This window comes from Brachyistius frenatus, unplaced genomic scaffold (genome assembly GCF_029030835.1).
Source record: "Brachyistius frenatus isolate BFR_SWC_R1_liver_20210118 unplaced genomic scaffold, ASM2903083v1 Contig_79, whole genome shotgun sequence".
Taxonomy (NCBI): Eukaryota; Metazoa; Chordata; class Actinopteri; family Embiotocidae; genus Brachyistius; species Brachyistius frenatus.
The window spans coordinates 1295506-1439684 of NW_027210678.1; the positions used below are offsets into that span (position 1 = coordinate 1295506).

At 43.7% G+C, this 144179-nt stretch overlaps 5 protein-coding genes and 4 non-coding genes across 9 annotated transcripts in view; 5 read left to right on the forward strand and 4 right to left on the reverse strand.

Moving 5' to 3' along the window:
- Positions 1-1246, forward strand: part of LOC138626944 (gap junction delta-4 protein-like) — a 2004-nt gene extending 758 nt beyond the window's left edge. Inside the window, exon 2 of the mRNA XM_069708960.1 lies at positions 267-1246. Within this exon, the coding sequence (XP_069565061.1) occupies positions 267-1246 (980 nt within the window). The remainder of the gene's footprint in view (positions 1-266) is intronic.
- Positions 1247-6398: 5152 nt separating this feature from the next.
- On the reverse strand, positions 6399-8854 carry LOC138626922 (frizzled-8-like). Its single transcript, XM_069708931.1, has one exon. The coding sequence runs from the start codon at positions 8599-8601 to the stop codon at positions 6856-6858; it is 1746 nt and encodes a 581-aa protein (XP_069565032.1). The 5' UTR covers positions 8602-8854; the 3' UTR covers positions 6399-6855.
- A 21263-nt stretch (positions 8855-30117) lies between these two features.
- On the reverse strand, positions 30118-30210 carry trnay-gua (transfer RNA tyrosine (anticodon GUA)). The gene is made up of 2 exons: positions 30174-30210; positions 30118-30153 (listed from the first exon to the last, which is right to left on the reverse strand). It is a non-coding gene; the product is annotated as a tRNA-Tyr (tRNA).
- A 187-nt stretch (positions 30211-30397) lies between these two features.
- trnay-gua (transfer RNA tyrosine (anticodon GUA)) lies at positions 30398-30490 on the reverse strand. Its single transcript has 2 exons — positions 30454-30490; positions 30398-30433 (listed from the first exon to the last, which is right to left on the reverse strand). It is a non-coding gene; the product is annotated as a tRNA-Tyr (tRNA).
- A 191-nt stretch (positions 30491-30681) lies between these two features.
- On the forward strand, positions 30682-30774 carry trnay-gua (transfer RNA tyrosine (anticodon GUA)). The gene is made up of 2 exons: positions 30682-30718; positions 30739-30774. It is a non-coding gene; the product is annotated as a tRNA-Tyr (tRNA).
- A 5512-nt stretch (positions 30775-36286) lies between these two features.
- trnas-uga (transfer RNA serine (anticodon UGA)) lies at positions 36287-36368 on the forward strand. The gene has a single exon. It is a non-coding gene; the product is annotated as a tRNA-Ser (tRNA).
- Positions 36369-66200: 29832 nt separating this feature from the next.
- Positions 66201-68093, reverse strand: LOC138626945 (uncharacterized). The gene is made up of 2 exons (XM_069708961.1): positions 68067-68093; positions 66201-67097 (listed from the first exon to the last, which is right to left on the reverse strand). Exons 1-2 carry the CDS (start codon positions 68091-68093, stop codon positions 66201-66203), a joined length of 924 nt encoding a protein of 307 aa, XP_069565062.1.
- A 32430-nt stretch (positions 68094-100523) lies between these two features.
- On the forward strand, positions 100524-103116 carry LOC138626931 (tripartite motif-containing protein 16-like). Its single transcript, XM_069708943.1, has one exon. The coding sequence runs from the start codon at positions 100592-100594 to the stop codon at positions 102254-102256; it is 1665 nt and encodes a 554-aa protein (XP_069565044.1). The 5' UTR covers positions 100524-100591; the 3' UTR covers positions 102257-103116.
- Positions 103117-103998: 882 nt separating this feature from the next.
- LOC138626930 (tripartite motif-containing protein 16-like) lies at positions 103999-106127 on the forward strand. The gene has a single exon (XM_069708942.1). It carries the CDS (start codon positions 104067-104069, stop codon positions 105735-105737), a length of 1671 nt encoding a protein of 556 aa, XP_069565043.1. The 5' UTR covers positions 103999-104066; the 3' UTR covers positions 105738-106127.
- Positions 106128-144179: the final 38052 nt, after the last annotated feature.

Here is a 144179-nt window from a genome sequence, read left to right on the forward strand (position 1 = left end):
TGTTTTTGTGAACTTCTTTTTTTAACACAAAATAAACTCAAACTTTCTTTACAGTACCTAAACGTTTGTGCATTTTATTTTAAAGTCTTTTCATTCATCTGTAAAATTTCCGGATAATTATAACTTTATCTTTTCAAATAAATCACAGCTTCGATGTAATTGTGAGCTTTGTTTTGTCTTGATTTGGATGTCTGAATAAAACCTGTTCCTGGGTGTCAACCAGCCTCGTCTTTGGCCTTCACTGTGTCTGTATTGTGTTTCTGCAGGTAAGACCTGGTGGCTGCTGGTGTTGGTGTTACGTGTTGTCGTCCTGCTGCTCGGCGGCTTCACGCTCTTCAGCGACGAACAGGAGCGCTTCGTTTGTAACACCATCCAGCCGGGCTGCTCCAACGTCTGCTTCGACGTCTTCGCTCCCGTCTCCGTGCTCCGCCTCTGGCTCCTCCACCTCGTTCTCCTCTGGTTCCCCCATTTCATGTTCGCCATCTACGTCGTGCACAGACTCCTGTCGTTTCCGTATTTGGGAGGTCGGTACTCCGACCGGAGTCGATCCGGTTCTCCTCTCGGCCTCGAGAGCTTCTCCGGAGAGCAAAGCCTCGTCCGCGATCTCCCGCGCCGAGCGGCAGCGCCGCGCTTTCACTGCGCCTACTTCCTCCTCGTGATTCTTCGGATTCTTCTGGAGGCCGTTTTTGCCGCGGGACAGTTTTTCCTCTTCGGGTTGTCGGTTCCGAAGAGTTTCCTCTGCTACGAGGCTCCCTGCACCTCCGGGGTCGAGTGCTACGTCTCCCGACCCACCGAGAAGACCTTGATGCTCAACTTCATGCTGGGCGTGTCCGCCGCGTCCGTCCTGCTCAGCCTGGCGGACCTGGCGAGCTCGGCGGAGGCGATGGTGAGGTGGAGGAGGAAGAGGGAGGAGCTGGTGGAGGAGATGATGGAGGAGATGAGCAGCGTGTTCACGACCACGACCACGACGGCGACCGAAGACGCCGACGTCCTCGGGACCGGGGGGGTCGGTCCCGGCGGGGGCTCGAAGACGTCGCCGTCTCCTCTGAACGCCGCGGTCCCGACCCACTTCGTCCACCGCGGCCACTCCAGACCTCCGCTGTCGCCTCGCCCGGATAAAGGACCGCTACCGAACCCGAGGGCGACGACACCCGCGGGCGTCAAAAAGACGACGGGACAGTACGCTCCGAACTCGGGACAACAGTCCGACAGCAGCGAGTGTCAGGACAGGAGAACGTGGGTGTAAGAGACCGAGGGGGCGGAGCTTCATCACTCCGGACCGTCCTCCAGAAACCAGCCAGTCTTTCAGCTGATTTTATTTTTGAAGAGTTGTTCTGTACTGAAAAAAACTGCTGGAAAGACGCACTAACGAAAGAATACTTTGAGTTCAAATGACACACGACTCAAATTATAACCTACTGAGCTCTTTTATCCTCTTTTAGCTAATTGTTTTGGTTTTCTAGCTACTTTCATTTCATAATTATTATTTTTTTGCAGCAAAATATTATTTTCTTTTTATTAGGAAAAATAAACTGGGATTAAACCTCAAAACCTCCCAACAGACTGAAAACATTAGTAAAAGCTACGTTGTTGGTGGAGACCAAACCAGAGCTAAAACAAAAGGAGGAAACTTGACAAATGTTTTCTAACACATTCAGCATATAAACATTACAAGATGATGTGTCAGCGTTTTGTTTTCAACTTGTCAATCAGTATGAAAGTGACGATGTCAAATCAGTTTTTATGTTAAAGGGAAATACTTTTGTTTTCTGATAAAAAGCTTCAACCAAATGTCAGCGCTCAGCTGTTCGAACGCTGGCGGCCTCAACAGGCTCACTGACATGACCTCTGACCCCTCACCTGACCGCCGGGCGACCCCGCCGCGATCCGACTCAAGTCAGCCCTGCTCGGGTGACAACGGGCCGTCGGCCTCCTCGCCGCCATCGCTCAACATGCAAACAGTTTTACCCTTTGACCTGAGACATGTAGTGAATATTCAAAATGAGCATCATCGTCACACGAGATGCAAATGTTATTCAAATTAAAAAAAAATCGTATTATTTTTTGCACATTTACAATTTTGCAACAGATTTATTAGATTTATTTCCAAACTAAATGAAAAGAAAAATATTGCACAAACAAATCCATCAAAAGCAGATGATGACCTGTTGACGGGTTCTGGCATGTAAACATGAGAGTAAACTAGTTTTGGTTATGAGGTTATTTTGGAATTCTTTTCTTCCTCGTTCATAAACTCCTTTTATTTATTTTACTTTAAATTTAAACTTTTATCTACCAAAATATTTACAATTACATAAATTGGATTCATTGTGAACGCTGAGAGTTTCCTTGTGAAATCTTTCTTTAATTACATAAAATAAAGTCATGTGACGTCCCTGCAACATAAATACTCAAACAGCCGTGAAATAAAATGACGACCTTAGTACCTATTTTTTTTTTTTTATGTTTTATAGTAAAAGATCTGAGGCAGCAGTTGGAGGATAAAAAATGTCCGAGACATCACAGAGTTACACTGAGCCGTGAAGGAGCCTCACAAACCAGGTTTTATTCTCCACCGAGTGCTTCTTCTTCTTCTTCTTTCTACGCTGAGATGTTTCACCTCAGCCTCTGATAAATGTACAACGACCCCCCCCCCCATGACTGCAGCAACAACACCTGATCTCCAAAGCAGCTGAATCCCCCCCCCCCACCCCCCTCGACATACCTCCCAAACCTCCTCGTTCTTCTTCTGCTGCGGTATTTGGGGCAGCCGAGACGTGCAGAAACATTACGAGGGTGTCCGGTCATCAGAGGAAGGACCGTAGCGCAGTTGCCGCTGGAGGTCAAAGGTCGGACAAGCAAAAACTCGGTGACCCCCACACATGTCAATCAAATGCACTGGCTCTTTAAAAAAAAAAAAAAAAAAAAACAGGTTTATAAATAGAGCATGTGTAGAAGTGTTGAAAACTGAGTGTAGAAACACTGCAGAGGCAAAACGTTGGAAGCCGGCTGTCGTGTCAAACTATTTTTAAAAGAAAGCCTTTAAAGTGTTGACACATCATTATGACCTGAACAGATTAGTCCCTTTACTGCCACCTAGTGGACAGGCATGTGGACTGCGTTCCACAGAAACACTTTTTCTTTCCGTTCCATCACCTGAAATATTCCGTTTGTTTATTATTCATTTGATGGTTTTTAAAATAAGAAAAAAAATAATCATAATATTGGAAAGAACTACATCACCCGAAATCTTAGCCTAAAAAAAAGAGTTTTGAATTTTGCAACATAAAAAGGTCTGACTTTCATTTACAAAGCTCGTGATTGGAAATCTTTCCATAACCGGTCGATATCTTATTCTTATAGATAAAGTGCTTCACGGATTACTAATGATCCCTCAGCACCCTCGAGGTTGTCGTGGAGATGAGTGTGTGTGTGTGTGTGTGTGTGTGTGTGTGTGTGTGTGTGTGTGTGTGTGTGTGTGTGTGTGTGTGTGTGTGTGTGTGTGTGTGTGTGTGTTAGAAAAAAATCCATCCAGTCCCCTTTTGAAGTTAATGATGGAGGAACTGGAGGGTGAAACAGAGACACGATGATCCAGGAGCGTATGTGAGGGCTGGACTGTGACTTCCTGTCCAGATTAGATATTAAACAGTGTAACTATGGTGAGAAATTACACTGCTCATTAATATATATTTTACCAAACAGCATGCAAATCCTTTGAAGGAAGAAACTTGGAGTATTTTCTGTGTATTTGGAGAAAGCCTTTAGTTCTTGATTATAAATGAATAAAAAACAACAACCACACAATTAAATCATTTTGACCATCTTGCAAACATCTTGCAGCAAACTTATTACGTTGGTTTCCTTCTTCTTGGGGACTTTGGAGAATAAAATGAGAATAGCAGGCACACAAGAATTTGAGGTGAATGACGGGTTTTGAGAATTCATACTCAGACTTTTCATCCAGCGGCTCCAACATCTGATGCAACGCCTCAAAACTACACAGATATATCAAAACATGTTATAATTCAAACTATATGCATGTTGGCCTCGTGGTATTTATCATTTATAATAACTAATCTGTTCATATTTAAAAGAGGCCGACACCGTACAGATTTAGAAGACAATATATATTTATTATTTGGCCCCTTTTTGAGTTTTTTTGCAAAGCAATTCAATAATTCTGTGATTCCTTGTGTGGCGGTTGCTCCCAGGATGCTCTGGGGCAGAAGTGAGCTCCTCTGTCCATCACTGTTAGCCCTGTTTGTTTTAGGCTGCGTTGTAAATCAGCTGATAGCCCACCCGGCTCTGTATATACGTTCAGGAAATTACAGGCTGCCGTTGAGATGTGACCCGTGGAGGCCATTCAGACGTCTTAACCTGATTTATTGGGAACCAATCAAGAGTCAAGATGTCCAATTAGATCATTGGACAAAGACCGCATTCACAAAACGTCCTAAATGGAGGCAGTGAAGAGGAGCTGCGTTCTCCCCGGACCTCACCGACGGGATCTGCTCCTCCTGAACCGCCTCTTGTTTATGTCAGAAGGAGACGGATCAGGAACGACCTCTCAACCCATTTCCTCTCCTAATTTCTCTGCCCGAACTCCTCCCATCTGCCACAACACACACACACACACACACACACACACACACACACACACACACACACACACACACACACACACACACACACACACACACACAGATCAATTTCTTCTGACAGCAGAGAGCGAACAGGAGCTGCAGAATCTCCAGCTGATGAGACGTATCTGGTGAAGCTGCAGCGATCCGGCCTCGGCAGGAAGGAACTGATTTATTAGTAAGTTGGTACGCAGGGAAACAAATCGGCCCGTTAACAGGTCGTTCTGTGTCGTCTTTAAACAATAAAACCTGTTTTATCGTCTGAATGTTGAGAATAAAAGAAAAATGTACAAGTTACAAAGAAGCCTTCCTCTGAAATGAGGCGGCTCCATCTTTTTCCACAATATAGCAAATATTTCAGGCTCAAGTTTGGAGAAATGTGCACAAATTATATATATTTGATGTCTGATTTTTTAACATTTACATTGGTCTCATTTAGAGAGTTTTATCTTCATGAAATTTAAAGAAGCTTCAAGGAGGTTTAATTTGAAAATAGAGATTAAATATATTAAGAGATTCAGAACAAAACCTCACATCAGAAGTGAGAAGAGACACATTTCCAGACTCATATTGAACACATTCATCAGCTGTATATTAAATTCACTTTTTATGCTCAATGGCCCTTTTGATGGCTGTCAGCGTCTCCTCCTTCCACCAGAAGGGGGCAGCATAACACAACTTTGGCCGTCAGTCCTCATCGTATGAAATTCCTCTGCAGAGTTTGGACCACATCAAATGATGTCCTGTCATTTCAGATCATAAAGTACTTAGGAACAGCACAACTTTTGATAATATTTTCTTATTTTCTCACTTTGGAGACAAAATGGAACCCTTTTACGCGCACTTACGGCCATTACGCACAGCATGTTTTTTTGAACGTTTCCACACGTTGAACCTGAGCTGAGTGACAGTTTTCCTGTCAAGAGGATAAACGGACCACACACTGCACGGCTTTAACTACCTTCATACACACACTCCTCTCTGACCTCTTAATTAGAAGCCTCAGGCAATAAGAGCACCTCCAACTGCCCACTTAAACGTATAATAAGCATCTACTGCCACGATGACAAAGCACAGGTCAGTTCAGAGATCAGACACCTTTTTGGGGGGTTTTAAATTCTTGGAGCAAACAAATTAAACCTGGAGAAAAGAAATAATCTTCCTCCACTGATACACATGTTCCAAGCAGGAAAAAAAAAGAAAACAAATGTAAACTAAGAAGACCTCCTGTCATTTCTCTCTTGCAGCGTCTCAGCGTGACGTTCTGCAGCATTGAGGAGCTTTAATGGAGCTTCAAATCTGTGTGGCCACGAAGGCAGCTTACACCTTTAAGTTAAATATAAATGATCTATAACTTTTAAAGCAGCTGTTCTCTCAAGTACTTCACAAACAGTTTCAGTTGAGGTTCAGTCGTGAGGAGGCAAGAAAAACAAAAAAACATCCCATAAAAGTTATTTTATTCTCAAAATAAAATCTTCTATCAAAGTGGAAATTATACATATTTACAGTCTCGTAAAATTCCATATACAAATGTACAACATATGTGCACCAATAATTATATAAATACACTTTACGCGCTGATGGAACCCGTATGAGACAGAATTAAGGCATCGATTCAAAGGTGGAGACAGAAAACAGCGTCTCACTGGGAGTGTTTGTGTTTAAGACACGGCGGTTTCTTTACAGTAAGAAGACGGAGGAGAGCCTCATATACCGTGTAACCTATAGACGAGGGGGGTAGTGTGTGTGTGTGGGGGGGGGGGGGGGGGTGTTGTCAGCTGTGCGCATTCAATTAGGCGCAGATAAGACTGCGGGCTCTCCGCGCCAGGTACATTGTTCTGCTGCTGACGGGCTCATTATTTAAAGAGAAGTCATTAGGCGCTCATTAATGTGCTAATTACAACACGCTGATGGACAATCCCAACACAATTACCCCCCCCCACCCCCCTCCCTCACATTCAAACCCACGGACGTCATCTGGATAAGGCAAAGAAGGAGCACTTTCCACGAGTTCAAACTCATATCAGGACTTTTAGAAGCAGAATGAATGAAATCCAACAAATCGTTCACATTAGAGGAGTTCTCGGGACCAAAGTGGCAGTTTGGTGACTCACGTGTAATAATTTACCAACTAAAAAAAACCATTAAGAATCAAGTCTGTTGTCCCCAAAGAGCTGCTGGTTTGAAGTCTGATGTCCCGCCTCTCTCCCCCTGATCACACCCGGGACAGGGGCATCTGTTTGGGGCAGGACACCGAGCTGGCCGTCCCGGACCTCCACGTCAGTCCCGTGCTCACGTCGCTGTACATGGAGCCCGCGGAGGCTTTGCTGCCCCAGCAGCACCGCGTGCAGAAAGTCCTCCAGGAGTCCAGGGTTTTCCCGGACCAGATCCAGGCTCCCGAAGTGATCCCCACCAGGAGGCACATGAAGTACTTCAGCATGAACACGGCGTAGTCCGGCCTCTGCCTGCTCGGGTCCGTCACGCACGTGCAGTTGTGCGTAATCTCCCACGTCTGTCTGTGGTGCTGCTCGTAAAAGTAACACGCCACTATGACCGTGGCCGGGACGGTGTACAGAACCGTGAACACTCCGATCCGGATCATCAGCCGCTCCAGCTTGTCGGTCTTGGTGCCCCCCTGCTTGATAACACTCCTGATCCGGAACAGGGAGACGAACCCGGCCAGCAGAAACATGGTGCCGATGAACAGGTAGATGACCAGCGGAGCCAGCACGAAGCCCCGCAGGTTATCCAAATTCTGGTTGCCTACGTAGCAAATCCCGGCAACGGAGTCCCCGTCCACGGAGCTCAGAGCCAGAACCGCGATGGACTTCAAGCTTGGGATGAGCCAGGCGGCCAGGTGGAAGTACTGAGAGTAGCTGGCTATCGCCTCGTTCCCCCACTTCATCCCCGCAGCGAGGAACCAGGTGAGCGACAGGATCACCCACCAGATGGAGCTGGCCATGCCGAAGAAGTAGATGAGCAGGAAGACGACGGTGCACAGCGCGGGACCCGTGGTCTCATAGTGGATGTGCTCGGCGCCGTTCTCCCGGTTGCACGCCACTTCCTCGTGCCCCGCGATCAGTCTGACGATATATCCCACCGACACGAACATGTAGCAGGCGGACAGGAAGATGATGGGCCGCTCCGGGTACTTGAACCTCTCCATGTCGATGAGGAAAGTGGCCACAGTGGCGAAGGTGGAGACGAAGCACAGGACGGACCACAGGCCGATCCAGAAGGCGGTGAAGGTCCTCTCCTCCTGGGTGAAGTAGGGGTTGTGGCACGGCATGGCGCAGTTCTGGATCTGTCCCGTCTTGACGCGGTTGTGCAGCGGGTGGCCGTCGCTGGTCACGGGCACCATGGGCGCGCGGCAGAAGCATCCCGGCTCGCACGGAGAGGCAGCCGGTTTGTGTTTACCGGGGATGCCGCGGCCGTAGCCGCTCTTCTTCTTGGTGTTGTACGGCTTCAGGGGCCGGTTGGTGGGCTTCGCCACCACCGGGGACACGGTGGTGGTCTGGCTCCGGTTGTAGTCCATGCACAGCGTGTCCTGGTTGCCCTGCTCGGGCAGCAGGTCGCACCTCATCCGGTCCGGCCACGCGAAGCCGTACTGCCTCATCAGCGGAGCGCAGCCGGCTTTGGCCCGCTCGCACACACTCCGGCACGGCGGCAACGGCTTCTTGTAGTCCTCCAGGCAGATCGGTGTGTACATGCTGCACAGGAAGAAGCGCAGGTCCGGGGAGCAGTTGATCTCCACCAGCGGCCAGAACTGGTGCACCTCCAGGCCGGCCTCGTCCTGCGTGTCGTGGTTGAACTGGTTGGGCATGTAGGTGTAGTTGTAGCCGATCCCTTTACACAGCGGCACGGAGATCTCCTGGCACTGGAGCTCCTTGGCCGCCATGCAGCGCGTGCCGTGCAGGACGAGGCTCAGCAGTACGCACCATCCCGGGATGCTCCTCTCCATCGCTGTTCTCCTGCGCGTGATCCGTCCTCCACAAAAGTGACAGCGAACTTGCTCTTTGCAAGCAGGCTGCAGGTCGGATCAATCCAGGGCTGCTGCTGGACTCGGACTCGTGCGCAGACGGTGTGTGTGTGTGTGTGTGTGTGTGTGTGTGTGTGTGTGTGTGTGTGTGTGTGTGTGTGTGTGTGTGTGTGTGTGTGTGTGTGTGCGCGCGCGTGTGTGTGTGCGCGTGCGCGTGTGCGTGTGTGTGTGAGAGAGAGAGAGAGAGACGCGCTCCTATATCCAGAAAACAACAAGCGGTGTACTTTCACCCAGTGTGCGGACAGTCTTTGTGTGGGTGCAGCTCGGTGCCTCTCTGCATGCGCTGCAGCTGATGGGAGCGCTGGATTTTATACGGGAGGCGCGAGGACACTCCCCCGGGCCGGGCGGGGAGGGGAGAGCGAGTCAAGTCAATCAGGAGGCCTTTGTAAAGGTGTTTGTTTAAAATGTTCACCCTGGAGGAAGGGTTACAATCACTTTGTCCTTGTTTACACCCCCCGCCTCCCTCCTCTTCCTCCTCCTCCTCCTAATACACACTAATTCACACACTGCTCTTTACAAACGAGCAGAAACAGAGGAGGAGGAGAATTAGGGGGAGGAGGGGGGGGGTGTTAATCCAACAGAAAGGCTACATTATGAAGGAATGTCTCTGGGGGTGCAAACAGTGGAGAGAAGACTGATCAAAAGTTAACATGCAAACTTTTTGGTTGCATGTTCCTGAACGCACCGCAGCATGATGACAGAAATTAAATAAACGATTCTGGGAAAGTTCATTATTTTAGTTATTTTGGTTGTTTGGATGTCTTCAGAATTGCACCACTGATTTAATCATTTTGCTCAAAACTGCAACAGACAGGCTAATTTAACAGAATATTTATTAGTTACTGAATTCATATCTGCGACATCTGTACTTATGACACAAAACATCCTGTCACATATTTTAGTGCCTGCACATCACAGAAATGTCCTTTTCAGCAGACTGACAGCGAGTCATGTGAAGACGTTTTAATTTGTGATGGAAACTCTACGGCTCATAAAAAAAAGTGTGATTTATGTTTGGTGAAAACTTTTCACTGTGAAAAAGTTACATTTGAGGATGCTGTTTCAACATCTGGACACGGGCACATTTATGAAAACGATGTTTTGAGCTGACTGGTCGGCTCATGTAGAAGTTATTAAGTGTATTAAAATGGGATGTTTTTGCATCCGTAGGGAGGCTGTAGAGTGGGTTGCACAGAGGTTGGTGGTTCGATCCCAGCTCCTCCTGCCCCCATGTCTAAGTGTCCTTGATCAAGACGCTGAACCCGAAGCTGCTCCACATTCATCGGTGTGTGAGTGTGCTCCTGATGGCGGCACCTTGCATGGAGATCAGTCTCATTAGTGTGTGAATGGGTGAATGGAAAACCATGTTAAAGTACTTTGAGACCGAAAGGTGATAAAAGTATACAAGTACAGACCATTTACCATCCCAACTTTTAGATGCAGGAAAGTCAATGAATAAAAAGCAGGTGGACAAACGGAATCCTGCAAACCGAACTGAATCCTTCAACTTCAACTTGGTGTGTGTGTGTGTGTGTGTGTGTGTGTGTGTGTGTGTGTGTGTGTGTGTGTGTGTGTGTGTGTGTGTGTGTGTGTGTGTGTGTGTGTGTGTGTGTGTATGTGCAAACAGTTCCACAGCTCAGCCCTAAATAGACATAAGCTAACACGGGCGGACAGAGAGTTGTGACAGCACTAATTAAAGTAATTCACTCTTCTTTGTGGATTCAACAGATTCAAATGGAGCGGAGACAGTTGGGCCGACTGGCGCTCACGTTTCCAATCCACATGTTTTTAATCAGACTGATTAGCCCCGAAACTCCAGTCTGCAAAAAGGATGCTTGTTTTATAGCTCAGTGAGAGGGGAGGGGGGGCGGGGGGGTTTGGTCGGGTGGGGTCCATTAATGAAGGGACTTTAATAGTAATCGGTGTAAATCTGTCAGAAAAGTTGGACAAATTGATCAATAAAAAACAAAACAGCACGATATAAAGTTTTTCTTTCGTCAGAACATGAGACGTAAATTCCAGAATCTCGACGTGGAAAGTTGTTGTCTCCTCAGTCGGTAAGATATCGATCCTTTAACAGGCAAAACTCTCAGAGACGCTGCAGGAAGAGGAACCGAGGAGGGACAAACTGAAGTCATGAAAATAGATCGACAGTATTTAGTAGATATCTAGAATTAACGCCTGCAGGTCGCACGCCTCTGCTCACCACTCAGGTTTGAGATTACACATCCACACAGTGACCTTGACCCTTGACCCCTGACCTCAGAAATCTAACCAGCTCATCCTCGGTGTCAAGTGAATGTTTTTGCCAATTTTGACCCAATTCCTTCGAGGCGTTCTTGAGATATCGCGTTCACGAGAACGAGCCAGACCAACAGAAAGCGTCATGGATTGAATCCCGATCGCCCGGCGAGACGTCTGCAGTCGGTTCACACGGTAACCAAACTAAAATAAATAAATCACAATTTAAAGCATTTGTATAATCAGTCGGAGGGTGATTTGCACGTTAAAGTCCGTCTCCGGTGTTCCTAACGGGTCACGACTGCTCTGCTAACAGCGAACGGCAAATCGCTTCGTTGACAGCAGGTGGAACATTTTTTCTCACGGTGGAACCGGACTCCTCAGACGTTCCCGTTCACACTGTGTTCATGCGCGGGTTTTTTTTGGGTCCGATCCAGAGGCCTGCCCCGCCGGGCCGGCCGTCTCCAGCCGAGCCGTGAACCGCAGGTGAAAGTCCCAGGAAACAGGTGCCTCCTCCTTCTCCTCCTCCTCCTCCTCCTCCTCCCACCGGGGGAGAACCGAATAGCAGGCCCGAGCATCGGTTACACCAATCGCTGTCTATCAGAGTGGAACCCGTATTGATTAACATGGCTGATAGACCCGGCGGGCCCAGCCACCAACTGTCGACTACGCCTCCCGCCTCCTGATAGCGGGTTTCGGGTTTCGCGCTGGCCCCCCGCATACCACGTTTAAAAGGGTGGAAATGGAATTACTGCATCTGTTTAGAAGTCGATTTCTGCATTCCCCGCTGCAGCGCTCCTCGATCTGACACCCCCTCCCCCCCCACCACACACACCACCCACCACCCACCACCACCCTCCGACTCTCCCAGGGCTCTCAAAGTTCATGACGCCAAAGAGAAAGGAGGGAGGAAGGTGGAGGGAGGGGGGGGTTCTCACAGAGTTACTGAGGCGTGCTGTGAAACTCTGAAATGTTTGTCTTTGGAACCTCCTCATGGGAAGTTTGGCCCCGTGATCCTCTCAGACTCCTCCGGCCCCCGTCTGTAAAATAACGGGATGAAAACTGACGGTGCTCATCGATGATGTTGTTGGAATTGATTAATGGAACGGATCAATGAGATCAATAGGAAGCCTGCAGTGAGGACTTCGGTCTAGATGATGGTGAAAGGAAAGAGAATTAAAAATAGCAGGAAAAGTAACCAGTTAAGATTTTTCTTCTTAAGTTTCTACTAAAGCTTCATTAATAGATGAGCGGTATTAGAAAATGCTTTGTGCCAAAAACGTGCAGTTCCTCCAACGGCCACTAGCGGCTGGCTCGTGATGTCACCTGTTGGTTTGTGAGCTGTGGACCCAGAAGTGACCATATTTGGACAAACTGGGGGCGGAGCAAGCGGTGGATCTGACTCGATCTGATTGGAAACACGAGGAACGCGAAGTCCCGCCCATCTATAGTGGAAACCTGACTTCACTGCAGGCCTGTCAATCAAACAGACCCCCCCTCCCCCCCCAAACATGCAGCGTTGAGGCCTAATTTCTAATTAATGACGTGATTATTTTCAGATGGGCTGCGAGAAAATTAATAAGGAGCTTTAGCTAATGCCGCACAAAATTATTTTTGTAGCCGACCTCTAGTGGCACTCGGTGGTATTGCAGCTTATCGGCCTCATTATTCAGACCCGGAAGCTACGAACACTTTCATAAAATGTAAATGTAAACTGTATCAAAATGTAAAAACGGACACCTTTACAGCAGCAATCAACATTTTTACAGCCCGATACATAAAAAAAAAAAATCAGTTCATGGGATCTGTAGCTAAACTTCAGGTGGGAACCTTCACAGTTGGCAAACTGCCTGCAGGTTCCCGACACCAGGCTTCACCGGGCCAGCCTGAGCTTCGCCCACGCAACACCTCTTTGACCATTTTTTTTGGGAGTACGGCTGAAAAAAACAAACATTTTAAGGTAAGTCAGCTCAGGTAAAAATGTTTCTGTACTGACGGTTAATCATTCGGTGCCACTTCTCCAGATGATCTGATGTCTTCAGACCTCTATAGATTACACAACGGAGCAAAATGACTTTGCTTTAGATACGATCACCTTCTCGTAAATGTATCAAAAACAAGTCGCGTCTCGCTCTGCAGGCGCCGATAACCAACCTGACCCACTTTCATTGAAACCTGCATCTCCTCCTCAATATCTCCTCTGAAGCTGGCAATTAAATAAATATTGAAGCGGTGTGTCGCCTCGGTGCCCGGGGTAGTTGGGCTCATTTAAAACCACGTGTGTGTGTGTGTGTGTGTGTGTGTGTGTGTGTGTGTGTGTGTGTGTGTGTGTGTGTGTGTGTGTGTGTGTCGGAGAGGAGGCCTGAGTGTAATTAGATCTGATGTACGACTTGAAGATAAGACGTGGAGCCCCCCCCCCTCCTCCATGACTTCTGAGGATGTTTACTTTCTTTAAGTTTTGGACGAAGTCTTTTAGACGCCACCCTTGATCTCGATGGGAATGCTGCTTGTCACCGACTTCTCACTGGCTGGATAAATAATCAGCGTATAAATAACTATATGAGGAGTTGCAGGAAAAGAAAAAAAAATCCATAACGTAGATGATCCATTTGTTCTCACTTCATTATTTAACTTCTACACTCAGGTTTTCTTTTTACGTGTTTCAAACTGCTGATATTTTTTAATTAAAACCTCATTTTCTGACCGCAAAGTAGAAAAACTTCACTTTGATGTCAGCAGTTTGTTTAATATGGTTTTTTTTGGTACCTTTTGAGTGACTCATCATGAAGTGGAAGTTTCTAATTTTCCGGCTATAACCAGAGGAAATTTAGGTTATTGTTCCTGGTCAGTGACGGATGGAAGATTCCTCCTCCTCCTCCTCCTCCTCCTCCTCCTCCTCTTCCTTCTCCTCCTCCCTCCGTCCTTCCTTTCCTTCCTGCCGCAAGTTAAGATTCCTCAGCAGTTCTCCTCCGTGTTTACTTAAAGACAGACTACTAATCAGTCGGTGGTAAATTGAGGCTCAAGGCAGTCTCACACACACACACACACACACACACACACACACACACACACACACACACACACACACACACACACACACACACACACACACACACACACACACACACACGGTGTGTATTGTATCAACTCACCTTCCTTCCGCTCATTAACCAGAGCAAACACTGACACAAATCCCTCCCATCCAATCAGTCTGCTGCTGCAGCAACCATGACAGCAGGTCTGTTAACCAACCTCCTGAAACTACACACACACACACACACACACACACACACACACACACACACACACACACACACACACACACACACACACACACACACACACACACACACACACACACACTTAAAACCAAAAGATAAGAGCTAATAGGTTTAAATTATAATACTGAGATTCCCGCCTTAACATTCAGGTACACAAATATTTGTTGAAGGAGAATTTCTCTCTAAAACTGTTTTTTTTATCAGCTGATGATGATGAAGATGATGAAGATGATGTTGTGAAGGCTGAAATCTGAATGTAGTTTGGTCCACACTGCATTTCACCGGTGACCCGAGGCTGCTGGATCATTTACGGACACAAAAGGAAACATTTCTAGATGTCGTTTTTCCAATCACCTTTTTTTTTTTTTTTCCTAAAAGATAAAAATAAATAAATATATATCAAACAAAGTTTGAAATCCTTTCAGAGAAGTTAATTTCTGCCTCCAGCTCTTCACAAAGTTTGAGTGTTTGGCTTAACTCATTCTTACAGATTTATTTTATTCAAATGCAACAAAAAACAAAACAACAGATGGTTAAAATGGGACAATTAATACCCAAAGATAAACATTAAGTTAAATTAAATTTTTACTCTTGTTGTAAATGTTTCAAGTGCTGAAGGACACATCAGCAGAAGCATCTACATGACTTTATATTTTTAGGCATTTCAAATTAAATCATGTTGCGTGGAGGTGGTTACTGTAAAGTCACGTATTTATCCTCAAAATCTTTTCAGGGAAAATCTGCCACCTTTTCTCTTCCAAACTGCTCAGGTGATCAACTCCTTCCAGGTGTGTGAATTCAGAGAACTCACAAAAACAAGCAGTGATTTAAACTCTCAGTTCCTCCTGAGTTTAGCTTTGTGCACCGCCTCTAAAAGAGTGTTTCATGTACTCTCCCTTATATAACCTCCCAGCCAGCAGCTGCATGGAGCTAATCAGACACACCTGGTTTCAATAGGAGTCAATGAGCAGATAATTAGCATCTAAAACCTTTAAACAGACCCTAAACCGGCAGGAACACAAATAAAATCCTACTTAAAGGGAATTCCTGTTTCATACAGCTGCTGTAGTTTCAGACGTCACTTCTGTCTCTGATAAAATACTCACGAGTTAATTGCTGAGATTTGAGAAACACGGAAGCGTCACTGAGACGATCTGAACAGGAAAAGAAACCCGAGACGTCGAACAGAGTTGAAACAAACACTTGAGTCAATAAGACTCACTGGGAAATAAAAGCAATCAAAAACGTTTTTTTTTTTTCCAGGAGTTTGTAATTTGACCATAAAAGTAGACACGGCTTCCGGGTCTGAAAAATGAGGCATTAAAAGCTGCAATACCAGCGAGTGCCACTAGAGGTCGGCTCCAAAAAGCCTCCGGCTCCATAGACTCCCATTCAACTTCTCTCATCAAATCCAAAGTGAATAAAATGTGTCCATCAGTTATCTCGGTGTTGTTAGCTAAAGTCACTCCTTCTTAGTTTTCTGGAGGTCCATCTGAAAATAATCCCTCATTCATTAGAAAAGAAGATTCAAGAAGACCTGTTTCTGGGGGCGTGTCTGTTTGATTGACAGGCCTGTGGTGCAGTCAGGTTACAGCTATCAGTCTAAAAAAGTTTTTTAGAAACTTATTGATTTAAATCCTGCTGTAAAAGAAATGTGTTATTCATTCATCAGATCATAAAAAAGAAAAAAAAAAAAAAAAAAAGCCCTTAAACAAGTTGTATTTGTCTGTTTACAGACACATCGCGTCTGTTCGCCGCCCGCTCGAACACGTCGGGAACACTGACGGCTTTCAGCGTTCTCCGGTTTCTCACCTCGTCGCCGAGCGGCTTCCCTCTGAGGATGAAGGCGGCTTGTAAAACACGGCCAGCGACTCGGGGAGCCGAGCGAGCGCCGAGGCTGTCGTCACGCGTCCTGTAATGAATCCTCGGGCCTGTGCGTTGTACCGCAGAGACGACGTCATCGCCGCTGGAGAAAGATCCCAATTAGAAACACGGCGCTGCTGTTTTCCAGCGCTGCTGATTCAAAGAACAGGCGCCTGTCGCCCCGGGGTCGTAGCGACGCCGGGAGAACAAGTGGCCGTTTAGAAAGGCTGGCGGCAACACCCTCCGCACCGGGCCGGCAGCCGCCCAGTTTAAACTACAGCATGAAGCGTTCAGGAGATTAATAATTGGGAAGATTTCACCTCCTGAGGAAAGAAAACACTTAAATATGACTTTACTCACTTCTGTCCTCCACCCCACCTTTTCACGACGACCACAACGTTTTAATCACTTAAAATATCAGTCAAGTTAAACGAGGTAAATGTCCTGTATCGTTTTGGAGCCGACATCTAGTGGCACTCGGTGGTATTGCAGCTCTCGGACTCATTTTTCAGACCTGGACGTTACGAACACTTCTACATACAATCTCTGGTAAAAAAAAATAACTCAATCATAATAAAGTAGTAGTCCAGAATAAAACTTGCATTTTACATGTTATTTTATAAGCTACAATAATTCCCATAACACGGACGTATTTTCCACAGATGGTTTGAAGGCAGCTGTTAACGAGTCACCAGAAATGAAGGATATTTATCGTTTTTACTGAACTCTAAAGAAGACCAGCGGAAAGCTAATTGACATTTATAGTCTTTAACATTTGTGGAAGATCAACTTTCCCTGAAGTGCCGAAGCCGTGAGTGTAAATGTTTGAGAAGGAGATAAGTAGCCCAGAATCTCTAGTGCCAGGAGGAGGGGGGAAGGGGAGGAGGAGGAGAGGAGAGGGGAGGAGGAGGAGAAGGAGGAGAAGAAGAAGAGGAGGGGGGGGGGGGATTGGGGATTTGGCAGGTTTCCCTCTTCGTGGTCGGAGCTCGACTCTTTTCTTTTCTTTATTCTGCTGTTCAACCTGTTGGAGTCCTGTTCTCACTGCTGTCCTCTCAGTACCTTCAGCGGTGAAGCTGGAAAAATCATTTAGGACGGATATCAGATGATGTGTGATTTGTTCTTCAAATAACGTCCTGGAGGCTTCGAGTGGCCTCGTTACACTCATTCGCTAAAAATCTGACTAACGTACACATTTGTACAGACAGGTTAATAAACACATAAACACTCAGTCACACACACACACACACACACACACACACACACACACACACACACACACACACACACACGCACACACACACACACACACACACACACACACGCACACACACACACACACACACACACACACACACACACACACACACACACACACACACACACACACACAAGTGTTCCTGAATAATATTTACCCATGTCAGCCCCTTAAGTAACAGCTTCCCCCATGTTTACTCAGACCGTGTGTGTGTGTGTGTGTGTGTGTGTGTGTGTGTGTGTGTGTGTGTGTGTGTGTGTGTGTGTGTGCACATGCACTATGCTCCACATGGAAGATTAATACAATGTTAAATTAAATTAATTTCATAGATTAAATGTTGGTGTCTGAATTCAGAGAATTTCTCCAATTCTACCTTCAAAACGTGATCGTTAAAAATATATTTTTTATTTCAAATAATTCATAACAGCAGCCGCTAAACGCATCACGACTAAGGAGTCAAACATCTTTTTTTGCTTTTGCTTTGCTCTGTTTGCTTGTTTGTTTGTTGTTTAGTAATCATTTCCAATCTTTGTTCTATTCCAAGCACCGATATTTAAGCTTGAGAGAAAGTTTGTTTTCTGTTGTTGTTTAATGTTATTTTGTTGAATTATTTATAATATATATATATATATATAAATGTGGGAGGGTGTTGGCGGCTCTATGAAGGCAGACTACACACGTATGTGTATCTGGAGGATCGACACATTCCACGGGAAGGTGATGAGTGAACTTTGACCCAAACGGTGAACCTGGCAGGAGGCTCCGCCCACTCTGTCCACACATGCACGCCCTCAATCAACATTAATTTCCTGAATACACGACCAGAACCACGATTCACCTGATGTCACTCAAACCTGACACCAAGTCTTCACCCTCAAATCTGAGCAGTCACACCCACAAAACAGATTTATGTCCCCACAACGTGCGTAATACACACACACACACACACACACACACACACACACACACACACACACACACACACACACACACACACACACACACACACACACACACACACACACACACACACACACACACACAGGCTTGGGTTAAACTGGGAGCAACCCTGCCAAGCCCAAACAGACAGGAGTGAGTTATTGGGGTAAATGCAGGTCAATATGCGAGTGAGAAGGAGGAGGAGGAGGAGGAGGACGAGGAGGAGGAGGAGGAGGAGGGTGTGGAGAGGAGAGAGAGGGTGAAGAGGAGGGAGGTGTTAAACTAGTGACGGGCAGGTAAATCAGAGATTAACAGGAAAATCTCAAGTTTAGTCGGTTCCAGAGTCCCTTTTATAAAATGATGTTCGACTGACTACTTCAAAAATACTCGAGTATTTAAACGGGGAAGTTTTATTTATTTATTTGTACATTCCTGCGGCCGAGCGTGTGAACTCTGTCAGCCGGCGATGATGAAGCAGCGTAATTAACCTTCTCTCACCTCCAATGAGTCTGACAACAGGTGCTTCGGTCGCTGGTTGGTGAGCCAGAGATGTCGAAGGCTTTAACGTCTCTTTGACATCTCGTCCTGTCCAGACGACAACCCGCTAATCTCCGAGGCGGGCTGCAACTGTTTAGTTACCGTGGTAACGTTGGCGTGTTGTGGCGCTTCATGTAAAAAGACCCTGCGTCTCGGGTCGAGACGATGTCGGCCTCCTCGTGGAAACCGTCTGGAAGAGAACGCGGCCGCCGCTCTGCACGTTCTTACCGCGACAGATTCATGTTTTCAGGTTTTTTTACTGACTGCAGCTTTCGGCCGCTGGAAACACAACCGGAGGCTTCGGAGGAGCTTTTAACTCTCAGGGGCGTCTTCCCAAAAACAAACACGTACACTTCGTCTCGGGGGATTTCACTTCTGCAGGTTTAAAAAAAAAAAAAAAACGTCCCTCAACTTACTTTTGATCTCCTGAGTGAACGACGCTTCGGGTCTGTTTTAGTGATCTGATCCACCGACGTCACAGCAGGAGGCAGCGGGACTCCGCGAGGCGAACCCAGACCCCCCTCGGTGAGGATGACGACGAGCGTCACCAAAACTTTCTGGTTTGGAAGAAGAAAAGAAAAAAAACTCACTTAAGCTGCTGAACTGAAGCAAAAATGTTGACGTTTCAAATAAAAGAAAGTCACGTTGAATGTGACTTTTACAAAACATTCGAGACAGATTTGCTAAAAAAGAAGAAACTTACTTCTTCTTAGTTTTAAGAAATTACAAATTTGAGTTCTTTTGAGGTGTTATTAAAGTAGGAAACTTACTTTTTTAGTGTATTAGTGCCATCGCAGCTCTAATAAGTTTATTTATCTTCATCTATTAGGAGGAAATCTCTGAAGCATTTAAAGGCAACTTATGCTGATGGATTTAGCTGTTAGCGGGGGTCTTAGAGGTAAATGTAAGACTGCAGGGAGTGGGTGGGGGTGGTGGTGGTGGTGGTGGGGGGGTGTCTTTGCAGTAATCCCACTAGCTGCCCCGCTGCAGCTCTGGCGTGGAGCTGGGGGAGCGTTGGGTTTCGCCGGCGGGTCTTTTGACCGGGCTCACGGGGGATGAGAGGAGATCCTGAGCGCCGCCGAGCCACTTATGAAGGACGCACATTGTTGGAGGAAACTGAGCAGTCTGGCAACACAGGCGGAATTTCCTACTGTGATGTTATCTCACACAAGACATTTAGCTTCGGCCAAATGAAGGAGGGGGAGAGGAGGGGGTGGAGGTGGGGGTGGAGGTGGGGGAGGGGGTAGAACGAGAGAGGGGAAGATAGACGAGGAGGACGGAGACGGGGCGGCAGCATCACACCTCGCCACCTGAAGATATTCAGACGTCACCAGACGGGCCAAAAGTTCAGAGATCGATATGATCACAGTAGAAAAGTAGAAATGAAGCTGGCAGAAATAACAATTAAAAACACGAGAGATTAACGAGTTTAAAACTGCAGAAACACACAGATTACGAGAGATAATCTCAACCTGTGTTTTCACGGCAGATTATTAATAAAGCAGCTGTTTTACTGTTCGGCCTGCGAGGCGAAACCAAGGGCTGAATATAGTTTGAAGAAGCTCGAAGGATTTGAACCGACGTCGTAACCGCTGGGTCAATCAGCCCCGTGTAAACAATCGTACCAAACAAACAATAAACAATAAACAATAAACAAAACGCCTCTCAGGAAATTAAATGGGTTTATTTTTGCAGTGGAAAGAAACTTAGTACAGTTTGAATAAATGTCGGTATCATTATGATCTCATTAATAACACTACTGGTGACACATTCATTATTAATGACGTGTGTGTGTGTGTGTGTGTGTGTGTGTGTGTGTGTGTGTGTGTGTGTGTGTGTGTGTGTGTGTGTGTGTGTGTGTGTGTGTGTGTGTGTGTGTGTGTGTGTGTGTGTGTGTGTGCAGCAGTCGTATCTGTCCAGTCAGCAGTAAAACAGGATACGCCAATCATTTGTATTGTAGCATCAAAGTTAAAGAGACGAACCTTTGGACCTGATTAGAGGAAGAACACTACGATTATTCTTTGGACTTTTGTACCAGACGGGTTCACGAGCGACTACCAAACATTTCCGTGACCTGAATTAAAATTGTTATTAAACTAAATCAAATAGGTTTTATTCAAATTGAATTTGAAACGTTAAAAGATGACATTTGTTTCTATACTTTCACGTATATGACAGCAAGTCTTATATTTTGTATTTTAAAGCAACGTCTTTATAATAACCTCCAGACTTTTATGTGAAAGGCCCGTATGAGCTCATTTATTGAGTGTATTAAAGTGTTTAAAAAACAACACCTCATCAAAAGGGCAGTGAACACACCGCAATAAAAATTCCACAGGATCCAAATATAATCGGTGTTATCTGAAGAAGTGACAGCGTGGTGTGATAAACTGGTTGTAATGGGAGGAGGAAGGCAGGACACGCCGGGTGGACCGGTAAATGTTTGACCAATCTAAGAGTTCATCTGCAGATTTTTAAAAAATGCCGTGTAATGATTAGCACAAAAAAAAAAAAGAGCTTATCAGTCCCGGAGAAGATTTCCAGAAAATGAATCCTGCTGCGGTTCGTGAGGAAGTCGCTCAGACTGAACGTCGAGGTGTCAGTCAGCCGACGTTGTCATGAGCGGGTTACCGCTTCGGTTTAAAGGACAAAGGACGTCAGTCTCAGTCAGAGCGGGAGATTGATCCTCTCGCTGACTCCAGGCCTTTTCTTCACGCTGCTGTCACATCAAAAACCTTGTTTCGTATCCCCACGTGAAGCCGAGCGACAAGAACTCGTGAAAAACTTTTTATACTTTCAGATTCAATTTCCTCTTGATTTTTTTTAAATTTTTTATTAATTTCTTACATTTTTTTTTTAAACTGTATCACAGACTGCACGGGGGGAGGAGAGGAGGAGGGGGGAGGGAGAGGAAGGGGGGGGGGGGAGGTTCAGAGTTCACCTGCAACACCAACCAGAGAAAGTACTTGTAAAATCATCATCATGTGACCTGTTGGTCTGGATAATCATTAGCAACCTATTTATCACAGACTGCTCATGTTTTCTTGGTGTAGTTTCACTGTAGTAAAGACAGGAAGAGATTCTGGTTTGTTCAGTTATAATTTACATTTTATGTTTTTAAGTGCTTTTTTTTTTTTTTTTTAAAGGAGAAAGAGAGATCTGATTGTTAATTTGAATTATGACTTTAACATAACAAACAGCAGAAACTCTCTCAGAGGTCAATCAGATGATGATTAAAAGTAAATGTACAACCAAACAAGTTTTTATTGAGTTTCTATTTCACACTAATTGCGTGACTGTCGTCATACTTCTGTTTTAATCAGGTGATGATCAGCCGTAAATGTACAACCATAAAAACTTTATTGAGTTTCTGTATCAAACTGATTGCAGACTTTCATTACACGTCTGTTTTCCAGCTGCAGAATCTACGTTGTTTTACTTTATTTTCAATTGTTTTAAATGTCTTTTTCAAGAATATATTTTTGTGTTTGAGCTACACGGGATATTACTTTAAATTAAAAAAAAAAAAAAAAAAACAGTTATAGATTTTGTGTAGGGTTTAGTGACATCTAGTGGTGAGGTTGCAGATTTCAACCAACGTAACATCCGTCTGCTTCAGAGCGAATAAAAGAGAATCTACGGCGAAATTTGTAAAGTCATGCCTGGTTTTTTTTTGTCCCTTCTGGGCTGCCGTAGAAACATGGAGTAGCAAAAACACTCTTTTTTGGTTTCAGGTGATTTGTACACTAATAAAAACAGAATTATGAATATTATATTTCATTTCTCCTATTAGATCATTATGAAACCTTCACATTGGGCCAATAATTTGAAAAGGCTTTTTAAAACCCCCAAAATAACAATAATTAGGAGATTTCACGGCCAAAAGGACCAACAATGAAGTGTCGGCTTTGTTCATTAATTTTAAGTCAAAATGTTGTGGAGGAACTTTTATCCTCAGGAAATTAAAGTTCTTTATTGGAACTTTTAAGAAATCAATGAGCTCGATAACACAGGCCACGTTTTACAGCTTGCAGTCACGTAAAGGCAAAAAAAAAAACCACAAAAAAAACCACGTAAGAAATTTACAAGTTCTGTCAAAACCACGTATTTACCATAATTCACCGTCGGTTAATAGGATTTGTGTTTTGTGTTTTTTGGAGGCACCGAGCTGCTTCCTGATCTAACGGCAGCGGAACGAGTGAAATCGAAAGAAGCATGAGGGGATTAGCAAAGTTTTTTTCCCAGATAAATAGGAGGAAGTTGAAACGCAAACTCGAGGAAATACGCGCGACTTTGTGCAAAAAAAAAAAAAAAAAAGAAAGAAAATTCCACATCTGACATATGACCTGTCAATCTAAGTCACAGTTGGACCTGATTAAGCTGATGAAACCAACAGAGAGCCACTTGAAACCGACAAAGACGCCTTTCCGCTTTGTGCGTTGTCAGACGCTGTTGTTCCGGCAGCAACAGGCTGACAGTTAATACGGAGGAAGAACGTTAAAGGCACCGAAAAAAAGGTCTTTGATACTCGCTCACGCTTTTTAAATAAAATAAAATCTGCCAAACAGGTGAGATAAGTTCACTTGTTTAAATGAAGTTGAATGGGTTGCATCATGTGGCATCATCTTGACACCCGAGCACCGATCTGCATATTTGTGACAGCGGATAAGCAAGTGGGGAAAAGTCATTTTATGTGATTCTTTTGAAAAGCATGTAGTGATGCGGGGTGGGGGAGCGAAGGTGGGGGGAGGGGGGCAAATATTAAATATGATAGATGAAAAAAAGAAGAGGTTTTGTGATGTTGCAGGAAGACTCAGCATCCTGACAGCAGGACGGATTGAAGGATGGATTAAATCACAGCCGGATTATTTGGCTCCAATTTGTTCATAATAAAACCGTGAAGTCCTTCTGTTAGTTGGAATAAAGGAGCTTCGGCTCAGATTTGAACTCTTTAACGTGCAGATACGGTTATTTTTCTTGCATTAGTTAACTGGAGGGAGTTTCATTTTCTTCAGCGGGATATTTTGGCATCACTGAGGAAAAAACAACAACAAGTAAACATGCTGTTTACCGCATCGGGCTCATAGATTCGGTGATCTTTAGCTTTTTGAAAGCGCGGCCCGACGTGAATGGACACTTGTTGCCGTGTGTCTGAGCGAGGAGGCCCGGTCCTGGTCGACTTAGCCGCGGGACACGCGATAGGGTCCAAATCCAAAGTGGAATGGCTGCAGGCTTCAACCTGCGCTTAAGAGGGTCACCGGAGAACAAAGGGGGTCCAGTCAGTCGCTGAGAGGCTGCACACACCGAGCAGCGTCGCGTGGGTGTGTGTGTGTGTGTGTGTGTGTGTGTGTGTGTGTGTGTGGGTGTGTGTGTGTGTGTGTGTGTGTGTGTGTGTGTGTGTGTGTGTGTGTGTGTGTGTGTGTGTGTGTGTGTGTGTGTGTGTGTGTGTGTGTGAGTGTGTGTGTGTGTGTGTGTGTGTGTGTGGGTGTGTGTGTGAGTGTGTGGGTGTGTGGGTGTGTGTGAGTAGGTGTGTGTGGGTGTGTGTGTGTGTGTGTGTGTGTGTGTGTGTGTGTGGTGTGTGTGTGTGAGTGTGTGTGTGTGTGTGTGTGTGTGTGTGTGAGTAGTGTGTGTGTGTGTGTGTGTGTGTGAGTGTGTGTGTGTGTGTGTGTGTGTGTGTGTGTGTGTGTGTGTGTGTGTGTGTGTGTGTGTGTGTGTGTGTGTGTGTGTGTGTGTGTGTGTGTGTGTGTGTGTGTGTGTGTGTGTGTGTGTGTGTGTGTGTGTGTGTGTGTGTGTGTGTGTGTGTGGTGTGTGTGTGTGTGTGTGTGTGTGTGTGTGTGTGTGTGTGTGTGTGTGTGTGTGTGTGTGTGTGTGTGTGTGTGTGTGTGTGTGTGTGTGTGTGTGTGTGTGTGTGAGCAATTTGGAGGTTTTAATTCGACAACGTTTTCCCAGAGAGGAATGAGAAAAAGGTCTCGTGATGAAGCGTCTCCGATCGTCCGGAGGAAACCGAGAGCGACGGGCGAGCCGGAGAACAGGTGTTTTTAGGGGAAGCGTTCCTTTAAAGTGGCGTCGGAGGCGAGTTCACGATGGAGCCGCTGACCGATCCGGTTCAGCTGCTCGGCGTTCTTCTGGCTTCTGGAAACACACGTTATAAACCGACCTGTCGGAGAGCAAGACGAAGAAATCGAGTGTCACGTCACATCTTCTCGTTTGACAGACAGACGGGTTTAATCAATAAAAGTCCATCGGTGACATCACAGCAGCAGAATTCAAACCTAACGGTTCCCTGGATCAGCGCGTCAAACTGAAACCGCTACGCAGCATCATCAAAGGTCACAGGAACCTACGCCAAGGCACAGCTGACGTCCTTCGTCCCCTGAACTCATCCAGGAACCCGACTGACGTGGAAGTCTTTTATTGGGTCGGCGATATCCGTCGTCTGGGACGTTTCTTTAAACGTGAACATCATACAGAAGCTCAGCTTCGCGCAATAAACTCCCGTTTTTCCGTGAGAGCACTTCCAAACTCGCCAGACGTTGACCGCTCCGAACAATACGGTCTGAATAACACGTTTAAACGTTCCCACCGACAGATGTCCGCTAAATTGTGCCTCTCTGGTCTTTTATTGCAGCTCTCTGTCTAAATCCAAACTTCTGTGTAGTTTCCCCGACTCGGGTTTTTTTTTTATTGCTTCCCACAGTTTTGGCAGAGAGGATCGTCGAATCGGGAATATTTCACCTCTCGAGCCAAACGTGAAGCCAAACCTGCCGAAAACACAGCGAAGCGCCGTCGGCTTCTCCGTCCGCCTGGCATCGCTCGCCGTCGGGACATTTCCCACGCCGGACGTCTCCGACGGCCGCGGGGGGACACGGACACAAGAAAAGTCCTGTCAACTTTTTCCACTTGGTTTTGTCCTTCTTTTTCTGCCTCTGTGTTTTTTTCACCTCAGTATCTGTTTGTCCCCTTTTCTTTCCTCCTCCTCCTCCTCCTCCTCCTCCTCCTCCTCCTCCTCCTCCTCCAAGTCTAACATGTCATTCTTCATCTTTTGTACCGACGAGGCCTTTTTTCCCCGTTGAACTCCCCGCCCTCTCCACTCCTTTGGCTCTCCTTTTCCCCTCTCAGGGGCCTAATTATGAGCCGGCATTAAATAAAAACATTTATATTCCCCCTCCCACCCTCCCTCTCTCCCCCCCCTCCCAAAAAAAAGGCTTCTCTCTGTGCTTTCTCTGGACAATGAGGGCTTGTGATTCTGCCTTCCCTCCTGCTCCCTCTCTCCGTCCCTTTCTCTGCTGAGTGGCCATTCACCGGGGGTCTATGTCTCTCTTTGTGACTGGCTCGCTCCAGGACTCCTAGGGGGCTGTAATTGTGTCTCATTAAGTCTTACAGTAGTCGTGAGTGGGGGTGGGTGGGAGGGTGGGGGTGTAGCGGGGTGGGAAGTGGAGGGAGAGTTTGCAGCACAAGGCCTCGCAATTAGAAATCCCAGAGAGCTTGAATGGGAACCCTAATCAGACCACAATAGCTGAGGCTCCCTGCCTATTAGGGCAAAAAGGAAGTGTTGCCATTGTCCAAACACACACACACACACACACACACACACACACACACACACACACACACACACACACACACACACACACACACACACACACACACACACACACACACACACACACACACACACACACACACACACACACACACACTCATGCACGCACCAGGAATGCATGCAGCACAGTGGGGATGGATGTAGTAGTTGTGTGGTGGCGTCATCCCGCAGGCCAATTTGGAAAGATTGGGGGACTTAAGAGAGCTTTTCACTGCTTCAGTCACGACACACACACACACACACACACACACACACACACACACACACACACACACACACACACACACACACACACACACACACACACACACACACACACACACACACACACACACACACACACAGGTGCAGGCACACACACATTTCTCCCTCCATATTGAAGCTAAAAGAGGTCTCATTAGTGGTGCTGAGGACGAGCCGGGAGTTTCGTGTTTGCTCATTTGTAACCGTGTGATTCTTCTCGCCGCACGCTGGAGCTTTTTTTTTTTTTTCTTCCCTTTTGCCGTTGAAACAAAAACAATCAAAAACAAAACATTTTCTGCAAGAAATGTATTTCGCCGTCGTCTCCGCGAAGCTCGACGAGCACGGCAATAAAAAATAAAATAAAATCAGCGTGCTGCGTCGACATAAATAACACATGCACCCGGTGTAAGTAAAACAACAACAACATACAAATAATGATATTCCACCACCGTCTGTCTCTGAAAGGGAAAACGCATCGGAAAGTGAAAAGTTTGCAAAGTCTTTTCCGTCTTTTTTTTTTTTTTTTTTTATCTCATAATAGGAGCAGAAAGTGGGTCTCTTTTCCTGCGTTTATCTGTGCAGCGTTCCCAGGAGAAACACCGGCTACCCCTCCTTATCTCTGCTACCGCCGAGTGCTGCAGTGGATTATGAAGTGGATTATGCAAATGGCTCACAATATATTCATATTAACAAAGGTTGAGGTTCATGTGCCCGTGCCCGGAATTTATGAATATAATGTAAAAAAAATACGTATAAAAAATGGAATGTGTTATCATTTAATGGAAATTAACTCCACATAATTGTGCCGTGTTTTGTTAACGTGCTGAATGAGCTGCATCTGTAAAATGAAGTGATATTTAATTTAGCTCATTGTTTCCATGATTTTTTTGGGTGCCAGCTCCAACACTGATATGCCTGTAGGTATTAAGACCTGTTTTAATTGTGTGGATTTTTTTTAAATTTTTTTTAACTCTATTGTAAGTCGGAGCACTCGAGTGTCTCCAGGATTTGTTGGATATTGATCCAAACGTGGAATAAATATCCAGTTTATTGGATCTTGGTGGTAAATGTTTGTGCCTTTTACACGGGAAGCTAAAATAAAAACCTTCTGGATGCACTCAGTCAGAGAGGCTCATGACTGCAGAAGAAAAATGAAGGTCACACAACAAGTAATCTGTTTTATATTCAGCGTATGCAAAATAAATTTGCAGCTCATCGACTCCACGGACGACCTGGAAATATGAACCGAGCGGTGAGACATTGAGATAATATGTAACAGACATACATGATAGAAGGAGTTGAAAAACAAAACAAAAAGGCTGACTCATCCGAAATGGTGCAATAAAAAGAAATTAAAGGCATGATTCATGTGGTCTAACTCATCTGTAGGCGCGGTTTAAGATAACAAACATCTTCTGGATGGAGGAGCAGCAGGTGAGAAACGTATCCGAGCAGCTCTGACATCCCAAAAGATAAATGTTGCGTCGGTGAAAAAAATAAATAAAAAAGTGGCACGTTGAAACCTGCACGCCGGTTTTAGGAAAATGTGGGTGTGGACGGTCGACAGGAAGCAGCGTCCCTCCTGCAGGAGTTCCAGCGTCGGCCAACCAAAACAGAAAGATCTTCTACTTTGTGTGACTTTAAGTGACTTCAGAGCTGCTCGGTCGTTGAAATGTGACAAGAGGTTTTAAATAGTTGATATTAATAACTCGGAGAGAATGAGCCCCGCAAGAAACACTATTTGAGCTTTTATTCATTTTTTCTATCGCGACCTTCGGTTAAAAAAAAAAAACCAACAAAAAAAAAACATTCGCTGCAAACCACCTGACCTGTGGCGCCATGGCAACGGGGCTTCTCCAAACTCCGCACAAGTTTTCCTGGACCACGACGACCCACGCGGAGAACGAATCCGAACGTTTCCGTGACCTCGTGCCAGATTACGTTTCAGCTTTGTGTGTTTTCTGCCGACCGGCTCGACCGGTACGTGAATCAGAGGAAGGAAGTGAGTTTCATCTCCGTCTGTGGGTGGCTGAGCGGCGAATTGGTGTTGTCAGCGTTTTAAACACAACTAACCTCAGTTCCCTCTTTTCCTCTTCGGACCTCATTGGAGGTGATAATTATCGTTTAAGACCTAATTTAAACAAATAATTAACAGATGTATGCTGACAAATAGGCCGGCTTGATTCTTTGCAAATCCCTCCAACCATTGTGTTGTTAATTGGGGCTGAATGTAAGCAGATACTCTGATGCTCTCTCCCCCTCCCCCTCCCTCCTCCTCCTCCCTCCTCCTTCCTCCTCCTTCCTCCTCCTCACTGAATACAATCTTAAACTGCAGAATAAACAGCCTTAAGTTCAGGAGGTGTTCGAGTTTCACATTGTTGGCCTCGTAAAGCTAACGGTTTGTTTATTCCGGTCTTTAACGCGACAATTTGAAAGGAGACCTTCATCGAGGATGTTAGTTCAATGAAAGAGATCATTTAACAACATTTAACGAAAACTGAGTTGACTTTGTCCAAAAAACTTTAAATTTCATTTCTGTATCCTGTCATTTAATCTTCACTCTGTAAATGCTGAGGTTGGCATAAATGTTGCACAAACTTTTCTTTATGCATCTGTAATGTTAATTATTTCCTTATTTTCCAGACTGGTCTGTGTTCTGCACGTCTAAATATGAATTATTTTTGCATGGAAATGCGCATCTTAATTGGCGCCTTTACAATAAACATGCCACCGAGCTGCAGAATAGGATCCTTAACTTTTTATTTATAATTTTCTCCACATTGTAAACAGAAACCATTTCTGTCCGTTGCAGGCAGCCACACGCGTGAACTTTCTTGAAAAGCTGATTTTCGTCAGCGTCTCCGACCAACGACAACACGACATCTCGGTCCGTGCCGCGTTTCCTCCGAAGTCACGATGACGCCACGAATCGTGCTGCCGACGGCGGTTTTTAAGGGGTTTCCCACCCGGACGCACAAAAGGGGGCTCAGCATGTTCTCAGGCATTGTCTCTGGGTCAGGACCACCCGCCCCTCCCTTCGCTGTCCCACTGTCAGTCAAACAACACAATGCAACAACTCCACCCCCCCCCACCCCCCACCTACACTCCCCCATCCTATTTACTCAGCAGACCCCCCTCCTCCCCCGTCCCACCACCCACACTCTGGACACAAGGAGTGGTGACATGATGTTTTCTTAGTGCTGAATGTGAACTATTAGTCAACAGCTGGGCTGTGATTCCTTGGGAGGGGGGTGGTGGTGGTGGTGGGGGGGGGAGTCAAGCCGAGACATGGAAGCTTTGCACGAGGAGGGCAAAGGACACGAATGTAGAGCAGCAGAGCAACGCTGCAGGAAACAAGAGAAGAAAATCAGATTTTAGCCAAAGAGGAGACGCTAAACGCTGAAACACTAAAACACGTGAACAACTCTGGGTTTTTCTTTCTGTCACTCAACCATCCCGCTCTCACAAAATGCTCCTCCTTCGAGCCGGATTTGAACCAGCGACCTAAGGATGTCTGTGACCGTGTACTCTCCTACAGTCCTCCGCTCTACCAACTGAGCTATCGAAGGTGTTGGACACACACCGTCCACCGGACAGAGCGCTGGTCAACAGTATTCTCGGACTGCGTCAAAGTACGCGATTGATTTTCAGTGTTTCCAGTCGATAATCAGTCATTCAGCACTTTCACTGACGAACTGGAAAAACCTGTCGGTTTGATTTACGTGTTTTACAACCGCTCTGACACCAAAATGCTCCTCCTTCGAGCCGGATTTGAACCAGCGACCTAAGGATGTCTGTAACCGTGTACTGTCCTACAGTCCTCCGCTCTACCAACTGAGCTATCGAAGGGGTCCGGCACACACCCCTCACTGTGCCGACGCTACGTGACCAACAGCCCCGGACGACCTCGGGTCGCAGGTTCGAATCCGGCTCGGAGCAGGAAGAATGATTAGCATAAATGATTCATGACATAAACATTACCCTGTTACCATGGAGATTATCAACATTCGCTATGCACAGTGGAGCTCAGTGGCAGAGCTCCTTCGATAGCTCAGTTGGTAGAGCGGAGGACTGTAGGAGAGTACACAGTTACAGACATCCTTAGGTCGCTGGTTCAAATCCGGCTCGAAGGAGGAGCATTTTGTTAGGAAAGGTTGTCGGTTGTCGTACAGGACACCGTGTAAATAAACACGAGAAAGCGTAGATATGCGACGTGAGAGGAGTCGAAAGCAAAAGGCTTTCAACTTAATGAGACGTGAGAGGGTCTGGCCCTGCGCCGCGGTGGGCCAATGAACTGTGTGAGGGGGGGTGCCTCTTCCACAGCTGTGGGTCTGATGGGTGTTGACTGAACTAAACCCAGTGGAGTCTCTGATGAAACCAGCATCAGGTAGACAGTCTGTTTTTATGTTTCTTCAGAGGACGTCAGAAGTAGGCGGTCCTTCAGTGAGCCTCGGGACACATTTACATTCACACTGCTCAAAGAATGTCGACATATCGGTCTTTGACCATTAGGCATGTCAGATATATTATATTTTACTATAGTTTCTATTGACTGAAGTTTAATAAAATTTGAATTTGCATTTCAATGAAGTGTTTTTTCCGTTCGAATATTTTCTATAAATGCAGAACACGCCACTCTGCATACATCGTTATATTCCACGTACATTGTTTTATAACAGAAAACCAAAACGGTCGGAGTCGTCGAGGACTGCAGCCGAGGATTTAAATCAATCAATATGAAATCAGTATTCAGAAGGAAGGAGCAGGTAGGGTTATTGAAAGCACGAGCCCGGTATCACAACATGGCCTCGCGGGTCCCCCGAGAGCCTCGTTGGAGTTTTTGGCCCCCGGTCTCAACCAATCAGAAGTGAAGCCTGACTTCTCAGACTGATGTCTCTGTGCAGGCATCAGGCGTGAACTGGTGTGAATATCGCCTGCGGCCATGCTAACCGCCAGTCAGGCAGGAGTCAATATGGCTCCGGGCTAAAGCATCTGGGCCGAGGTAGCCCAACATACACTCTGTGCATTACATGTGAACAATTAAGACGATGCTTCTTTTTTTTTTTACAGCGACTTAATAATGAGTGGCGCAAAAACTTAAAATCCCCCGATCATCCACTGGATATATAGAATCCTATATATAGGATATATAGTACAAGCAACGAGCTATAAATGATCACGGACGACAGACGTTGATTTTGTGCTTTGGCTTCATACATCTGAGAAACTCACAGAGGGACCGAGTGGCCCGAGAGCGGCCTGGCGTGCACGACTACCCGGCACACAAGTATTTATATGGCGTATATTCTGAGTGACAAGGTGGGAAAATGTTTTAGAAGGAACGGCGAGCACCCGTTGGGGAGGAGGTCATGAAGAGGACGTCAGTGTCAGCGAAGCCGACGCTGCGTTTTCCTTCACCTCAACGGTTAAAATGGAAACTTCCACGATGAACATATTCCAACCAGACAGGACGGAGGTACGTAAATTAGCAAACTGAATGCATTACGGAGGCTCTGAGCACCAAATGGGCCGAGTTCTCCACCCAGGAAGCACATGCAGGTTTAAATACAGCAGAATAAGTAGATTTGGTTGGAAAAGTGACTTTAATTCAATACATACTTCAGATGATCTGATATTTAGGTAGATATTAGGTTTCAACCAATCAGCAGCCAGCAGTGACGTCGCACGTTGGTTTGTGAACGTTATGAATCCTCCAGTTCAGATTCTGTCCGTCACCATCTTTGCTAGTTCGGAGCGGTTTGGAGCAGGAAGTGACCATATTTGGACGAGCTGGGGGAGGAGTCAGAGGTGGATCTGACCGATCTGATTGGAAACCTGACGATACTACGTCAATAGCTGTAACTTGACTGCACCACAGGCCTGTCAATCAAACAGACACGCCCCCAAAACCAGGTCTTCTTGAATCTTCTTTTCTAATGAATGAGGGATTATTTTCAGATGGACCTCCAGAAAACTAATAAGAAGGAGTGACTTTAGCTAACAACACCGAGATAACTGATGGACACATTTTATTCACTTTGGATTTGATGAGAGAAGTTGAATGGGAGTCTATGGAGCCGGAGGCTTTTTGGAGCCGACCTCTAGTGGCACTCGCTGGTATTGCAGCTGAAGACACTTCTGGATCAGAACCATTTTACAGACCTGGAAGCTACGAAGACTTTTATATCCAGTTTGTGGTATCAACTCATAAAGTTGTGGTTTGGATAAATAAACCACCAGGTCTCATAAATAGTTTGATTACTGGTGATAATATGGAAATATTAGAGATGAAAATTGGGGAATTGGGCAGTAATGTCTCAAAACTAATCTTAAAACGTAGCTTTATGATAAATCTTACAATTAGTGCATGTCACGTGACATTTAATTGGTCGTAATACAAGTCCCCAGTTGTAAACTTGTTTTGTTTTGAAATTGATATTTGAACGAGTTTCTTCTTTGGTTTTGCTTTCACCATTTTTTTAAATATTTTTTTTATATTTAATTGTGTGTTTGTAAAGTGTATTAGGTGATTTTACACTATATAAATGAAACTGAATTGACTCTTTAACATAAAACCTTTTAAAAAAACATCCAATCTGCCAAAAGTGAAAGTGATGATGACCTCTCTGTAATCCAACGGCGGGTTCGGGGGGGTCAGACGTGGAGACAGCGTGGCTGCTCCTCGCTCACATCCCGGTGGAATGCTAATGACGGTGAATCACGTCTCCGGCTGATGTGCTGGAGGGAGCGAGGAAGTCGGCGGACCACCCACATCTCCTCCCGTGTCTCCCTCCGAAACACTTAGCGGTGTAATTATATGGGAGTGACGTGAAAAGTGCTCTCTGTGTGCAAATATGGATTAAGTCCCAGACGGCAGCGAGCATTTCTAAAACACCACGTCTTACTTTCCTTTAATCATCACCTGAAGTTACGTCAAAATACAAAAGGGCGAAGTGCTCGAGCGCTGCAGTTCATTCTGCTTTATGTTTTAGTTCAGCAGCTTTGAGATAAAAAAAATCGGAGTAAATCCATCGTTCCCCGACGGCAGGTGCAAACAATTACGACTAATAGAGATTGGTCAGTTAGAGCAGATCTGAATATGGCCTGGCTCCGCCCACCTATGGCTCAGCTTCAGTCTGTCAATCATAAAATAATTCATAGTTGACGATGTCAGGTATTTTGTTAAACTACCAATGAAATAGTTCATGTTTTAATGTGTTTTAGGAAGTAATCAATCAAACATTTTCATTTAAGTGTTTTATTTATATACGCTGGCATATTTCTAAATCCTAATTAAAACCGTTCAGTCCAGTAAGCGCTGACACACTTCTTTCAGTTTAGTCTCATATTTCCATGCGACTGAGGTTCAGTCATTTCCTGGTGACGGCTACATTTCCTCTGTGCAAAAGGTTACCGACTGTTTTATTGACCACTAAATCACTGCAGGTGCAACTTGGTTTTTATTCCAGGATGTTTCCTAAATGAAATTCAGCTGTCAATATATACATATATATATATATATATATATATATAGGAAACCTAATCAGGTCAATGAATTACAAATAGGTTTTTATCCATTTAAAGTTTTAAGAAATCTGTTTTCGTGGGATGAAACTTTGCACAAAGTTCAGCTGTGCTGCTGCTGATGTGTCTTCCTCCCTTTCATGAAACCTTATATCTGTGTTTGGTTGATGGGATAAACATCTGTATGAGCAGCAGCGGAGATCCCACAGCCCCGCGGCCGCCGCTCCTCCTCGGCCCTGAGAAACCACACTGTTTTTTTTAGTTTATGGGGAAAAAAAACAAAACAATCAAAAACAAACACGGCATTCAGAAATATAGACAATGCCGGGGTGGCCGCGCAGAGAGACGCGCATTCCTCTTCATTTCAGCTAATACTCTGGGAGATTCTGTCCTTAATGTAATTACAGGGCGAACGGGTCGTTTCCCATCCGAGGAGGGGAGTCAATGACTGACTGCAGGGACGGTTTCTAACCGGCTGTTACGCTTGGAGTGATGCTAAATGCATTTCCCAGAATTCCAAGGGTCAGGCGGACGGAGGACGCTTCACCTCCGAGAGATCCGACTGCAAAACGGAACAAACTCCATCTTTCGCTGTAAAGATATCAATATTATAATATTTTCCAGTGACTGACTGTTAAAGAAGGAGCCGAGTGCTGCATGGGGAGGAGCTCAGCTATAAAACAGATGTGAGGACAGCCGTGTTTGCACTAATGAACAAGTTTCCAATTGGCAGTCAACTTCTGATGATGATACATGATGCGGATCAACGAAAACGACGTAACATTGAATTATCATAAGTACTAATGGAAACGTGGCTGAACTGTTGACTGCACTCTGCTGCAGTCAAGGCAAACGTCATGCAAAATATAAGTAGTTATGCATGTAGGTTTTGTTGTTGTTGTTGTTGTTGTTGTTGGGATCAAAATGCTTGATTTTGTGGCAGCATGTAATTTGTGGAGTTTTAAGTTTTTGTTGCGCTTAAATTGTGGAAATTAGCAAAACAATTGCATGTCAAGGAGAACATTTGCGATTTATTCTAAACTAATACCTAAGAGTCATGTGTCATTTCTTCATGTAATAATAATAAAAAAAACATTTGAAGTTAAATATTTGAACATTAATTCAGCACATCAGTCTACCGTATGCACAAAAACAAAGTGTTGTCTTTTACAACTGGAAGTATGGATGAATTCCCATCAACCCACCCGTCACTTTTCTGGTCAGCCGGCTTGCGGTTTGTTTTAATCATAAGACAAGAGGTTGAAGAGCCTCATTGACTGTAGATGAGAAGTTATTTATGTTAATAAAGCAAGTTTTGTTTGGGAAGTCGACTTTTTGCTGCCACACATTCAGAAGAGCTTCTGTTGAGGACATTTCTCGTGAAAAAAAAGGGCGGAAATCATTCAAAAACGAAAGCTCCCACAAATACTGCTGAGACTGCTGGAATTTGTGTGACTTTTTGTGTTCATGAGATCACAATTTCCTGGAATGTCTATAAAATAGATACCTCTAACTCTGCAAAGACTTTATTGATATGTGTCAAATGTCAGAATAATAATCTGGTCAACCTGCTAAAATACCAAAGAATGACCTTCATTAGTTTTCCGATATACTTTGACATACTTTTACAGTTTTATCTCCATGACCTCCATACAGATACGGGAATGGGTTACAAATGAAATTAAATTCCTGAATGGTCATCTGTATTTGTTCACCTTTCTGCATCCAGCATCCACAAAAGCAGGATCAGCTGTATTTGAACAACAGTTTTCTGAAACACAAAATCTGCACATTTGAAAAACCAAATCAGACAAAAAGACCTCCATGAAAGACGAACCCGAGATGCTCGTGTCCTTGTAAACGGTTACTGTACGAAGAGAAAACCTTTGTAACAATCCTGGTATTTTATAAAATGCAACATTAGAAACTTTTGTGGAACTGGAAGTCCTGAGATTAATTATTTCTATCATTTCTATCTGTCTGACCTCACAGACTGTTCTTCAGCAGCACAAACAAATCCTCCTCCCCACTGAGGACATCAGATAAGTGTTGGCCTTAACTGTGAGAGCTGAACGTAGATGATGGGAGGGCTCGGGGTCAGGGAGGGGTGGGTCTGAAGGAGCTGTGATGGCCGAGTGGTTAAGGCGTTGGACTTGAAATCCAATGGGGACTCCCCTCGCAGGTTCAAATCCTGCTCACAGCGAAGGTCCCTCATTTACTCGAGATTTATAGGTGTGCAATTTTTCACAGATTTGTTTTACTCTGAATTCTTCAAATGAGGCAGTTTTAGTGCTTCCGTTGAATATTTACTCACAACATTCGTATTTTAGAGATCACAACTAAACAGTGAGGGCCATTGCTCCCGATGAATCACAGGGCGAAGATCTTCCGCTGTTTCAATAAGCAAACAGACTGTGAGGAAGATGACTAATTATTTAGTGGAAGTTAAATCCTTCCTCTTCCCACTCGCTCCATGTGATACTGCAATGTCAGCCAGTGGACACAGAAAACGCCACAAGCAGCCTCCCACTGTAAACTAAACACTCGGTGGATCTGTATTATTTCTAGGTCTGGAAACCTTTGACCCGCCAGCAGAGGAAGGAAGACGAAGACATCTGACACACAAACACGATGTTTTGTTGCAGACCCCCAACAGTTGGTATTTAACAAAAAAGCAAATGTGGTGTAACAGGAATTCAATTCGGTCTGCAGTTATACTCTCATCTAATCTTTTATTATCAAGTAAATGAATGAGATAAGATGAGTTGTATGGTGTTTTATAGTGCAGAAGAGAATGTACTTACATATTTACAGCATCACTGTAAAAAAACTATGAAGGACGGGTCATGATTTTCTAATTGTCAAATAGATATCAAACAGTTGTCCTTGTTTTTACTGCCACCAAAAGGGGGCAGTAATGCACCCAAAAACCGTTTGCTGATGACCATTGAACAACAAAAGGAGGAGAACAAGAAGTGTTGCTCTGAGATTTGATGTTTCGGTGCAAACAGCAGAAACATGCAACGACGACGTAAAAAAGGTTTGTGTGCAACTCCTTCAAAAAACAAAACAAAACTGAGTAGCAGTTCAGACTGCAGGTAGAGCCAGCAGATCATCAGTCTACCACAGCTGCACACAACATTCGAGGGAATCACGGAGCAGGTAGACGGGTTTGAACTGACCCAAGTTCAATGTGTGACTATATCTGGGTCTGGAAATCATTTCCATCCTGCCGGGCGTAGACTTCTGGTTATTCTAAAACTATTGGAGCAGCTTTGACCAATCGGCATTGACCACCACATGCGCCGAAACGCTACCATCGCCGCAAACTACATTTAGAAACACTTGACCTCTACTTCATCACCCGGTCTTTGATTGGTCCGTCCTTCAACTAGACTAGTTCCTATCAAATATCAAACGGTATTTTTCACTGAGGGAAAAGAAATGCCAAAGTGCAGGTGTGAAATGCTCCATCTCCGATCTGCTGTCGAGCTCGTTTCCAACGCTCTGATGTTCATTCAGGGACCAACTGTGAGCGAACGAGTGCGTCTCCGCCCGCGGCGCGGCTCAGCGGCCGTGTTAAGCCCGAGGTAAAGAGAGGTGTCCGGGCAGGTTAACATCTCACGGTGCCGCTGTCAGCCAGCTGTCTGCTGCTGTCCTGCTGCCAAAAATATGACTCGCTCACGCTGGCGTCTCACGACCTGGCAAGACAGACGGAGTCGAAGCAGCGCAGTCGGGAGGAGAGCTGCAGACCTGCAACACGGACCCGCCTCTAAAATACAGCATGAAGACCGAATCACTCACAACTGTCACGACCATTTTACTGGCATAATTTGTGAAAACTGTGGAAGGTTAGAAATATATATATATATATATTTATCACGTCACACCCGACTAGTTACAGGAATGTGTTTTACCCCTTCAGACACTCAGGTGTCCCTGAAAGCAAGGTATTATTTGAAAAATGTGGATTCTTGAAAAATAATTAAGTTTGCAAATTACACCTGAAACCTTTTCATCATAACTTGTGAGTCATGATTAAAAGTCTCTCTGCAGTCTGACTTCACAGTAAAAGTCTCCTGCTCAACCTCTGCTGTCTCTTCTTATGTTTAAGAGAGAAAACCAAGCAACAAACTTGCTAAAAAGATCCTTTTTAGAGGATGTTAATCGCTGTAAGCTTTCACTGCTGTTCTATAGTCTTTGCTCTCTTTTAAGGAAATGATGCGTTTGAATTAAAAGCTGTTTGCATAATTTCCAGAGACCAGAATGACAAATTCTCCGTGTGTGGCTCGCCTGAATAATTACATGTCTTTTTGCCAACACTGTGAGGATAAACAGTGATGCAATGTTCCCCACCTGAGGAGGTTCCGCTTCCAAAATCGGTTCACAACTGTCTGCAGCTCGTCCTTGTGTTGCTTATAAAAAGGTGTTTTAGTAAATCCGGTTTTAAAATCTCCTCGACGACCAAACTGGCGCTAATCTGCTGCGAGCGACTCTAAACACCGAGTCCTCGGACGCTGCTGGACGTTTCATTCGTTCGAGGCTTTCTCAGCAGCAGTAAAAGTTTCAGAGAGTTTACTTTGGATCCAGGAGACAAACTATGTTTACAGAGGAGGCATGGTGGTCTTCCTCTGCAGGTCACCTGGTCAGGTAAACCACCGGAGGCAGAGAGCGACTTCACTTGTGGGTCGAAAACACAGCCGCATATATGTCGAGAGAGATCTCACACAAGATACTGAAACATGCAGCATTACATGGAGCTAAATTAAATACAGGAAAAGAAATATGTTTTCATTGCACTAGAAGTCTCTCCAAGTGTTTCAATTTAAAAATAACATTTTAATACGTAAATCATTCTAAAAACAGACTTCACTGTCTGGAAAACCTTTTTATGTGTTTTTCAGCCAAAACTCAGTTCATGACCACCCAGAAACAAATTCAATTCACCGCATTACAAAACCACCGGCACTCGTGTGTAGAATAAACCGCATCTTCTGCTGCATGTGGCGTTAATGAATCAGCCGCTCGGAGCTGGAGACCGTGTGCAAACACAGTTCAATCACAACGCACCGTTCTGGCGGCGGAGACGAGAGGATGGAACAAAATACAGGCTGCACAAAGGTGAAAAGAAGAAAAATGGGTTGTAGAAATGAGAAAGAAAGATGTGGAAGAAACTGAGCTGCAGAGGTGGAAGAAAGAAAAAGAAGGAAGGGAGGTATCGGTGATGGGAAAAGTACAGGTGAGAACAACAGGGAGGGGAAAAAAAAGAGGAGAAGACGAGGAGGTAAAAGAAAGAGAAGTAAAGGTGAAGGAGAAACATGCTGCTGAGAGGAAGGTCGGGGAGAGCCAATCAGGACCTCCGGCCTCGCTCCGTGTGTCTGATGGGAAGTCCTGCTGAGAAGCTGCTGACCTTGAACAAAGAGGAGGAAGAGGAGTGATGAGAGGGAGGAGGAGGAAGAAAAGATGAGAGCTGGAGAGAGAGGAAGAAATAAGAAAGGCACAAGTAGTTTACTAAACTATAATTCATGGAATGAATTCTGGAATATAATCTGAGTTTTGCACTGCAGCTAACGAGCATCTACCGATGGCACGTGAGGCGTTCAGGGTCCGCCTGTTAATTATAAATTTGGCATTTAAAAACAAACTCACTGTTTAGAAACTGGGCTGAAACTGTAAAAAGTGTCTCGGCCCTATTCTATATAATTCAAAGACAGCTGTCCAGAATCCATCAGCACGACTTTCTGATGTTCCCACAAATGAAAATGAAAACTTATAATGTGTCAGCCAAAAGAAAACAAAAAAAACAAGTGTTTCACTGCTTCTTTTGTGAACCGTATTGTAAATGTATTCGGCTGAAGGCTGCACGGCTTCTTTTAAAGGAAGGATGCTAAATTGAATTGTGGACTTTTGCTTCTTAAGGCTACGTCGGCTCACGGTGAAATAATTCTAATGTCTTTGTTTGAATATGAATAACTTCGAATTGCAACGAGCGCGACGTAAAAATGTTGATGAAGTAATCAATTTTCTAGCAGAAATGCACAAAAACATAATCCAGTCAAACAGCAGTGTGAAATATTTGTAATATTCTTTACCACACACAGAATACGTGTGTGTGTGTGTGTGTGTGTGTGTGTGTGTGTGTGTGTGTGTGTGTGTGTGTGTGTGTGTGTGTGTGTGTGTGTGTGTGTGTGTGTATTGTGCTGCAGGACTAATTGTTCTCTCGGTGTACGGCTCTTTTTGAGGGATTATTACTCTGTTGTTGTTGATGAAGGCAGTACGTCCTGTTCCCAGCAAAGCATTTTCCCCTGAAAACAATACATTTTTAAAATTGTTTGTTAATGGGAGCGTCACGTATTTTTTTTAATCGTTGAAAGTTCTGCTTTTTCTTTTTTTAAATCGGTCACTAAGAATTAAAAAATGTTCAACTTTGTTTGAAACGCAGCCCTCATCACTGTCACCTTTCACCTTCCAGTCGTCCAATAGGAGCAAAGGAGGGGCGGGACAAACGCACGTAAAACCACTGACACCGGTCTCTGATTGGTCCGCCCTGGACGACAGCATCCAGACTATAATCACAGTGGGAAAAAAGATTTGAGGCTGTGAGCAAAAAGTCCGTCTTGTGACGTTAAACCTCGTCTAATATTTGTATATTCGTAGATTCTTCTATATTTTAAAAATGTTTTATTTTAGTTTACCAGTTGACAAACCGACGGTGAACCGTTTGTCGCGTTACAACAGAGGGACGAAGCCGCCGCATCTTTAAAAAGATTTAGTGCAGCTGAGCGTAAAATCCCAGAATCTCACGGTGGATATCCTTCTTTAAACAGATGGTGGAGTCACGATCACCTGAGGGCTAATCCGTCTGTCTGGTTGTGTTTGTTTACTGTTGATTGTAAAGTCGTGCGTTTCTGCCCGCCTGGAAAATCCAAATCATCTCCTTCCTCCGATTCCTGGATCATCTTGTTCTCAGCCACGTCGCCGTGTTATGCACATTTACTTGTTGGAACAATTACAAAATAAATATGACCGTAAGTTTAGTCCATAAATGTTCACACACACTAAGTTTTGGAAAAATTCCTTTGTTTTTTCCTTTTAGTTTAATAGAAGTTAAATACCGACTAATAAATTCCAATCAAGTTGAACTCCTTTAACTTTAAAACATCTTTCTCTTTCTTTTACCTGATAGAAGAGAACTAAAACAATACGATGGTGCCCGATATACGTTATATACCAAATTCTAGTAAATTAATATATTATTTTTTAATAAATATATATATTTTTTTATAAATAGTGATATTATTTGAGGAGAAGAAGTAAATTTCAAATCAATTGTATCGATAAAAATGTGACTAATAAGTCTAATGAAACACTGATGACTGTTAATGTTAGAAAACTACTGACTTCAAAGGATTATTAATCTTTGATGGAGCTGACAGAAGATCAGCTGATAAATCATTACAAGGTCGCTAGTTTTCCTGCAGCTTCTCTGGCGGCGCCGCGAGGTGAAATGCAATTCTCAGCGGGCGGGCAGAACTCCTCCTGCCCGTCGTTATACCGGTCCCGATATCGGTCCTGATACCGGTCCCGATACCGGTCCTCATACCTGCATACCGGTCCTGATACCTGCATACCGGTCCTCATACCTGCATACCGGTCCTGATACCTGCATACCAACCAGGTTTTTTTTTTCGGATTATTGTCTTTTCGTCGACGTCTCTCACTCGCTCCACAACACGTGGAACCACGCTGCGTTGTGATTGGCCGAGGAGAGATTCCTCGTTTTGATGCAGCTCATGTCCTGAATAAAAATGCTGCAGAATGGACATCATTTAAAAATGATGATCGCAGAGAGGCATGGATCGAGGTCGCGGGCTGTTTTTTGTTTTTTTACGATTTATCGTGCTGCACTATTGAAGAGTTTCCAAAAATGATTGTAGTTGTTGCAGTTAATGAAATTATGCTTGGTTCATCAAGTCTGTCTGAATATACCGTTGCAGTAAACTCTTATAGAGGCTGTTCCTCTTTCTCAATAACCACAGAATCATTTATTTGCCCTCCCGTTACATCAGAAAGAAAAAGAAACATCAGACTCATCACTGAAGAGACAAAAAAATAAATACAAAGATGAAGCGGTATATATTCTACACACGACCCGAAGTGCAGGTCGTCCCGTCCGCTGTCACCTGCGTAGTGAAGAAACGCCGCGCTGATAACGACCTGGAAACACGTAGGAGGTCTGCGGCAGCCGCGATGAAGCAGGAGGCAGAAGGAGGGAAGCCGTGACACAGACATCAGTGTGTTGCTGTCAGCGCTCTGCAGAAACGGAGAGAGAGGGGAACCCCTGCTGAGAGGAGAGTCCACCGAACCGCTCATCACTGTCTGAGTGAGTGTGTGTGTGTGTGTGTGTGTGTGTGTGTGTGTGTGTGTGTGTGTGTGTGTGTGTGTGTGTGTGTGTGTGTGAGACGTGATGTACTCCTACACACTCCGCTGCTCTCCGTGGTTTTGATATGTTGTGCACACGGTGCCCTTGTTACCGAGGCGTCATATTTAAGCACACACCGACATGAAGGGGGCGACACGCCGAATTTCAACTGGTTCAGAGTGACAACGATTTCCTGAAACAGGTGGAGGTTCAAGTGGAAGTGGTGGAGTCGGGGGAAAATAATGAGGAGGAATAAATCTGATGGTTTTTTCTTATGCATCTTATTATTTGTGGCGAATCCGAAGTAACGACTGCAGTGACTTCAGTTCATTCAGGGCCGCAGACGCGCTTTCCGTCTAAACTATTATCTGCACATGAGAGCAGCTCAAAGTCATATTGTCATTTTGAGGGTTGAAAGTGAAAACACAGACTTTGCAAAGAAGGGAAAACTCATTATCATAAACTTAATATTTCACGCTGTCCCGATAAAAAGAGCCGATTCATACATGAACATCTTTGTCCCCGATTCTCTCCCGTCTCGCTCGGCTTCCTGGCTTTGCCTCTATATCTCTGCGCTGCGTTCAGGGTCACCGGTTTCTCAGTGGGACGTCCCGAATCAGAGGGATGAACCGAAAAAAGGCTGGAAGAGCTGCACTGTGAGACGTCCCTGCAGGCAGCCAGAAGAGCGCCTCCTTTACCCGCCTCGCCCCGTCTTTACAGCCGAATCAGGGTTGAACCCAGAGACTTAAAGTATAATACCACTGAAGGCCACTAGGGGCTGGTGAAAAAAAAAATCCAAATATGGTCACTTTTGGCTCCAAAAAACCTCCCGAGATGGTGGCGACGAAAATGCCAAACTCGAGGCTTTAAAACAAGTTTTAAACATTTACAAACAAAGGCGGGCTTCACTGTCATCGCACTTAGCCACGCCCACTGCTCGCTGATTGGTCAACCATTCAAGAGTGGCTGAACAAACCTAAATGCGAAGACCGTTTTCCAGACTACAATCAACAGTGAGGACTGAAAAGCTGTGACCAATGGGTGGGCGGAGCCAGGCTAGCATCACATACAGGAAGTGACAAGAAGAGTTTTACCCGTTTAAACTATTATTTTTTTATTACATCTGCATATTTGTTCTCTTCTGGTGTCTTCCCTGAAGTCTCGTTTAGTTTCTAAGTTTGGGTACGTCGTGTCTCTTTGTGAACCTGAACAGGACCTTCATGCTTCCTGCCTTCCTTTTTTTTCCTCGCTGCTGGATTTCTCTCCTCGTAGTTTCTTCGTCTCACGGCTGTGAAGGTTAAACGCGTGCACTTATCTGGAGTTTTGAAGAGTAACAGGCCATTACATAATCTGCTTCCCCCATATTAATCTTTCCCCATTTGTCTTATCTCGGCCATCCATCGGGATTTCAACTTCGATGGAGCTTCCGACGTCGCTGATGCAATTTAGATTGTTTCCCGCCCAGGTTGAGGAATGGTGTCTCAGCAGGTTAAAGCACAAACCGTACGTCACCACACCTGCTGCACCGTACGGGAGATTCAAATCAGGTTTCTCCTCCACGCCGAAGGATTCACCTTCAATCAGTCCTCTTCTATTTTTCTGCACCTCCTGACCTTCAATCTCCGACTTTCCTCCAACAAATAACGGAGAAAAATGCCGCTAAATGTCTAAATGAATTCTTTACAAGAAGGAAAAGATGGAGATCTCCCAAAAGTAACTTCTTATCTCTCATCAGCTTGTTTTGTTTCACTTTAAACTCTTAATGAGGGAGTTTTATCTCCGCCAACACCTATATTCACCGCTATCTGCCGTGCATCAGCCTTGAGAGGAGGAGGAGGAGGAGGAGGAGGAGGAAGAGGAGGAGCAGGAGGAGGAGCAGGAGGAGGAACTCACGTTTATCTGCGCGTGTTGCAGCGCTGAATTCGTTCCCATAAACGAAGGAGAAAATGACAAAGACTTTTGGGTTAATTAGGGACTTGACCCCGTGGAGGAAAGGCCGGCCGGTTTATCTGCCGCGCTCTAACAAGCGTGCGGCTAACAGCCGTTTAAAACGCCGCTTATTTACATTTAGAGTGAATCTTACGGCCGCCGCCAACCCTTGACAGGAACTTTACGACTCGCAGTTAAAAAGAAACAAATGCGTTTAAGTGACTGCTTTTTAAAAAAGTAATTAACCCATTTGTTCGAATGTCACGGTTCGTGAGTTTTTTTTGTTTTTTTTTACACCGAGCGAAGGTTTGATTAGACATGGCGCCGGGTTTGTTATCCACTTAGAGCAATATCTGTCCATTTCATCTCGCCACCGTGTCCGGAGGCAAATTCCCATTTCTTCTGCTAGATTGGTGAGTGTGAAATCAAAAAGTTAACGTCGGACTGCCCTGAGAGAGAGAGAGAGAGAGAGAGAGAGAGAGAGAGAGAGAGAGAGAGAGAGAGAGAGAGAGAGAGAGAGAGACAGAGAGAGAGAGAGAGAGAGAGAGAGAGAGAGAGAGAGAGAGAGAGAGAGAGAGAGAGAGAGAGAGAGAGAGAGACACAGAGAGAGAGAGAGAGAGAGAGAGAGAGAGAGAGAGAGAGAGAGAGAGAGAGAGAGAGAGAGAGAGAGAGAGAGAGAGAGAGAGAGAGAGAGAGAGAGAGAGAGAGAGAGAGAGAGAGAGAGAGAGAGAGAGAGAAGAGAGAGAGAGAGAGAGAGAGAGAGAGAGAGAGAGAGAGAGAGAGAGAGAGAGAGAGAGAGAGAGAGAGAGAGAGAGAGAGAGAGAGAGAGAGACACACAGAGAGAGAGAGAGAGAGAGAGAGAGAGAGAGAGAGAGAGAGAGAGAGAGAGAGAGAGAGAGAGTGAGAGAGAGAGAGAGAGAGAGAGAGAGAGAGAGAGAGAGAGAGAGAGAGAGAGAGAGAGAGAGAGAGAGAGAGAGAGAGAGAGAGAGAGAGAGAGACAGAGAGAGAGAGAGAGAGAGAGAGAGAGAGAGAGAGAGAGAGAGAGAGAGAGAGAGAGAGAGAGAGAGAGAGAGAGAGAGAGAGAGAGAGAGAGAGAGAGAGAGAGAGAGAGAGAGAGAGAGAGAGAGAGAGAGAGAGAGAGAGAGAGAGAGAGAGAGAGAGAGAGAGAGAGAGAGAGAGAGAGAGAGAGAGAGAGAGAGAGAGAGAGAGAGAGAGAGAGAGAGAGAGAGAGAGAGAGAGAGAGAGAGAGAGAGAGAGAGAGAGAGAGAGAGATGTGTTTAACTCGCCGACTCCTATTTAGAAATGAGTTAAATCAGCTTCTGGTATCTCTGCGGCGCGCTAATCAAATTGTCTCGGCTTGACACTCAATTTTGGATGTCGGCTGTTGTCGCCTGCCTCTTTCATGCCCAAATACTTTCTCACACACGTTTTCATACAGCGTGCTCTCATGTTTCCTGCTGAGATGATGGAAACACACAAAAGAAACAAAAACACAAAACAGGGAGACTGCAGCGGCGTCTGAATTAAAAATCTGGACATATAGGGAAGTCCAATTACAAGCTTCGAGGAGGTGACAGCTTCTGAGTCCCTAAAGTCTCAAAGGGCCATAATATACCAACAAAGGTGTTTTTTGTTTTTTATCTTTATAAGCAAGAGGAATGTAAAGAGTCGCTGGATGTGCAGCTGAAGCCCCTTTTACACACAAACCGTTTCTATATTTACTCAAATAAAGGTTTGGGTGGTTGCTGAGCCCAAACGCCAGATTTCCATACATCAGACCGGAGTGTGTGTGTGTGTGTGTGTGTGTGTGTGTGTGTGTGTGTGTGTGTGTGTGTGTGTGTGTGTGTGTGTGTGTGTGTGTGTGTGTAAAAACAAAAAGTCAAATGAATCTAAGATAACGTAGTTAGATAAACGTACGTAACACATTTAACCTTACATGATGTATAATAACCAGTTACTTATTGTAATCTTTTCCAAATCCAGATCGTTGCGGTGCTTAAACCTCCGGCGGGCGTTGACTGAACGTCTGTATTTGATGTCCTGGAGATGAGAACATGTTGGCGTGTGATTTATTTAATGTTAAAAACACCAAGTTGTTTTGGCTCTGCTAAATAAACACTTTATTAATTTTAATCCATAAAGTCATCGTCTGGATTACCAGGTTGTCTCAAACTCTTGATTTGACCTCTGAACCGTATTTTCTTCGTATGCTGAAGACACGTCGTTCGCTAATGTGTCAAAATCGCTGCCAACACAAGAGCAATGATGCAAATATCATACAACATGTTTAAAAAAAAATGATCTTGAAGTCCCACAATGAAAAAAAAAAAAAAAGAAAAAAGAATGATCAAAGACGAGATGATCTCACAAGATGCAATGATGTTAACATCAGTCAGACTGAAACATACTCTCATCAAACCCTGCTGTTCCCTCTTTCTCATTTTAAGTCGAAGAAATACATGAAAACATACACAAAAACACACGTCGGCTCTCCGGCGCACAGCTGTGCCCCGCTGACGCAATCAGGGGGTCTCGGGGAAAAATGGGGGTGGGGGGGGGGGGGGGGGGGGGGGGGGCTTAAAACTTTGCGAGCGAAAGCCTCCCAACACAAGCGAACCATTGTGGGCATGCTGAGTGGTCGGAACAGCTGGACCGCACGGCGGTTATCTGGCGACCCGCGCGGCGATGACAGCGTCGCCCCCCACCCGCATCCCTCCCCCTCCCCCCCAAAAAAGCTGCCGCATCCACGGGCGGCACATGATAACGTGATGGATGGACGTGCCGACAGGCCAGAGGACGGAGCTGGCACGGAGACTTCCACTTCTACTGGGTGGCACTTTACAACCAACAAACCCACGTCTTCATTTACTCGTAGCGGAGAGACTTCCTTCTGCAGGACCGAGTTATAACTTCATGCTTTTAAAAAGAGGCGACGTCATCATTCTCTCGTTGTAGGCCTTTATTTTTTGTTTAGAAGACGAACACCTCCCAAACTTAAGGAAATAAAAAGATGTCGTTTTAAATATTCTGCACCCAAAGGGTCAAATTATATTTTTGTCTTGTTATAATCTCATTTTCTGTGATGTGATAATCGTCCATCATCGACTGTGTCTGCTTCCTGCAACCTTTGACCTCTAGTTTATCCCCACACGTTATTGGCCACTGAGTGATGTCCAGGCGGCTTTTCCTTTGATATTTAAAGTACACGCGCATCATGCTTTGAGGGAAAGGTTCGGATCGTTTGTTTTTAACTACATGTTGACTTCTTCATATCTGTCCTTTCTGGGAAGGTTTGCAGAGAAACATATTTTTATTTCTTTTACTTAGTAATTAGCGCTCAGAGAAATGTAATGTTCCACGAGAGTTAAATGCATCAGCGTGTAATAATATTATTATAAAGCGATGTGCTGATTGTTTTCGTCTGCGTATATTTAATACTTTAAAACACTGAAGGTTTTAAGAAGGCAAACGCAGGTTGTATTTTATTGTCTAGGTCCGCTGCTCAGTCCGAAGATGAATGAATTTCATGGCTCTATAGCTGAATCCTTCCCTACACACACACACACACACACACACACACACACACACACACACACACACACACACACACACACACACACACACACAGACTTACAACAAAAGCCGCAGACGTGCTCGCTAAAAGTAATCACACAAAAACCCAGAAGTGATTTTCCTGGAGGTCCGCAGCAGATTTCCACCTTCAGATAGCAAAAAGGTAAAAAATAAAAAAAACATGGAAAAAAAAAACCCTGCTTCTGTTCCACTTGTATTAATCATAACATTCACAACATGATGCAACACTTGCAGCTCAGAGTGGTAAGTCAAACGTAACACCTGTCTGAGCCGGGCTGGAATATTTCTCAGTCTGAGGTTGTTTTTTTTCTTCTGTCAGACGTTTGACACCAGCTGGTCATTTCCTCGTTACACGACGAAGACGCGTTCAAAACAAGACGTTAAGTACGAAACTAAAGAGGCTTAAAGATGAACGTCGAGACCCCTGACAAAACGTGTCACCTGACGAGGTCACATTTAAGCGCACGGCTGATTCATCCAAGAAAAAATGAATAAAGCGACATCTAATTTGAACATTACGGAGAGTTCGGAGGAGGGAGGGTTGTTTGTGTCTGAGAGAACTATAAACCGAGCGACTCGCGGAGTCCAATAATTCCCCGCACCAGCTGATGGTAACCTGAGCAGCAAACAGATGAGGCCTGGGAATAAATCCCGTCACATCGTATCACGTGCTGTCTGCACTCTGAACTCCTGCAGCCTCACCGGAGGAGGACGTGGACTTCCACCTCAGCCACACCGGGCCGACCCGTGTCACGGTGCTGCCTTCAGGTGACCTGTTAGGTATTTAGTGTGGGTGGACATGTCCACTGACAGTCTGCATGTGAGGCGTTTAGGGGACATCTGTAAATTGTTGTGTCTCCTGATAGTCTGCATGTGAGGCATTTAGGGGACATCTGTAAATTGTTGTGTCTAATGACAGTCTGCATGTGAGGCGTTTAGGGGACATCTGTAAATTGTTGTGTCTAATGACAGTCTGCATGTGAGGCGTTTAGGGGACATCTGTAAATTGTTGCGTCTGCTGATAGTCTGCATGTGAGGCGTTTAAGGGACATCTGTAAATTGTTGCGTCTGCTGATAGTCTGCATGTGAGGCGTTTAAGGGACATCTGTAAATTGTTGCGTCTGCTGATAGTCTGCATGTGAGGCGTTTAAGAACGTCGTATCGTGTACTGATGATTCTGCTCAGAAAATGATTGGTGTGTTGTAATATTTCAACAACACATATTTCCGGCTCACGTCAGTAAACAGCTGAAATCTTCTTTCTGTACGTTGATGCGATTTTCCGGTGCGTTACATGCGGACGGATGCAGTAATATGCAGCAAGTAGAGGTGCATGGAGCGGCCATGTATAATGAATGAACAGCTGAGCTGCTGGAGGACGAGGCGAAGTAGATGGAGGGTTGTTGTTGTTTTTTTGACATATCACATGCTAGAGTATCATGCATATTTCATTGAGCATGTCTGGTTGGGCTGCTGCTTGCCTAGGGAGCCAGACAGATGTTGCACGTGTGTGTGTGTGTGTGTGTGTGTGTGTGTGTGTGTGTGTGTGTGTGTGTGTGTGTGTGTGTGTGTGTGTGTGTGTGTGTGTGTGTGTACCTGACTGTGAGGATCAGGATTGATCCAAAATCTGTGTGCATGGGTGGGAGTGGGGGGATGGAGGGATGGAGGGGGGAGGAGGGGGGGGGTTGCCAACAAGACAGGAAGTTCTTGTGCGACATCTTACTTTTAAATCGTGGTAGAAAAATGCACTTTGACAAATGCAAATAATGAAAAAGGCCTCGACATGCGGGTCAATCCTCCAGATTTCCCCGCAGCTCATGTTTTGTAGTGCAATCGGATTTTTGGTATTTATGTCATTATTAAACGTAAGATAAAAGCATGAAATTTCTTATTTGAACTATCTGCCCGTTTCTGTAGTCTTTATTGACTCGTTATCACGGGCAAGCGATTCGATCGGGTTTTTTGTTTCTGAAATCTGCAACGTTTTGGTGTTTTGTTTTTTTGTGTTTTGTTTTTGGTGTTTTGTTTTTTTGTGTTTTGTGTTTTGTTTTTTTGTGTTTTGTTTTTGGTGTTTTGTTTTTTGTTTTTTTTGTTTTGTTTTTTTGTGTTTTGTTTTTTTGTGTTTTGTTTTTTTACAGTGCGCTGGTTTGATTTGCCACATAAAGTCACGTTTGCGTCACCTGATTGACGACACGTTTGTTGTCTACCAGCCGACGTTTCTAACAGCCTGTCAGCGGCCCGGCTGGCTGTTTGTTTGGTTTGGTTTTTCTCTGAGACGAGGACGGTGACAAGGTGACTCGGCGTTCGTTTATCTGCCGAGTTGAAGTTTGACGAGACGCCGCGACATCGCGCCGGCGCGTCTCAGGAGTCACGCAGGAAAACGGTTCGCCCACGATTTAGCTGCTTGAAGTGAAAGATTAACGGTGGATATTTGGATTTACGCTTCAGAAAGTCTGCGGCGACGAGGCGTTCTGATGACATCACGTTTCGAGAGGGGGCGGAGCTTGAACACATTCGCTGCGAACCACCTGAACTGTGGCGCCATGGCAACGGGGTTCTCCAACGTGACAACTCGCACGCTCAAATCTGAACGTTTTAAAAGTTTACGCGTGAACTTTTTATTCCTTTAAATCCTTTATTTACTCTCAGAAGTACCTCCATGCCTGTTTGTTTGTTTTTCCGGTTTCCAGGTGACATTACCTGTCAGTCACTGGAGGTCAGAAACACACCAACTTGTTGCGGCAACAAAGACGGCAGACTGCGCGTCCGGCATAATGCGACGGTGGAGTCGGAGGCTGCAGAGCGCTCGTTATGCGCCTTTTAAAAGTATTACTGCATATCATCAGATTTCTTGTCTTTGAATTGAGCCGTCACTTTGGAAATATATTATGAAACGTAAGACTCCCCGGAGGTTGTTTATTTCCGCGTCGACCCCCGGCGGGTCCTCACCTTCTTCTTCAAACACTCCGCCTCAGCCGCATCCTTTTACTCCTCATGCAGTATGCATGCGCATTGTTTGATCACCGAGTCCATTTGTTTAGCGGCGCTCATCGACACACATCCCACAACCCCCCCTTTTTTTTTTTTTTGCAGAATCGATATGATTTCAACTCCTCCGGAGACGCTGGAGAAAAGTGCTGAATCGTCAGAGCCGACGTGGCGCCGCTTTGATAACTACGTTCCTCCCGTGGAAATACGTTACACAACCGAGACCTGTGATGTTTAAATCATAACGCACGAAGGCAATCAAAGGAGGCGGTGTGAAGGTTTCTGTGTTTTGTTTTGTATCTGGTGTATTTTGACAGATATCTGGTAAATGAATGAGTCTCCGCCACCTCTCCTGTGCTTCTGAACACATCGCTCATTTTAATTGTTAGCGTTGGAGAGCGGCCAAGCTTTCCTTGTGGCTGTATTGCTTTTGGCTGTTTGCAAGTCTCTGGGAATTGTTTTTCCAGACTTGGAGAGAGAGATGCACCCCCCTCCACCCTCCCCCATCCACCCTACCCCCCTCCATCCCTCAACCCCTCCCTCCCTGCTGGAGCCAGAGCCAGAGCCAGAGCCAGGCCGAGAGAGGAGCCCTGGGGTACTCCTCGTTTCCTGTGAACACACACAGCCAACACTGTGTCACACCGCTAGCACTAGTCAGCGCCGTGCCCACGACCCCCCTCCCTCCCCCTCCCCCCCTGCTTCCACGTCGCCCCTGAAGAATTACGTTTGCGTGCAGCTATTCGGCATCGGTGACAGTAAATTCAGCGGTAAAGTAGGAGGCTCTTTGTGCAGCCAGACGTACAGATGTGGAGGTCGATCTTTGGTGCCGTCGGTTCACTTCCCGTCGCAGACGAGACGAGTGCTGAAACTTTTATTCCAAATAGGATCTTTCTTTGAACCGTTTTCCAAGATTGTTTCATTCCCTTCGCTAAAATACAGAGTGACCATAAAAACCTTAAAACCTCGGGGAGATGATTATTTCTCAACCATGAAGCCGTTACAGCACACAGATAAAGAGTTTTCCAAAGACTGCTTCATGTCTTCTTGATTACGTTGAACGCTACGAGCCCGTTACGGTGCAACACTTAAGATTAGATCGCAATAACTTAGTCGCCCGGACGAGCCCTCGCAAAAACGTGCGCAACTCAGGAGTCGATGTGGAAGAAGCGATTCCATTTTGAACACTTACTCAGGAGGGTTGTAGCTTCCTCCTGCTCGGTGCTGCGCACCCTTCACGCGCAACAGGAACAGTCTTTGGACTTCTCGATCCACCGCGACACAAACGGTCTGTTTTTGGTAACTTTGAGCCACAAGATTAGAACTAAAATACTTCTGCGATGTGCAGTATTTATATTAAGATTGGAAATGATTAAATAGGACTATTTAAGAGGTTGTTTGTGCCAAATTCCTGCAATTTTACTGCAAAAAAATTCAACAGATTACATGCTGCTGCAAAATCCGATTGAGACCAATGGATCTTTGAAATCTTTTTCATTATTTTTGGGGGTATTTTGCCAGGAGCAGTAAAAATACCATAAATGGGTGAAAAAAAAAAATCCTGATATCAAAGTCAAAAGGTATCATTACCGGTTTGGAAAATTGTTTGAAAGATAACCAGCCCCGAGTTTACCGAATCAAAAACAGCAACAACTATAAATAAGTTGATAGTGACGATGCAGCCAGGTTGATTAAAGTCATCACCCGATTACTTACGTAAGGAACAAACTTATTCTAACCCAAACCACGACTTTGGGTCCGAGTGGTTCTGGTGCCTCGACTTGAGGCACATCAGAGTCGTTTGCCACAAATATAATCTGCACCCATAATGGTTAAACATGTCTGCATCCACTGAGGTGGTGTTAGTAATAATTGTCGGTACCATCCGTTACCGTGACATCATCCGTTACCGTGACATCATCCGTGTGTCCGTTCTGGTGAATCTGAGCCATCCTGTTGCGGTTCCTCCTCGCGGTCATGACCTCCCGTCTGTGACTGATGTTTTTATTGGTGTCCTACTGACTCCGGAGTGATGCGCCTATTACAGAGGTCGCAGGGGTCCATTACCCCCCACCCCCACCCCCTCACCACCCCCCCTCACCCGTGACTTGACAGCAGAGTTCAGGCAGCTTCTCCCAAACTCAGTCCATCCGTGTTCTGTCACCGGCCGTCGGAACAAAGATGAAACTTCTCCTTTCCCGAAAAAAAAAAACCTCTTTAAAAAATCTTTACAAGGAAAAAGTCCCCCCACCCCCAACCGCGCCCCCCCCCCTTTCCTTTTTTGCCACAATTTAAATTCGTTCCACCTCATATTCAAACGCTCACATGATCCCTTTGCACAAGTTCCAGATTACATGCATGTCAGTGAATGTCCAGTCCTGGAGAGGCTGGGGGGGAGGAGGGGGAGGGGAGGTCTGGGGCAGGGGGTGCATTTGCAGAAATATGCTGCAGTAATTGAGTTACGCAGCTCAGACAGTGGTGTTGCTGTGAGACGGGAACTTTGGGGGTTTATTATCCGCCGCTGAGTTATTTCCTCCCGAAATGTTCCTGACATGGACGCAACTCACAAATTAGCTGCGGCTAACATCTCGATAATCTGGTTTCACTGATGGCACAAAGAAGATTTTTTTTTTTTGTCTAACAGGATTTCGAAGGCAAATTTGATTTAAGAGCAATTATTGGAAAAAAAAAAAAGAAAAAAAAAGAAAAAGGGATGACATCAGAATATACGGCCGGTCTGGATGATAGCTCGAAGCTAAAGCTCCTAGCGAGGGGTCTACTAAATTATTGACATCCTGCGTGCTTACCATATTTTCACTCTTGCCAAAGATGCCAAATGAGGAGGAGGAAGAGGAAGAGGAGGAGGAGGTGGGGGGCATATTCATCTATTCCCTAAGTGCTTCAAAGCACCCAAAGTGTAACATAGACACACCGAGCCAAATACAAACACTTGAAAAGAACACGACGCTGCCGAAGCCAAGCGGTGCGGAGCAGCGCCTGTAACAGGAGGCAGCGAGGGGAGTTTTGAAGAGCCATGCTGGGCTGTTGGCGGCGGCGACATTCGAGCCGCGACACAGCTCACCGGGATGCGATTTAGAGCGTGTACTTCCACCTTCCAAATGATGGCACTTCTGAGAGGTGAAAATAGATCCTTCTGCCTTCTCGCGGAGTTCAGAGACACTTTATTTCTGCTACCGAATCATGAAAAAGGGTCTTTTTTTTATTTATTTTGGAGCTATGAGGCACATTAAGCTTAACAAAAACCTTCCTCGGCTCATTAAAAACTCGGTAAAAGTTATAACAATGCTCGCTCTGAAAAATAGTTTAGCGAGCCGTTTACCTGACATGAAAGGTGACATTTCAGGGTGCAAGCGATTTATGCTGCTGATCTCGTGTTTTATTATGAATGTGTGACGATATAAACTCAATCTGACCCAGATTGGAGGGAATGAATTAGCTCAAATCCATCATGTCAAACCTCTTTTCTATCTGTTGAAGTTGTCCGTCACTTTTAACGTCAGTGGAAACGCACCAAGTAAATTCCCGATTACACATAATGTGTGTGTGTTGATTATATTGCACTGTTGACCTCATCCTGGGGGAGGGAGGGGAGGTGGGGGGGGCTCAGCGAGGAATCCATCTAAACTCTCAAATGAAAACAAACCGGGCTCCACTGTAATGGAGAACTTGGGAAAACGTCGGTTTCCATGGCGAATCTGGGACGTTCAAATTAAAAAATGCTCCGGAGCAACAATGACAGAAAGTGTTGACGCAGAACTTAATATGACTGCAAATAAATCTGTTGGCTTTAGGTTCAGTTTAGATTTATAAAATATACAGTGTGGCCGAAGAAAATACTGAGAATTACAACATGTGGACGCTACAGCGGCGGGAGGTGACTCTCTCATCAGTTAAGCTCATGTCTCTATGCATGCTGGGAGTTTGTTTGCATTTATTTTGTTAAAACATCATTGAGAAACAAACAGTTACGACCTCCGATATCCACAATTTTCCCTGTATTTCATCTTTTGACGCCATCTGAAGACAAAACTACGATCACGACACACCGCGTCAGTCTCAGACCCCAAATAGGCCCTAACCTAACCTAAATGAGTCCATTTGTGACCAAACATAACGATTTCTGAGGCCTGATAGTTTATTAATGAGGGATTATTTTCAGATGGACCTCCAGAAAACTAAGAAGAAGGAGTGACTTTAGCTAACAACACCGAGATAACTGATGGACACATTTTATTCACTTTGGATTTGATGAGAGAAGTTGAATGGGAGTCTATGGAGCCGGAAGGCTTTTTGGAGCCGACCTCTAGTGGCACTTGCTGGTATTGCAGCTGAAGACACTTCTGGATCAGAACCATTTTTTCCATCAAGCCTTTGATAAAGTTAAAAAAAAAAAACGATGCCACAGTAGAAATAGTGAGTATGATGTAAAAATTATATATTTTTTTAATCAACTTAAAACTCTTCGAAGGCTCAAATTAGAAGTCAGTAATCATGTTTGTCTGATTGTTTGGATTTGAGCTGTCATCATCAAATCAAACTCAAAACTCACATTCAGGTTTCTTTCTGACGTGATTTAAACGCATAAAGATGAAGCCAACATAGATTGTGTATAAAATAAATACAAATATTTACTCAGATTCAGCTGCTGAAAATCATGATGGTTAAAATGAGCGTATTCAAATGTAAATCTTTTATACCATTTGACTTTCATTCATATTCATGAAGGTGTTAATTTTCCTTTTCAGATTTTTCTTTTTCTCAGGAAGTTGAAACCTGGTTGACACGACAATTAACTTATTCATCTGTATTTGCGGCCGTTTCTGTTGTTCCCTGAGAACCCGAACTCGTTGGGAATTCCACGGAGGAGGAACATCGAGGCGTTCCTTCGTTCCTCAGTTCGTCCTTATTTGCGTTTCAAGGCCTTTTTTTTTTTTTCTTTGCCACCAGTTGCAGCGACCGCCAGCCAGCCGAGTTAAATGGCTTAGTGACAAATTAGAGTGTAACGATAATGACCGCGATAGTTAACAACTCTCGCTTCTCATCGAAAACAGAGGGGTGGGTGGTGGAGGGGGGAGGGGGGGGGGGTTTCCAACGCTCCTTTTCTCTCATTCTTATCTGGACGTATTTCACAGCGTCTCAGTGTGAATGACGAGCAGTGAAAGGGAGCTCTGAACTTTGTTTTCTGTTCGCAGTCAGAAACAGAGCGCTGGTCGCGACTGCAGCACACAATGAAGGGGGAGGGGGAGATGGGGGGAGGGAGGGGGGGGGGGTTTGAGGAGAAGGCCGAGCTCGGCAAAAATATAAAAAGGGGTCAAGAATCAAAATGGGAATGACATTTGCCATCAGCGGAGGCCGGCTTTGTGCCGGCTATTGATGCGCCTCTTCCCCCAAAGTGAGCCTGTGAGGGGGGTTGGGGGGGTGGGGGGGATCTGCATTGCAAATTGGCAGCGCACTGGCCCTTTTTTGACAAGTGGACAGGCGGCCGGAGGGGGGTGAGGGGGGGGAGCATGGTTCCCACACACACCCCATCCCCCCCCCCCCCCGCCCCGCCCCGCCCCCTCCTCCCCCAGCCTCCCTCCAAACCTCGGCTTGCCCGAATGGCCTGAATCGTAGCCACGGTGTTCTCTCAGGCCGACTCCCCAGAGCAGGCGCACACAGCGGGGGCTTTGTTCCGGCAACAGGGAGACCCGGGGGAGGGTCCGGGGGAGGGTCCGGGGGAGGGTCCGGGTCGAGGGGGAGGGAGGGGGGAGACGGACAGCTTTGACAGGCAGTAAAAGGTGCAGGAGGTGTGCGAGTTCCTCCACAGAGAGCTGCATGTTTGTTTGTTTGTTTGTTTCCCCCCAGATTTGCCGTCTCAGTCACTTGTGTGCAGACACAGTTTCCATTATCGGACTCGTTGAGCTGACTGAACGTGACTTGTTTCAGCTGTCACACCTTTCAACAGCGACGTAGCTCACTAAATAAATGAAATCAAAACTGGATAAAAACTGCAGCCGCGGTCACTTTTAATCTCATAATTTGTACTTTATTGACGTTGTCAATTTTTTTTATAAAATATAATCGGGTTTAACGGTTAAGAGTTTTTAAACGACTTTAAAGGCTTTTCAAACATCGCCAGTCAATTCTCTGATTTGACTGATGTATGGTTATGGTTAGGGGCGGAGTTAGGAGGCGGGGTTAGGAGGCGGGGTTAGGTTTAGGGTTACATTTGTGGGGGAGGGGGGGTTATTCACAGTCACAAAACTTTTCACTTCCAACGTTTAAGTAAGTCGATAAAAGTCCAGCTGAGCCGCGGTTCACTCTCAGGTGTTTCCACTCACGCTGCTGTGTGGGCGTGTCCACGCCGAGCTTGATTGACATCTCTTTACAAGTCATTTTACATTCGGGAGAATTAATTGTTATTCTGCAGCACGTTCAGGGGTTTGAAAGGAAAAACGGGAAACGAACAGCAGAGATGCTCTTTCAGTTTTGAGCGGCTGGTTCGGACAAAAAAACAAACAAACAGATCCTGCAGGCTGAAAATCTGCATATTCTACTTTTTATGTAGGTTTTTACCTCGTAAGTCGCTTTTATTCGTTTAAAACTCATTATTTGCCGCGTTACTTAAACCTGACGTTTTCACAAAAAATCGCCAACACCAAGCTGAACAGTTGAATCCCACTTCTGCCTAAAATAAAACCCTAAATTTCCGTCTCTAAAATGAGAACGTGTGAACGTGCAGGAAGGAAAAGCATTCGCACAGTAGGAGGGATGAAATATGAAGTCGGACCTCAGCGCCGGCTGCAGTTTTCTCACCTCCCGTTTCACAAGTGGTGACAGACGATCGTATGTCAGGAGTATTTTCTCTCACGTTTCCTCCCTGAACGCGGCCGAAGAAGTTTTTAACATCTGTTGGTGAAATTAGCACGAAGAGGCCAAAACCAGCGAAGCCGGTCGACGCTGGAAAAACACAAATTGCTGCTTAAACGCATTTTTGAAGACGAGGAGAGACGACGGCTTCAAACCTCCATATTTATATATTACGTGTATTGTAAAGCAAAAACTGCTGACGTAGGAAAAGCGAAACGTTCAGAGACGTATTGAACGTTTGACGAACCAGAAACGTCAGAAGTCATGAATCTGATCGTCCCGAGTTCGGAGCCGTCGGTGATTTATCAACTGTTTACCGGACGCGCTGCGATATTCCCACAAGGAAACCTCTTCTTTCTGTCTTTGATGAAATGGTCACCGCCTTGGTCCTTACTTCCGTTTATTTGAACCAGTACACGACGTAGGTCTCAACTTGGTTTGACCTTAAATTTATTTTAAAATGAAGCTTTTTTTCTGGGAGCTCATCAGATGTTTTTAAACCTGCTTCATCTCACTAGAAACCGTTTGTTTCCAAGCAGCTTTTATGTTCAACTTAATGTCCTGTTAATGCGACCTGACCAGTTTCACTTGAATGAAACAAGGTGCAAAGGAAAAACTGTGCAGCACACAGAAGAGAAGCCTTTTCATACTTAAAACCAACAAGTCTGTTGTTCTCCTTCTTTAGTGAGCACATTTTAAAGAAGTAGAAAAACACAGCAAGGATTTTACTGCACCGTAAAACCAGCAAAACACCAAAGAAAGGAGGTTTTAAAGAAAAGTAACTTTCACTTAAGATGTTGAATTTAAATATTTGGTTGCTTCTGCGCAACGTGAATGATAACGGAGAACAAACGTTCCTTTTATGCTTAATTGCAGGAAGACGTTTCTGATTTCTGTCCCTCTGGAAGGACTGATGTAAATAAACGCACTCGGAGCGGAGAGGCTCTTTATTTATCTTTTATTTCTGTCCTCGGACTGACTGGGAACCTGGTGCTTTTCTAATGGGCTGTGTGAAGGGGGTGTGGGTGGTGGGGGGTGGGGGTAGCCTTTGTTAGTGCTGCTCCGTCTCCGCCTTTCTGTTGGGATGCCTTTGAGGCGGCACGTGAAGGTATGCGGCTGGAAGAGGGCGAGCTCGGGGATGAATGGTTCGACGCTTGGAGTTGTTTGAAAAAAAAAGTATAGAGTTGTTTTTCACCCAACTATCAATTATCAAGACACCCTGCTGCTCTGTGGACGTGGAGTTATGACGGACACGTGAAGAACCACTGATGGAAGCTCGATGGAATATTCTGACGCCACTCGTTCACTAAAACACCAATAAAAAGTGATCTGAGCAAAGATCCGCTCCATCTTCCACCGAATCCAATGAAACCTGAGACTGAAACGATTACATGATAACGGACGTGAAGGACAATAAATCTGTGCTGGTTTTTTTTAGTTTTCTTTCTCAACGTTAACTCGAAACATTTTAATTTCCACTGAAACCGACTGTGTTTCTCATCAGCGGCTGAAGATCCGCTCGCTCACGACTCGACAAAAGAAAAAAGAAAAGGGAGGAAAACGTCGGCGAGGAGTTGCAGCAAGAAGCTGCTTTTTTGCATTTCTTGTGTTTTTAATAACCGCCACAGTAAAGGAGGTGAGAATGAGAATTTTTCCACTACTTGACAAAACCGAGCTTTTCTTTTTTTTCTTTTTTTTTTTTGGTGTCTCCATTCAGACTGTCGAGCGTTCCTCTCTGAGCCTCCATGAGACAACTATTAACGAGCGAGCTGATTTCAAAGGCCCTCTGGGTTCTGCATGTCCGGGCATCTGTGGAAAGGAAGAAGGAAAAAAAAAGAAAAAAGTCCCATATTGCTCTCTCGCTCGCTCCCTGCCTCCGTCTCCTCTCTCTCCCTTTGAGAGCTGACAGAAGTTTTGACAGTGGCAGTAAATTCACTTTGCAGACCTGCTGGGAGGCAGGGGAGCGCAGCGATGGGGAAGGCCTTTCTGCACTTCAAGGACCCCGAGCGTCTGCCGGATAGCCTGTCAGAAATACTAAGGCTGATAATAAATTTGCTTTTTTGCACAGCTGTGGCTGTGAAGCGAGCGCAGAGGCACCGGGGGAGGAGGCGAGAGCTGGAGGAGGACAGATCTGTTGCGAGGCAATTTGGGGTTGGCCTAACTTTTTACAGCAGGGAGCAAATTGTTCAAACGTTGGAGAAGGCAGGGCGAAGAGGGAAAGTTATCACCGCGGCATACTTCTTCACAAATAAAGTGTCCGTCCTCGGTTATGTGGGACTTCGTTCTGACCGAGAGACACGGCGGGGAAATAAAAACAAGTCGACGTCTCTCCTCCGTACGCCGTGATGAGATCAAGACCGTTAATGGAAGCAGATTTCAAAGGTTCTCTGAAGTGAGACGCGACACGTTTTCCCACATTAAGTTCGTGAGGATCTCAATGAGAGCTTTTGTCTCCCCCTTTCTGACACGGAGAGGAACTACAAAAACACCGTTGACGCGCGTTTACGTCGGAGGCTTCGAGATTTCGTCCGATAACATCTGGAAAATCTAGAAGAAACCGCGTAGTTGAATGACTTTGCCTGAACTGAAAGTTGGCGAGCTGAGCTGGTGAAAGTCTGCCGAGTCGGCATTTCTCTAACGAGAGCGGGAGTTTATAATAATAAAACTACTAAGAGGTTTACGACGTCATTGGTTTTAATGGTAGGTGGCAGTATAACTCAGAAGAAGCACGATTATTATTATTATTAATAACTAATTGTACAAACTAATTGAGTTCCACATAAAATCGATGGATGATTAATATCTGAGGCCAGACAGATTTATCACAGCTAACAAGCGTTCTCACTGATGTCGGTGCATATTTAGAAACGCAAACCGAATTAAAAATGTTTTAGCGGTTCGGTTTGGTGGCTCTGTAAAAACAAAAACAACAACAACACCAACAAAAAACAAACACACACACAGCAACAGGCTAAAAATATGTGAAGCCACTAATGTGGTCGTGATGAGCACACATGACGGCGGCGGGGATCAAACCTGCGAGCTCAGTCACACGGCGGTCTTCCTACACACTTCCTGCGCCTCGGGCCGCAGCACGCATGTCAGCGTCGCACTTCTTAGACGCCGAGCTGTCACTTCGTCTCTGCATCAGATGTCGTCGACGCAAAAACCCCGGCGCCGTTATCGCGCCGGTAAATAAACATTAATTCAAAATGTAGGAAACAAAGTGTTGATATTAACTTTTTTTTTTTTTTTTTTTTTCTCTAAGTATGAAAGTCTTAATGTTCAAATGTTGTTTTTTTTTACCTCTTGAAACAGGTGATCCCGAGTACATTTCAAGATGTCTGCTCACATCTTTTGCAAAACCCCCCCAGAAGCCGCCTCTCATTCGTTTCCCTCCGTGCTGCCTGTGATCTGCTTCTCGATGTAAAGAAGGTGAAACGTGTCCCGTTGCAGTTTCCTCTCATCAGAAGCTTCATTTCTTTTCTTATCACACAAATGCAATGAGATCTGTGAGAAATCAGCTCTCCTGGTATCTGCCCCTCTCTCTTTTTTCCTCGTCTCCTTCGCCCACTCGCCGTCCCTCGCTCCCCCAGCGCCTCCTCCACCCCCCCCCCCCCCTCCGTGCTGTGCTCCATTTGCTTTGAGCCACTCTGTGCATTAAGGCTGGAATCTGAGTAATGTTTAAATATATTTGGTCCTTTCTTTCCACACACACACACACACACACACACACACACACACACACACACACACACACACACACACACACACACACACACACACACACACACACACACACACACACACACACACACACACACCCTGCAGTTCAGGCAGGCCTGGAGTGTCCAGGACCTCCTCGTGAGGCTCCCGTGGGAGATACCTGGTGTTTGAAGCCATCTGCCTGGGTGTTTAAAAAAAAATACTAATAATCCAGTCTGGGTGGGGGTGGTAGGGGGGCGGGGGATGTGGGGGGGGGGGAGGCAGGACAGAGGGAGGGTGATGGAAAGTTGAAAAGGGAAAAAGTAAAGTGGAGATTGGACCTTTTTCTATTTGTTATTTAGAATTTTTATAATTTCAATTTCCAAAACTACATTATTATTTTAGGATTCTTTTTGTTTACAGTTCATTTCATACAGAAATGCTGGCAAATATCAAAGAATTAAAGTAAGAAAAATGCCTTAAAAAAGAGGTGTGAACCAAACAGACTCGTCGGGCTAAATAAATAAAACATTAAAACACATTTAATCTGGATAAAAGATACTTCCATGCACATTCATCCCCAACAATGAAATAAGGTTGTTGGTTTTGAATATAGTACACGTCTGATTTTTTTTGTTATGCTACCAGCAGCTGGATTAATGCTCCTACAACAGATGCTGTTAAAGTCTGTTTGATATTCAGCCGACTTGATACTTCATAAGTCTCAGCAAGAAAAAAAAATACCCTTCAATGTTAAAATTAAAAACCACTTAAAGTCCTGCACATAATTCTGTCTTGGATTCACGTATCTCCGCCCGACTGCGAAACATCAATAAAGCAATTTCCGCTCGCCAATGAGAACATGGTCGGATGCCTTTTTCATGTAATGTGAAATGTCTTTTTACTTGAAATGTTTTTTTGGAGCTTTGAGGGAAGATCAAAAAGCTTTTTCACGCATCAAGATAAGAAAGCACCTATCGCTGCTCGAGCACCAGCCTCACGCTGTCTTCCTGGCATTTCCTTGTCCGGTCTGTGGTCTCGCTATCTGTGTACATACATTACACAACCTCCCGCTTTTTAACTCTCTGCAGCCCGTAAACGTTCAAAAAAAGAAGAAAAAGGCCGTGTTTGAATTAAGATCCTCGTTTCTCGAGTGATGGAAACGTAGTTTTTTTGTTTTTTTTTGTTCCACGGTTCGATGGAAATGTCAAAGCATGCTGGGAAATGCTCGGCGTCACCTGCTTCCTAAAATGATAGAAAACCTAGAAGAGTTGTTTTTACATTCTGTATCTTAGGTACTGAGAATCACTGTTACCCAACGAAAAGCACTAAAAACTGAAATGACAGATCTCTAATATGAAATATAAATATCAGCGTTGTTTTCAGATGTCGAAAAGCAGCACAACTATTGAATATGGTGCCACACAGATGTGTTAAAAACATTAAATTACATCTATCCTTTAGAAAAATAAGATTTGGACAAATGAAATATCTTTTTTTTTGTTTGAGTCATTTCATACATACACTCACCCATATGCTGCGCCATCTGTGCTCCACATAGCCGTGTTGTTTTTCTATTGGACCGGCGCACAACCTGGCAACCTTTCAGCTTGAAACCCAAATAATAGGCCGTGTGTGTTTGCACAGGAAAATCGACCCATTTCAAGTTCACGTGTTTTTTTTCCGCGCCACCTTCTTACACCTGAATGGCGACGGTTCGGACTGAAAGTAGATTTCAAGTCGCTTTAAAACATCAAATCTGAAAGAGCTTGGATTGACTCAACTGTGCACAATTTTTGCAATGGCTGGACAAAAAGTCTTTCTTTATTTAACAAATATAGAAAAACTGACACGGCTGAAGGCATCGCATCTATTTTTATTCCTTCAGACATTCCTCGGAGTCATACGGTGTGTGAGTGTGGTGTGAAATGGAGAGCTGACTGTAAACTGAATGTCACACCCATGACGACCTCACCGATCTCAGTGTTAATTAGTTGAACCTATATATTTTATATATCCGCGGTTTTCTCAGCGTGGTATAAATACACATGCTCGACCTGCACTGGATTCTTTGTTTGGATCACTCTCAGGAGTCCTCCAAACCTTTTTAGATGTATTATAATAAATTGTGATTTTACTCTTTTAAAGACACCTGAGTGCACCATTTTTAATATGACTCAGAAACGTTGTGTTCTTATAATTAAGTTGTTTTTGGTGAAACAAACCAAATCTGACCACTCAATAAAAATGTCAGTCACTTGAGTTCAGTTTCTAGTGTGGAGTTTATAAATAGTTGTTGATTTCTAGAGGAATAATCCGTTTAAACTCAATGTATTATTGGAAACTTTATTCTTGACTATGACACTAGGACACAAAACACAGAGATCATTTGGGGAGTTTTTCCTTAACCAGTATGTCAGCTGATTATATAGGAAACGGAGGATAGATATCAAATCTTTGTATTTATCCAAGTGGGAGGGTTGGAGATGGGATGGGATGGTGGGTGGGTCGGTGGGATGGGGTGGTGGATGGGATGGTGGGTGGGATGGTGGGTGGATGGGATGGGATGGTGGGTCGGTGGGATGGGGTGGGATGGTGGGTGGGATGGTGGGTGGATGGAATGGGATGGTGGGTGGGTGGTCACCAAGACCCAAATTCATGTTAATAAATGACACAAATTGTGGCTTCAGTTGCGTGTTCAATAAGTTCATTATAAAGACTGTGAGGGATCTCTGAACTATGACCCTCCTCTGTGGTACGATCAAAACTCCCTGAAAACACCAGCAGTACAAACGAGGTCCAACCCGGCGCTCCGGTTCCTCTGCAGCTCGGCAGCAGCCACACCTGACACCAACTAATGCACCTGTTAGAAAAAAATAATACAAAAACTAGCGAGTGTCTTTGTGACTCTACAAACATCCACTGCTGGGTTGCTGTGGGCTGCACCCTGCGGAGACGACGTGGATGAGTGACTGACAGCTGTCACAGCTCAGGTTGACACTCGAGGTGTCAGGTTTCTTTAATCTCGGTTTTTTTTTTCATTCTTCAGCGACTTTAAGCTTCATGAGGTTTTACTGCAGCGCTACCAGATGAGGGGGAATTATTCTGAATGAGATATAAGACAAAGATACGTGACATTCACTCCAGTAGCCTCAACTTCCTCCACAAAATCCACCAAATCAACCGGATAAAGACGCTTTCGAGCGTGTGACTCGTTTTACAGGATTACTCCGGTCTCGTGAACGATGAGCCCGAGCGCTGAAGTCGAGGCCATACGCTCTCCGACCGCGGAGAAACGCGGTGTTAACTCTGAAACCGGCGCTCATCCATCATCGTTTCAATCCAAGAGTTTCCCCCACGAATTACCCGCCGCAGCTGGTTGATGACATCTTTATGTCCCGGGATTCACTTTCCTCACGGAGAGACGTCAGGGTGAAAAAACAGACACATTCGTGTGTTTGAACCACATGTCATGTTTCTGAGAGTAACCTGTCACACCGTACAGTTATCGTGCTGCTGTCAGCACTCATTCCTTACAGACATTTCTATTTTTGCCAACATACGACACACAACGTGTGCGATTGTTTTGCCGGGAGTGAAGTCGACTGCCGCTTATAAAGTGTGTCCGTCCCAGTCGTGGTCGTTTCACAGCTGTGATTTTATAATAATAATAATACACTTTATTTGTATAGCACTTTTCTAAACTTCAGTTACAAAGTGCTTCACATAAAATAAGCAATTAAAACAAAACAATAAGTGAATTCTAACAAGTCTTAACAACACAATGATTGTATAAAACAATCCTAAAAATTAAACAAATTAAAACATGGTATAAAAGAAATACGTTTTTCTAATTGTATTGTGTGAGCTTTTCGTAATGTCGCTCCAATATTTTACTTCTATAAATTTAGTCTAATAGTCGTTATAATATAAACAAAAAAAATCAATTAGAATACGCAACTATCGTTCTTCCTTATTTCCCCTGTTTGTTTTACTGCCGCCTGGTTGTGATGCGTTCACAGCGTATTTCAAGGAGCAGGTTTGCTTCGTGATGCTCGTCCCTAAAACACGTTAGCCGACTATCTGCACTTCAAGCAGACACGACGCAACAACTTTATTTATTTATTTGGAGCTGTGTGAATGCACACTCTTTGTTTTTGCTCCGTTTTGAACTCCACCGACTCCTCAGGGGAAATAATAATAATAATAATAATAATAATAGAGGTGTTTGTTTGTTAAATGGTTCATTGTGTTTATCAGTCTAGTCACAACTTTTTACATTTTTCCTTTGGTCTATATCCAGATGTGTTTTCTGTTAATTAAACGTAAAAAAAATAAAAAATGAAAACAAACGGTCACGTTGCAGATTGTAAAGCTTGAAACGACGAGCTGAAGGAGGCTAAAATGTGCAGAACAGCGAAGAGGGACGAATCTCATCAGCAGGAGTGTAATTTAAAAAAATGTTAACAAATAACCTCTAAAATAGTGCTTGTTAAATTGTGTCAGTTGGTCGTCATCATCGTTGAGCGTCTTACAGGGTGTCGGTTTGAGGTTTGAGGGTTTGGAGGTTTGAGGTTTGAGGGTTTGAGGGTTTGAGGGTTTGGGGGTTTGAGGTTTGAGGGTTTGAGGGTTTGGGGGTTTGAGGTTTGGGGGTTTGGGGGTTTGGGGTTTGAGGTTTGAGGGTTTTTGGGGTTTGGGGGTTTGAGGGTTTGGGGGTTTGAGGTTTGAGGGTTTGAGGGTTTGGGGTTTGAGGTTTGAGGGTTTGAGGGTTTGGGGGTTTGAGGTTTGGGGGTTTGGGGGTTTGGGGGTTTGAGGTTTGAGGGTTTGAGGGTTTGGGGGTTTGAGGTTTGGGGGTTTGGGGTTTGAGGTTTGAGGGTTTTGGGGGTTTGGGGGTTTGAGGGTTTGGGGGTTTGAGGTTTGAGGGTTTGAGGTTTGAGGGTTTGAGGGTTTGAGGGTTTGGGGTTTGAGGTTTGAGGGTTTGAGGTTTGGGGGTTTGGGGGTTTGAGGGTTTGGGGGTTTGAGGGTTTGTAGGTTTGAGGGTTTGAGGTTTTGGGGGTTTGAGGTTTGAGGGTTTGAGGTTTGGGAGTTTGGGGGTTTGAGGTTTGAGGGTTTGAGGGTTTGGGGGTTTGAGGTTTGAGGGTTTGAGGTTTGGGGGTTTGGGGGTTTGAGGGTTTGGGGGTTTGAGGGTTTGTAGGTTTGAGGGTTTGAGGTTTTGGGGGTTTGAGGGTTTGAGGTTTGAGGGTTTGGGGGTTTGGGGGTTTGAGGGTTTGGGGGTTTGAGGGTTTGAGGTTTGGGGGTTTGAGGGTTTGGGGGTTTGGGGGTTTGAGGGTTTGGGGGTTTGAGGTTTGGGGGTTTGGGGGTTTGAGGGTTTGAGGTTTGGGGGTTTGAGGGTTTGAGGGTTTGGGGGTTTGGGGGTTTGAGGGTGGTCCTGTCAGCGCGACCAACAAACAGACAGAAAGAAGGTGGATTCTGAAATGTTGTAAACTCAGGAATTTGTACGGATGTATTTATGTAGACAAAAGCGTGTGTGTGTGTGCTTTCTTTTTAGAGTGTGTATTCATGAGAGAAAGTTCAACCTCATCTGTGTGAGAGCAGTGTGACCTTTTAGGGGGGAGGTGGGTGGGTGGGAGTGTGTGTGGGGGGGAGGGGGTGGGGGGGGGCGATGTGGAGAGCTTTCCTCTGGTGTGATGAGGGGATTCAGGGCCACTGGAGGGAGGACAGAAAGAGGGTGAGGGTGAAGGGGAGTTGGCTGGGACGTGGGGGGAAGGAAGAGGGAGTGGGGGGGGAGTGTATCAGGGAGGTCCGCTTGGCCATGAAATTAAAAAGAAAATGCAACGCGATACAAGTAAAATAAACAGAGAGAGAAAGGCCTCCCTGGTTGGGTTTAAACAGCCGGGGTGATTATTGAATTGTGTTGATTGTTTCCTGGCTCCTTATCTTAAACAGAAGACGACCAGAAAACCAACTTTGTATAAACAATATAAACAATGAGAAAGCCAGTCTTTTATTATTATTCTTTTTTTTATTTTTATTAGTGAATATCGATATCCGTATGTGTTCACTGAAAAATGGTCGCGGGCAACGTTTGGTAATTGTCTTTAAATGAAATCTGACTCTACTAAACTCAACATGAACTCAGGAGTACTTTCGTACTCCCAAATTACAAATACGCAACGTAGGACTCGACTACTTTGGTCTAATTCCAAATATATCGTCTTTATGAAGTAAACTACTTGATTTTTTTTTTCCTGAATCCGCAGTGACAGCTTTCATCCATCAGGTCCGAGGAAACGTGATTGATTCCACGACCGACGATGATAAACACTTTTGTAATTGAGCAGAACGGGATAATGATGTTCACCGTATTGGGTATTTCCTGTTCAACTCACTCCCTGACCTTTGACCCCTGAGCAGTCATTCCCATGCTCCCTGTGTGGTGCTGAGCACCCGCTGCTCCGGTGCGCACAAATCATACAAAAATAACAAACTATATATGTATATATATATATATATATATATATATAAGCTGCACTTTCGCAATAAATGACGCAATCTTAAAAGAAAACAAAATTTCAGCAACTAATTAAGAATAATTTAGTTTGACAACGAGCGGACTGAGCTCATTGTAACTGAAGCTTTCCAGTCTGACATCAGAACAACGTTTTCTATTAGAATGAACTCATGAAAATGTGCACCGAAAAAAAAAAAAAGGGTGAAAGATTGTTCTCCATTTTTTTTCTGAAAGCGAACCGAAGCCCTTCGTGGGGAGACGGTGCTGCTGAGTAGGAGGAGTTATGGAAACGTTACCGTGGCTCCTACGTTAGGGAGCGCTTAATAACGGCTTAATAACACGATGATTGACATATTAAATCGGCAGCAAACCGAAGTGAAAGCTTAAGCGCGGTGAGGACTCGACACGGCCCCAGTGCATGCTGGTACTTCCCTGAAACGAAGCAGGATATTCCCCCATATTCCCCCGTGTTGTTACAACACCATTAAAACTGCCGGGCCGGCGATGCTGTAAGGTGACGAACAGGTGGTGGTTAACCCCCCCCCCCCCCCCCCATTATAAACCGAGGAGCGTTTCCAGTGGGCTGGAAAGAGTACGATGTAATGGTGCTCTGCTCCTTCTGGCAGCAGCAGTCGGCCTGAATTTATTCCCGAGCTGGCAGACGTGGAGCGGTCGAGCCGAGCAGTAAACTCTGACCACAACATGCTCTCATGGCTCGGCTCTGCATGTCTCACTTGTCTGCAACTTTCTTCTGTTTTTCCAACTCTAAGTTTCTTTTTTTTTTTTTTTTAATTTATGTGCCTGAACTTCACATGCACCTCTGCGCGTCGGGAGGGGGGGGGGGGGAGAGGAGGGGGAGGGGCGGTCTGACAGCTCTGGGGACGTGATTGACTCGTGTCATTTTCCCAGTCTGGTCCTTTTGGGTTACGCAGCTCCAACCGGGGATCTGGAAGGGAGGAGACGTGTTCAGGCATTTTAAGCTCCTTTATAGCGTCTGTTTCTACAACGTAACGACACGACACGAAGTTCAGGACACGAAAACGTCCGGTCGCCTCCCTGATTTAAAGGAGGCCCCTCCTTTAAATCAGGGTCGTCCGGCTGTTTTGTGAGATGTCATTTAATTGCTGTTGAGGCATCAAGTTGTGAATTCCAGGTCGTGGGCAGAATCCCCAAAACTAGTGGTTAGACTCAAAAAACCATCTCCACAACCATTTGGTGGATTGGTCTTTAGAATATCGGACAGACATTCGTGGTCCCCAGAGGATTCATCATAAATACTTATATTAAGTATATAATAGTGTTTTTGCTTGACGAGAAAGCTGATATTAAAAACATGACCGATTGATTTACAGATGTTCAATCATCTTTAGACCAGCATTCAAACTTTGGTTTTAAAATCGAGAGCTTCATTAGTTTTTTATGTAAAAAAAAAAAAAAAAATCATAATCTGCAAAGTAACAACGTGCATCAGCTGACAACAAAACAACAACTACGGACTTAAAATCACAACATTTTCTGGGATGTTGACTCGTACCTACGATAACGTTTCATTTCACGCGGTTCGTCCGCGTCGCAGCACGCCGACCATTTGTTCACACGTGTGCGTGAGACGACTCCGTGGAGCTTTTCCTCTGCAGACTCTGGACTTGAAACCCGCCGCTGACGGCTGGCACATGTGACCGCGGCTCCACCGCTTGCACCACGACACAAGAATTCACACTCGGCGTCCACCGAGCTTCGCCGTCGACAGCTGCGCTTTTAACAAGAGCTCCGAGATTCAATTACTGGCCCCGTTTTCTTACTCTGAAACCTCGTCAGCGGAGCCGCACAGGAAATTGCCTCTCGCAGTGTTAAGGTGGTAACTGGATTGCTGGACTCGGAGGAGGGGGAGGGAGGAGGTGGGGGGAGGAGGAGGGTATGCACATTGTTTCTTGTGTGTATTTGATTATGTTGTGGATTGTTGGCAGATTGCGTAATGGCAAGCTGCACTTTCTGCAAAACGCTCTGAGGTGGCGAGTGTTTTGTTGTTTTTGTCACTGGGGCATCGAGCGACACATTGTTGGCAGTTTGTACTGTAAAAGAAATGAGCACAAGAGAGTTTAAATCATATTCTTTCAGTTTCTGGCCTCCCTTTCTGAATCTTTTTTATTTATTTATTTTTCCTCATTCCTTGTCTCGCCGCCCGGCTGTAAGTCAGGCTGAAGTGGACCAGCTCCCACCGCTGTCACTCCTCTACCCCCCGAACACAACAACGGTCTGACGGCTCGAGTATTTGCACCAGCAGAACCTTGGCAGGCGGACCAGGACCCCGAATCACACTGAACATCTTTCAGTAACATTCGCATGGAAACCGAGTTGTCTTCAAACCTACGAAAATATTTTCTTCAGCTGGCGTTTCACTTTTATATGCCGGCTTGTTCCGACGACGTGGGACCATTTCCTGCTTTTGCCCTTTCGTTTGACTCGCTTGTAACTTTGGAGACGGAGCAGTCGGCTTGTTCTGTTCTGCCCGGAGCGCTGAGGTCTTTTAAAGCAAGTTCAAATAAAGTCTTCAAGTCAGGTCTCAACGTTTTCAGGGCTACGATGTTTTTTCTCACCAGAAACTTCAAAAACAAAAAGACTATTGATTATTTATTACGTAACTATTTTTTTGGGGCTGAGGTTGACTATGACGTCTGTTTCTGGCGGCCTACGAATGGCGAATGACTTCAGTTTGCATTATTATAAAAAATAAGAATAAAACATAATTGCATAAAAGATTTGTTTGTGCTATCAGGTGGATCATCAGTCTCTTACTTCATCCATAAAAGATGCCAAGCTGTGCTGAGTCAGGTCCAACATGGTTTTCCAATCCAAGTCTTCTTTTTTTTTTTTAACTGTACTTTGGTAAACACTAAAACATTTCATGTTTGTTTTGAAGTTAATAATGAATTAGATTTAATAGCAACATTAATCTCCGCTGCAGCTTTCATTTGCCGTTTTTTTTTTCTTTCCCCCTTTCAGCTTTGTGTGACGGCGCTGATTGTAAAACACTCTGGATTAAGTTGTCTTTTTTTTTTTTTTTTTCGTGCCCTAAATGTAAATATAAAAAAAAATGTGCTGGGAATTCATTGGCATTACATCCAGCCTGGGAAAGTGCAGCAAGTTTTTGGAGCTCCTCGTGCGAGCGTCTGCATTTTAGCTGCTTTTTGACATTTTGTTGGAAACGGACGCCGGTGTGAGTGAATGAAACTCTTTGGGCACACTTGGACTTTTCCGTGAGAGGGAAGTGCATCAAGTTATTGGTTTCCTTTTCCACTCACCTCACACACAGTTTGGCTGTGTCACTCCCGGGATAAGTGGAGAAGTGGATGTTTTATTCATTCATAATGTCTTATACAATATGTATTTTGTTCGGCCAGTTTAATGGAAGGAGACTTGCAACTGTGCAAGTTCTGATGTTTTTATTTCAGGCCGCAGAACATGGAGGAATAAACGCTTATGAACCGATAATGAATAGTTTGAAAACCCTTAAAGGTTGAACCACAAGTGACTCTCGAGGCTTTAGAGATTTGAACCACTTCGGTACTCAAAAAGAGTTATTTCATAATGTGTCACTACTATTTTTTTCTTCAAAGCTGAACATGGACTTCTTCTGCAGACGTGTCTGTGATAATCATCAGCGGACCGCCGCACCAGCACAGTGAAGACAGCGGCTTCGAAGCTTTCGCTTCCAGCGCACACATATCATGGTGTCAACGCACGAAGTCGGAGACGAGCTCTTCCCAGAACCATCCTGAAAAACAGAAGTGCCTTCAGTCTCTCTCTCCGGACCAAAATAAATAACCGAAGAACCTCAGCGAAGCACATTCCTTTCCCCGAAAACCAGCCTCCGCACTCCCCTGAACGCACCGCCGGGAGCCATCGAGCGGCCTGATGGAGTGTCGGGACGGGCTAATCGTGATCGCTGAGGTTAGACCTTCCTCTGGGATCAGGACGCTTCCCAGGCATCAATCACTACCCTTCATCACTCTCTCATCACACCGGCTGCTTCCAACTTCCTGGTTTCCTTCCTTCTTTGGTAAAACTGCAACATGACAACTACGTGCTTTTCTTTTTTCTTTTTATTATTATTATTATTGTAGATTTTCCTACTTAGTGTTGTATTCCCACGGCATTGTGTAATTCTCTATAAACTGAATACAATAAATAAAATTTGTCCCACAGTCTGTTTCAGTTCTAACAGCCACAAAGACTTTTAAAAACTACATGGAAATATTTTGTTTACCCAAATTTGCTAACCAGACATCCCAGTTTGAAATCCTTTTTGCAGCTCATCACTGCTGTTCTTGGTCTGAAAAGTGTCTTTTTCTAAACTAGAAATGATTGCCAATATTAAAGTTGTATTAAACTGAGGTTATATTGCTATCAGGGCCTTAGACTGGCAACTTGCATATGACGTCGATATCGACGACCAAACTGAAATGCACTCACGCATGTGATTGAGTTTTGGTATAAACGTATGTGGAAATGAAACGGTGGGTTTAACAGGGTGGAGTTAAGATGGAGATAAACGTCACTGGTCACCATCTAGAGTCCACTAGAGGGCAGCGCAGAGAGCAAAGCACATCAACACAGCTTCTAGACTTTTTACATGATGTCAACGATAAACACGGCAACTTTCCAATATTATTTTTTTTAAGGAAAATTAGAAGAACACCGATTGACAAATTGCATTTTGCCAAACTCGGGCGTGTGATCGCTGCGGGACAAAACACGGCAATCGGCACCGTCAAATTCCTACGTTCATACGCATTTGGTATCTCGCAGCGTTTAGTCCTTCTTTAACTCCGTCTACTCGTCTTCCTACACTTCTGTCTGCACTTTAACTTCCCACGTTGACAGCTGACGATATGTAATAAATTGCAGGGTGTGCTGGAGGAGCTGCTGTTATTGTTCGAGGGGCTGGTCTGTGCACGCCTCAGGGGCGACTATGAATACTGGGTTTTTGTGAATGACCTTATTGTATCTTAGAGGGTCTGAAACAAGCAGCACGATGAGAACGGCTTTGTGGAGGTGTTGCAAGTAATAGATATTAAAAAAAAAGTGATTATTAATGGGTCATGAGTTAAGAGTTTTTTGTTTTTATTTATCTAAATCGCCTTTTAAATGTACCGAGGTACATACTTAAAGAAAAAAATAAATCAATACTGTTATGAAGAATAATGCACAAAAAAAAGTCTAATTTCATTCAATTCTTACATGATAAATAAACTTTTGACATTTTGACACGTAGCCTCGTGTTTCAAATTCACGGTGTGTTTTTCTGACACCGGCATCAGCGAGCTTCGGCTTTAAATCCCCACAGAGGAGATGAAGTGACGCAGCTCCTTCTATAACTATCCCAAAGTACAGAGTGGAAGCTGCAGTTATAAGGAATGAATGGACATTATGTGGAGAGCGTGTGAGGTCCAGTAACCGTGTATTATGGGGGCTGCTGTACTTCTCTTTGCCAACTGCACCCTACAGACATATTCCTGTACATTTATTGTACTCCACTGTGTTGACTGCAGTGTTTACAGATAACTGAACCTTATTTTACAATGTGGACGTTGGCATTGTACCAAGTCTCAGCTTTTTACCCATAAACCTCTAAATCTCTCTCCTCTCCTCAGGCTGCCCACAGTCATATTTCTTTTATTTTTTTATGTCCATGACTCAGGTTAGAGACCTTAGATAAATACAGCACACGACTCAGGACATTTTAAATGGATTTGAGCTGAGAAACCATCCACTCATCAATAGCTGCGATCGCTAATGAGGGTTGAGTTTAAATCACGTCGGTTGTTGGTTGTAGGTTTTGACCAGGCCTCAACTTTATATTCACCGTACAGGCGAGAGAGCTTAAAAACGGTGTGTTTCTGAACATTTCAAACTATTTCTTAAATAACTTTAAGAACTTTAACGAAGTCACAAAACCCCTTTACGTCAAGGCCTGAGGGGACCTAAAAGTGAAAAAAGGACAATGACACAACATTTCAATTTAAAGTAAAAATGTTCATTAAATCGTTTTTATATATATATAATTTTACTGAGAAATTGAAATAAACGTTGTTTACCAGTAACTATTGTAACCATGGTGGAGTTATGGTATTAGATGTTAAAGGTCCCATATTATATAAATTCAAATCTCCATGTCTTTTCTGATTACGTAGCAGGTCAGGACTGTGCCGTTTGGTCTTCGGCAAGTTTGCGATGTCACAAACTCTAGCTACGTCGCTGATATCAATGCACAATGGTTTTTGATACTTGAAACCACACAAATACATTATTATGGAAATGAATATGCAAATAAAGACCAGAAAAGTTTCAAATATGGGACCTTTAAGAGCTTTAATGTTGATGAAGGCTTGTCACATGGTTTTGGTGTGTCGAGAGACGCAGGAACAAAGAATCTTGAGTTGAATTTGGTCTGAATCTGATAAATTTACTTCATGAGGTATTAAAATCAACATACGGTCGGTTAATGTAGTTATTATCTTGTGAATTTTGGACAAACAGGTATTTGTGCCACTCTGCATTGGTAATTAGACCGACCGACAGCCTACATACAGGTCGAAAAAATAACTCAATATATTGGCTTCTCTCTCTCTCTCTCTCTCTCTCTCTCTCTCTCTCTCTCTCTCTCTCTCTCTCTCTCTCTCTCTCTCTCTCTCTCTCTCTCCCCCAATAAATGTCAGAGCAGCGATGGGAAACAGCCGGTTAATTTACAGTGTAATATCTGTCCTTTACACATCCAAAGTAAACACGCTCTGAATTTTTTATTGAAACGTTACCTCAGGTTTTTTATTTATTTTGTTGCCCTGCAAGCTATTTTAACGCGGCTGCTTGAGGGAAAAAAATAAAAAAATAAGCGGCCTTTTCCATTAAAAAACTACAACACATTCCCTATTATTGGCTGGAAGTGAATCGGGCATTATGGGGCTGGTGGAATGAATGGAGCTTTGATTGGTTTTAACTGAATACATGAGGTCCTGGTCAAACCAACGATGAGTTCCCCTGTTGGAGCGCGACCAAGAATGAAGTTATGGGCTCTCGCTGTGAGAATGAGAAGTATACGTGAGAGGAGGAGGAATGAATGACCTTGGATGAATAGAAAAATACTTCCAGATAACGGCTTCATTATTGTTGGGAATTAACCGCTTCTTCCCTTTATTAGAGCTCGTAATCATTAAGGCTTGTTATTCTGCTTCATCTGGACCAATCAGCATCCAGCAGCGACGTCACACATTGGTTGGTGAATGATCTGAGCAGGAAGTGACCATATTTGGACGCGCACTTACAGTTTGATGTTTTCAATCATAATCTACTGCAAACTGCGAGATCATTAACAAACACTGAACATCACTCGAAGGTCGATGAGGTTGTTTGTATGTTAAAATACATTCTCAGAAGTTAATATCAGAAATCCTTTGTTAAGTAAAACCTCTTTTCATGTCTACAGGTTACATCATGAAACCAAATTTATCCTGTTTTTTAATCTCAACGCTTCGACTTCTTTCAAGCTGCAAATCACAAAATCTCTGCTTACTTTTAAGGCCAAAGTTTTGTTTAGTTAGGAGGTTACATTCAGACCTGGCTTTGACTTGGGAGACTTGGGAGGCACCTCGTCTGCACACACACACACACACACACACACACACACACACACACACACACACACACACACACACACACACACACACACACACACACACACAAAGTGTTTTTATCTGCTTCGGGAAAACAAACCCGTGAGCCGAGCTGAAAACCTGCCAACCGCGCAGCTTCTGCTTGAGTAACGCACCTCGTCAGGACTTAACATGTTCGACGGTAAACGCACTTTTAATACGAGATTAGTGACGATAAAACAAAAAGTCACTGACGGGAAAATCTCACTTCATTTATTCTGCAGCTCCTGTAAGAAAAGTTTAACTTCAGACGGCCGGACCGCGGCTGTCCACCGTCGGTCCACCGAGGACGAGACATGTAATTAGCAGATGCTGCCGACAGAAGCAGGTCGGTTCAAGAGCCACCGGGGACATTTCACACGGCCGGCCGTAACTCATCTTAATTCAGCCTCCGAGACCTGGAGGACAGCGCAGATAACTTCTACTGCACGCACACGCACACACACACACACACACACACACACACACGCACACACACACACACACACACACACACACACACACACACACAGCTGTAACATGTTGTTGAGCTCTCAGTCTCAACCACTGCAGGTCCGGCTGGGCGACAGACATCCACCCACGCAGGGCGACACAAACACAAACTTGTACACGTGTACTGGAATGATTCACGCAAAATCACTACGAGTAAAAAACAAAACAAAAACATTAAATGCACATTTATTTTATTTTTTTAATTTTTTTATTCCTGCAGTGAATTGGTGGAGTGGACGGACCGCTTCTTCTGCCCCGATCTCCCCAGATGGTGTGTGACCTGACAAATAGGGGCTTTCTGGAGGTCGGGGGGGGGGGGGGGGGGGGCAGCTGCTGAGTGTGGGTGGTATGACTTATCCACTGCAGGCTGATATCACAGCAGAGATAACTGAAAAGGGCACAACTGATGCAACAATGAGCGCACACATTTATTTATGTTTTTACACATTTATAAAACGGGACGTCTTCTCGGTGCTGCAGGCATTTTATTTTATTTTTTTTTTTTTTACAAGATGCTTTTCTCTACTTTGAAACACGTAAAATCACTGAAGATGCTGATGAATGCGTTTTGTTATCAGCTGTTTCCCCCCGTTTAACAGATGCATTCCTATTATGTAATGATTGGGTTTATTTATTGTGCAAAAATACAAAATAAAGAAGCACCTACAATTCTGTTAAATCCTGATGCACAAGTCTCCCGACTGACCTTTGACCTTTGGAGGAAAACAACACCGTGTTTAGGGTTCAGTAACACACGCAAAACTTAAAAACATCAATTTCAAAACTCAGACTGGTGCAGAGATGATTCATATATTCAGCACATGTTCAACAGGTTGCAAAAATCAGGTCCTCCTGAAACTAAGTCAAGATTTCAAACCAATTTCTGAAGATGCTTTTTCTGTGAATAAAAAAAAAATGTAATACAAGTCTTGGTGAAAATCTGATGATAAAACGAACCAGTTGCAAATATTTTACTAATCTTTTGTTATTTCATAAATAGGGTCATAAGAACTCATTTGAACATTATCCATCATTGTTTCTTCACTCAGACTAAAACCAATTGTCTCTATTTGTAATGTCTTCAGTAAAAACTGAAGTGGTGTGAGGAGGCTCTTGGTTGGTTTCAGAGGACCGTGAAGTGTTCCTGCCTTTGTCGAGTCCTGCTGAAGACTTTTGTTCTTGAAACTCACTAATTAGAAAAACGACCGAAAAATAAAAAACAAAACATTTCAAAAACGAGGCAAAAATGATGAACCCTAAGTCGTGTGGAGGATCTTAACGTGGACATTTATCCCGACTGACTCCTGATCAAAAACACTTCCATCTCCTTATTGAACAACGATCAACGTTTCCCCTTAACTATCTACAGAGTGAACTCAGACCATCGAGATCTGCTACGTGTTTTGAACAAAGCCTCAGATTCTTCTACATCCAGTAATAAACGAACGAACGCGTCACTTCATTCTCACCGAGTGCAGTTTGGTAAAACGTTGGCCACACCGAGACCGATGGAAACGTGCCTCCGAGCTCCAGCCGTCTCCGTGAGATGGTTTTGTGACTCTGACCCCCTCCGGTGGACGGGAATGTTTCCCCAGCTGTTGGTGCTTTCCCTCGTCCTCTCCTAACTGCAGACGTAGTGGGATTAATTCGATGAAGAAACAATTAACAATCTTCTCGTTGTCAGCAGCGACAGCCCGTCGTTTTCTGGATGGATTAACTTGGAAACGGCATTTGACTCTCGCGGCCTCTGATTAGTCCAGCTTCCGTTTCCATGGTGACAATATGTCATCTAAATATTTACTGAAGCGGCGACCAGCAGTGACGTCACCCGTTGGTCTGTGAACGTTATGAAGCCTGACTGGACCACAGGCCTGTCAATCAAACAGACACGCCCCCAAAAACAGGTCTTCTTGAATCTTCTTTTCTAATGAATGAGGGATTATTTTCAGATGGACCTCCAGAAAACTAAGAAGAAGGAGTGACTTTAGCTAACAACACCGAGATAACTGATGGACACATTTTATTCACTTTGGATTTGATGAGAGAAGTTGAATGGGAGTCTATGGAGCCGGAGGCTTTTTGGAGCCGACCTCTAGTGGCACTCGCTGGTATTGAAGCTGAAGACACTTCTGGATCAGAACCATTTTACAGACCTGAAGCTATGAACACTTTTATATCCAGTCTGAGTTTACTATGTGTATGTGGATTTTGACTTAATGATTCAGTCATACTACAGTTTAGCTTGTTAAAAAAAAAAAAAAAAAAAAAATGCTCATGTTTTAAGTCAAAAATGAATGTATTATTAAATGTAATATTATATAATATTGTTATACCTCAACAAGTTACCAGAAGCCTTTTCATAACACAAGAAGTCTGTCTCCTCTACAAGTCTTTTCTTTGCCTCTCTGGTTGTCTCCTTTCCAACTTTCCTTCTGTCCAGTTGCTCCCCGGTGACGGACATTACCGCGTGAATGACACCATCCTCCGATAATGTGCTGCTCGTACGAAATATCGGAGAGCTGGAACGTCATCTGAAACCGAAAACTCAAAACATCTGCAAGTTGAAATTCTTTCACGACTGTTTCCTGCGGCAACTTTCCAAGGTGAAAAACGATACTGTGGTAAAACCTCTCGGCTAAATCCTGTAATAGCTACTAAGAATATCTTCGAAGCTCGCCGCAGCATCCGTACCGGTAGTCGGTTAGCGGCTGTGTGTTTTCTCAGTTGGCCTGTGAGGGCGACTGGATCAGCAGTTTGGAGCATTAACCACCAACGCCGGCTGGGAGCACCGCCGATGCCCAGCTGTCCACCGGTGATCGCAGGAAAATTCACATTTGACGTGCACGGCCACCGGGGCAGAACGCTTATCTGGCTTACATGTGTATAAATAAACCGGAAAGCTTACTGATGGGATGAAGTGGCAAAAAATAAAAGCTGACACGGCTGCAAATGCAGAAAGAAATTCAGTAACTCAAAAGTAAATTTCTGAGTGATATCGATGCTCACGCAAAACGCCCAATAAACACCGAAAGGCTCATTTGCAGGTTGAAAAATGTTTAACTGAAATTAATGATCAACTACTGTAGTCATAAGTTCTTCCTAAAAAGTTCAATCGCTCGTTAAATTACCTTTTTTAATTATAAAGTTAAAGGTTTGATGTTTATAGTTGCTGTAAATGTGTAAAAGCTGAGTTAGAAATGAGCATTCATTTTTAGGTTTGATTTGAACAGGACCAGAGCCTTGCTCGAGGGCTGAGGCAATTTGCAGAATTAAATTACATACCTGAAAATTTTTTTTTACATAAGTATTCAATTACTTCTTCGCTTTTATCAGTTTACAGATTAAAACCTTTTTACTACGGTTGATATGAGTCAATTTAGAGTATTTTACTGTACTTAATGCAGTAAAAACATAAAACCACACAGTAAATTTCTATGATTTTTTACAGTGTATCTTGTCGCTGCATCTTGCTGCGTTGCTCTATTTAAACCTGATATTTAAACCTGATATTTAAACCTGATATTTAAACCTGATATTTAAACCTGATATTTAAACCTGATATTTAAACCTGATATTTAAACCTGATATTTAAACCTGATATTCAAACCTGATATTTAAACCTGATATTTAAACCTGATATTTAAACCTGATATTTAAACCTGATTAGGTTTCTGTGAACTGCTGGACGACATCTTGGTATTTTTGTTTGCTGCACGTCCGTCACCGGAGAGGTTATCGGGTTGAGACGGAGTCGCCGGGGGCAACGGGGGGATAAATTCTGTCTCGTTTTTGTTGGGACCGGAAAACAACCAAGTGTTTACTTTGAGACGTCTTTTCGATGAGACGGACACACTTGGCAAAAAAAAAAAAAAAAACAGGACGACGTCCACAAGCTACACGCCGGCGTGGCAGATTTATGCGTCTCACGTCGGCCGCCGTCTCCGTGGTTTCTTCCAACGGTAGAAGCGATTAGTGTCGACGTTTGTTTTTGCGTCGACATTCCAAAGTTGACAAGTTCTTTCCCTCGAAACTGAAAATGCGATGGCCGTGCGTGTGCGTGTGCGTGTGCGTGTGCGTGTGCGTGTGCGTGCGTCCCGACGGTTTTCCCACGCTACCTTTTGCTTTCACGGTTGCCTGCGACGTTTAAAAATCTGTCGGGCGCGCGCACCTTTCACACGTGTTCGACAGTTTGCGTCCTCTCCGGCGAACTGGAAAAACAACACGGTTGCTAAGCGACGGGGTCTGGCATGGCGAGAGTCGCAGCTTCACGCTGTTTTTTTTTTTTTTTTTTTTTTGTGGACTCAGCAACATGAACCGAAATGTGGAACACAACTGCAAAAGTCTGCGCTGAGTCGGCCTCTCATGCAACGGGCCGTTCTAGTCTGGACAGTCTGAGATGCCAATTCTGTACTCGTCATGCTTCTCCTGGACTAAATTATGGATTTTAATTTAGCCTATTTATTAAAAAATAAGTCACGAAAGAGTCTCATGTCATCGATGCAGACTGCTGCATTTGACTATTTATTCATTAAATATGGTCGATGTGGGTTTTTCTTTCTGTCCCTGGAAGTGAATTCTGATTTCTTTTATGTGTATAAAGATGATGCAACTCGTAGCTCTGATTCACTATATTTTCCTTTAAAATAAACAGTTTTGGTCAATTTTAAGTCCCGGTCTGATATTTGAATCTTTAATAATTAACGAGTTCAACTGAGTTTTAACGAGAGAGAATTTGGCGGCAAAATTGACAGAACGGTCGACTTCTCTGCAGGTCTAATGGTGCGTTCATGAGCAACGGGAAAGTGGGAAAGTTCAGCCTCCTCTGAATGGGACAAAACACCCGCACAGGAAACCCAGGTTGTGACGATGTCTCTTTTTGTCTGTTTTGCAGGAGCTGGAAGTGGACAAATAAAAATAAAAAAATAAAATAAAAAACGTGAAACTCGCTGCTGATCTGGTCAGAAAACCTGCAGAATATTTTCCAGCTACAAGTCACGAGATGTTTTTGGGATTCATCCTGTATTTTCTTTATTCCCCACGTGTAGTTGGAGACTCGACCATCAGCTGGATGATGTGAAACATCCTTTTCGAGTCGCGCCTGTTCCCGTGACGACACTTTGTGTTTTTCTGCGGCGTCGATCACACCGGTGCGTGTCTCTCCTCGGCGGGAGGCGTCAGCCTCCGTGTGCACGCCGTATCCGTGGCGGCTTTGTCTTGCTGACAGGAGGAAACGGCGTGACAAAACAGCGAGGAGATTGGGCCCCCCCCCCCCCCTCCAACCCTCCAGGCGCTCTGCTTGACGTTGAACACATCGCTGGATGCTTTAAATTCCTCGGCCTAGAAGAACTGTCTGCCGTGATGTTTCCTCCTGAAGCTCGTTCTGTTGTCTGGAATAACGTCTGAGGTGGTTTTTTGTCATATGGGGGGTGGGGGTGGGGTGGGGGGGGTGGGGGAAGAGGTAAGGGGGGGGGTTCAAGTCGGTGAAATGAAGGGTGTGCAGCAGAGAAACGTACATCTCACATACTTCGACACTTTATTTCCACAGACCACTTTCTTTCTCCTGCAAGCACAACACACACACACACACACACACACACACACACACACACACACACACACACACACACACACACACACACACACACACAGATTCCTGATTTATTTATTTTTTTACCTTTTTGCTCGCTGCCGTCCAATTACACTCTCACAAATCGGAAAGTTGAGCCATCAGACCTGCCTACAGGTCAGATCAAGCAGATGGCGAGTTGCTCGGCATAAAAGGGCACGAAACTGAATCTGAGGGGGCACCTGCGCCTCGGAGGAGGCCGCGCCTCCTTGAAAACCAACACCGTCTCTTCAACACGTGACCAGGAAGACCGGCGCGCTAACAGAGCCTCCTGACAATGGAACCGAACCGGGAGGGATCAGCTCCACCTCTCGCTCCTTTCAGGATCATGAATGAGGTCGTTGTGGAGTTTGGTCGTGGAGGAAGGACAACATCTGGACGGACGCAGGTAGAGTGAGCTGTATGAATATTTTAGAAGAGTACAGTGCAGACAAAGAGATGCTTCTGACCTCTGCAGTGACATTTTAATGATAATACAAGTTAAACTACATAAAAGGATTTTGAATTTGTTTTTAGCCCTTTCTATAATTTAACTTGTTTTTTTTTTGTCTACATTCCTGATGTTTCTTACTTCTAACATAACGTTTACAATTTCAGGAGGCGTTCGACGCCTAAACTTTTATCTCAAACTAGTTTTTAAACCTTAAAGCTTTTCTATTTTGGCCTCCATGTGTCCACAAACCATCCCATAATTAATTAATTCATGTTTGACACACGTGCGGGAAGGTTAGCGGGTAAATTATGCGTCCCGGTCATTCAGCGCGAGCCCCTTCAGAGGACAAACCTCCGGCTTTGGTCCTTATTCTGTCCGCAGATTTGCAAAAGACACAGTCCCATATGTGTCATTGTGTGCTGGATTAGACCTGCATCCATTCAGCTGAACCCTGAGAGGACTCCCCCGTCTCCCTCCCCCCGCCCCCCACACCCTCCCTCCTCCCCGCCATTGGAAGCAAACCAATTAGAATCAATTGGCTGTATTCTCTGGGCTGATTAGCATACATGCTCCACTCGCGGGGGCTTTGACGGTTATTGAAGCCGTCCAGTTGGAGTGCCGTCGTCACCTCGATAACCGCGGACGATGATCATAATAATGAGGACTAATGAGCCCGGTTTGAAACCGGTGAAATGTACGAGCGGGCCGTGAATCTACGCGTGAAGGAAAATGGATGTTTTAGGAGGATTTGCTTTCAACGGATGAGAAGGAGTCCAGATTTGAGGGGGTGAAAATTAAAGAAACCAGGAAGAATGCCAAGTGCTGTAAAAACTTACATGAATGTTCTCCGAATCTCAGAAGAAAAGAGTTAAGTTTCAATGTTTTTAGTCAATTCTGTTAAATCATTTGTATTTTATTCATGAAAGGCAAATGTCGACTCTAAATGCTGTTAGTGTGCTACGGTATATGTTCAGTGCCCGCTACACTTTATGATTTGTTCAGCTGCGTTGCCTTAATGAATTCATTTTATTCTTACACATTATTTTTCCAGCTTCAGATAAATATATTGGGATTGTAACATTAAAACAAAAGCAATTACTGAGTCAATTAATGAGGTTTTACTGTATAATTATTAAACTGTTGTTCCCAGATATGCATGTTCCACCATTGAGAATACAAATAACAGACAAAACATATTTAAAAGAAGGAAGTTTGTCCACTTATAGCTCCATACTTCACATTTAACAGAATCTTTTGGTTGATGGAAGTCTGTTCTCCAATGTGACTATTTAAGTATTTTAAGATCGAGTAAGTTTGACCTGAAAGAACTAATCAATATGCAGATCAATATCCCGTCACAGTAAATACTCCACTTGAAGTGTTAAACCACATTTTACGATGCAGATGGAGGAAATAATGATGCATTCATTAAAAACCATCACGGACGACAACTTTGAGCAACGATTCTGATTCTGAGTTCGTCTTTGTGTTGATGTTTTTGGGTGTTTTTTTTTTTTTTGGGGGGGGGGGGGGGAATTGAAACCACTTTTATTTCCTGCAGCTACGGATAAATGTCATTAAATGCTAAACTGCCAAAGGGGTATTAACTGGAAGACCAACAACAACAATGACTCGCTAATTAAAAGACAATATTGCTTCCAATGAATACAAAAATGTGTCAATAACACACTAATCATCTAAATAAGGAGCCTTCAAATTTAGGGGGCTCTGTGCCGGCTGATAATGTGGATCCGGTGGCCTCTGGCAGTGAACTGCAGGCATAATGAGTCACGGGAGTCCTCAGAGGATAGACCGATGGATGCTCGCCAGCCGATCTTCATTAGCAGCCATCCAGCTGAAACATCTGTCACTGGAGAGGCTTGGCAGCGTCCCGCGGCAATTAGTGAGGCGCTCGCAACAGGTCGGCGCCGGAAGAGACAAACGGGACGCGAGCGGAGCCGAAGGCGCGAAGCGGAGCGACGATTCAGCCGACGAGCGCCAACGCTCGGGAACTCAAAAGAAAAAGAGCCGATATGCTCGACGAGCATCTTAACGTACAAAAAAACATAAAACCGTCAGCTTAGACGCCGGAAAACCTGTAGGTAGGCACGCCTCCTGATTGGTTCGCTGTTGTGATCCCTGACTGGTTCTGCTCATGTTTGTGTTGATGTTTTTATATCGATGTTTTTATATTTGTATTTGTAAATATGTTGTATGGCAGCTGTTGCTGCGATCCTAAACATTGAGGGCTGTTCTCCCATTAAAAACAAGCCAATCGGTTATAGAATATAACTACGACTTCTTGTGATATTTTATCATAAATACTCGTAATTGACAAACAAAAAAGCACTTTAAATACCTGTAAACAGGAAACAGAATGATGTATTATCTTTAACTCTGGTTTGAAGAACAACAGCAGTGAGAGTTGAGTTGACCCCCCCCCCCCCTTCTCCTCCATCACAGGCTGCAGCACACACAAAGAAGCAGTGGAGCGGGACAAGAGGGCAACTTCAGACCACAAATCCCCACCGAATACCATCACCAGCACCTGAATCTCACACTGAGCGCGCACACACACACACACACACACACACACACACACACACACACACACACACACACACACACACACACACACACTTAAAGAGCTCTTTAACGACCCGGTGTGGAGTGCCACATACCTGAGCTGAAAGTAAAATGGATGTCAGGATCAACCAGGGAGGCTTCAAGCTCTGAGAGTCGCTCTAATGGATGTCATCATCAGGTCAAAAGCATGTTTGGTTAAAGAATCTCGAGTGTGTGTGTGTGTGTGTGTGTGTGTGTGTGTGTGTGTGTGTGTGTGTGTGTGTGTGTGTGTGTGTGTGTGTTTTTTCAGCTTGTTCAGTTATACAACAGTCAAAATAATTAGTCAGAGAATGAGAAAGCGTCGACATCACTCTTCCACCTCCTGAGAGTTGAACTTGTAATAAAATGTTGCTTTTAGTCACATAAAAATAATAATAATAGTAAATTAGGTATCTATTTTTTCCTATAAGTAGCATCAGTGTCTGTAAAATGGTTCTGATCCAGAAGTGTCTTCAGCTGCAATACCAGCGAGTGCCACTAGAGGTCGGCTCCAAAAAGCCTCCGGCTCCATAGACTCCCATTCAACTTCTCTCATCAAATCCAAAGTGAATAAAATGTGTCCATCAGTTATCTCGGTGTTGTTAGCTAAAGTCACTCCTTCTTCTTAGTTTTCTGGAGGTCCATCTGAAAATAATCCCTCATTCATTAGAAAAGAAGATTCAAGAAGACCTGTTTTTGGGGGCGTGTCTGTTTGATTGACAGGCCTGTGGTGCAGTCAGGTTACAGCTATCGGTGGGCGGGACGTAGTATCGTCAGGTTTAGTTAATCAAACTCTTGTTAATGTCTTCTGATGAGCCACCAGTGAACACACTGAAAAATGTTCAATTATTAATTACGATAACCTAGAATTTCAACTAAATAAGTGGTATAGTTTCATATGTCAGGATGTAGCCACAGTTTGTCTCATTAAAGTTTATAAACAATTCATGTTCTGATGAAGTCTGCATGAAGTCTTATGTTTAATGTTTAATGTGAATTCTGATTGACAAAATATAATTTGAATATTTTCCACATTGCAATTTAGAGTTAAAAAGTGGACAGAAAACATGTAAAAGTCCCATTCTAAACTCATATTATTGATCATTTCCATCTGCAGTTCACTCTGAAATAAACACACATTTCCTGTGGAAGTGCCCCCCCCCCCCCCCCCGTCAACTCCGTCTCCTTTCTCAGTTCAACATCTGATGCAGGTCGAACAATAAGCACACAACGCACAATACTGCACATTAAAACCAGACAGCCCCCCCCCCACACACCCCGCCCCCCCAACAGTAGCCTGCTTGTCCTCCTCCTGTGTTTACATGCTGGCTTCCTGTGTCCCAGTTAATCAGTGGGATCTGGGTGTCTGCCTGCCACAACACTGGAAAGAAGGAATAGACTAAACTCCTGCAGGAGGTGAGCCCCTTTGTGTTATTCATAATCACAGTCCTGCAATAACAAACTACTGGCCCGGATTATACAAAGAGGCCAGACGAGCCGCTCATTATCTGCAGCGCAGCGGCGGGAAGCGAAGCCACCGCACGCCGGAAATACGTCTTCTTCACCTTCGTCCACTTTCTCTCCAAATCAGGGATGTTTTGAAGAAGAGCCGCCGAGTTTCCTGCACTTTTTATTTATTTATTTTGTTAAAAGGCCGTCCTGGTAGATCTGCCCGTCTTTCTCACACCGGCACCTCTGAATGGCAAAATATTCTCCAGATAATCTCCTGAAACTCTCGTGTGTGTCCGCCGCCGATCTTAATTCATGTCAAATTGTTTCCTCCGTCGCCGATTTATCAGGCAGATTGGGGAAAAAAATAATAATGTGATCGTGGCTTTGGGGCAGAGCTGAGATTTGTCTTGCAGATTCCACAGCTGATTATTCAGCGAGGAGGAGGAGGAGGAGGAGGAGGAGGTCAGGGCGTGTGCTGGCTTGTCTGCCTTTGCTAAACTGTGACATTTTTTTTTTTTGCCGTTTGTCTCTTCCTTGTGTACGAATGTGTGCATCTCGATAAGAATCTCCCATCATTCCTGCCGTTGTTTATTTGAGATGAAGGCTTCCTGTGTGTGTGTGTGTGTGTGTGTGTGTGTGTGTGTGTGTGTGTGTGTGTGTGTGTGTGTGTGTGTGTGTGTGTGTGTGTGTGTGTTGTTTGATTTGAAATCAGAGATAAGAATATCTTGAGAACGATGTCTTTGTGTTTTCCGCCACCAAAGTCTTCCTTAGTTGTTTTTTTTAGCCCTGAAAATCTTGTTTTCTCAAAAACAATTGGCCTTTTCTTCAATCTTTTTTTTTTTCAGTACAGATTTGTTAACTGAACTGAAAGTTTATAATTTGATTGGCTCAAATTGACTCGATTCTGTTTTAGATGTTTTTTCCCCCCAGAAACACAATAGCAGTGATATAGTTTAAAAAAGGAAAGACATGACACTTCCCTTTCATTACACTTCAACATACTTTTACATGCAGTGGAGTATTTTTTAATCTAAATCATGAGATAGTCGATGAGCACTAATACAGGAACACACACACACACACACACACACACACACACACACACACACACACACACACACACACACACACACACACACACAGGAGAATCACACTCCCTCTAAAGCTGTGTTGGTGCTAAATTCTCCTGCAGTAAAAATGTCATGAGTCAGTCAGCGAATGAATGCATCCCTATACATCGGCCCCTCCCTTTCCTGTCCACGTTCCACTTCCTGTGTGCGACCTCTGCGTCTCCTGACGCCCAGCTGATCTCCAACTTCCACCTCCAAAAAATGAAAACCATTTTTTTTATTTTTTTTTATTTAGGTTGACTTAAACTCACCCGGCAGATTTATGTGAGGAATCCAGTGGGCTGAGTTCAGGAAGCCGATTAGATCAACAAGTGGGGGGGGATAACACACACACACACACACACACACACACACACACACACACACACACACACACACACACACACACACACACACGCTCACAGTGGGGTTATACACACACTTAACACACAACACGCATGTTCACACGTACAGGAAACACTAAACCACAAATACCTACACAACGACAGATATATATTTACACACATACACAAACATGCGGAGGAAAGCCGTGTACACAAGAAGAGCATTCACACACACACACACACACACACACACACACACACACACACACACACACACACACACACACACACACACACACACACACACACACACACACACACACACACACACACACACACACACACACACACACACACACACACACACACACACACACACACACACAGGCAGAGCCTATGAGACCTGATGAAGACAAGTGTTCTATCAACAAGTCCAACTCCGGTATCGTTTCCTTCCTGAGGTTCACCGCAAACATTACAGGCCTGCTGGCTCCACTCACTACATGGCAGGGTTGCCAGGTTGGTGGGAGGCAGGGGGGGGGCTGAATACCTCCCCCCTTCCACTCCCCCCCGGGTGGCGTGGGAAACACACACACACACACACACAGGTTACTGAATAACATGACTGCAGCTCATGCAGCGAGGCCGGACGCACTCGCAGGAAAAACACACAAAGACACAACATGCCGTCACAGGAGCCCGAAACGTGCGGCGATGCGGCCGGTGAACATCCACAACGCAGTCGGAGGGAAAACCCAGAGACGGGTGGGGTGGGGGGCGCGGGGGTGGAGGGGTGGGGGGAGGGGGGCTGTGAGGAGATTAGTTTATCATCCAGGGCGATGACAGATCCCGCTGATGTGTGACCACAAAGCAAACAAAGCATCGATCTCCCGGCTGCAGGAGAGGCATGACGGAGGAGGAGGAGGAGGAGGAGGAGGAGGAGGAGGAGGAGGAGGAGGAGAGGGGGGGGGTGAAGAGTTCTACATGTGAAGGTCTAAACACTGGAGTGGAAACACACTCGACTCTGGAAAAGGCCTGAGAGGGGGGGTTATTCATCAGAGAGGGGCAGCTGGGGAAATTCAGTTGTTTCCACTTGGAGTGTGTGTGTGTGTGTGTGTGTGTGTGTGTGTGTGTGTGTGTGTGTGTGTGTGTGTGTGTGTGTGTGTGTGTGTGTGTGTGTGTGTGTGTATCAGGAGGTTCAGGATATCCTGTCCTGCGATGTCAGTAAACTGAACTGATGTTCATGAACCTTCTTGAACGTCACTCCACCCGTCTGAGACACTCGCGGGCCTTAAAACCGACACACCCTTGGAAAAGCCTTCCAGAGGCATCTCTGCTATTTGCAACGATGAAGAGATTAATTTTGGGGGCTCAGACGCTTGAGAATGAACACTTTCAAGTTTCAGGTGAGGAGCTGAAGTAGATTTCAGGATTCAGGATCTTATTCACTAAAGATCGGAGCGTGTAGAAGAAGAAAATACTAAATCTAGATGTTTATGAAACCGTGTCGTCTATACATGCATGTTTCCATACGTCACCCGGTGCCCGGATTCCTGCATGTGTTACGCGGTGTGTGTGTGTGTGTGTGTGTGTGTGTGTGTGTGTGTGTGTGTGTGTGTGTGTGCGCGTGCCCCCCCCTCCCTCCCTCCCCCGACACGTCGCCGTGGTGAAAGCCACTCTTCAGCGCGCGGCAGCTGTTCGACATTTCCTGCGTATTAGATGTCGAGCGGTGGCTATTGCTCATTTGCTGAGTGCATTATTAACAGATGGACTTCCCGCTTGGCTCTAATATTGGGAAATGGGAGAAATGCAGAGAGTGCTGTGGACACACACACACACACACACACACACACACACACACACACACACACACACACACACACACACACACACACACACACACACACACACTGCTGCTGCTGCTCAGGAGATGAGTGTGTGTGGATATTTATTGCTCAGTGCACCCTCTGTTTGTGTGTGTGTGTGTGTGTGTGTGTGTGTGTGTGTGTGTGTGTGTGTGTGTGTGTGTGTGTGTGTGTGTACATGCCTCTAGACATATGACAGCATATCAGGCTTTTGTGTGTGTGTGTGTGTGTGTGTGTGTGTGTGTGTGTGTGTGTGTGTGTGTGTGTGTGTGTGTGTGTGTGTGTGTGTGTGTGTGTATGTCAGAGTAATGCTGCCTGTGTGGCCCAGCTATGTGGTGAAGAATTCCCCTTTGACCTTCTCCGCGCTTCATTTATTCACGAGGCGATTTGATTACCAGTAAATGCAACGCTGTCGACACCGCTCGCTCCGTCGTGACGGATTTCACGGAGATAAAGGGACATTTCACCGGTTTCAATCACGCGATAACGAGTGGAGTAATCACTCCGACGTTTCCTCTGGTGGAATAAAAGAAGACGCTCTCGTCGTTTCTTCTACGTTGGACCGATTTGTACTTTTTCTACTGGGCGACAGCATCTGGCCAAATGTCCAAATATCAGTAATGTAACATACTTCTTAATATCCATAAATACTGAGCAGCAGTTACCTGGTAGCAAAGAAACCACATCTTCCTTCACGTCAGGTGATATCGACTGCAGCACAGCAGGGATCCTTTTGCACCATAAAGAGAAACACAGATTTACAGCACAGCACCATTTCATATCCAACTATAGTGCAGTTTAGACCCGGCTGGATGAAATCTACAATTTGACTTCCTGTTGATATTAACATTGTGCGTAAATCAATAGAAACCGACGGCTTCCAGGAACGCTAGTAAACTACATCAGAGACCGTTGAGTTATAGTTTAGGAAGTAGATTGGTTAAAACCACCGGTACGCTCCCTTTAATCTTAACACAGAACGTTTTTTAGATGTTTTTTTCTTGGGGTTGTTACGGTCCATTACCGACATTATACCGTACCAGTATCCAGCTCTCCTCTCTTTGCCTTCCTGAAACTTAAACCTGGAACGGTTCCTGGCAAACAGCGACTCATTACAGCCTCTTCTTCTCTTCACCGTCCTACGTACTCCCCGCTGGCTGTTTGTCAGCCGGGTATGTAAACTCAACCCAGAACTTCCTGCCATTTCTAAACTCATCGAAGGAGGACATAAACCAGGCGACTTCCTGTGTACCTCGGGCGACTTGCGATGGCACAGGAAGTCCGCCGACGCCAGGTTTACCCGAAGTGTCTCCTGCCATCCCGACGCCCATTAGTCACCTCGGCCGGCGGTGGAGACCAACGCCTTCTGATTATTCCTTCAAAACAAACAGCGCAGGAGGTTTTTAGAAAAAGGTTTCTCAAACCGGGATGCCAACTTCTGGACCTTTAAATCACTGAATACTAACTGCTGCTTTTGTAATCATACTGTGAAGACACTCATTTATTAGTTTTATGTAACCGACAGTGGTGCAAGACGTATTTTGATGATTTAATGCCTTTAAAATACCAAAACTACAAAGAAAAAGTAATACTCCTTTACAAGTAAAAATCCTGAAAGTACAGAAGTATTCGGGGGAAAAATGAAAGTTAAAAGCGAAGGTTTGGTTCCTGCTGACTGAAGCATCAGTGTGTGAGCAGCCGGTTGTAGCTGCTGCAGGTGGAGCTGGTCTGAACTTTATCTACAGTTTACGTCCAGGGACAGCAGATAAATCTTCGTGGGAGAGGAGAGAAGAGGCGGCACGTCGGCCGTGATTCATGTAAACTCACCGCAGATGTTCACTTGGTAATTTGGTAAACTAAAAAAAGTACCAGAGTGTGTACAAAAAACAACAACAACATGTTTACCACAGTGCAGACTTAAAAAACTAAAAAAGAAAAGCCTCCTGTACTGCATGTTCTGCTCCGACTGCCAAAACTCTCTGTACTTCATATTTCTGAGTGCAGATCAGTCGCCATGTTTGATTGTCCAACTGCATCGACATGCCAAAAAAAAAAAAAAAGTTACATAACCGGTAAGGTACAGTGTTTTATCATTCGCTGCCATCTACATAAACAGATTCAGGAGACCTAATGTGTCTCATGGCCTGTTGGCACGGCGACAGCGGTGCCAGGATAATAACTAACTGAATGGCGGTCTGGGCCCGGCGCTTGGCTGAGCTGTGGTTAGTGAGCCTGGACTCCGGTGCCAGCGGTCCTCTCGCTGTCCAGACCGGCTGCCAAATCACAGCCCTCTTTGGACAAATGGAGCGTGACACGAGGATCCGTCTCCGGGAGCGCGGTGGCGCCGGGCGACCGACTCCCACCGGGGCCCGGCCCATCTCCGGCCCGTCTCCGGCCCGTCTCCGGCTCACGCACGGCCGTCAGCTGGACACTTAACACGTGGATCCTGACCACATGTTGTGGTGTCTGACCTCCGACATGCTGTTTCTGTATCTGCGTGTGAACCTACAGACGCTGTTGTGAATTCCTGCCGTGGTTCCAAATCATGAGGAGCGAGATCGGCCAATCAGAAGGATGCACCGACTGTTTTTGGTTTTTTTCTTATTCATTTTTTGAGTTTTATTTAAAATAAATCGGAAAAATATTTGTTACATAAATGTACATTGGATCAGTTAGGGACAATTTCCCCCACTGTGCAAAAATATTTATTAATATATAGATATATATATATCTATATACTAATATTAGTTCATCCAGTTACTGTTTTTGATGTGAAATGAGCACCAGGTTAAAATGCAGACAGAAATCACCAACTCGTGCCAAAAGGAGTGAAATAAAAAGTGTGCGTGCTTTTATTTAGCCTTCTTATGTGTGTAATTCATAAGTGAAGATGAATTGAAACCTCCATCACTGCAGGTGCAAATCAAAATGAATGAAAATAGAAAGATGTCTCGATGTAGGACGAGGACACCGACGTAAATCTGTAAATATAATTCATTTTGATTTCATTTGGGGATCTCTTGGGTTATTTTTGGCAAGAAGAGCTCTTTATTCAGGGAAATATCATGAAAAAAAAATACATTGCGTCTCAAGTTACTTCATTTAGTTTTAAAGCGGGCCACAGTCTTCCCCGTGAGAGCCTGAACAGAACCACAAAGAGTCTAATAATGCTCTGCACTTCGCGTGGATAGCGACTTCATGATTGGATGTTCAGGACGGGAAAACCTTCGTTGCACAGATTTATTCTTCATCAACGGCTGCAGCATGTATTTGCTGTTTCAAAGTAGTTGCATATAAATTTGTTTTTGTGTGTGACGGGGTCGAACACAAGAGTTTCAGAGGTTACAAAATAAATAAGAAGTACGTGTATATAAAAAAAAATTAAAAAAAGGAAGACGTTTGAATAAAATCAAATAAAAAGACACATCATAAGCCCTTTAATCTGTTATCTTATTTCAGTGTGGTGAAGCCAGCACCTGTGGTTTGATGAAGAGTCTTAGATAACACTCACGCTGCAGTCGATATTTTTTCTCGTCAGGAATTCTATTAAAAGACTGAAATCAAGAATTAATCGACCCGAATATGTGTTTTGTTTCGTTGCACGTCTTCTAGGTCGGTGCCACGGATCCACAAAACCTTTAAAATCAAACAAACGATGATAAATACGCACGCCGGCTGAATTCCAATCAGTTTCTGGCCTCTTGTTGTTGGTGGAAATAATCACTAGTAAACAAACACACGTTCCTCTGCAGCTTAAAAAAAGAAAAAAAAAGTTCCCGAAAAGCAGATAAAAGAATAAACTATTTGTTCTAGTGTTGCAGGAGTTGAATGACGTCATATTTCTGTCTCCTTGATCAATTCCTTGTATAAAAAAATCATAGTTTTCCGCCCCTGCAACTCACATTAAACATTAGTCGGGGAACAGGTGCGTCCGCTGTAATTACAGGTTTAAAAAGGGAGAGTTTTTCACCACACGGCTGAAGATGGACAATTGATTGCGTCGGAACAAAGTGATTAACGAACGGTCGGGCGTTTTACCGTTCACCTGATCTCCGGCTACCGCCGAGCAGGAGGACAAGCCGGCAGGTGTTTTGTTCCTCTACACCTGCTTCATTTACGGATTATCAAAAGCTACTCGGAAATAAAACTGGACAGAAAGTGGTGACGACTATTTTTTGAGCATTAAAAACATATATAACCTTTTTCTTGAAAGGGTTTTAAGCGAGAGTAATTTTTGTCTATCCCACACGTTAAACTACACGTTAAACTAAAATTTTAAAAAAAAGGACCGCTGCATTGTATATCTCTCCGTACTTGTTCCCAATTTTAGGTCTGTCTATAATTTGATTTGATGTAATTACTCCAAACTGTTTTGAAGGCGTATCATTCGGGAGCTCTCATTTCCCTCAAACCGTTTCGTCATGCTGCCGCGCTTCACACGGATACTCGTAGCATTCGCGGCTAAATTTAAATTAAGCTCTTATCCCCCCCTGGGACATAGCGAGATTCTAGATACAGCAAATCTGCTTTTGGTACGTTCCTCCAAAGACACTTTGAGCTGTTTTTATTTTATTTTTTGTATTTGAACATGCAGTATTCTCTGAAGTATATTCAGCAGCACGTCCCGTTTCGACCCAGCGAGGCCAAATCCATCTTAAAAACAGCCCGACATCCCACCGAAGAGCTCCCGGCAGACAAAACCAGAGCTGCTTCCTGATCCGGTGGGTTTTCGTACCCGGTCCTGCAGCTACCGGCTGATTGGTTCGGGTCTCCTGGGCAGTTCGCGAGGAACGGTTACCAGAGAGACGTCTCCATGAAAGTACAGCTGCAACGATTCAGCAGCTCGAGTATGTCCTGGAAGTACAGGTTACTTTCTTGGGTTTACTGAAGTTACAATAGTCTGCAGATGTATAAAAGATTAAGAGAAGAAGTGGAGGCAGACGAGGATGCAGCGATGTCAGGAGAGAGAGGAAGGAAGGTGTTTAAAAAAAAAAAAAAAGGAGAATGAGAGAAAATGGCAAGACAACTAAAGACGAAATGTGCTCCAAAAAAGCTGCCGTGTAAAAGTCCACCCTCGTATCGCTCACATTAATAATCATCTACCAAAAAACATCACCTGGAAATATAATACATTTTTTTATATATTATATAAAATTATTTTCTAAAAACGACACTGTGAATTTGATTTCTTCTCTCCGTTTCAGACCTCTGGTTCTTTTTTTTTTGCATTGCTGAGAATAATATGCAACGAAGGTGCCCTAATTTTTTCATTTGTATGAATTTCATACATATTGTATTTCTAAGCTTTAAGCACCTGCTTCAGAAATATATAGTCCGAAATGGAGTCACGTCAGCTGTCACTCAACAATTTATACCAACAGTAGAAACTGTCCATGAACCTTTCAGACACCCTGAGGATCTTCAGGTAGCCTCAGACTCAGTAAGGCGGAGGCGTCATCGACTGTAAATCAAGCTGTGACAACACTTCTGTTTAGACAAAGGATTCATTCTTATTTTGGTCTTTTCATGAGATTTGTTCATGATAAAAAAAAAAAAAGAAGAAAAAAGATGCTGTTAGCTCGACTGGCAGGATGAATCTGGGAAGGAAGGAAGTGGGGAAAGAAAACAACAACAACAAAAACACTTTCCCCTTCATCATCACCCGCCCTGACGGGCCTCTGAGCAAGGCCCCTCGAACACAAACTACTCCACCAAAGCTGCTTAAGTGTCAATCACACCAGCCTGAGCTTCACCCTTCACTCAAACACACAGAGACTCGGGGAGCACGTCAGCCAGCTTTCACCGGACGGACTCACTCCTTCCCACCGTGGTCGGAGAAAACAGCTGCTGCTGCAGGACGGCCATGTTGGACGACTATCATCCAGTATAATTAGTCGTGGGGGGGGGGTTAGGGAGATCAACAGTATGCGGAGACATCGGCCGAAAATCTGCATCACGATAAAGGCCACAACTAAAGAAACACACAACTGTAGGAGGTAGACAAAAGAAGAGCAACACGGTGCATGTATTATCATCCAGCTCCCTCTAGTGGTTAAATTCTAGATATAAAGTTCAGTATTAAAGATTGTGTTATTATCCATTATTGAAATTAGAAAATGAAAAATCACACCACAAATGGTGAGCAACTGAGTCACGGTGAGTTAGTTGAACAGCGAGGCAGCCTGGTTGTTGTTGTTGTTGTTGTTGTTGTGTTTTTATCTCTGGTTAATGTTATCTCCAGTCTGACGTCTAAACTCTGGATTTATTCCACAATAAACAAGTGTGCGTGAGTTAATGAAAGACAGATCTGCTCTGCTGAAGGCATAAACAGGAAAGGAAATGATAGCATCCGTACCCATGAATTTTCAGAGCCCCCAGAAATGGGGGGGGGGGTGTCTTTTATGGTGATCCCTGCAGCAGGCCGGAGAGCTGGAAGCTCCATTATCACCTCGCTGTGATGAAGCTGCAGCTGCTGACAGGCACACGGGGTGAATAAATGTCAGAGCTGGGGGGCTGCGGCGCGGGTCAGGTCGAGGCATCGCAAAAAAACAAACAAAACCAAAAACGCAGAATGAAAAGCGACAGATTTACGAGCGACGGGGGAGGGAGGGAGGGAGGGAGGGGGTGTGACCAAGTCGCCATGTTGCAAGATGTGTCCGCGAAAATAAGGAAATTTCTTTGTCATCCGAGACGGACACGACACACGTCAACCGCTTCGAGCTTTAACGGTGACGCCGTCCCGCAGGCGGCCTGACAGCCGGGTGTGAAGGTGCCGACGGGGCGTTTTTCATGTGATTTATGGACGTTTAATCCAGGTGATCGTCTCTTAAACCCCAAAACCAGAACGCTCACAATCCCACCATCTGACGGGGAAACACACCGCGGTGTCGCTGCGTAACGTCAGGTCACGTGACCACTGTTTCACACCTGCAGCACGTACAAATTGCGCCAATAAAGCAAAAAGTATTCAAATTTAGAATAGAAAAGAAGTGTGCGTCTCCAAAACGTAAACTTTTGACGATGTAATAATAATCTAATCTCTGCCTCTAACATGCTTTATTCTATATTTTAACTTTTTAAATTTGATTAATGTTTCATCTGTTCTTGTGCATCGTCTTTTCTTTCTTTTTATGTTCCTTAGTATCTGTTTCTTGTCGTTTGAGCTGCACTTAAAGCATAAAGTTTATTATTATTACTATAATGATTGGTATTCAAAAATATATAAATACTGTATTTCTTCTGAGATAATGCAGCAGCTTCGGCGATGAGGTTATGACAACATGGTGGGAGAATTTTATTTGAATGCAAGGGTGATTAAATTAAGACAAATTTAGTATAAAATTTAGTATGAATTTTTGCTTATCAATAACCACAAATCAGAAGAGATCAGTGGCGACAGCGGCGAACTCGGCCGTCCACAGCCAACCGTGCAGCGGAGGGGAAACACAAACAGCACATGGGAGCTATTTCAGGGGCAAAAGCAAAGTGAATGAGTCTTTAATAACATTCTGCAGGAAGACCTTGTAATTGCAAGCGAGTGGAGCGTTTTTCTAATTATAAACGCTCGCAGGCGGCGCACACACACACACACACACACACACACACACACACACACGCACGCACACACACACACACACACACGCACACACATACACGGCGCTGGTTAGCAGAGTAAACGCTGTGAAGTGGCCAGCGAGAAAAAAAAGTACCCGTTTTTTTTTTTTTTTACAAGTCGTGTTGTTTCTGGTGAGCAATTAGAGGACGTGACCGTCAACGTAATTATAACTTCCTAATCACGGTTTTCTAAAGTTGGATTCCACTTTGGAAAACAACATTTTTTTCCCCCCACACTTTTCTTTTCGCTTGTTTTGAAGCGATTCTACCACGAGGTTGTTTATTTTAGAATTAAACCTGTTGCGCTTACAAAGCTGTTTTCAAAATGCTGCATAATCCTTTGGTCATTTCTTTAGTTGCCATTTATTTAATGTACATAATATTTGCACCGCTTTATCCACGTGCAAATCTTCACTGCATCACCATTGTGCGCTCCAGCCTCCGACAGCTTGAACCCGTCTTTGTGACCTTGGAGCGCTCGCAGTGACCTTGAACCATCAACTGGTGTTTTATACTATCGACCTGCAGGTCTTCGGCGCTTCGAGGATGTCAGAGCTGCCGTTTTTACAGATATATCTATATTGAATATATTTTTTAAGGGCTGAATCTGCTTGTTCCAAGGATTCCTAGAAGCAATAAAACGCTTTTAATGAGTTAAATATTCAAAACTTAAGATGTTGCTTTTAAGGACTGTGCTATTAGATTCGATGGAAAAAATCTGGATGTTTTGAACCATCTTGTCAAAGAAGTGAAATGAAGACGCACATTAAGACAGTCGGACACGGAGCTGCTGGCGGATGTCTTTAGCATCTGGTGGATTCAGTGACTCTGCGAGGAGGTCGAATGTGTGTTTCTCTGTGGGAGCCGGTGATGAATAGCGTTTGGCCGGCGCCCAGGTCACACAGCCAGCGGCTCTCCCCGGCCGAGACCCCGAGCTCGTAAATTAGAGGCTTTTAGCCGAGCTGTCGATCACCCTTTTTGTTTTATTTTTTTAAACAGAAGCTTACAGACACAACACGAGGCTCAAAGACCCCCCCCCCCCCCATCTGTCTATTAAATAGGATATCGGAAATATATTATCAGAGTTATAAGACTCCTTTTTTTCTTTTACTGTACTGATAGTGTACAAGTTCATGTTTAAATGCAATAAAGAGGGTTTTCTTACGACACAGTGCTTTTCTCCTGAACAAATACTTTGAAGTATTTCCTCCCTGGTTTTGTTTTTGCGTCCACTTGTCCCCGATTGTCGTCCCGCGAGCATACGGAAACTCAACACATCTGAATTTTTAAAAATGCTGACACTGAAGCCTGGAAGGAAGCACGATACTTAATTCAAAATCACTGGTGTCACATTACGAATGCAGTGCTCGTAAAAACTCTGCGATTCAAGATCTTCTATATTTTTTCAGCTGTTTTCTTGGACCTCAGTGTGACGTGTGTAGAGTTCATTAGCCAAAGAGAAAACCGTTGTGTGACTGGTTTAATAGTCTGAACTAATGGATGGATGGATGGATGGATGGATGGATGGATGGGTGGGTGGGTAGGTAGGTAGGTAGGTAGGTAGGTAGGTAGGTAGGTAGATAGATAGATAGATAGATAGATAGATAGATAGATAGATAGATAGATAGATAGATAGATAGATAGATAGATAGATAGATAGATAGATAGATGCTGATGAGAAAAAGTTAGCAGTGCTGCCACACGTCACTGGATGATGTCACATTGTCACGTTCATGTAATTCATCCACGACGTTGATGTTGAGCACGATGATCACGTGTTTAGAACAACAGCGTAGATTTAACTGAACACGTCATGGTTAATGCAGCTTCTTTGTGGAACAGAGAGAACATGGTCCCGAGTCATTAAATACTCCAGTCGAATGTATTGTTCGTACAATCTGAGGTTACTATACTGAAATCTTGGTGTTGCCTTTGCAACTCCAAGACACACTAAACGTAACGGGAATTTGTTTCAATTTTCCACGAACTAAACAACAATGAATGAATTGGTAGTCATCGGGTAAATAATCTTTGGTTGTAGCCTTCTGCAGTTAAGAGTGGCTGGTTGTGTTGGAGATACTTCAGTGGAGGTTGATGAGCGCTGTGAGCAGCGAGAAGACTAATCGGTACCTCTTGAACTTTAAGGTTTGGACATATTCTGCATGTTATCACAGATATTTGTTGGTTATGTTTTCCTCTTTTAAATTTCATATCATTGCAGTGCCGATAAAGCTTCTTGGGATGTTTAGCCAACAGAAATGTACATATATTAATGTAAAAATGTACCTACTGTATCATTCATTCTCACTGCAAGATGATGGAAGACAGGAAGTGATCTGTTTGGGGAAAGTAGTGTTTCTACAGTGCAGTAAAGGACATGTGGGTTTTCTTCATCTGGTCTTGTGCTGCCCTCTCATGGCCGTAATGGGAAATGCTACCGTTTCCCTTTAAAGTTAGACTGTATAAAGAGATATTAAGGTGTTTAGTAGATTTAAAATACATCTCAAATCTGTCGCAAAGACATTTCAAACAAACTGAGCAACCGACTAGTTTGACTTTCTTTATTTGGACTTCAAATCCTCCATGCTGGTTCTTTAACACTGATTACTGAAGTTCAGGTTGAGCAAAGTGAGTTTCAACAAGATCTTATATCAAGTTGACTCATTGATGTGAACAGTCCAGTAATATTTGAAGTGATGTCTATTACCAAAATGATAATATTAATGAAATGTTAGTTTATTTCATTAAATATGTGGAAAAAAGTGTTTTTCTTTGCAGTTTAATTTGACAAATCTCTGCTGTTGAACCCGGAAAAATAAACTGAACGGAAAATGAGAACGAATTACACAAATATGGAGCCAAAAACTATTTGACACCACAATAACGACACGTTTTCAAAGTGTTGTTGTCGTGGAAGGAACACAGTCTGATAACCCTCCCTCTTCTTCCTGCTCTCAAACTCAGCAGCTCCACTCTGTCACCACGTTTCCTTGTTCCCTCCTTCACATCTGCAGCTTGAAGATGGGCGGAGCCAACACCTGCTGAACTGTAAGAGCTGGCGTCCTCATTGGCTGCAGAGTCACATGATATTTAAATCAGAGCTGAAACTGGTTTTATCTTTGAGGAAGTGAAACTCACACAGTCACTGCTGCTGAGAGGTGAAATGGAGCAGAAAGGAGTTCAGTTGGACCGAGAAACCTTCTCTTGTTCAATCTGTCTGGATCTACTGAAGGATCCTGTGGCTCTTCCATGTGGACACAACTACTGCATGGAGTGTATTAAAGTCCACTGGGACGGACAGGACGGGACGGGAGTCTACAGCTGTCCTCAGTGCATGAAGAGGTTCATACCGAGGCCTGTCCTGGACAAAAGCACCATGTTGGCAGATTTAGTGGAGGAGCTGAAGAAGACTGGACTCCAAGCTGCTCCTGCTGATCACTGCTATGCTGGACCTGAAGATGTGGCCTGTGATGTCTGCACTGGGAGAAAACTGAAAGCTGTCAAGTCCTGTTTAGTCTGTCTGGCTTCTTATTGTGAGAAACACCTTCAGCCTCATTATGATGTCGCTCCATTAAAGAAACACAAGCTGGTGAACCCCTCCAAGAAGCTCCAGGAGAACATCTGCTCTCTTCACGACAAGGTGATGAAGATCTTCTGCCGCACCGATCGTCAGATTATCTGTTATCTCTGCTCTGTGGATGAACATAGAGACCACGACACCGTCTCAGCTGCAGCAGAAAGGACCGAGAGGCAGAGAGAGCTCGAGGGGAGTCGAGGAAACGTCCAGCAGAAAATCCAGGACAGACAGAAAGATGTGAAGCTGCTTCAGCAGGAGGTGGAGGACATCAATCAGTCTGCTGAGAAAACACTGGAGGGCAACGAGAAGCTCTTCACCCAGCTGATGAGTCTCCTCCAGGAAAGAAGCCGCGATGTGAAGCAGGAGGTCAGATCCCAGCAGGAAACCCAAGTGAGTCGAGTCAAAGAGCTTCAGGAGAAGCTGGAGCAGGAGATCGCTGAGCTGAAGAGGAAAGACGCCGAGCTGGAGCAGCTCTCACACACAGAGGATCACAACGAGTTCCTGCACAACTACCCCTCAGTGTCAGCACTCAGTGAGCCTACAGACTCATCCAGCATCCATATCCGTCCTCTCACCTACTTTCAGGATGTGACAGCAGCTGTGTCAGAGGTCAGAGATAAACTACAGCAAGTTCTGGATGAAGAATGGAAGAAGATCTCAGTGTCAGTGAAGGAAGTGGACGTTTTACTGTCACAACCAGAACCAAAGACCAGAGCTGGATTCTTAAGATATTCACAAGAAATCACACTGGATCCAAACACAGCACACAGATACCTGTTATTATCTGATGGGAACAGAAAAGTAACAGTAATGGATCAGAATCAGTCTTATTCTGATCATCCAGACAGATTCAGTGGATGTTGTCAGGTCCTGAGTAGAGAGAGTCTGACTGGACGTTGTTACTTTGAGGTGGAGATGAGAGGAAGAGTTGATGTAGCAGTCGCATACAAGAATATCAACAGAACAGGGATCTGGAAGGAAAGTGTGTTTGGACGTAATAACAAATCTTGGTCATTAGATTGTTCCAATAACCGTTTTTGTTACAACAACATTCAAACTCCCGTCTCAGGTCGTCCATCCTCCAGAGTGGGGGTGTACCTGGATCACAGTGCAGGTACTCTGTCCTTCTACAGCGTCTCTGAGACCATGACTCTCCTCCACAGAGTCCAGACCACGTTCACTCAGCCGCTCCACGCTGGACTTCGGATTAACTGCTATAAAGACACTGCAGAGTTCTGTACACTGAAATAAACTGAAGTCTTTCACATGGTCGTGGGTTTAAATGTAGATTTCAGTTCTGCATTGTATTTTATTTTCTCTCCATCATTGTGGCATTTCTGCAATGGAACAGAGATCAGCTGTCAATCAAACATCTGATCTTTGCACCTTCATGGAAAAAGCACCAAGTTCTCCTTTTATGTTCAGGGAGCGCTGCCGACTAAATACCTACAAGAGTGAACGCATGTTAAGAGAAACGCAACTGATGGAAGAAAAGATGTGTCTCTTCCTCTTGTTTGCATTGTGGCTCTGAAAAGTCTCTTTGGGTTTCTGTCTTATTTGCAAGTGATTCCTTTTTGTTTTACTTTCCGCATCTAATTGACGACTCCCGTGTCTTTATCTTGGGACCTACAACCAACTCAGTATTATCATACGAAAGCAGATACAAAGGGAACGGGGGTGACGGTCAACTGTTTGTCAAACTGTCTAAAAGCTGCCCTATGGAGGAGTGACGTGGAGCACTGCTGGGGGAGCAATGCTGGACACCTCTCTTTGACTGAACATGTAGTTGCTCCTTCTTGCAAGAATAAATGTCCGATGTGTTTGATTTTGAACCAAGCCTCTGAGTAATTTTTCCAACAGCAACCTTTTTCATTTTCTGTTTTTATTGTTTTATTTCTACATTTGTATTGTTTCCTTTTTGTTTGTGCTTCACCTCCTGCATGCTTTGTCCTTAAAACTGGAAGTAATATTATCGTATCAATTCTAGAAAAATAATACAACACAACGTGAAGTGAATCATACATGAAACACTGGATGATGTTCAATAATTATTATTATTTTGTAATTGTTCATTCCAAAAAAAAAAATCAATAAAAACTCTTAAGAAGCAACGTTTTGTGAGCATGTCCATTATTTGATTAAAATATTATAACAGTAAAGTCTTGGTGGTTAGAGACACACAGATATTTGTGAAAAGATTGATGTGTAAACAATATGTAAAGTCAGGAAGTGATCTGTTTGGGGAAAGTAGTGTTTCTACAGTGCAGTAAAGGACATGTGGGTTTTCTTCATCTGGTCTTGTGCTGCCCTCTCATGGCCGTAATGGGAAATGCTACCGTTTCCCTTTAAAGTTAGACTGTATAAAGAGATATTAAGGTGTTTAGTAGATTTAAAATACATCTCAAATCTGTCGCAAAGACATTTCAAACAAACTGAGCAACCGACTAGTTTGACTTTCTTTATTTGGACTTCAAATCCTCCATGCTGGTTCTTTAACACTGATTACTGAAGTTCAGGTTGAGCAAAGTGAGTTTCAACAAGATCTTATATCAAGTTGACTCATTGATGTGAACAGTCCAGTAATATTTGAAGTGATGTCTGTTACCAAAATGATAATATTAATGAAATGTTAGTTTATTTCATTAAATATGTGGAAAAAAGTGTTTTTCTTTGCAGTTTAATTTGACAAATCTCTGCTGTTGAACCCGGAAAAATAAACTGAACGGAAAATGAGAACGAATTACAGGAATATGGAGCCAAAAACTATTTGACACCACAAGAACGACACGTTTTCAAAGTGTTGTTGTCATTGAAGGAACACAGTCTGATAACCCTCCATCTTCTTCCTGCTCTCAAACACAGCAGCTCCACTCTGTCACCATGTTTCCTTGTTCCCTCCTTCACATCTGCAGCTTGAAGATGGGCGGAGCCAACACCTGCTGAACTGTAAGAGCTGGCGTCCTCATTGGCTGCAGAGTCACATGATATTTAAATCAGAGCTGAAACTGGTTTTATCTTTGAGGAAGTGAAACTCACACAGTCACTGCTGCTGAGAGGTGAAATGGAGCAGAAAGGAGTTCAGTTGGACCGAGAAACCTTCTCTTGTTCAATCTGTCTGGATCTACTGAAGGATCCTGTGGCTCTTCCATGTGGACACAACTACTGCATGGAGTGTATTAAAGTCCACTGGGACGGACAGGACGGGACGGGAGTCTACAGCTGTCCTCTGTGCATGAAGAGGTTCATACCGAGGCCTGTCCTGGACAAAAACACCATGTTGGCAGCTTTAGTGGAGGAGCTGAAGAAGACTGGACTCCAAGCTGCTCCTGCTGATCACTGCTATGCTGGACCTGAAGATGTGGCCTGTGATGTCTGCACTGGGAGAAAACTGAAAGCTGTCAAGTCCTGTTTAGTCTGTCTGGCTTCTTATTGTGAGAAACACCTTCAGCCTCATTATGATGTCGCTCCATTAAAGAAACACAAGCTGGTGAACCCCTCCAAGAAGCTCCAGGAGAACATCTGCTCTCTTCACGACAAGGTGATGAAGATCTTCTGCCGCACCGATCGTCAGATTATCTGTTATCTCTGCTCTGTGGATGAACATAGAGACCACGACACCGTCTCAGCTGCAGCAGAAAGGACCGAGAGGCAGAGAGAGCTCGAGGGGAGTCGAGGAAACGTCCAGCAGAAAATCCAGGACAGACAGAAAGATGTGAAGCTGCTTCAGCAGGAGGTGGAGGACATCAATCAGTCTGCTGAGAAAACACTGGAGGGCAACGAGAAGCTCTTCACCCAGCTGATGAGTCTCCTCCAGGAAAGAAGCCGCGATGTGAAGCAGGAGGTCAGATCCCAGCAGGAAACCCAAGTGAGTCGAGTCAAAGAGCTTCAGGAGAAGCTGGAGCAGGAGATCGCTGAGCTGAAGAGGAAAGACGCCGAGCTGGAGCAGCTCTCACACACAGAGGATCACAACGAGTTCCTGCACAACTACCCCTCAGTGTCAGCACTCAGTGAGCCTACAGACTCATCCAGCATCCATATCCGTCCTCTCACCTACTTTCAGGATGTGACAGCAGCTGTGTCAGAGGTCAGAGATAAACTACAGCAAGTTCTGGATGAAGAATGGAAGAAGATCTCAGTGTCAGTGAAGGAAGTGGACGTTTTACTGTCACAACCAGGACCAAAGACCAGAGCTGGATTCTTAAGATATTCACAAGAAATCACACTGGATCCAAACACAGCAAACAGAGACCTGTTATTATCTGATGGGAACAGAAAAGCAACATTAATGGATCAGAATCAGTCTTATTCTGATCATCCAGACAGATTCAGTGGATGTTGTCAGGTCCTGAGTAGAGAGAGTCTGACTGGACGTTGTTACTTTGAGGTGGAGATGAGAGGAAGAAGTGGAGTTGAAGTAGCAGTCGCATACAAGAATATCAACAGAACAGGGAGCTGGAAGGAAAGTGTGTTTGGATGTAATAACAAATCTTGGTCATTAAATTGTTACAATAACAGGTTTTGGTACAACAACATTGAAACTCCCGTCTCAGGTCCTCCATCCTCCAGAGTGGGGGTGTACCTGGATCACAGTGCAGGTACTCTGTCCTTCTACAGCGTCTCTGAGACCATGACTCTCCTCCACAGAGTCCAGACCACGTTCACTCAGCCGCTCCACGCTGGACTTCGGATTAACTGCTATAAAGACACTGCAGAGTTCTGTACACTGAAATAAACTGAAGTCTTTCATATGGTCGTGGGTTTAAATGTAGATTTCAGTTCTGCATTGTATTTTATTTTCTCTCCATCATTGTGGCATTTCTGCGATGGAACAGAGATCAGCTGTCAATCAAACATCTGATCTTTGCACCTTCATGGAAAAAGCACCAAGTTCTCCTTTTATGTTCAGGGAGCGCTGCCGACTAAATACCTACAAGAGTGAACGCATGTTAAGAGAAACGCAACCTTTTTCATTTTCTGTTTTTATTGTTTTATTTCTACATTTGTATTGTTTCCTTTTTGTTTGTGCTTCACCTCCTGCATGCTTTGTCCTTAAAACTGGAAGTAATATTATCGTATCAATTCTAGAAAAATAATACAACACAACGTGAAGTGAATCATACATGAAACACTGGATGATGTTCAATAATTATTATTATTTTGTAATTGTTCACTCCAAAAAAAAAAAATCAATAAAAACTCTTAAGAAGAAACGTTTTGTGAGCACGTCCATTATTTGATTAAAATATTATAACAGTAAAGTCTTGGTGGTTAGAGACACACAGATATTTGTGAAAAGATTGATGTGTAAACAATATGTAAAGTCAACGGTGGAAACGGACGATAATATGATTAATATACAGAAACGATAGAGCCAAACTTATTGTAAATGTGACTTCCTCTTTTTCCTTTGAATTTACTTTATTTTCTGTTTCTATTTTGGAGTTCCAGTCAGGACCTGAACTCCTGACGTCTTTGCTGCTGAACCAGCTGAAGCGTGTCGGCTGTCAGATGAGAACATCAGTAGGATTCATTAGAAACAAATTTAAATCTATATTAAGTCACTTTGTTTGTCTGACACTGGCTTTTTCAGACATTTTTCAGACTTCTGAATGAGCTGCTGATATCTTGTATTCATAACTCATTTGTGAAACACCTTAATGAACAATAAAACGTCTCCTCGGTTGCTTTAGTTCGTTGTTTTCTGGTCCATTAATAACCTGTAATTCCATCTTTCTACGATGTCACCCAGCTTCTTTCCTCTTAAAATATTCCCAAGTGTCTTTGTTTTAGTCCAAATATCTGAACATTAATCTTGACATTAATCCAGAAAGAAACCACTCATACTTCTGGTAATAAGTCTCTTCCTCCCACAGACGCATCGTCCAGCAGGGCGCGCTGCAACACAAAGGTTCCACTCTTTATCAGGCGGTAATGACTTCAACACATCCACAGTCGTCACTGTGTGGTCGCCGGATCTGAGGTTTCTCAAATATGCTTCAACACCCCAAAATTACAGCAGCAGGAATGTTCCAGGGAAACTTTCATGAGTCTCCACTAGTGGCCGGATTCACTCCGCTGTATTCATATAAATAAATAAACCCACTTTACTTGAAATTAATCTTCATTTGAGTCCCAAATGAAACAAAAAAAATCCTGTACAAAAATATGACTCCTTCCTTCCCGGCAGCTTTTTTAATTTTTTTTATAAAAGTTCATAAAGCCGCTTGGCCATGGAAATGTGTGGATAGCAGTTTCCATCACGAACGTGGCCGTTTCCACCGCCTCTAGCTCCAATATAATTTAATAGCCGTTGTGGTAATTGAGCAAGTCTGTTAGGTGTTACGTGTTAATGTGTCTTAATTACAGAATTGACTCACAGGGCCGTCTCCGTATGGCGGGAGTAGCCCCCCCTCTGGAAAAAGGGAAAGCCCAGAAACATTAAAAGGATAACTCAACACATTTTATTAAATTTATATAAATGATTTCATTATTCAGAGCTCCGGACCCATTTTAGCATTGAAAACAAATGGATTGTTTTTTTTTTTAATTTTTTATATTTCCCCCCTCGTTGTCTCATCTAAGCTCAAAATCTCTGAGAAGGGCTGAAGTGTGGAAAAGATTTATGCCCACAAAACGCTGATAAAATCCTTATCTGTGATTAAAATTCACTCTTCTCTCATCGTTAATATGCTTATTAGATTTCTACTTGATGGAGAGATTATGGCGGTCGGTGTAACGGTGGCGTCGGGGCTCGTTCGGCCGAAACGCCGCTCCACGCCGTCGACTCCGAACGCCTCCGGGCCGACGCGAACTTTCAACTCGGCTGCCGGGTTTTGTGAAGCTGAAACTTTCGTGGCTGCTTTGCGCGTCACGGAGATCAGAGGAGGTGCGTCTGGGCTTTTGAAGGAAATCACCGAGAGAGGAGACGTACATTTCTGACCTTTAAAAGAAACACTTCGTTGACCTATAAATAAGTGAAAGATTTCTCCCCGCACGCCTACGACCATCATCTCGGCCGAGCCTTTCAGCTCTGACCTTTGTCAGCCCGTCTCACTCTGGTTTTTGATTGTTAGTCGGAGGCCAGCTGGCCTTGTGGTGACGGAGGAGACTGCACCGTTTCCCCCTGAAGGTTACAGAGTCAACTCAACAAAACAGCGTTGGGTGTAGGCGGGGCTTCTGACACCGCGGACAGGTTGGCGAAGCCTGGAGCTGCAGGTTTTATTGCCCGCTGCCGTCTTCGGGCTGCAACCACCCGAGCGTGAAAAGGCCAAACGACCCAAACATGACTGGATTCACGCCTCGCAGGTGTTTTTGATCCCGACGACTTTACTCAACGACACTTATCGTCTGTTTCCTTGAGGTTCAACTCGGTTCAATGTGGTGTTGTTTGAAGAGTAAAAATCACCGACGCAACATGATCGCAAAACACTTTACAATCACAAGACAGACAGAAAAGGAAGGTTTTCCCAAACTGTGAGCTGGTTCGACAGGGGAGGGGCCTGAAATTGAAAATGGCGTCGAGTTAAATTACGCCGACCGGTCTACGCTTCACGTCCAAGTCAAAGAGCTTCACAGGTGACGAAGTAAATCTGTAGAACTTTAAGCAGTAAAACTACGGGAGACTAATGAAGATGGCAAAAAAAGATATGCAGGAGAACGATAAAATGTAAAACGATAAAATACAGAGAGGACGATAAAAAGAATTTAAGAGAAACAATAAATGTAAAAAACCTCGGTGAACCGGAGAGAGCAGCTAAACAGACATTAACGATGTGAAAATGCTGCAGTTTCACTTTGTTTTACAGCTGTTTTTTTTTATTTTTTAAACAATCGAATAAACGCTGATATTTTTACCGTCACGTGGTGGAAGAGCAACAAGACGCGTTATAGACTAAAAACTCTTCTTCTCTCAAGAAAGCACAAAGAAAACAAAAACAACAGAAAAGTTATTTGAAGCTTTTATCTTTCTCACCGTGTCCATATTCAGCTGATTTGCTGACTTTGCACTTAGTAACTGGTGCATCCTCCGGTGCGTTATGTTCCTGAAAGGGGCGAAAACTATTTAGTTCATTAATTAAGTATCCAGCTGCTGATGTGGAAGAATTTGTCGTCGCTTGGCTGCTGCAGGACAGTAAAAAAATAAAAAAATAAAATAAAATCAGTGCACGTATGTGATTGAAAAGTGACGCTCTTATTGTGTGCTATGTAATGTATGTGATACTGGCGTGACATGTGACATTTGCCCCCCCCCCCCGCCCGCACCGTCCTTCCCCCCATCATGTATTGCACATACTGCAGGCCTGTCAGTCAGTGTATAGCTCCTTTGCATTCCTGCACACCCCCCCCCTTCACTGCATGCTGATTCTCATTTCAGCGCTCACAGCAGGTGCCAAGGAACCGACTCCCGACTTATCGCTGGGCTTATTTCCCAGGTCAAGACTTTATTGATTGATATAGAGTACAATTACAAAACCCGCTATGCATATCTCTCCCCCCCTCCCAGTTATTAGTATAATTTCCTTTATTACGCCCTCTGTGAACTCTGAGGGAGTGACGCGGGCCACAAGCTGGGTCTGTCTCTTTCAGTCTTGACTGCCGGCTTTTAAAGTCCTGACCTGTGATTTCAAAGTGTCTCAGCTGCCACGATCGTTTAGCCGCGACAATTAAGATGATTTGAAACGACAGCGTGATTCTGTCCTTTGTGTTTTCTTACGTGTCGCCGCTGATCTGTTCGCAGCTCGCCGGGTAAGATATGCTCTACGATGAGAAGTAATAACATCAGATTGATATGTTCTGCACCTAATGTTCTCAAACAGTGGAGGGGAAAGAAAAATTAAACAATAAAATGGTCCAGCACGGTTTTGCCTTGTTCTGCAAACAAGCAAAAATATCTTCCAGCACAGAGATTATTATATTTTCATAGGATTTACTTTAAAAAATGTTCGAATAAATTTAAAGCTGAATTACACAAAAGATTGATTCTGTATCACTGCACTCGCTCTGCACTGGCGTTTAATACTGACGAAAAAAAAAGAAAAAGAAACTGATATTCCCTGTGAGATAAGAGTGGGTGGTTATTATTCCCGGAGACGAGATCCTGATTAAATATTAGACAGACATACATTATTTGCTCAATTTAAATTCCCACACTAGCCACAGTATAAACCTGTAGTTTCTCTTATTTCAAGATGATATTAGCCGTAAGGTGGACGTGCTGTATACAATATGTGTTGCAGCTACCGAAGTCTGTTTAAAGGGGAAGCAGCATGTTTTATGGGACAGTTGTAGTTTGAATGCGTTGAATTTAACAGCATAAACAGATTAGTGATGAATTCCAGTGGTTTGCAAAAAACTACATTATTTTTGTACAACTTTGGTGTCGTGCAAACCATCCGTTAAAACCCAAACATTATGTTTAATAAAGATTCCATGTAGGACAATGAATACGCAGTACCGGAGCTTTTGTATTGAGTAAAAGTGAGTAGCGTCAGCTGATCATCTATAAAACACGTTCATTTCACCGTTTACACCAAAACCAAAAAAGACCAAATATCTTCAATGACCTGAACATTTTGCATCGCCCCCTACAGGACAAACACGCCCTCATTCTGAAACCGCAGAACACAACATGTATGAGCCTTTGTCGTCACGGTAACAATAATAAGCACATTGTTAATGTTACGGTTAGATTTAAGCATAAAAACTACTTGATTCTGGTTTTGGGGGGAAAAAAAACCTTTTGAAATGACTTTGAAAATAATTGTGTTAGTTACGTAAATTACAGAAGTTAAATACGTTTTGCAAATTTATTGATTACGCAAGTCAACGTGGGATAAATGCAAATATGGGTCATTTTAAGCTGTTTTAAGGGAGGACAGTCTGGTTCGCTGCTAATTTGATTCCATCTTTACGATAATCTGATTTCAATAACAGATGTAGAGCTCGACATCACCCGCAAAGTCATCCATCTGATCTTTAATTAACACCACTGCACATTAATTCTGGCGTACCGGAGTTCAAACGCAGTTACTTCCTGCCTCCACGTTGTAGTTTTCTGCTGTAGCTCAAATGGCTTCACGTCATCTGAACACAGCGACAACTCTTGAAACTGTTTCAGTGACAAATTCTCTCATTCCACTGGCAGATTATTACATTATTTTTATTTTTTTTGCACTTGCAAAAAGAGTTATGAGGGAATGGAGACTCAATAGTAGATCAGGAGATTAAGTCTGGCCGGCGGGTCACCGGCTCCTCCGTCGCAGCCTTTTTTTATTTTTTTTTATTTTTTTTACTGCTGCTAAGTATGAAACATGGATCAAAGTTCCCTGCGAGCTTGTCTGTCTGCGCGTAACCATCACTATGTAAACACTGCTTGTCATCGCGATGGATGGGTTTGGGCGCGGAGCCACTGGCCTGTGAGGTCTGTGTTATTGTGGTGAATGGATGGGAACACACTAACACACACACACACACACACACACACACACACACACACACACACACACACACACACACACACACACACACACACACACACACACACACACACACACACACACACACACACACACACACACACACACACACACACACACACACACACACACACACACACACACACACACACACACACACACACACACACACACACACACACCCTTATGACTCACCCGGTGTCTGTGTTTAGTTCCCTGGCTTTCGCTCGTACAGGGAGTGCTCTCAGACACGCCCAAAGCGCACGTGGAGAAACACGAGGTTATTATATTTAATTTTTTTTAATTTTATTTTTAAGCACGCGGGTTCATCCCAGGATTCGCCCGGTTGCGACAGGAGGCGCGATCTTAGCGCTCCGAGTGTTCAGGATGGCAAGTACGAACACATGCACATTTCTTTTTTTTTCTTTTTTTAAAGTCATTTAAGGGAAGCGCTGAAGCTTTCCACGTTGTCATGGCAACAGTAAGACACTTTTAAACCCGTGCAAAATATAAAAGTGACGTCGACGTGTCGGCATTTTCCCCTCAAGACTTCTCGTTATATCTGAAAAACTTCCCATGAAGGAAGCGCAGACGACTGAATCGATCCCATGAAACGTCCAACGAAGACATAACGTGAACGGCCGCTTCTTCGCCAGTTACCTCAAACAACAAAAAGAAACACGACTCATTAGCACCGACTGTATTTAACCGGCCTATTAATAGACGCAACACGAGGGCCAACTCTTATTTTGGGAGGACCGGCACTCGCACGCTGCAAAGCCACGACTCTAAAGGAGGCTGTTCATCCTGTACGAAAATTACACAAATTAAAACTACATACGTGGTAAAAGTTGACAAATAACATTTACAGAAAACAGCCAGAAACTGATCATTGCATCAGTAATTATGGTGGATAATGGAAAAATGTAGTTGTCAATATGTCCTAATATGTCTTCCTTTAACTGCAAGGACGGTCAAGATCTTTGTGAAAGGAACTTTCAAGACATTCAGCAACTCCTTCTAATGTCAGAAGAGGTTACTGACACACACACACACACACACACACACACACACACACACACACACACACACACACACACACACACACACACACACACACACACACACACACACACACACACACACACACACACACCGCTTTCACTTCCTCTCTCTTTTCACCAACAGTACAGGAAGTCTTGTGCTCATTAACACATTCATTCATTAGGAATCCGTGAAATCTATAATGCTCAAGCTCTTTCTTTCTTTTTCTCCTCCACACACAAACCCTCTTGCAGACTTGCCTATTCATGTCGGGGGTGTTGTTATTAACAGAGCACATTAATAACAATACTGCGGGGCTCCCATTGTCTCCAAAACATAATTATATTATCCATCATGCTTCTCCGTGGCTCTGACACACATGGAAACGCGTCTGGGGAGTCTCCCGGGCCGCTCGTCCACCGGCATTACCATAGATAATGTTTAATTATGCTAATTCTATTGCAATCATTTTGAACTAAATGACAACATGCTTGAACTAATGAATATTTATAAGATGGAGGGAAAGAAGTTAATTGTGCTTTATGAGTGTTGCTGGGGAAGTTATGTTGGGACTTGGATGTGGAAGGGATGACTGGACTGCAGTGGGAGAGGGAGGAGGGAGGGAGAGAGGAGGGAGGGGGGAGGTGGAAAACCATTGCAACTGATGATCTGCCACTGACTCATCTGATGGTGTTCACAGATGGGAGGTGCGCTTGATTTTAACTCCCATCAATGGACTGAATGAGCCGATAAGATCAGAAATGGGATGATTTATTTCAGAATTGAGCCGTTTTCCCTTGTTTCCCTCTGAAAGAGACGTTTTCCTGAAGCCGTTAACTCGCAATCAGTCTGGAGGAGTAAAAAAAAATGTCTTCAGACAAACCAACATCAGAGTCTGACAGCTAAATTTGGTACAATCAATTATTTAGAGCAGATGTCACTACTTAACTGCCACTTGATTAGAATCACCGATTCATTTTGAAGTCCTCAGTTATTCCTAACAGTTAGTCATCACATATGTTAATTAGCATTTTCCATAAAAACAGCAACTAATTGGTTGTAAATTAAGAGTCAGATCACCCAAATTAGAAAAGATATATTTTAGTTTTTAGGCAAGTTTTCAAGATTTCTGCCTCCGTCCCAAGGTAATGGAGATGAGCGATATTTGTTTTCAGTTTGTAGTTTTCACAGCAATTTTTTAGGAGCTAAACTATATTTAAAGGAGGCATTTTGCACATTAGGTTCAGTTTGCATACTTGTCATGGAGAGTATTAGTCATCTGGTGAAACAGTTGTATAATTTCTTCTCTGGCTTGAGGAGCTTTCTAAAGTCTTACTTTGGCTTAACAACATCAATTTTCTTAAAAGGCTGTGATTGAAACTAAGATGAGGAGCATTTACGAGGCGCTCAGATATATTGCGGGAAATTTAGAATATTAAAGGTTACAACTTTAACTGTGCTGCATCCTTTCAGGACCGCATGTGTCTCTGTCAACTCTATATATATCTATATATATATAGATATATATATCTATATATATATATGTATATATATATATATACATATCTCATGAAACGATAGTTTTCTTTGGCCCAAGCGCTCTTCTGCAAATCAAAAACGTTGGAAAGTGTCAGAAGTAAACTGACAGCATGAACTGATGTAATTTGCATGTGATTTTTTTTTGTATTGATACGAGTCAACGCTGCACATTTTAGGAGATTTGTCTTAAAATTGCGGAAGGATGCCCTTTAACTTCACTTTTTTGTTTTTTTTGGTCTCCCTAGAACATCCTCCCACTTTCCTCTTTCCTCCTCACACTCACCAAATTTAAACACACACACACACGCACACACATTGGCACACATTATTTCTCTTTAGAATAAGTGCTGGATTACATTTCAGACGGATCATTTCTCACTGTCAGTAATGCACATAACTCGAGCGCAGATTCTGGGCTGATGGGTAACACGATTACTCATTATGCCTTTCTACGAGATTTAAAAATTGCCCTTTTACATTTTAGGGAACAGCAGCCCAGCACATGGCGGGCCGTGTCATGAGCTGGCAGCTCGCTGCAGAGTGCAGCTTATAATCCATCTTGATCTCATTAGGACGGTACGGCTGATTTTTACTGAAATGTTCCTTTAGATGCTGCCACAGGAATGCAGCGAGGCTTTTTTTTTTTTGGGTTCAGACGATGCATCCGCACTTTCAGCTGACTCGGCGCGAACGGGGTTGAGCGCTGCGCATGCCAGCGTTGGCTGGAGTTGGCAAGAAATGGAAAGAGACAGAAAGAGAGGGTGTGTGTTCTTGTATTTCTATACTTAAGAGGACCGATTTTTTTTTTAATAATGAGGATACATTTCAAAATTAGGATATTCTGACCTGCAGAAATGTATTTAGAGGACTGAAAATAAAGTTTGGACAAGATACAAAAAAAATAAATAAAAAAAATAAAATCTGATTTGATTTTAAGATACTCACTGTACGTAGACGAGGCACTGAACACAGAGAAAAGGTTATACAAGACCTTTCAAAGAAGCGATAAGGGATTAAAAGACAAGGAGTGAGACTGAGGCCATGAGGGGGGGGGGGGTCGGTGCTGTACTGAGAGTGCGAGATAGACGAAAAGATAATGAGCCGGAGCTGAAGACAGACTTCTACTCATGGATTTAACGTAAGTCGACTTGCTGGAATCAGACATGAAACCCTGCAGCTCGCCACGTTTTCCATTCACTCAAAAGTTTCACTTTGACGTACCGAGTTCCTGCTCAGATGTCGTATTGTCTCCGGTTGTTGCGCAACATCTGGCTGCACTGCACGACCAGTGTGTGTGTGTGTGTGTGTGTGTGTGTGTGTGTGTGTGTGTGTGTGTGTGTGTGTGTGTGTGTGTGTGTGTGTGTGTCTGTACACTGGGGGGCACCGTTCTACAGTCCTGAAGAGGCTTGTTGTTAAAGAGTTTTCTGGAAGCAGAGATCACATTTGTTGCATTTAAAAAAAATTAAATAAAAAAATATCACATTAACTGCTTAAATAAAGGCTACAGGTCCTTTAACTATAAAAAAAAAAAAAAAAAAAAAAAAACTGTAGATGTTTGAGTTTGCATCCCCTTGACCCAACACTTTAAAAATATGGTCAGGTTCGAGCGTGCAATAACGAGCTTGGCAAGTGTTGTGTCCAACCATATTAAGCATCTGTCAGGTTAACTTAAGCACAAATGATGTCAACGCTCAGGAAGATAATTTCACTCTGGTATCATCAGCTCTTTAAGGAGTGGGTGATTTGCATTATGGAGATTTCCTGGCCAAAACTTGTTTCAGGGTCTTCTTTTTTTTTTTCCATTTTGAGAATTACAAAAGTAATTCATGCAAGGTGAATAAATAAATCTAAGCAGAAAGGATTTACTATGAGTAGTTTTTGTGGTGCATAACAGCAGAGCAATTTAATAAACTTTCATATTTTTTTTTTCAACCCAGAGTTTACCCATTAAATCTGCTAGAGCTGCGGCTTTGGCAATAAAAGGAAAAAAAAATGCTGCCATTTTTATACTGTGTGGAGGCAGAAAACTGATTTAATATCTCTGAAAAAAAACCACACATTTGTGCTCTGGTGATTCTAAACTACTGATTTTATGTGAAAACGACAGAGGAGGTGGTTTACAAACCCCAAACGGTAACCTGGAGTCACGTCAATCAAGCTTCAACCGAGGCTGAATATATTCCACTTGAAAATATACAAGTTATGAGATGATGTCACTATGATAATGTGACTGTTCAACAGTGTCCTGCTATTTTTTTTTTTTTGTGCACAGAAAGACACAGATAAGAAATAAAAATGAAGTCTCCCTTCAGGGAGCACTGTGAGACTAAGCCCCTTTAGGAGCAGCACCGGGCAGTGAGGCAATTTTTCCTCGATGGCCACAGTTGGGGGATCACATGACACCCGCTGCCCCAGGGATAAGTTTTAGGATGGTTTTTACATCACAAAATGACTCACTGTCTGAATAGAATAGGATCCCCTCGGGCCGATAAAATAAAATAAAAAAACAAACAACGATTTCACTTCGGTGCGAGGAGTACCAACAGGAAGTGCATGCGCTCAACTGGCTGCCTCCTCATTGCAATGATCCGGGTGCCATCATGGGACCAAGTGTCCAATTCATGGACACTTATATTCTCTGCAGAGGATGCGTCTCAGTGGGCACGCGTGAAAAGAAGCCATCAGCGTAGCTTCTTTTAACGTAAAGCACTTTGTGACTGCACAAACCCAGATTCCAGCTTTCGTCTTTAGGTGGAGGATCGGTTCCTCGGTGTGAGCTGAGCGGCTTTAAAGATTCATTAATACCTTCGTCGCTGCCACTACGTTCACAACAAAGAAGTGAGGTGCTGCTCCCTGGAGGGTTATGTCTTCATTAGCACGACTTGCAGTGTAAACTTCAGAATATATTTGTAATCCGAGCAGCCTGTCGTTTAGATGTTCAGATGTATTAGAATTTATTCATGTATTGACCGACGGCTGTCATTGATTTCTCTCTCTAATTTGGCGGTGCTGTGTAATTACAGCGGACCGGCAGAGGCTGAGTTTTCCCACGGGGTCCGTAAAGCACGCTGCATCACACGGTATCGCATCACGAGCACTCCACATTAAAAAGGTGCAAAAAAAAAAAAAAAAGAAGAAAAAATACAAATCCAGAGCCACAGCCAGCACTGTGCTAATTTCCATGGCATTATTAACGTCTCCTTAGAAGCAGACATCAGTGTTTAACAATGGGAAGAACCGTTCTGTCAAGTTAGGCTCATTAACTACAATACTGTGTGTGTGTGTGTGTGTGTGTGTGTGTGTGTGTGTGTGTGTGTGTGTGTGTGTGTGTGTGTGTGTGTGTGTGGGGCAGAAACATTCCTCGGTTTCCATAGCAACGCCTTCTCACCTCCATATTTTACCGCAGAGCATCCAAGGTATCTGTATTCATCTCGCTCAAGGACTGACAGTCATCGATATTGTCTCGGTGTTGTACACGTCTGAGCTACCGGAAGAGATTGAAATCTTTGCAGCTCCTTTTTATTTTTTTTTTTTATAACATTATTCACATTTCTCTCGCTTTGCAAACCGTTTCGAGTTTGCAGCAATTTTAACTGCAGTACAGGGTTAATTGACTGCGTGAGCATTTGCCCGCTTAATTTGACTGTCAACACGGATATATGAGCTCGTAGGGGTCCACTCCACCTCCGAGCTGGACCGGGACCAGAAAACGTCCCTCTGGCATTTGCAACAGACTTTTTGCAACTATTTTCAAACCCGACACTAAAACTCGGCCAAATGTTAACATAAAGAGGTTGAGATAGTGAATATTATTACACAACACTGCATATACAAGTAACACAAACTGAAGGGCACAAAATGTTCTTAAAAACTACTCACCAAAACCCAGAACGGTGAAAATCGTAGCAGGAAAGTAATGAAAGACTCATTTCCACATGTTTGTCGAATTTATGTTTGTAAAGGCAGGACTTCTCTATTTCTTACGCAACAACTAATCCAGACCTTGTAAGATTTAAAATTTCACTTTTCCTGGTGAGTGTTTTCCATTTCATTCAGCACTCGACTTACCTCGTTTGTCCTCAAACTAGATTGTGTTTATAAAATAAATGATAAACACTCTCATGTTTCAACACAAAGATTTTTAAGCATTTTTCTATAAACTTTTCCTAAAAAAAAATATTTTCTCACTTTTTCTGTGATGTGAAAACTTTCACAACACAACACTGCATATTATAACACAACACTGCATAATACAACACAACACTGCATTTTATAACACAACACTGCATAATACAACACAACACTGCATACTATAACACAACACTGCACACACTGCATATTACAACACTGCACACTGCGTATTATAACACAACACTGCACATTACAACACAACACTGCACCCAGTGAATATATCCAGTATATGATAATAAATAAATGTGTCTTACCTTGAAGTAGTCATCATGATGCCTTCAAGGCCTCCAAACTGTCCCGGAAGTTCTGCTCCGAGTGTTTTCCATTTCATTCAGCACTCGACTTGCCTCGTTTGTCCTCAAACTAGATTGTGTTTATAAAATAAATGATAAACACTCTCATGTTTCAACACAAAGATTTTTAAGCATTTTTCTATAAACTTTTCCAAAAACAATATTTTCTCACTTTTTATGTATGTATGAAAACTTTCACAACACAACACTGCATATTATAACACAACACTGCATAATACAACACAACACTGCATTTTATAACACAACACTGCATAATACAACACAACACTGCATATTATAACACAACACTGCATAATACAACACAACACTGCATTTTATAACACAACACTGCATAATACAACACAACACTGCATAATACAACACAACACTGCATATTATAACACAACACTGCATATTATAACACAACACTGCATAATACAACACAACACTGCATAATACAACACAACACTGCATATTATAACACAACACTGCATAATACAACACAACACTGCATAATACAACACAACACTGCATATTATAACACAACACTGCATAATACAACACAACACTGCATTTTATAACACAACACTGCATTTTATAACCCAACACTGCATAATACAACACTGCGTATTATAACATAACACTGCACACACTGCATATTATAACACTGCACACTGCGTATTACAGTACAACACTGCACCCAGTGAATATATCCAGTATATGATAATAAATAAATGCGTCTTACCTTGAAGTAGTCATCATGATGCCTTCAAGGCCTCCAAACTGTCCCGGAAGTTCTGCTCCGGAGTGACGAGCTTTGTAGAAACGGACCAGCTGTGTGCAGGAGACGGTCGTTGAGACGCTCCACCGGTCCCTCTTCCTCCCTTCAGTCCGGTGTCCAGGCCGCATGTCTCGGCCTCCTCCTCTTGTTTATCTCCCGGACATGCTAACGTTAGCACCGCTCGCTAAAGCTTGGTCGTTAGGTACCCCCCCCCCCCCCACCTTGGTCGTTAGGTACCTTTCCCCCCCTCCCCCCCCCCGGTCGTTAGGTACCCCCCCCCTTGGTCGTTAGGTACCCCCCCCTTGGTCGTTAGGTACCCCCCCCCCCTCTTTGGTCGTTAGGTACCCCCCCCCCCCCCCGGTCGTTAGGTACCACCGACTTTAAACCTGCCAACTGAAGTTACGTTTAATTTCCGCCTTCAATATTTGACCTTTCCACTCTCGCAGGGGATCATGGGAGAAAAAAAAAGTGTTTATCTAGTTTGTTTTGGATTAAACCCCTAAAAAAAACAACAACAACAACAACATCCTCAGTCATCAAAATAACATTCAGAAGGTTTTTTTTTCAAAGAAAAAACGTGGCTGATGCCTTAAAGTGACGTCATGTAATTTGACACCACCTTCATCCAGCAGATATTCAGAATATATGCAAATAGGCCCCGCCTCTAGCTCCACCCACTCCTTCCGTTAACATTTCCACTTAAAAGATACAATTTGGCGGATTTCAAATGTATTCTTCATCAATAATTAAAAACATTTCTTATAATCATAATTATTATAATTATTATTATCAATGTGAAAACATTCCACTGGTTTCTGTCCTTGTCTGGAAAAAGAGCAGGCATTTAATTTAACTGGTACAAAAACCATCATCTTGATCCGATTCGGAGATTGATTACCATTATTTTTCACATTTTTATTCAACACAAACGGTTACGCTGGTGCACGTTCTGCTCTCCCAACTGCACCCCGGTTTGTTTGTTTCTCCTCCGTGATATTTGTGTTTGAGCACACGTCTGCGTTTGAGCTTTCCTCCTTAATACATGGAAAATGGGGAACCAGAAGTGCTAGCTCAGCACACCAGGCCTCTGTGCTCTTTATTGTTGGCAGGAGGAACATTATGGAGCACACCGTGCAGCAGGGAGACACTTAAACTACGTGTAACTCAACTCCTCTCGGCTCCCCGAGGCGACGTCACGCTGCCTCCCATTTCATACCAGCTGAAATCAGGAAAAGTTTCACCCACCTTGCCTGCATGACTACAACTCGTATTTTGTGAGTCTGTTTACATAGAAACAATATGTGTGATTGTGCATGCAAACTTTGAAGGTCAAACTTCACGAGGTCAGCACTTCGTGAATCTGAAAAAAGAAAAGAAATATCTGGCGTCCTTCGACATGTGCAAATGCAGGGAAATAGATAATGGACGTTTTACAAGATTGAAGTATTTTACAAAATAAAAACAGCAGGGGCAATAAAACGACACTCAAGATCACTTGTAAGAAAACATGAAATCTTTACGGAATTTTTCTTCTCCACGTGTGCGTTCGCGTTTGTGAGTCTGTTTCTTGTGTGTGTTTGTAGCTTCACACTATTGTGCAACACAATGCTGAGTTGATTAACTGAGTTCAAGTAGCGAGTGGTCCTTTCAATCTGGAAAAGAAAAACAACTTTTGATGCACTTCACGCAGAGTTTCTTTGGCGTGCCGACGCAGACATGCTCTTTCCTTTTATTGTTGATGATAATCAACCAAAACACTCAGAGTTGCACAATCTGCTGCAAATATTATTATATAACAGAAAACATCAATTACAAGAGATAAGGGGACATAGTAAATACATCGGGGTCATTTGCATAGACTATGAATAAAAATGGACGTATAGTTTTATATAAGTCATTGCAGTGAGTTCAAGTGTAATACCACTAAAGGGCCACTAGGGGCTGGCTCCAAAAATAACTGGCTTCGAAAGTGTCCAATTCAACTTCTCTCACAAAACACAAAGTAAATATAATTTTTTTACACAAGTCATTATGGTCCTGCTTCCTGGATAGGTGGGCGGGGCATAGTGTCCTCGGGTTCTCAGTTGGATCCTCCCCCAGCTCATCCAAATATGGTCACCTCTGCCTCAAAAAAAAAAAAAAAACAACCATGGCGACGGCTGAAATGCCAAACTCGAGGCTTCAAAGCGACATCTCGCACACCGCTGCCTGTTCACGTGATATTACAGACATTAAGAGACTTTAAAGATCATCTGAAAGGCCAAGAGTTACACATCTGACTCCACTCTGCACCATGAATGAGGGAATATTGAGCTGCAGAAATATTCTTGTTTGTGCAGCACTTTGGAAGAGATGTTTGCAGTGTGATGAAAAAACTTAGATATAGAAGTGGATTTTTGAAGGAGTTCAGTGATTAAGACAAACACAAGATATATTAGATGAGGCTGAAATTAATAAGTTACACACACACACACACACACACACACACACACACACACACACACACACACACACACACACACACACACACACACACACACACACACACACACTACTATGATATCACTCTGAGTGCAGTTCAATATGACTGATGGGATCAATGAGCCCCCACAAATCAAATCTGATTGGATAAGTTTACGTAAGAGCCTGAGTTCAAGACAAGTCATATATATTTGAATAAAACAGAAAAAAGAGCCACATACATAAAAAAAAACTATAAAAATACAACAAATTAACACAAATTTGGCAAGAGAACTTAAATATAAATACATTTTTCATTTCACAGTTTTTTTTTGTTTTTTTTAAAGTGAGCTCTGACCTGAAGTGGCACCAAGAAAAAAAGTTAAAAAGATCATTATTCTTCAGGCATATCATAAAAAAGGCAAACAGAGATAATTCTTAAATGTTTTTGAAATCAGACAAAAGATCCTGGCTGCATGCTTGCACTGGATTTGCATTATTGATTTCAATCAGGAAAAAAAGAAGCAAATTTATCTCAACCCGACTGGCAGATTATCATATTTTTCTTTTGGTATTATTTGTTTTTTAAAGATAAGACTTTGAGACTCATCACCCTGTGAAATCTGTAATTAAGATGTACACGTTTAGCTCTGACACAAGTCCAGGCAGCTCCAGGGATACAAACTGACGTCCTCATTGAGATGAGTCCCTTGTGGTTGGAACGAGATTAGGATATTCAGGCTAATTTAACGTGCAAAGACGAGACCCAACGTCTTAATCCTCTATGAAAGATGAAAACCGATGACTGTATCTGCATATGAATGCTTATGTCTGTACAATCTGACTGTGTATTTTGTGTGTGTGTTTGCAGGCAAAAAAAAAAAAAAAATATATATATATACACACTGATTTCTTTCATGGTAAAGTAAATTAAAAAAAATACATATGTTTGGTATTTAGTGTTTACTCCAGATTGTAGGAGGGAGGAGAAGCCTATCAAACTACATATTAAAACACACGAGATGCCATAAATCTCCAGAGAAATGAGGCAAATGTAATTATTTTAATGTGCTCATCTCTCACATGCCAGATGAATGTTTGGCCACTATAAAAAAAAACACATAAGTAAAATAAACTGGAAAAAAATGAGATGCTTAAAGTCTGTTTTTCCTTTTTTCTTTTTATCAAGGAGAATCATTATATCAGCAGTGAGCTGCACTTACTGGCTGATATTTGATACTTGATAAGAGCCCAGTGCTTCTCTTTAAATGTTTCCCATCTCCTTCATCCGTTTTTTTTTTTTTGAGCAGCAAAAGAACAAGAACTCATTGGATCTTGCCCAGTTTCCCACAGTCACTGGGTTCAAACCTAAAACAACACGCAGCCACTGAAGAGAAAAATCATTGATGTTCCTTGGAGATAAAGAAAAAATACAACAAATGCCAAAATCAGAGAAAAAAAAAAAAAAAAAAAAAAAAGGTTCAGTATTCTCTGGAGTCAAAGCAGCTCGCAGACACTGATAAAGGTTTCGCACACGGTTGGCTTCTAAATATAGTTTCAGATCAATGCAATCAGGAACAATCTCCCCGTTTATAACGAGCATGTCGGCCACTGACGGCAGATATCTGAGGATGTGGAGTATTTCAGTCGTACAGTCAGGTAAATATAGTCTGCAGCAGGAGCTAACGGCGCTGCGGCGGGGGACGTGCAGCCAGACAGTTTGGCAGAGCTGCTTATACAATAACGCTCGTGCCAATAAAGGATATTAAATTGGGTAAAAAGACTGAAGCGGAGAGATGGAGCAGAACATATATAGAAAATTAAAGACAGAGAGAAAAAGGGGGGAAACAAAACTGGGAAATCGTGTTGCGGGAAGTTGCATAATGAGCTAAATTGCAGCTATTGATTATTCTTGTTATGATTGATAAATGCTGCAACACTGTTGGCAGGACTTTATAATCTATTCTGAGAAACAGACAATCATTATCTGAAATGTGAACTTTGCTTACAGTGAAGTATCATTTTTATAATTTTTCAGGTTATTGTTGATCTTCAGCTGACTGTAACTCTACAGAGCCTTTTAGCCTCTTTTAGCTTTGTTTTGGTTTTCACTGCATGTTTGCTGAATGGGTCAGTCTCTGTTTCAAGGCAGCTGTTTATACGTGTGCAGCACTAAAAGAGAAGGCAAAGTTAGCAATTATCTTGTGAGCCTCGTGGAGCAGAGCGGTGAAGTTGGAGGAGACCAAAGTTGAGATAAAACCAGAGTCAAATGTTGGAATTGAATTAATCAGAAGGACACAAATACAACTTTGTCTTTGCGGCCAGCAAACTTCACTTCTCTCACTTAAGCAGCTTAAAACGTGATATCTAAATAAATACGGATTACATTACAAAGTATAGAAGCCCAGTTCTTAGTCCATCTTGTTATCTTAAAGACAATCACCATCAACCGGTGGATTAGCATATTAAGCACTCTCCAAGACCGCTGCTGGAAATACACACACACACACACACACACACACACACACACACACACACACACACACACACACACACACACACACACACACACACACACACACACACACACATATCGTGATTGTTCTCAGGAGCTCATTTTGCGCTCAGGTGACCTTTTCTTTCCAGTCAGATGATCAGATGATTGCGATGGCGGTTTCCCGGCGTTATTGTTTCGCAGTGCTGTCGAGCTCGGGATGCTTCAACCTTAATGGACAAAGGGAAAAAAGGAAGAAGAGGAGGAAGAGGAGTGGAAGATAATGAAAACATCATTGTATGGGAGGAGATCCTGATCTAATTACTGAGGAAATGAGGCCTGTGAATGTCCAGTCGTTTGGACTCATTTACACATCTCCTTCACTGCCGCTCACCCATCGATTAGCCACCGAGGAGTTCAGGGGAAGACGAGGGAGACGACTAATTGGTCCCCCTGGTTGGGAGACTTTTACTTTTGCTCCAAAGTCAGTAAAAAAAATAAAATCAAAAATACAGCAGTTGGCGTCCGAAGTGATCCACCAAAGTGCTGCGATGATGCTCGAATGTCTCTGGAGGGAACATCATTGATTCTGTGGCAGAGCAGTGAAGTTTTAGACAATCTGACAACAAGTGTCTAAAATTAAAGCGACGAATTAGGCAATATTTCAGTACTTTTAAAAAGCTTTAATCTATGGTCTCATCATAGACAACTAAAAGTACAGGGTTAAGATGGTGAAAGATTCGGCGATGAATTGGAAGAAACCCAAGAAGAAGAAGACTTCAGCTGTCTGGACGACGTCGATCGGTGGAGAAAGGAGGGGAACGCTTCGGGTTAAAATAGACGAGTTGTGCCGGTACTGCTTTCAAAACCGAGCCCCCCCCCCCCCCCCCCCCCCCCCCCACACACACACACACACACTCCCTCGCTTATCACACACACACTCTTAAATGTATGATCCCAGCCTTTTCTGTCAAGACCAAATCTTGCACGACACAGCAAGAATTATCTCCGAACGGAGTCTCGGCTCCCACATGTGAGACCTTTAAGATAGCTCTATCCTCTTATACTTATCCTTTACACACACACACACACACACACACACACACACACACACACACACACACACACACACACACACACACACACACACACACACACACACAACGTGGACTCACAAGGAGCAGAATTCTGATTAGGCTGCATCCAAAGCTGCCACCCACGGGACCCGAGGGAGATATGAATTTGAAAAGACAGTGTAGTGCCGATATGAAGCGCCTGCATTGCCGGGCAACAGGGACCCCTGTTAAGACCTGCTATCCAGAGACCTGTCAGGGGAGAGAGACAGAGGGGGAGGGGGGGAGGGGGTTGCTGCATATGGAAGCTGAATGTGCAGCAACCGAGGTCTCTCATTAAAGTGGTACAGCAGCACACGCACACACACACACACACACACACACACACGCACACACACACACACACACACACACACACACACACACACACACACACACACACACACACACACACACGCACGCACGCACACGCACACAACCCTCTGGCTCAGACACACACTCGCGGAGTGAACATAACTTTATCTGCCGCTGAGGGATAAATCTAATTAGTCGTAAAAACAAGATGAGACGGCCCATATTTATTTAAATGGTGACTTACAGCTGTTTATTGTTTTGAGTTTGGATACATTTTTATTACCTGAAATTGAATATTACGTTTTGGATAAAGACGCTGTGAACTTTCACGCCTAGACAGGGCAGACCGTGGCTATATTTTGCTGCAGTGAACTGGCGTGTCTATTTCACGTTTTGCTGCGATACCAGCTTGCAATGTTTTAACCGACCTTTTTCTATTAAAGGTGAATGCCGCTCTTTGTTATAATTAACAAATCCCTTGGAAAGATCAAATTAGAAAAATGTGTTACGCTGTCTATGGCACTAAACATAAAGAATATTTTAGTGACTACTAAGAGCAGCAGGATGCTACCGCTAATTAACCACACGGTGTGCGTTCATCGTAATGAAGGAACGTGTCAGCCGCTGCAACGTCGTGGTTCATTGATGTGTTTTTCATATTTTTTGGGGCAACAATGGAGCTCTGCGGCACAAAGAAATATAATATCAGGCTTCAGATAAACACAAATTAAGGATTTCGAGCTCTTACAGTTTGTTTCGATGGTGAAGAATTTAGACGCGAGGACACAAACAGTTTTTTCACACCTCTGATTTTGCACTTTGCTTTTGGAAAACAGTAAAGGATATGATCTGTATGTAATAATAAACTGAACAGGTCTGAAACTCACCGCAGTCCAAGTAATTAAAAGCAGCGACTTGTCAGTGACAATAGAGAATCCAAACAAATGTCAAATAAAATTGACTGTTTTAATTATGAATTTAAATGCAATTAATGTGATTTACAAATATTTGACTGATGGACTTTAAATTTGGTCTCTGTAAGAGGAGCATTGTTTTAAATGGGATCCTAATTTATTGAATGCAATTATCGCTCATCGGAGGTCATAGCTTCCCCACCTTTCTTTATTACCTGGATTTATTACTTGGCAGTCGTGCTCACGGAAACAATCATGCATCGAGCGGAACAGAACCGATGAAGTGAAAAGAGAGAAAACAGAGAAAAACAAATCCTGGTGGGGCCCGAAAAATAGAAAACATCTCAGAGCCGCTCCCAGGGATGATTGGCTTCATATGTTATCCTGTCATTCAATGAGCTGCTACGAGAGGATGGAGTGGGAGAGAAAGGGAGGAGAGAGGATGAGGAGGGAGGGAGGAATTAAGGCAAAGGCTGCAGATGGGATGCACAGAGATGAGAGGGGGGAGAAAAGGGAGGTACGAGGGAGGAGAGATGAGGAGAAGAAAGATGAGTGAAAACTAGGGGGAAAAAACAAAAGGAAAGAAATCGAGAAAAAAAAAACCCAGAAAGGTGAGAGGACGACAGAAGAATTAAGAGGAGATGACAGGAAAGGTGAGAAGGTGAGACGAGAGGAAGGAAAAGGGAAGGAAAGATGAGCTGTGTTGAAAACTGTCGCAACGAAAGGGGAAGAAAAGAGGAAGAGAGTCGAGGAGAGGAAAACAGTGAAGAGGCGTGGAGGACAGAAGAGGAGACAGGAGTCAAATCAAATCAAGTCTTACTGAGAAAAACAAGCAGAGCTCGGAAAAAACGCTGGCAATTTGACATGAGAAAAATAGAATAGAATAAAATGAATCCCCGCGGACTGCATCCTGGCTCTTCACCCCATCTTTTTTCAGTCTCCCGCTGCCGGACGAGGGAGCTGCAGGCCCCGCCCACCGCCGTGACTGGGTCACACAAGACTTGAAAAGTACATCTCCTCCAAGATTTACACCCACATACGCAATCCTGGGAGAGTAGGCCCGACGCCAGAGCGCAACATGAACCAGCTGTTCTCCCGCTCTCGCATCTTCGACCAATCAATAGCTACAACCAGGAGAGAGGAGCGGCGGAGAGGGAGAGCCGAGGTCTGACTGGAGGTTTGATCTTGCATAACAGATTCAAGCAGCAGATAAGACTTTCTAAACTCCAGATGTTACGTGTTTTGCAGAATTTGACCCACTGACCCGGCTGTTCCTCACGCGACCCGATAACCCCTCGGTGTCAGACGCTGCTTTAATTGGACAAACTAAATCACCACAAAAGCCTCTTGAAGTCTCTACATTGCATTTCTTGCTGTTTGTTTATGACACGCAATAAAAAAAAAACCAAAAAACAGGCCACTGAAAAGCAAACTGCGCTTCGGTTTGTGGTCACGGGGCGAGGAGTGAAAGGACACGGGATGTTTCGTGCTCTTCAATAAATCCAGAAATCAAATAAACGCGAGGGAAGAGAACGGAAACGCTGAGTCGACGTTTTGTTTTTTTCTGGCAGGAAACAGCAGATTTAAAGAAAAATTGTAGCAACAGCACAGTTCAGTGGTGGAGAACTTGGATGTTTTACTTAAGTAAAGTAGTTAAACCACATTAAAAACTTGGGAAACTAACTTGCAAAAGCTTCCCCCATCTCTGTGGGTGAAGGACAGACTCTGAACTCTCAATAAAACATGCTTCAAGTTTGTTTAGGTTTAGGCACCAAAACCAGTTGGTTAAGTCACAATAAGTACGTTACGTAACATAAGTTACATGTGTTACATAACTTTACACAAGTTAACTTATCGGACACACACGGTGGTCTCTTGGGTAAAATAATACAAGAGCATCTTCGATACATGCTGCTTTATGGATGATGTTTTTGCTTTATATTTAAAAGGCAAATTCCTGCACTGACAGTTCAATCATTTCTATTGCTGCATTTTCTCAGACAGTCTTACAGATTCTTACAATATTTATGAGAATATATTGTATTGTACATATTATCTAAGTGTTTGAGATTTACTTGAAAATGCATGGTTAGGGTCATAATGACGCGGCACATTTCTCTTCCTGTTTTAAAAGCAGACAGTTTCGTGTCTTTGACCCGTCACAGATTTTTTTTTTTTTTTTTTTTTTTTTTCTGTCTCAGCTGCGCCGACGAGATCGCGGTCGCAGGTTTCTACCTGACGGGGCCAGCTTGAAGCAAGCTGTCAGACAGGGTCAAAGGTCACATCCAACACCTCGATAGTTTAGACTAGTGTGTCACTGCAAAGTCCTCCGGCCTGTTGTGCACGTGTCAGTACGGACACGCAGGCAGATATCTGTACGTTCATACGTGATATACATAAATCATATGCACAAATGTATACACTCACACACCTGCTCTGAGTTCAAATAGACAAACATGCTCTCCGTTCCTCTCTCTCTTTTTTTGCCATTAATTATTAATATGCACATATAGAATAATAGAATATTTACAGTTACGAGATGTAAAAATGGATTCATAAAAAGCACGTCGTCCCAAAGGAAACAAAGACAAAACCGCACTTCTTCCTTTTTTTTTTCTCCCCATTTCCACACACTCGTGTAATTTCACCACCACATCCACCTCACTCGTCAGCCATCTTCTAAAAACACGCGACATCTGTTGATGACAGTGTTTGGATGTAGAAACCGCGTTGGGACACATTGAACTTCCTGCTGGTGGTTTTGGCTCAGGTGAAGGATCGTGAATTGTTCTGCTGCTGCCGAAGGAGAAGAGTTGGTCTCTTCTAACTCACGTGAGTCATGTTGGAGGACGCTCTGTGCTTTACTCACGTGTTACAGAGCTTCCCACAACTTATTATTACAGTTATGGTTTTTTTTCCAGCTAAAATTAGCAGCCTGCAATCAAAATGTAGCCCAGGTAAAAAAAAAACATGCATAAATCCAGGGTTAATAAATAGTTTAAATTAATAAATAAATGAAAACAGTTTATTAAAAAGTAAGATTAAACTACATATTTCATTTGTGTGTGATAAAATGTAAAGTTCCTGGATAGGAATGTTAAAAGTGCATTGATGTATTTTATGTTTCCTTTTTTGATAGAAGCAGTTAATTTTATTGAATGATTTCTGTCGATAGAGGTGTGTGAGGTCACATGATGGTGCTGAGGTGTGTGAGGTCACATGATGGTGCTGAGGTGTGTGAGGTCACATGATGGTGCTGAGGTGTGTGAGGTCACATGATGGTGCTGAGGTGTGTGGACAGAGAGAGAGAGAGGAGGGCAGAGGCGTTAATGAGCGAAGCGGTGGCTTGGTGGAGTTTTTGCCAAAGTGGTAAGGAAAAGTATGATATTTCCTTAAGTCGTGAATTATCGGCAGGTGCTGCACCTTTAAAATGCTGTGTAACCACGGAGACAGGTGTCTCTAATCTCAGCTGGTTACAGATTTTTCTTTTTCACCACTGAAGAACTGCTTTTAACAAAAAAAAAAAAAAAAAAAATCCTTCCATGTTGTTAAGTGCTTCCTTGCGTTTTCACACAGGTGTTTGTGATCTGAGTGGTTGGCTCCGCCCACTTAACCACACTAACCAGATTTGCTGGAATGACTATTACTCTGATTTATATTCCATCAACTGGAAAGGAACAATTCCAAAAAATAAAAAATAAAAAGAATAACGTCGCTCTCGTGTCTGTTAAAACGCTGCCCTCCACAACACACACACACACACACACACACACACACACACACACACACACACACACACACACACACACACACACACACACACACACACACACACACACAAACCCCGGCCACTCTGTGCTGCTCTCATCAATTACCTCTCAGATATGTAATTTGAGAAACGTGGCGCTGACAGCTGCTTCTACAAACTACAACGCTGTAGAATTAGTCCGCCAGGCTGTTCGGTAGCACAAAGTGTCTGTCAGGAGCGCTTGTTACAGGGCGGACGTGGGGACGGGGGGACGGACGAGGTTTTGGACGCTGTGTCACTGATAGGGCGTTAGGCGAGGGGGTGGGGTGAGGGGGGGGGGGGACTCGGCTGTTGTTGTCGCCGCCGTTGGAATTCACAGAGGAATGATAAACATGTCGGAGACAGGAAGGTAAACTGCTGTCAATCCGCCTCTGAAAGCTGCTCCAGGTGACAAAGGAGCGACTGAATCACCTTGTCATTTTTGTTTGTTTCTTTATTTTTTCCCACCTGGTTCCCCTGCAGGGTCGCCTCATCCGAAGGCCCTGCAGGCCGGTGACAGCCTCGGCTTTTTATGACCCTGACTGCAGGTTGACCCCCGAGGTGCCCGAGGCGGGGTCACGGCGGACAGGAGAACACCCTTAAATTAAAGAGTCGGGACAGCTTTTATTTTCAGGGTGTTTTCTTTCTTTTCTCTGCTGCACCTCTTGGTACGAACGACCTACTTTTACCGCTTACATCTTAAGTGACGCTCACGAAGGATTCGTAAGACGGATCGAGGAAGAACATGTGATTTTAAAAATAATTTCTAACACAGAAAGCTGCAGATAATTTCGGACAAAAACTCAGCCGTGTGAAGAATACAACATGGTATTGAGGCAAAGCGTGAAATAGACACGCTTTGAGATTATGAAAAAGAACATTGTTGGGGTTCGGAGACAGAAATGAACTCAAGTAAAACTGATGATGCCAAAAAATATCCTTTCTCGCCTCTGGCGTGACATTGGTCACATGACCCCGTGTCACATGACATTTACGTGCTTGCAAAACGTGTAACTTTCACGCCTAGACAGCTCAAAGCGTGTCTATTTCACACTTTGCCGTAATACCAGGTTGAATAAAAAGCGTGATTTTTTTTTTTAAGCAAAAATCCTCTTATTTAGAAAAATTCTTCTACATCCTGGAAATCTTTTTTTAAGTGCATGTTTTGCTTTTTTACCGTCTTCTCTTGATGATGAATCTAATACCTGCAGCTCATTCACTCCATCTACAGCTTAACGTCCGGCACGTAAAGGTTTCTCCTTCGCGTGCTCTTAGCGTGGATGCACAGAACACACGAGGCATTTACTCGAATGCTCCTTCACATACATGATGTCTTTATTTAGCTGCAGGTGTTTTGTAAAAAAAAGAAAAAAGAAGATAATTCAAAGAGACACCCGTGGTTCTTTCTCAGTGGATGTTGGTGGATATATGTGGACATGTGAATCTGATTCTTCCAAGACAGAACTGAAGAAGCCTTTTGGATGATTAAAAGATTCGAGGTCCTTCCTGTTCGCCGCTGTGACCTACAATTCTGACATTGCTCACTTTGCCAGTTAGGACCTTGCAGGGCAGACTGATTTTCCCACTGACCAATCAGTGACGGTGTTAAAAGTCTGAAAAGAGGAGCGAGACAACACAAACTGGGAAACCCAAAGTTCTGCCAGCGAATTCATGAGATCTGGAAACGGGTTTTATGACGCACAACAGCTGTGAGGTGATTAACTTAAGACCCATTTGTTTCTCGTATAAGTATGGCATCGAGCATTTGCAGATGTGACCACTGTAATGGTGTTTAAGTGCTGTTTGTGCTCCTGCTGCTCCGAACTGCAGACGCCAATCAGCGTCTTTGTTTTACGTTGCGAAGCGTTCGTTCGGCCAACTGATGTTACTGCTTTTGTGCATGTTAAAACTCTAAATGTCCCTCTAAAATACAGATAAAGCCAGCGATTTAACTGAGGAAATCTTTAATATCAAACCAAACAATAATAAGCAGAACAGCTTCCTCTGGACTTTTATGTCTCACTCTTGTTGTGCCTCTGTGCCGGCGACAGCCCGAGGCATTCGGGTTTTGGGTTTTCCGTCTGTATGCACATACATCTGCCCAAATCTCCTGAACGTATCAGCTGAGGAATGATTTTAAACGTGGCGCAAATATTCACTTTGGCAGAAGGATGAACTGATTAGGTTTTGTGGGTCAAAGGTCACTTCACACATTAGTGGCCATAATTCAGGAATTTATACTTAATTACAACAAACGTTTTTACAAAAATGACGAAGTGATGAGATTTGAGATCCAAAAGGTTAAAGGTCAGCGTCACCGTGGCATCATAATGTTTTCGTCCAGTATTCAGCACTATAACTCAGGAATTGAAGAGCCTGAAATGAAATGCAGGATTTCCAGTCTGAAAGTAAGCAAATTATGTCTACATGTTGCAGGAGCATGACTTGAACAGACAGCATTCAAAACAGACCGGAAAGTAGGGCAGAATTGCATTTGTCTTCTTCCTAATAAACGAATCTGGTCCAGCATTTATGAGCACCTCTAAAACATCCAGCAGCGGATCTTGATGTTTGTTTCCCCTTGATTTTTTTTTTTTTAAATCTCTGTTTATGTCCTCGGCTGCCCCACGAGATTCTCTGAGATTGGACCTGATTGTTAAATCTTCTCTCTTCCAATCTACTTTTAAACTAATGAGTCTGACCGTCTTCTTTAATATTCTCATGGTTACACAGCACAAAGTTGTATTGCGCATCTCAAAGATCAAATTAGTTTTATATTTCAAACAAATCTCTACAATTAGATACAAGATAATAATAGTAGTAATATACAGTAAAAAGAAAATGTGCCCAAAATATGTTGGTTCACTGCGTCATTGTATGAAACGGGATCTATTTCTAACTATTTTTGGAGTTTATTTATAATAAAAGCTGCATTTTTTTTTGTCCAAAAATTTAACATGACATGTCACTTCTTGTTCCCAGCTTTTGTTAAAGCAACAAATAAGCAATAAGTAGAAATTTCTTGACTTTTTAAAACAAAAAAATGTGGCGTGTATTTACAATGATGTAACATGCTATGAATCAATTTTATTTAAGTTCAGCCTAAAATCATAAATCATGATCTTTTCTCACCACGCTTTACAATACGTACATTTTATGACACCTTCTGTCCTACAATAAAAAAAAAGTATCACAAATGAATAGAAGATAATTAAAAAACCTTAAATACTAATTTGAATTCCCACGACTACACGGCTAGTCCTACTTTCACCACACATTGTTGTGTTTAACACTCCATAATAGTTGTATTCTTCTGTTCTAACTTGTGTAACCTTGTAAACCTGTGGGAATGTTGCTTTTGTGCGCAGCATTGCTGGTCAGCGTTAAAGGGAATGCCTTCAAATGGTTCAGAAACCGAGCATTAAAGCAGAATATTCTCCAGTGGGTTTATGGCGATTAATACAAGGATTAACACGCTGGATTGAGAGTGTCCTAAAGTACATCATTACCCGCGCTCATGTTCACCGGGGCAACGAGAGATTTACCAATTAGAGAAATAAAAACAAGGCATTTCTACACACTCAACAAAATACCTCACGTACTGCATTGATGCCTTTCCATAAAGGATGGTTTTAGCATGCCGAGGTGGGCAGGAGTCCTTTGAGTTAAATTCCTAGAATCAAACAAAACTACCCACTCAAGTATAATGTGCAGCACCACAGGAGCCGAGTGGAGCCTGTAAAACGATACAGGACCACGGCGCTGTGCAAACGGCTGCTTCAAAGAGCCTCTGATTGCATGTACAGTAGCGATGCGGCTCGATTCATGCCGCTTGTCTCAAAGATTGCACAAGAACGACATCTTTTGTTTTTGTTTTTGCGCATTATTCCAGGACGTTCGTCTTTGCTGTTTTTAATGAGCACATTTAATAGCTAATTGGGAGATTAGCCTCCTCGCCTGCAGGCTGGAAATTGTGTCCCCCGCTGCGCTGTTTGCCGTTCAAATACAAAGCTCAGACAGTCATGCCTCTCAGCTTTGGTCTGAACTCATTCTTCGCTCTATCAGTCTGCGGGGAAATGAATCTTGATCCGGAGCAACGTGAATTAACTGGATAACGCAGCATTGGTACACAAAGAAGCTGCTTTTGTCGGGAGCATTTGATGGAGGAAAAGTTTGTCGCTGCTATCTCGTCAGCCATAACTATCTCTGAATGCCACAGGAGTCTCGGGCTCGTTAGCATTCAAAGTAACGGCTGATGGATCCGCAACATCAATAGATGATGGAAGATTTGATTAGTCTGAATGTGCATCGAGACAAATTTCATTATGAGGATAGTTGCTCTGTAATAAACCACGAGAGAATTCACAGAACTTTGAGACGCGGACGTGGGAAAGACGGGATATGAAGACAGAGCTGTTACAAACCTAAACACATAATAGAACCATGAAATATTGACTCAAAATTGCATTTTTATTGACTGGTGCTGCAATTTATTGAGTTTTTTTTGTGTAAAAAAAAGCTGCCAATATTTTACGATGTTGACGATTTCGACTTGGATGTTCTGACTTGCTTTGAAGGACGAGTTAACAGGACACCCACTATATGTGAAAGACTTATCGGTCCAGATTCCAGATCATATTCAATGTGTTTGTCTGGGATCTCTCTATCATGTAGTTATAGTTCTAGTAAATAATCTTCATGGTTCTGCAATTAAAGCACTTCTCTATGCTTGGGGAAGAGGCAGGTGGGGTAAATAAAAAGACAAACTTTTCACACAACAAAAAAAAGACGACATTTTTTGGTTGAGTAAAAGATTTTGGGTTGCAAGTCATACGTTTGTTGGTTGTGAGTTTTTGCTGTTATACACCAATGAACAACTCTCCACCATTTTGCCACAGAAAGGACAACCTACTTCCTGTAAGTGGGGCTGAACGTCACACTGAATTCATGTACGCATGTAATCATAAAGATATTTGTAGTCTCTGGGTGTGAAAAGTGAAGCCACTGCAGAAGTGCTCTTCTCTTGTTTCAGATCACTTCATGTCCTGATGGCAGGGAGGAGAAAATGTGAAGTTGTATAATAAATTCCGTGAGGTGGAGTACGTCGCTCTGAATTAGCTCAGCGGAGTCAAATTTGAGACATTTTTTTTGTGTGTGTTTCGGAGTGAAATGTCACAGCGTGCACTCGCCGCTGTGCACAGTGCTCGGCTTGTTCCAAACAAGACAATACGGTATTCTTCTCACGTCGGCGAGGCCGGCCGAGACATTCCTTCTCCCCTCGCGTCCAATATTCCCCCCGCGGTCCACACACGGAGCCTCTCTCGCCACATCTCCTACCAAAGCTTCCTGCGGTGCCAACCTGCCAATGAGACTGGTGGCTTATGGGATTTGCGGTCCCTCATCACAGTTGGGCTCTCCCTCTGAGCTCCACTTAACCTCCGTGGTCCGCACGTCTGGGAGACTCGTGGAGGCGACACGGGACGCTGGGAAAGAGTGTGTGTTTGTGTGTGTGTTACTGAGACCGTGTGGCCACCTGTGAAAGGTTGTGGCCGTGCCTTTATCTATTTTTTATTTTTTGGGGGGAAGAATCCTAATAGAGTTGTGACTGATTGTAAAAGTTCCAAGAGCCATGAAAACCCATTCAACAAATAAAAGGAGGCAATACTACACAAACAGAGCAAAACATTAAAATGAACAAACATTGCGGTTTGCAAACTATCAAACAAATCCATGACATGTTTCTAATGCGTTGAGCCTTAACAAATAAAGATTTGCGAGTCAATTTGTGGGAGAGGCAAACATTTTTGGTTGCAAGACAAACTTTTGGTTGTGATTTAAGAATATTTGGTTGCGAGTCAAAAGTTTCTGGTTGCAAGTAAAAAAACATTGGTTGTGAGTCAAAATTATTTTCTATTCTTTATAACAACCGTTATTATCCAGAGAATTTTCTACAAAATGTCCCTCCACAACAGCAGGTGGCGCTATTTAAACACTCCATACCAAACTTAGCGTAGGATTTAAACTTTTCTTCACTCCAACATCTCTGTGTTGTTAAAACACCACCAAAGCCTCCATTAAGCTCACGTCGTTATTATTTATATGATTAATTGTGTTTTGCGTATCGTATATGATGGTAGGCTCTTCAAATAGCCTGCGAGTGTTGTTTTTCCAAACAGTTTAGTTGTAGACGTGGTTGGGAAACATCTCGTACAGAATTTGTGCACTTTGATAAATGACTTAACACACAGTGGGCACTCAGGCACAGTATAGAGCAACAGGTCACAATCACTGCAGTTCAAAATGCAGGAAAGTAAAACTTGAGCGGTTTCACCAGCTGTAGAAACAGGTGCTCGTCTATTTTATCAGACGCACGTGAGATGAATGTCGGAAAATCGTGCCTAAAATGCTTCCTGTGTCGACGTGCCATCAGTCTTGGTTAAATATTGAAAAGTCAACACTGATCTGAAGCACAAGAGAGACCTCGAAACCCGGACAGCCAAATGAGTGTTTCTTTACGTCCTTAAAATTTCTAATGTCACCTGAAGAAAACATCACCAGTAAATGTAATCTGGGCACTTTTATATTCAAAGCAAAATATATTGACCAATACAAATTGATAATTGGCAAAACAGATTTTCAAAAACATGAAGGGTTTGATGTTTATTGCCTGCCTCTTCTTTTTTTTCTGAGACCACAACACGCTCGACGTCAGCCCTGAATATAATCCATGTAAACTGCTCTTAAATAAATAGAAATGCCATCTGAATTTTTAAAACAGGAACAAAAGAAAGCTGTTTTATGTCTTTCCCACAACAGCATCAAATAGAAGTCTGCTTTCTTTGGACAGACACGCCAGTCTAATGGCAACAACACAGGGACTCATTTTTTAAACTACCACCAACCCCATTTGTGGCCACTAACGAGGCAGCTCGGTGGGCCGGGAGGTGCGTCGGGGAGCACAATGCCAGCTGATTGGTACTACTCACCGACTCACTACTTTCACTAGAATATGGAGAGCCTGTGCAAAGTGGCTCGGAAGAGAAAAATGAAAACAAGTCGCCCACTGAGCCAGCTGTACTTTTTTTTTTTTTTTTTATTTTCTTTTTATGAAATCACAAATCAATTGTAGGTATTGTGGGTTTGACAGTTATTGTGAGATGTGACACGTACACGGGATGGGCGATTCTGTCCTACTCCGGTTTCCAAACCCGGTGCTTTTCTGTCATCCAAGAACACGATGGAGTGACAGGTTCTGACATCAGTTGTCACACGACTTCAGCTTTTCCCTTTTTGCTATTTATAGCGAGGTGCTGTGTTCATCAGCTTGTGCCATTTGCTCTGCTGAATGTTGTTGTTGATTTGGACTCATTTGCCTTTTATTGCTTTTCTTCTGGACATTATTTGTAGAGCTTTGCTAGTGTTTCTATTATATTCTATTCTCACTATAACTTAACAGAACAAACAAACTCTGGAATTGATAGCAGAGTCTAAAAAATCTCCAGACTACAACCATCCATCATCCTGTATTTCTGTTAAACATTATCCAAACACAGAAGAGTGAAACCATCGAAATGCTCTCAGGCGCAGATGCTCCTCCCCGCTTTCAACAACACATGGCTGAGAAGTTTGCCAAAGTTTGCTGTAGCTGGCTTGAATACTTTATATTCCTTGCTCTGTGTCCGTATGTGGGCGTGGAACAGCTGTGATGAGACGAGCCCGGGCCCCAAGTGACAGAGCCTGCAGAATGTGTGCACAGTTTTTCACCCACGCCCCCTCATGGCTTTGCATTCCCGGCACACACTGAAAAAACCCCCAACAAAAACACATTAGAACAAGTCACTTTGTCTGCCACCGAGCCTTCGAAACTTTTTCTCCGACATGCACTTTGCAAGCTTTTCATGCAGCAGTATGCCAAAACATTTTTAGCACACTGCTCGTCCCATCAGAAGTGTGAAGGTTTTCCTCGCCGTTGGGTTTGGACCAGAGCAGGAGGTCTTCATCAACTGAGGGAAATGACAAATCAAAGCTAAAGATAATGGTTCAAGTCTTTTCCCTCTTTCATCCCACTTTGTTTTACATCAAATCTGTACTGATTTTAATACTAATTCCTGTTCTAGTCACACTTACATAAAGTGTCAAATTGGGTTGTAATTTTTGGTTTGAAGTAAAATTTCGTACTATAACTACGAGCTGGACTTTATATCACAGGAAGAATTGCAATCGAGTAACTTTACTAGTAACGGCCTGTTCAAATTCAAAAATGTCAATTTGCCCAGTACTTTGGTTTATGACCAAAAATAAATACGATTTTTAGGGATGGCATTTTTCATCACCGACCCCCGTGTCTCATTTTGTAAGTAGTTGAAGAATTGAACTTGAACCCCTCCACCTTCACCAACCCCTCCACCACAGAGGAAATAGGACATTCCTTCTGCTGGCTGTAGCCACAGAGGAAATGGAACAAAATACTTCAGATACAGCAAGGGGGAGGGGGAGGGGGTGTCTTCGCTGAAGTGGCTTTCATTGTCAATGTTGAAGGATGGAGCACAAAAAAAAATACCTTTTCGTTTCTGTGATATAAAGAACAATCAAAGTCACCGCTGGACACCGACCTTGTCTGAAAAACCGTCTTCAGGCCGAGCGGTTCAAAGTAACAGAAGGAATTTTATTTACTCGCAGTAAACTTAAATATTCAGACTCTTCATAGCAAAAAGAGCAACTCTGGATCAACATCTAATGTTGAGAACTGTCTTGATATGAAAATATCTCATGAAAATCTAAAGATCAGATTATTATTTTCATTTTATCAGCAAAGCAGTCTGATGTAATGAATAAACCATAAACTGAACATAATCCTGATTTCAGATCATGCCGACTTCAAAGTAAAAGAAAAATAACAATCTCACAATTAAGACTCTTTGTTGAAGTAAACTGGAGCTTCGTCCGTTTCGTCTGATTAGCGATGCGAACTGGTGCGATGATCCTCCACTGATACGTTCCCATTATACTAATATTCTTTTTATATCTGGACCTATTCATATGTCACAGTATTTCTATATTTCCCTGCTTTAAAAAGGTTAATCTGTTTTGATCAAAGCACTGCTGACTTCCAGCTGTGGAATTCTGGCACGGAGACTGTTGACTGCAGAAAAACCACGAGTGTGAAGTGCTGGCATGAGGCCAGCCTGGAATTACATTTTACAGCCCACAAACAAGGTGTTTAACTGTTTGAGGTACAATTTTCCTAAGGAAAACAAAAAACAAAAACAGTATCACATTCCTTCTACTGTTTAATGGCTGAGTTTTAATGACAGACAGAAAAGGCAGTGTTGGTGCAGTGTTGGTGCAGCATCGCAGCGGTTCTGGAATTTGCTGCCGTGCGTCATCGTAACGCCGCTCGCTATAATTTCATCTGAACTAATTGGAAGTTTACCCAAATATACCGACACAGTTCTTGTTTTTACACAGTATCACCTGTGCGACTTTAAATGCTGGTTTAGATACATCACTATAGTTTGTATGGCCGACCCTGGACCGAAGGCTGACCGGGCTTTTGCAGTCACGATTCTGGGGAAAACGAGAATCCCAATTTTTTTTTGCTTAGAATCGAGATCTCACTTTTCTCCCAGGATCTTTTTTTCAGATACAGAAGAAAGCTAACGTGATGGTGTTCGATGCTGGACCGGTGTTCTGCTGACGTTCTGCCTCCCCGATATGTTTCTCATATTTTGGCCCGTTTTGTCTCAACAGTGTGAAGTTGACACGTTTTATGACGACCCAAGCTGAAGGGATGCATTACCCGGCAGAAAATATTCATGCACCCCTTATCAATCAATTCAAGTCAAATTCAAGTTTGACAGGAATAAAATGTTTTCATCAGCACAGTTTATCATCACTGATGAATGACAAAGAAGAGGGGATCATTTTTAAACAGAAGACCTACTAGTTCACCAAATTATTGCAATGTCAGGTAGTTTAGTTGTGCGCGTACCTGTGAGGTGCATGCAGTTCTCAGCGGGCGGGCAGAAGTCGGCATGACGCCGGCGCATCACAACAACAGAAAATTAACATTCCTGTTTTAAATGCAGTAACTTCACAAATCTGATGCAGAAAAAAAAAAAATCCAGTTTCAGAAGCAATAGACGAGGTGAGGGAAGGCGAGCGTGGGAATTCTCACACATGTAATTATTCTCTAAATTTGGACTTCAAAATTGTTTCGAGTTTTAGAAGTCGGCACATTTTTCACCACTTTCTTCGATCCTCTTTGTTTTTCTTTTCTCTGTGTGCTATCTAATAAAAAACAAACAACAAATGACATAAATACTCTATTAATCTGAACAGGTATAGTTTCAGTGTCATAATCATTTGCCATAAAATCCCTCCATCCCCGTCGGCTCCACGCTGCACTGAAGTGCTGGATAAACCGCTGACTTCACATCAACATTCTCAGTGGGCTCCCTCCTTCAAAGCGCCATATTCTTGAAAATAACATAAACAAATTGTGATTGACCATGGCGGGGGCGTCAGGTTAGACAGCAAATCAAAACAACTCTACATGAAGTCAAACCGCCAGGCTGAATTTTCTCACACACACTTGCAACGGTTGAGCAGATATTTAAACAGCTCGTATGCCACTGTGTCCCCTCTCTGCTATATTGGCACGGTAAAAGGACCTTGTAATGTCATTGTGTGTGTGTGTGTGTGTGTCGGGGGGGCCTTCAACGCTGAGCTCCCCGGTGCACTACGGATGGGTGCCTTCCGTCCCGGCTCGAGCTCGGCAGCCCGCAGTCTTTTTATATCAATATTGCTGCAAAGCCACAGAAAATTGCTGAAAATGAAAACTGAAAAAGGTGGGTTTTGTATGTGTGCGGGGAGCGTTTAAAGAGTGGGTGAGCGGCCTCATGGGAGCAGAGTAGGTGAGGAGAATCAAGCCTTCAGGAAGCAGCAGGCCATGCGACTTCGTCCGTCTGTCTGCCCTCCGACACGTTCCACCTTCCGAATGCTTCGCTGCTTCCAAATGAAGGGAAAAAAAACAGTGTGACACTCCTCTGGGGCTTGGAAATAATTATTCAGCGGACAAGGAATATTAGTTACAGAGAAAACTGTAATGCTAAAAGCAGAGCCCTTCATTAGAGATGTGATGTAGAAGGTAAGTCTGAATGAGTCCAAATTCTGTCACGAGGGAGGACCAAGATGGTCCGAAACGGCTCCTATATAAACTACGTGCAGCACCGTGACGTGTACGGAGCAGCAGGAAGTTAAATCCTTCGTGAGTAAGTATTCAACGTTTCGTCCCTTCATCGAAGTCAGCACCCGAGATATACATGTGTTTGATCCACCGTTGTAATCTTCATATATTTTCTCCCTGTCAACTGCAGTAGGTAATCTTGCTACCAATGATGTTGTGCATATCAACTGCAGGTCCTTTTCTCAAAGAAAAATCTGCCAATTAATTGTAATTTGATTTTCTGTATCAATTCCATCTGTGCCACAAGTCGAAAGCATTTTCAGCCACAAATGATTTTGTACTGACAGGCAGCAGTACGTTATAGTTTGTGGTATTGGCTCATCCAAATAATTGAGCCAGAGAATGATAAATATTTCAGAAAGTAAAATGTGGAAATAATGCACACGTTCCAGTTTACAAAGTTGTTTTTTGTTTTTGTGCATTTGCGTCACACATCAGAAAAGAGCTGAAGTTTTAACCCAGTTTCAGTGTCCCATTATTCCAGTGGGTTGATCACGCTGTAATGAGTTCTCTTGGCAGCTGATGAGCCGATCCGGGCCGAAGATGAATCTCTCGGCTCGGTGACAAACCTGACAATCATTCAGGACTCCTCACCTCCCGCCGACGTGCTGTCCAATTACGTGGTAATATCCCCGGTACCTGTGTGTCTGAAAGTAACTGAGTACGGGTGTGACTGACGGATAAAGCTGCAGGAATGACATACATGTGGGCAAGCGTGTGTGTGTGTGTGTGTGTGTGTGTGTGTGTGTGTGTGTGTGTGTGTGTGTGTGTGTGTGTGTGTGTGTGCACACGTGTACGTGTACTCAGTATGTGCGCCATGTGCGAGTGTGTCTGTATGTGTAGCTGCATCTGTGATGGATCAAGCTATCCCTGGAATGACATTCTTGTGGGCGAGTCTGCCTCTGTGTGTGTGTGTGTGTGTGTGTGTGTGTGTGTGTGTGTGTGTGTGTGTGTGTGTGTGTGTGTGTGTGTGTGTGTGTGTGTGTGTGTGTGTGTGTGTGTGTGTGTGTGTGTGCATGATGGATCAACCTCTCTCCACAGAGGCAGGATGACAGAGGAGCTGAAGACGGTGAAAATGGAGGAATGTTGTGGTGCTGTGACCAGAGTTCAGATGTGTTTTGGCTCCTGAAATAGGAGAGATGAGAAAAAAAAAAAAAAATCACTCAAGAGACTTTGCTAGCCAGATAGATAACCAGACGTCCTTCGGACAGGTGTTTAAGGTAAGGGGCAAACAAAGCACTTCAAAAAAATGTACAACACTATCCCAGAAATATATTATACACAAAAGTATATACACTTGGAAATATGGAAGAAATACTAACAATAAGTGAAAAATAATACAAAAGGACGATTTCTTCCACAGAAATAATACAGAAAAGAAGCAGCTAGTATGATCATCAAATCATTTATTCATTCAACTTTTATACTGGATAAATCGAGTTTGACCGTCGAGTCAGTTACAAAGCAAAGCAAAATAACAATAGCAGTAATCACAGCAGTGAGAAAAGCTGACAGCTTATAAATAACCATTTCACTGTCACATTAAGGAAGATAACCTGAAAGATTCAATAAAATCAACAACAGCATAAGGTAGGTAGTTTGAGTAGATAAAACAGTGAAATATAGTTATATTAAACAATTACAAGAATAGGTTTGCAGATTTGAAAAGAAGCTTGTGAAATGTGTTCATGGAATAAGTGTGTTGATTTTAAGGTGAGAACCAGGCACGCAACCATCCGAATGACAAAGACGACCTGCAGAACTGTTGTCTTTGTTTGGGTTCACACTGCTGAGCAGTTTTACTGAAGGTAAAAGTTTTGAATGATTTCTTTTTATTTCTTCTCAAACTGGTCTGGCTCGTGTGGCCAGTTAGCTCTGACACAGACCAGATGCCGGACAGCTAAAAAGCACAGAGACGGATGAACATATGCAGGCCTCCATTTATCCCTCCCCGGGGTGAACGAACGGGAGGCATCCCATTCGTTCTTTTATTTATTTATAATCTTTTTCTTTTTTTTTGCTGGTGGGCAGTAAAACCCTCCTGAACGAGACGAAGCCCTGCCAGGCCACAGATGCTGTCATTACAGAACATGAGCTAATTGATTGGAGGGTGCACCCGCTGCTCGGAGGAGGGAGGGAGGGGTGGGGAGGAGGAGGTCGGGGGTAAATCATAGGACGAGGGAGGTGAAGGAGTAGCAAGGACGTGGAAAAGAGCAAAAGAGACCTGTGTGATTGTGTGTGTGTGTGTGTGTGTGTGTGTGTGTGTGTGTGTGTGTGTGTGTGTGTGTGTGTGTGTGTGTGTGTGTGTGTGTGTGTGTGTGTGTGTGTGTGTGTGTGTGTGTGTGTGTGTGTGTGGGAGGTGAGGACGTTACTCATGTCACGGAGTGATCACACGTTTGTCCCGACCATGTGACCGACCGAGTGCTCAAAATAACTGAGAATAGATGTGCAGGTGGGAGGGGGAGGGGCCTAATAAATCAGGGGGCCAATCAAACGTTCGGACAGAAGGAATACGAATGTC

Coding starts and splice junctions, on each gene's coding strand:
- LOC138626922 (XM_069708931.1), bottom strand. CDS start 8,601: ATGGAGAGGAGCATCCCGGGATGGTGCGTACTGCTGAGCCTCGTCCTG.
- LOC138626931 (XM_069708943.1), top strand. CDS start 100,592: ATGGAGCAGAAAGGAGTTCAGTTGGACCGAGAAACCTTCTCTTGTTCA.
- LOC138626930 (XM_069708942.1), top strand. CDS start 104,067: ATGGAGCAGAAAGGAGTTCAGTTGGACCGAGAAACCTTCTCTTGTTCA.
- LOC138626945 (XM_069708961.1), bottom strand. CDS start 68,093: ATGGGAATGACTGCTCAGGGGTCAAAG. Junction 67,098..68,066: donor TGACTGCTCAGGGGTCAAAG/GTCAGGGAGTGA, acceptor TCGCGCTGACAG/GACCACCCTCAAACCCCCAA.